The 144,179-nt window shown below is 39.6% G+C and overlaps 2 protein-coding genes and 1 long non-coding RNA gene across 17 annotated transcripts in view; 2 read left to right on the top strand and 1 right to left on the bottom strand.

Moving 5' to 3' along the window:
* Positions 1–17,857, bottom strand: part of LOC309623033 — a 26,849-nt gene extending 8,992 nt beyond the window's left edge. Inside the window, exons 1-3 of one of the 2 annotated variants that reach the window (XR_014241237.1) lie at positions 17,693–17,856; positions 12,117–12,431; positions 3,004–3,643 (exon numbers count right to left, since the gene is read on the bottom strand). This is a non-coding gene — a long non-coding RNA (uncharacterized lncRNA). Of the gene's footprint in view, positions 1–3,003; positions 3,644–12,116; positions 12,432–17,692 lie in introns of those variants that run through there. The other variant, XR_014241236.1, reaches the window with a different exon arrangement.
* Positions 17,858–17,968: 111 nt separating this feature from the next.
* Positions 17,969–48,676, top strand: LOC309622944 (uncharacterized protein). 2 transcript variants are annotated; one of them, XM_082379319.1, is made up of 5 exons: positions 17,969–18,135; positions 19,189–19,276; positions 22,434–22,560; positions 23,308–23,403; positions 45,759–48,676. In XM_082379319.1, the coding sequence occupies exons 2-5, from the start codon at positions 19,244–19,246 to the stop codon at positions 47,339–47,341; spliced, it is 1,839 nt and encodes a 612-aa protein (XP_082235445.1). In that variant the 5' UTR covers positions 17,969–18,135; positions 19,189–19,243; the 3' UTR covers positions 47,342–48,676. The 2 variants fall into 2 exon arrangements, with proteins under 2 accessions (XP_082235445.1, XP_082235446.1); XM_082379320.1 differs by lacking the exon at positions 17,969–18,135 and having other exon boundaries at positions 18,142–19,276.
* Positions 48,677–70,335: 21,659 nt separating this feature from the next.
* ZFP2 (ZFP2 zinc finger protein) lies at positions 70,336–139,614 on the top strand. 13 transcript variants are annotated; one of them, XM_082379369.1, is made up of 9 exons: positions 89,039–89,143; positions 91,908–92,003; positions 101,202–101,291; positions 109,996–110,084; positions 111,745–116,649; positions 117,071–117,708; positions 119,661–119,787; positions 120,196–120,285; positions 134,538–139,614. In XM_082379369.1, exons 6-9 carry the CDS (start codon positions 117,676–117,678, stop codon positions 135,869–135,871), a joined length of 1,584 nt encoding a protein of 527 aa, XP_082235495.1. In that variant the 5' UTR covers positions 89,039–89,143; positions 91,908–92,003; positions 101,202–101,291; positions 109,996–110,084; positions 111,745–116,649; positions 117,071–117,675; the 3' UTR covers positions 135,872–139,614. The 13 variants fall into 13 exon arrangements, 11 of the variants coding, with proteins under 11 accessions (XP_082235491.1, XP_082235490.1, XP_082235495.1 ...); XM_082379367.1 differs by lacking the exon at positions 101,202–101,291; XM_082379372.1 differs by lacking the exons at positions 89,039–89,143; positions 101,202–101,291 and adding an exon at positions 89,294–89,403.
* The last annotated feature ends 4,565 nt before the right edge of the window (positions 139,615–144,179 follow it).

Below are 144,179 nucleotides of genomic sequence, written 5' to 3'. Positions count from 1 at the left end.
TTTCACTTGCATATACAGAAAGAGTACCATGGTTAACACACCTGCGAACACCTCTATAGAAAAATCTTTAGTTCAATTTTTGAAACAATTCTTTACAGTCATTATATAGTGGGTTTCACTTTCTTTCACTGAAAGAACTCTGTACTTAATGCATAATGCAAAGTAGCTTGTTAGAAATACCTTTATTACAAGATTCTAACCATGTCACTACATGCCTTAGTGAACAGGAATCATTTCCATTCACTGAAAGAATACTCTACTGAATGCATCTGGCAAGCAGGTTGTTAGAAACACCTTTTATTACAAGTATCTTACCATTTCACTTAATTTTTTTAAATTGAAGTGTAGTTCACATAAAATATATTAGTTTCAGGTGTACAACACAGTGATTCAATATTTTTATAGATTATGAACCATACAAAATTATTATAAAATATTGACTATAGTCCCTGTGCTGTACATTACATCCCACTGACTTATTTTATAATTTGTAGTTTGTACCTCTTAATTCCCTTCACCTATTTTACCTCTTCCCCCGACCCTCCTCTCTGGCAACCAGTAGTTTATTATCTGTATCTGAGTAATTTTCTCTCTTGTTATATTTGTTCATTTGCTTTGGTTTTTTAAAATTCCACATATAAGTGAAAATATACAGTATTTGTCTTTATTTCGCTAAGCCTTATACCCTCCAGGTTCATCCATGTTGTCACAAATGGCAAGATTTCATTCTTTTTTAAGGCTGAGTAATATTCCATTGTGTATACATACCACATTTTCTTTATCCATTTATCTGTTGATGAACACGTAGGATGCTTCCACATCTTGAGTATTGTACTGCTGTAAACATTCAGGTGCATATATCTTTTTGAAATAGTGTTTTCATTTTCTTCAAATAAATACCCAGGAGTGTAATTGCTGGATTGTATGGTAGTTCTATTTTTAATTTTTTGAGGAACTGCCATAAAGTTTTCCATATTGGCTGTACCAATTTACATTCCCATCGCAGTGTACTAGGGTGCCTTTTCTCCACATCCACTTCAACACTTGTTATTTGTAGTTTTTTTGACAATAGACATTCTACCAGGTATGAGGTGCTATCCCATGGTTTTGATTTGCATTTCCCTAATGAGTAGTGATATTTGCTACTGAACCTGGACTTGGGTCCACTCACCTGACACTCAGCAAAGTCAGTCTTATGACACTGGATTGTGGTTAAGGAAAGTAAAGCATTTATTGCAGGGAACCAAGCAAGGAGAATGGGCAGCTCATGCTCAAAAGACCTGAACTCCTTGTTTGGCACTTTACAATAAAAGCTGTACCTTCCTTCAATACAACTCAGTGTCAGCAGACTGGCTTTGCTGTGCATTTGGTGAGCAGACCCAATCTAAGTTCAGTAAAATGTTGATCATCTTTTCATGTGCCTGTTGGCCATCTGTATGTCTTCTTTGAAAATATGCCTATTCAGGTCATCTTCCCAATTTTTTAATCAGATTTTTTTATATTGAGTTGTATGAGTTCTTTATATATTTTGGGATATTAATTCCTCATCTGACGTATCATTGCAAATATCTTCTCCCATTCAGTAGGCTGACTTTTCAAATGGTTGATGGTTTTCTTCACTGTGCAAAACCTTTTTAGTTAGATTTGGTCCCACCTGTTTTTTTGCTTTTGTTGTCCTAGCCTGAGGAGACATATCCAAAAAATGTTGCTAAGACCAGTGTCAAAGAGATTACTGGCCATGTTTTTTCTTGGAGTTTCAGGTCATACATTTAAGTCTTCCATTCATTTTGAGTTTATTTTTGTGTATGATGTGAGAAAGTAGTCCAGTTTGATTCTTTTGCATGTAGCTGTCTGGTTTTCCCAACACCATTTATTGAAGAGGCTGTCTTTTCCCCACTGTATATTTTTGCCTCCTTTGTCATAGATTAACTGACCATATATGCATGGGTTTATTTCTAGGTTGTCTATTTTGTTTCACTGATCTGTGTGTGTTGTGTGTGTGTGTGTGTGTGTGTGTGTGTGTGTGTGTGTGTGCCAGTACCATACTGTTTTGATTACTTAGCTTTGTAGTATAGTTTGAAGCCAGGGAGCATTCTTTTTTCAAGATTGCTTTGGCTATCTGGGGTCTTTTATATTTATGTACAAATTTTTGGATTGTTCATTCTAGTTCTGAGAAAAATGTCATGGGTATTTTGATAGAAAATGCATTAAATCTATAGATTGCTTTGGATAGTATGGACATTTTAACTATGTTAATTCTTACAATCCATGAACACAGATATCTTTCCATTCATTTGTATCATCTTCAATTTGCTTCAGTGTCTTATATTTTTCAGAGAACAGTACTTTCACCTCCTTGGTTAAATTTATTCCTATGCATTTTATTCTTTTCCTATGCATCTGCAAACAGTGACAGTTTTACTTCTTCCCTTCCTATTTGGATGCCTTTTATTTCTTTTTCTTGTCTAATTGCTGTGGCTAGGTCTTCCAATACTATATTAAATAGGAGTGGCAAGAGTGGACATCCTTGTCTTGTTCCTGACATTACAGGATATTTTTCAGATTTTCACTATTGAGTATAATGTTGGCTCTGGGTTTGTCACAAATGGCCCTTATTATGTTCCCTCTATACCCATTTCATTGATAGGTTTTACCATAAATGGATATTGAATTTTATCAAAAAGTTTTCTGCTTCTATTTAGATGATGATATGATTTTCATGCTTCAGGGTGTTAATGTGGTGTATCACACTGATTTGAGGATATTGCACCTTCCTTGCATCCCTGAAATAAATCCCACTTAATCATGATGTAAGATCCATTTAATATATTGTTGAATTCAGTTCGTTAATATTTTGTTGAGGATTTTTATATTCATGTTTGACCTGTAATTTTCTTTTTTTGAAGTGTTTTTGGTTTTGATATCAGCATAATGTTGGCCTCATAGAATGAGTTTGGAAATGTTCTTTCCAATTTTTTAAGAATAGTTTGAGAAGGAAAGGTATTGACTCTTTATTAATCCCTTTATTTTTTTTTTAGTTTTTATTATTAGCTTAATATTTATTGAAATATAGTTGATTTACAATACTGTGTTAGTTTCAGGCGTACAGCAAAGTGATTCAGTTACACACACACATATTTTTTTACATTCTCTTCCACTGTAGGTTATTACACCTATTGGCGTATACACATAGAGCTGAGCAAAACTTTAAAGTACATCTCAAAAGAGCAGTATTATAGATCTCTTAAACATATAATTCATGCATCACACTTCAAAAACATCTTCCACTCAATAAAAGAACGCAGTGCACAGAAATTCTTTCTTATGGTAAGAAACAATTGGCTACATTCCTTCTGTGAGAATCACGTTTAATTCTGCCCTCTGAAAGCCTTTACTTTCCAATCACATTGAGCACACTTAGTTGAGGTCAACAGGACTTAGCAAATAAAGTTGCTAGATTTACAAGTTTAGGGAACACATCTCTGCCTCTATCACATACAAGGTATAACGTTCCTTCATGAAAAGAACACTGTCGGAGAAACTTTATACTGGTAGCCAGGTACAAAGTTCTTCTGGTTGTGATGGGAGGCTCTTCATTGTATGCATGTTGACAAGGCCATTGATTATATTCTCAGTTAGTAACCTGTATTGAGAAAAGACTCAAATTACCTGTAAAACCGTAGTGTTAGACAGCTATGAAATAAAACACTACCTACTTCAGTCACTTGGGGTCAGTTCCCAACACTGAAAGAACACTGTGCCTAAGAGTTCTTTCCTCTATCTTGTGAAAAACACATACTTTTACTATGGGGGAAAGAGGCCTTGGCATACAGTCTCACTCTCATTTGGCCTCTGAACATGGAGCATCTCGCAGCTTTTGATGCCAATTTTCAAAGGGTTGGTTTACAGGTCTCTCAAACATTTAACTAGCTACTCCAAATCCTGGGAACAATTTCCAAACACTGAAAGAACAATCTGTATAAAACCTCATCCTTCTACTCTGTATGATACATATATTTTCTATATAGAAATCAGGCCTGTTCCACAGTGTGAAAGACCTTCACACCAATTGCCACAGCTTTAAAGTACCTCTCCAAAAACCAGTATTACAGATCTCTGAAACAATATACTTCACGCATGACAATTCACATATATCTTCCACACAATGAAAGAATGGAGCGCACAGGATTTCTTTCTTAAGGTAAAAAAACAGTTGGCTACATTCCTTCCATGAGAATCATGTTTATTTAACTATGGCTTCTGAAGAAAGGCTTTACCTTCCAATCGCACTGAGCACACTTAGTTGAGCTCAACCTCACTTAGCAACTACAGTTGCTAGATTTACAGGTTTAGGGAACACATCTCTGCCTCTATCACATACAAGGTATAACTTTACTTTAGAGAAAGAACACTGTTGGAGAAACTCTGTATCGGTAGCCTGGTACAAAATGCTTCTGGTCGCAACTGGAGACTCTTCATTGTATTCGGGTTGACAAGGCCCTTGATCACATTCTCATTTAGCAGCCTGTTGTGAGGAAAGACTCAAAGTAGCCTGTAAAACTGCAGTGTTAAAGACAGCTGTGAAATAAAACACTACCTGCTTCGGTCACTTGGGGTAAGGTGCAAACACTGAAAGGACACTGTGCCTAAAAGTTCTTTCACCTATCTTGTGAAAAACACATATTTTACAATGAGAGAAACAAGGCTTGGCATGCAGTCTGCAAGGATTTCACTCTTTTTGCCTCTGAACCCTGAGCTTCTTGCAGTTTTTGATGCCACTTTTCATAGGACTGGTTTGAGGTCTCTCAAACATTTCACTCCAAATCCTGGGTACATGTTCCATACACTGAAAGATCAATGTGTATAAAACTTCATCCTTCTACACTGTAGGACACGTATATTTTCTCTATGGGAAACAGTCCTTTTCCTTACGTGGGAAAGGCCTTCACAACTATTGGCATAAAAACAAAGCTGAATGCAGCTTTAAATTACCCCTCGAAAGACCTGTATTACATCTCTTAAACAATATAATTCATGCATCACACTTCAAATACATCTTCTACTCTATTAAAAAAAAAAACACAGTGCATAGAAGTTTAACAGAAACAATTGGCTATATTCCTTCTGTGAGAATCATGTTTATGCCATCTGAAAGGCCTGACCTTCCAATTGCATTGAGCACACTTAGTTGAGCTCAACCTCACTTAGCAATTATAGTTGCCAATTTACAAGTTCAGGGAACACACCTCTGCCCATATCACATACAAGGTATAATTTTCCTTCATGGAAACAACACTGTTGGAGAAACTTTGTACTGGTATGGTAGCCTGGTGCAAAGCGGTTCTGGTTGTGATGGGAGACTCTTCATTGCATGTGGGTTGACAAGGCCAGTGATTATATTCTCAGTTAGTAGCCCTGTTTTGAGGAAAGACTCAAAGTGCCCTGGAAAAACACTTGTTATATATGTCTGAGAATTAAATTACCACCGCCTTCCGTCACTTACAGTAAGTTCCATACAGTGTAAGAACAGTGTGCCAAAAATTCCTTAGTCCATCTTGTGAAAATCACATAGATTTTTTGAAGGGGGAAGAAGCCTTGACATGTAATCTGCAAGAATTTCACTCTCATTTCACTTCTGAACACAGAGCTTCTCTCAGCTTTCCATATAACTATACAGAGGATTGGTTTGTCAGTCTCTGAAACATTTCACTAGCTACTCCAAATCATGGGTAAAAATTCCATACACTGGAAGAAAAATATGTGTGAAACTTAGTCCTCATACGTGTATGCCAAGTACATTTTCTTATGGAAATCTGGACAATTCCACAGTGTGAAAGGACTTCACACCTATTGGGGTTTACACAGAGAGCTGAGAGCAGCTTTAAAGTACCTCTCCAAAGAGAAGTATTACAGATCTCTTAACAACATACTTCATGCATCATAAACAAATATAACTTACACTCAATAAAAAAACACAGTGCATTCTTATATGTGAAATAAAATACTACCTGCTTCAGTCACTTGGGGTCAGTTATGAACAATGAAAGAACACTGTGCCTAAAAATTCTTTCGTCTAACTTGTGAAAAACACATACTTTTACTATGGAGGAAACAAGCCCTCATGTGAAGTCTGGAAGAATTTCACTCTCATTTTGCCTCTGAACACAGAGCCTCTAGCAGCTCCTTTTACTCTGTATGATATGTACATTATCTCTGTGGGAAACAGGACTTTCCTTACTTCACACTTACTTGCTTTACACGCAGAGCTGAGCACAGCTTTAAAGGACATCTCAAAAAGAAGCATTATAGTTACCATGGGAAACTCTTCATTGGATGCAGGTTGAGGATGCCATTGCTTATATTCTCAGGTAATAAACCTGTTTTGAGGAAGACTCAAAGTAGTCTGTAAAAAACACTCATGTTGTAAGTCTGTGAAATAAATCACTACCTTCTTCAGTCACTTCGGTTACCTTCCATACACCAAAAGACCACTGTCCCTATAATTTCTTGCGTCTATCTTGTGAAAACAAATGCTTTTACTACAGGTGAAACAAGCCTAGGCATGCAGTCTGCAAGGATTTCACTCTCATTCCACCTAGGACCACTGAGCATCTTGCAGCTTTAGAAGCCACCTTCTAAACTGAGCGCAACCTCACTTAGAAATTACAGTTGCTAGATTTACAAGTTCCAGGAACACATGTCTGCCTCTATCACATACAAGGTAGAACGCTCCTTGATGGGAAAACACTGCTGGAAAAACTCTGTGCTGGTAGCCTGATCCAAAGGGCTTCTGGTTGCTCAGGAGCCTCTTCTTGGTTTGCAGCTTGACAAGGCCATTGATTACATTCTCACACCTGTTTTGCAGAGACTCAAAGTAGCCTGGAAACAGTGGTGATAGACAACTGTGAAATAAATCACTACCCACTTCACTCACTTGATGTACATTCCACATCCTGAAAAAGCACTGTGCCTTAAAATTTTTTGCATCCATCTTTTAAAACAAATACTCTTACTAAGGGTCAAGCAGGCCTTGGCATGCGATCGGCAAGGATTTCACTCTTATTTTGCCTACAATCTCAGACCATCTCGCCACTTTTGATGCCATGTTTCAAAATGTCGGTTTTCAGGTGTCTCAAACATGGCCCTAGCTACTCCAAATCCTATGGACGTGTTCCATACCATGAAAGTACAATCTGTATAAACTTTTGTCTTTCCACTCTGTAAGAAAAATACATTTTCTCTATGGGAAGCAGTCTTTATCCTTCTGTGGGAAGAAGCTTTCACATCGACCAGCTTTTACAAACAGAGCTGAGCCCCTGCAACTTTTATGGTGAAAAAACACCTTACCTATAGAGGAACAAAGAATACATCCAGCATATTTTCAGAAACCATGCAGGCAAAAAGAGAGAAGAGTGAAATATTTAGAGTGTTGAGGAAAATACCCACCAACCTAGAATTCTGTGCCCTGCAAACTATCCTTAAGAAGTGAAAGAGAAATAAAGACTTTATCGGACAAACAAAACTAAGGGAATTTGCTATCAGGACACCTGTCTTTCAAGAAATGTTAAAAAAACTTCTTTAGAGAGAAGGAAAATAATATAAGTCAAAAACTCAGATCTACATAAAGAAAGGAAAAGCATTGAAGAAGGATTAAGCAAAGATAAAACAAAAACTTTTGTTTTTTTAATTCTTAATTGATCTAATAGGTAACAGCTTTTTCAAAACAACAATATTAACAACGTATTTGATTTTGTATGCTTGTGTACATGATATAGATAGGTAGATAAAAAGACAGATAGATGCTTCTGTATGCTTATATATAAGTGAAATGAATGACAGCAGTGGAACAGGAGGGAGGAATTAGAATTATTTTGCTATTGTTATAAGGTACTCACACAACCTATGAAGTGGTACAGTGTTATTTGAAAGTGGATATGTATTAGTTGTAAATGTATATTGCAAACTCCAGGGCAACTGCTAAAGAAAATAATAAAAGAAGTATTACTGAAATGCTATGAAACAAGAGAAAATGAAATCATATATAATGCTCAATTACCCACACACATATGGTCAATTAATCTTCGACAAAAGAGGCAAAAATATAAAAGGAGAAAAGTCTCTTCAGCAAGTGGTGCTGGGAGAGCTGGAGAGCCACATGTAAATCAATGAAGGTAGAACACTCCCTAACACCATATACAAAAATAAATTCAAAATGGCTTAAAGACTTAAATATAAGACATGACACCATAAAACTCCTAGATGAGAACACAGGCAAAACATTCTCTGACATAAATAGTACAAATAGTTTCTTGGGTCAGTCTCCCAAGGCAATAGAAATAAAATCAAAAATAAACAAATGGGACCTAATCAAACTTACAAGCTTTTACACAGCAAAGGAAATCATAAACAAAACGAAAAGACAACCTACGGAATGGGAGAAAATATTAGCAAACAATGCAACCAACAAGGGCTTAATATCCAAAATATGCAAACAGCTCATACATCTCAATAACAACAGTAAAAACAAACAACCCAATCAAAAAATGGGCAAAAGACCTAAACAGACATTTCTCCAAACAAGATATACAGATGACCAATAGGCTCATGAAAAGATGCTCAACATCACTAATTATTAGAAAAATGCAAATCAAAAGTACAATGAGGCATCACCTCACACCAGTCAGAATGGCCATCATTAAAAAGTCTACAAATAACAAATGCTGGAGAGGGTGTGGAGAAGGCGGACTCCTCCTACACTGTTGGTGGAAATGTAAACTGGTGCAGCCACTGTAGAAAACAGTATAGAGGTTCCTCAAAAAACTGAAAATAGAGTTGCCATATGATCTAGCAATCCCACTCCTGGGCATATATCTGGAGAAAACTATAATTCAAAAAGATACATGTACCCCAATGTTCATATCAGCACTATTTCCAATAGCCAAGACAAGGAAACAACCTAAACGTTCATCAACAGATGAAAGGATAAAGAAGATGTGGTATATATACACAATGGAATACCTTAACCATAAAAAAGAATGAAATAATGCCATTTACCACAACATGGATGGACCTAGAGATTATCATACTAAGTCAAGTAAGTCAGAAAGAGAAAGACAAATACCATATGATATCACTTACACATGGAACCTAAAATATGACACAAATGAAGTGATTTATGAAACAGAAACAGACTCACAGACATAGAAAACAAACTTATGGTTACCAAAGGGGAAATGGGGTGGGGGAAGGATAAATTAGGAGTTTGGGATTAGCAGATACAAACTACTATATATAAAATAGATAAACAACAAGGTCCTACTGTATAGACCAGGGAACTATATTCAGTATCCAGTAACAGACCATAATAGAAAAGAATATGAAAAGAATATATAGATATATATAAATAACCGAATCACTTTGCTGCACACCAGAAACTAACACAACATTGTGAATCCACTATACTTCAACTTAAAAAATTAAAACTTTAAAAAAAAACAGTAAACAGTATGTAAAATTAAAAGAAAAAATTTTAAATAAATAAAACACTCAATTAAAATCTCAAAGGCAGAAAGAGAGTGGAAGACAAAAACAGGAACAAAGAACGTAAGCAACAAATAGAAAACAGTAACAAATATGATAATATTAATCTAACTACATCAATTTGAATGTTAGTGGTCTAAATGCACCAAGACAGAGATTGTCAGATGGATCAAACATGATCAAAAACATGATTCAACTATATGTTGTCTGTAAGATACGTTGTTTTCATTTTAAATATAAAGACACACAAAGTAAAAGTAAATAAATGGAGAAAAACATAATATGTTAACACTAATCAAAAGAAAGTTGGAATAACTATTAATTTCAGACAGAGGAAATGTCAAAGTGAGGAACATTATCAGGGATAAAGAAAGGGAATTACATAATTATAAAGGGGTTAATTCTCCAAGAAGACATAACAATCCTTAACATGAATGCACATAACAATGTATCATCAAACTACATGAGGTAAAAACTGATCAAACTTCAAGGAGAAGTAGATGAATCAACTATCATAATTGGAGACTTCCACACTCCTCTATCAGAAATGGACAGATCCAGCAGGCAGAAAATCAGTAAGGATATAGCTGAACTCAGTAACACCATGGATCAACTGGATATAATGGACATCTACAGAACACTTCACCCAACAACAGCAGAATATACTTTTTTCTCAAACTAACCTGGAACATTCACCAAGATAGACCACATTCTGGGCGATAAAACACACGTAATAAATTTAAAATAACACCAATGTCTGCTCTCAGATCACAATGGAATTAAACTAGAAATGAGTAACAGAAGATAGCTGAAAGAATCCCCCAAATTCTTGGAGATTAAATGATACACTTCTATATATCACATGGGTCAAAGAAGAAATCTCAAGAGAAATTCTTAAATATTTTGAATGAAATGAAAATGAAAACACAACTTATCAAAATCTGTGGGGTATAAGGAAAGCAGTGCTTAGAGGGAAATTTATAGCACTGAATACATCTATGAGGAGACGAAAGATCAAAAATTAATAATCCAAGCTTCCACCTTAGGAAACTAGAAAAAGAGGAGCAAATTAAATCCAAAGTAAGCAAAAGAAAAGAAATTATCAAAAAGCAGAATGAAGTTGAAAACAGGAAATCAATAGTAAAAATCAATGAAACCAATAGCTGGTTCTTTGAGAAGATCAATATCAAAAAGTCTCCAGCTGTGCCAACTAAGAAAAAAAGAGCTAGGACATGAATTACTAATATGAGATATGAAATAGGGGACATCACTACAGAACACATTAAAAGTATAATAAAGGAATACTATGAACAACTATATGCCAACTAATTTGATAATCTAGATAAAATGGACTAACTCCCTTTGAAAGTCACAATCTGCCAAAACTCATGCAAGAAGAAATAGACAATCTGAATATGCCTATATTAAAGAAATTGAGTCAATAATTAATAACCCTCTAGAATGAAAAGCACCAGGCCCAGATGGGTTCTACCACATTTAAGGAGAAACTATACCAATTCTCTACAATATCTTTCACAATATAGAATTAGAAGGGTATACTTCTAATTCTCATAAAATGGTAACTCATTTTATGAAGCTACCATTACCCCAATACCAAAACTTGACAAAGAAAATACAGGATAAAAGAAAACAAGACCAGGGCTTCCCTGGTGGTGCAGTGGTTGAGAGTCTGCCTGCCAATGCAGGGGACATGGGTTCGAGCCCTGGTCTGGGAAGATCCCACATGCTGCGGAGCAACTGGGCCCGTGAGCCACAACTACTGAGCCTGCGCGTCTGGAGCCTGTGCTCCGCAACAAGAGAGGCCGCGACGGTGAGAGGCCCGCGCACCGCGATGAAGAGTGGCCCCCACTTGCCACAACTAGAGAAAGCCCTCGCACAGAAACGAAGACCCAACACAGCCAAAAATAAATAAATAAATAAATAAATAAATTTATAAAAAAAAAAAAAAGAAAACAAGACCAATGTCTCTCATGAAGATAAATGCAAAATCCTCAACAAAATATTAGCAAATCAAATACAACAATGTATGAAAAGAATTACACACCAGTACCAAGTGGGATTTATCCCAGGTATACAAGGTTGGTTGGCTCAACACTTGAAAATCAATTAATGTAATACATCATATTAACAAGCTAAAGAAGAAAATCATATGAGCATATCAGTAGATGCAGAAAAACCATTTGACAAAAAACAATACCCACTCATGATAAAAACTATCATAAAAACCCTATAGCTAACTCACTTAATGGTCAGAAACTGGGAGCTTTCCATTAAGATCAGGAACAAGACAAGGATGTCTCCTCTCACCACTGCTTTTCAACATCATACTGGAAGTTCTACCTAATACAATAAGACATGAAAAGGAAATGAAAGGCATGCAGATTAGGAAGGGAAAAAAACTATATTTGTTCACAGATGACTGTTCATTTGCAAAGTCAGGACTTCACTGGCTGAAATTTAAAACTGGCCCCCATACACAGAGGGCAAGGAGAGACTGAAGAAAGAGGCAGACCACTCCAGGCTAGTAGGTAGCAGTTTTAATAAACGGAACTTACATAGGAGGCTTATCTTCGTCAGTCGCAAGACAAGTAGATCTTTGCATCCTCCCGCCAGAATCTTAAAAGTTTATGAAGAGGCTTTAACGGGATTCGTCACACATCCAGTCCAGATGGTCTCAACAACACATTACTCTCTCAAGGCTTCATCCTCGAAACGGCTGCTGGTATGGAAATAGTAGGTGGAACATAAATTCCAAGGATGGGGGAGAGGTTAAGGAGCCTCTGATTGCCTGGGTCAACTAGCAGTCACATCTTCTTGATGACCTCCTCCAACAATGACATGATCATCTATGTAGAAAATCCAAAAAACTCCTAGAATAAGCAACTATAGCAAGGTTGCAGGACGCATGGTTAATATATAAAAGTCAATTGCTTTCCTCTATACCACCAATGAACATGTAGAATTTGAGATTAAAAATATAATACCATTATATTGACACCCCCCAAAATGAAATACTAAGGTATAAATCTAACAAAATATGTGTAAGATCTATGTGAAGAAAACTATAAAACTCTGATGAACAAAATCAGGGAAGAACTAAATAAATGGAGAAATATTCCTTTTTCATGGATAGGAAGACTCAGTACTGTCCAGATGTCAGCTCTTCCCAAATTGATCTATAGATTCAGCGCAATCCCAATCAAAATGCCTGCAAATTATTTTGTGCATATTGACAAGCTGAGTATGAAGTTTATATGGAAAGGCGTAAGAACCAGAATAGCTAACACAATACTGAAGGAGAAGAACAAAGTTGGAAGACTGATGCTACCTGATGTCAAGACTTACTACAGGCATATCTCAGAGATATTGCAGGTTTGGTTTCAGATCACAGCAATAAACTGAATATCAAAATAAAGCAAGTCACATGAATTTTTTTGTTTCCCAGTGCATATAAAAGTTATGTTTACACTATACTGTAGTCTATTAAGTGTGCAACAGCATTATGTCTAAAAAAACAATGTACATACCTTAACTAAAAAATGTTTTTTAATATCTTTATTGGAGTATAATTGCTTTACAATGTTGTGTTAGTTTCTGCTGTACAACAAAGTGAATCAGCTATAAGTATACATATATCCCCATATCCCCTCCCTCTTGAGCCTCCCTCCCACCCTCCCTATCCCACCCTTCTAGGTGGTCACAAAGCACCGAGCTGATCTCCTTGTGCTATGCAGCAGCTTCCCACTAGCCGTCCATTTTACATTTGGTAGTGTATTATGTCAATGCTACTCTCTCACTTCGTCCCAGCTTCCCCTTCCCCCACTGTGTCCTCAAGTCCATTCTCTACGTCTGTGTCTTTATTTCTGCCCTGCCACTAGGTTCATCAGTACCAGTTTTTTAGATTCCATATATATGCGTTAGCATCTGGTGTTTGTTTTTCTCTTTCTGACTTACTTCACTCTGTATGACAGACTCTAGGTCCATCCACATCATTACAAATAATTCAATTTTGTTTCTTTTTATGGCTGAGTAATATTCCATTGTATATATGTGCCACATCTTCTTTATCCATTCATCTGTCGATGGACACTTAGGATGCTTCCATGTCCTGGCTATTGTAAATAGTGCTGCAATGAACATTATGGTACATGACTCTTTGAATTATGGTTTTCTCAGGGTATATGCCCAGTAGTGGGATTGCTGGGTCATATGGTAGTTCTATTTTTAGGTTTAAAAAATACTTTATTGCTAAAAAATGCTAACCATCATCTGGGCCTCCAATAAGTCATAATCTTTTTGCAATAGTAACATTAAATATCACTGATCGGAGATCTCCATGACAAATATAATCGTAAGGAATATGACTGTGAATTCATAATGAATTGAAATATTGTGGGAATTACCAAAACGTGACACAGAGACACAAAGTTAGCAAATGCTGTTGGAAAAATGCCGCTGATAGACTTGCTCCAGGCACAATGCCACAAACCTTCAATTTGTAAAAAATGTAATATCTGCAAAGTGCAATAAAGCAAAGCACAATAAAACGAGATATGCCTGTATAGAGCTACAGTAATCAAGATAGCATGATCTTGGTGAAAGAATAGATCAGTGAAACACAATAGAAATCCCACATAAATATAGCCAATTGATCTTTGACAAGGTGCAAGGGCAATACAATGGAGCCATGATAGTCTCTTCAACAAACGGTGCTGGAACAACTGGACATCCACATGCAAAAAATATGACTCTAGACACAGACCTTACACCCTTCACAAAAATCAACTCAAAATGGACCAAAGAACTAAATGTAAAGCACAAAATGTAAAACTTGAAAAGATAACATAGGAGAAAATCTAGATGACCTTTGGTATGGTAATGACTTTAGATACAATACCAAAAACATGATTGATGAAAGAAATAATTGTTAAGTTGGACTTCATTAAAATTAAAAACGTCTGCTCTGTGAAAGGCACTGTCAACAAAATGAGAAGACAAGCCATAGACTGGGAGAAAATATCTGCAAAAGAATATATCTGATAAAGGACCTATCAGGTGTTATCCAAAATATACAAAGAACACTTAAAACTCAATAAGAAAATAAACAACCAGATTAAAAAATGGGCCAAAGACCTTTACGGACACCTCAATAAAGAAGATATATGGCAAATAAGCATATGAAAAGATCGTCATATACCCTACATTGTATGTCATTAGGGAAATGCAAATTAAAACAATAATGAGATACCTCTACATGCCTATTAGAATGGCCAAAATCCAGAACACTGACAAATGCTGCCGAGGATGTGGAGCAACAGGAAGTCTCATACTTTGCTGAAGGGAATGCAAAATGGTAGAGCCACGTTGGAAAAGAGTTTGGCAGTTTCTTACAAAACTAAACATACTCTTATCATATCATTCAGAAGTCATGCTCAAAAGAGTTGAAAGCTATGTCCACACAGAAACTTGCACATGGCTGTTTATAGCAGCCTTATTCATAATTGTCCAAACTTGGAAGCAACCTAGATGTCCTTCAGTAGGTGAACAGATAAATAAAATGTGGTACATTCAGACAATGGAATATTATTCCGCTCTAAAAAGAAACGAGCTATCAAGCCATGAAAAGATGCAGAGGAAACTTAAATGCATATTACAGAGTGAAAGAAGCCAATCTGAAAAGGCTGCATACTGTATGATACCAACTATATGACGTTCTGAAAAAGGCAAAACTATGGAGACAGTAAAAATATCAGTGTTTGCCAGTTAGGGGACAGGGACGGATGACTAGGCAGAGCACAGAGGATTTAAGGCAGTGAAACTACCCTGTAATGGTAGACATGTCATTCATTATACATTTTTTCAAACCTATAAAATGTACAACACCAAGAGTGAGCCCTAAACTATGGATTTTGGGTAACTGGGATATGTCAGTGTAGGTTCATCAATTGTAACAAATGTGCCACTGTGGTGAGTGATGTTGATAATGGGGGAGGCTATGATGTGCTAGGGTAGAGAATAAATGAGAAATCGCTATACCTTCCTCTCAATTTTGCTGTGAACCTAAAACTGCTCTTTAATACTTTTTTGTCTTTTTTTAAAAAACAGAACAAAACGAGAAAACTAGTCACCTCTCCCATTCTTTGCAGACTGGTTCTGTGCTAGAGCAGTCCTTTACTAATTAGCTGGCTTGTTCTCAGCCTAGGGATCAGATGGAGGTGAAAACTTAAAGAGCTCCTTAGGTCTTTTGTGGTTGGGCCTTACGTTGGTTTTTCAGCTGCTTTTATTTTTATTTATTTATTTATTTTTTTTAAAGAGCAGGTGATATACAAGCTGGCTTTTTATTTTTATTTTTATTTATTTAAACACTATTTTATTTATTTATGGCTGTGTTGGGTCTTCGTTTCTGTTTTATTTTTATTTTTATTTATTTAAACACTATTTTATTTATTTATGGCTGTGTTGGGTCTTCGTTTCTGTGCGAGGGCTTTCTCCAGTTGTGGCAAGTGGGGGCCACTCTTCGTGGTGCGCGGGGCCTCTCACTATCGCGGCCTCTCCAGACGCGCAGGCTCAGTAATTGTGGCTCACGGGCCCAGTTGCTCCGCGGCATGTGGGATCCTCCCAGACCAGGGCTCGAACCCGTGTCCCCTGCATTGGCAGGCAGACTCTCAACCACTGCGCCACCAGGGAAGCCCCTCAGCTGCTTTTAAATGTCTTGATTTCCCAAAGCTTAACCACAGCCTCTCCTCAGGGTTTTAGATGGTCTATCTTATGTTTCTACCCTCAATGTCTTGCCCCAGGTGTCTGTGGGACTGTAGTCCACCCACAACTTTCAGGAGCAGTGCCTACTGCTTCTCCCCACCTGAGTTCCGAGATAGACAAGATAGAGTACTACTGGCAGCCCTCAGACAGGGCAGAACTTTACAAATAAAAGCTCCTCTGTTCCCTCTCTGTTGGAGCAAGGGAATTGGGAACTTAGCTTTGGCCACTCCAGACCAAGATTTTGCTACACTGAGGAAGGGATGGGGCAAGGGCAAGTAAAAACATCACAGTATTACCATGATGTCAAATGTGTTTTTTTCCTTGATTGAGTTTTCAGGTATTTTTGCTGTAGATCTTTTACTGTTTTCCAGAGCTTTCATATGGTTATTTTAGCCAGTTTCTAGTTGTTTTTTGATGTTTCCAAGGGGGGCTGTGGGCTTGGGCCTGCTAAGCCATTTTGCTGACGTGCCTCTACTTTGACTTTATATTAACATTGTACTAAAAATCATAGCCCACTCAATATGACGATTAAAAGAAAGAAAATATAAAAGAAGCAAAAGTTTTGCAAAAGAAACAAAACTGTCATTCACATATTATATTATATTACATAGAAAATCCAAAACACACAATAAATTCATTACTGGAATTTATAAGACTTCAGGCAGTAAGCTATACACAAAACCGGTACTTTACAAATGAAATTTAAAAAGAGATACCACTTACAATAGCTTCAAAAAGTATGAAACATACTCAAATAAAACTCACAAAAATATGTAATACTGCTATGGAGAAAATATATGGAGACCTAAATAAAAGGACTGCTGTACCATGGTAATGGATTGTTAAAGTCCATATTGTTAGATATTAATTTTCCTCAGGTTGATTTATAGAGTCAAAGAAACCAGTCAAAGTCTCAGCATTTTTATTTACAAGTTGACACGATGATGATTATTCATATGAGTTGATTATAGCCAAGACAGTTGAACAGAAACTTATGGAAGGATACTCATTCTACCTTATCGAGATTGTTTCCTAATATGTTAACAAAGAGTAGTATTCGTGACCCTATTCCGTGCTGCAACTTGCCTCCGTACCTTCCCCAGACACTTCCAACCCTGCTTTCCTTTCGCTTTTTCCGATAAAGCTTATTTTCTAAAATGCTATATAATTATGTTCATGGCTTATTGTCTGCTCCCTCCCTCCTTCCCCCACCCCCACCCCCAAAAAAAGTTCTCCAGAGCAATGATCTCTGTTTTGCTCACTGAGGTATTTCAAATCCTTTACAATAGGGCTTGGCGCGTAGCAGGTGCTCAATATACTTATTGAAAGACTTAAGAGGAAACAGGTTTGTTTTTGGCGGTTGTCTACTTGCCTTAGTATCATTTACGCAGATGCAGAGCTACAAGACACTGTCCTCGGCGAAACCCCGTTTCCTCCCGGAAGAACCGGGAACCCAGGAGCCGGCAACTCACGGAGCGCGGCCACGAGCCCAGAATGCGTACCTGGGCACGTGACAGGCTCAGCCGGGCCTCTCCACGCAGCAAGCGCGGAGAACTACACTTCCCAGAATCCTTGTGCTCTCGCGTGGACTACATTTCCCAGAGGGGTTAGCGACCGTTCCCCCCGCCTCCTTCACTCTACCCAGTTCCGGACCTGCACAGGGAGCTGGGTGTTTGTAGCTGGCGTGAGCGGCGTCCTGGGCTGAGGTCTGCCCAGGCAGCACCCCGGGGAGTCCCGACCCGAAGTTGCTGTCCGGCCGTGGCAGTTCCGGAGCCTCCCGCCTGCGGCCCGCGGAACCCCCGAGGCCTGGGTGAGGTGAGCGGCGGAGGTTCGGCAGGATGCGGTAGGGAGGACCGGGCTTCGGGAAGATGCGGCGCCGGGGTATGGGACACAGGCCCAGGAGGCGCGAGCCGGGCCTTTGTGGGCGCCGGCGGGCCGAGGGCCGGGCACCCCGGCTCTGTCCGCCTGCCGCCACCAGCCATCCCACAGTGCCCCTGAACGAGACAGGTCGGGCACTTCGTCCCCATTGGCTGGACCCAGCCACCCTTCTGCTTCTTCCCGACCAGTTCCCAGCGCGCTACCTGCCCAGCGCCTGCCGGCATTTGAATTTGTTTCGGGCCGGCAGTGAACGTGAGAAAATTATTTCCTCCCTTTACCATCACCCCTGCACTCCCGAGTGACAGGCTTGTTTTGCGCGAGAAGTGAGTCGCCGGCTTCCCCCAGTGGCAGAGCCAGGACTGGAACCCAGGTCTTTGGTTTTCTGTGCCCTTTCCTCAAGACAGCAGCCCCCTCCCCGCCATAGGAGAGCTGATGTTTTCCTTTTCCGAAGCAGCTTTCTCTAGAAATCTGGAAATTGTCTCCTTGACAGGAGGCGGAGGAATTGGGTGGGAAGGCTTGAGGTGGAGAAAAGTTGTCACATGCACGCAGGGAGGTTAGAGCAGGTGCTCTGGAGCTCGCGGTGCTTGGAATCCTGGTGCCACCCTCCCTGGCTGTGTGGACTGGGGCAAGTTGCTCCCACTCTGCCCTCAGTTTCCTGATCTATAAAATGGGGTGCTGACAGTGCCAACTGTGCTGTGGGACTCGATGATGTATTGGTAGGTAGTGCCTGGCACGCGGTGAGGCTCAGGGAGTTGCTGCTACTGCTGATGGAGTCCTAGGACCTCTTCCTCTGAGCCAGGGAAAGAGCTGGGCCTGGACCAGGATGACCCAGCCCTTCTCTCTGGTCCTGTCTACCCCTCGTTCCTTCTGACTTCCTTCTCTGAGGGCACTTGGCATCATTCTCAAGTGGTATAAAGGTTTCAGAGCTGCTGATTCTGAGGGGTGGAAAGCAGAAGGGGCTTCCTCCTGGCTCCCATTTTCTTCTCTCAGATTTGGCTTCTGGAGACTTCTCCCATCCTAAGGGGAAACTGCCCAGAAAGAGGACATGGCTACTGAACAGAGGGAAGCAAGGTCTCAGGTGAGTGCATTATCGTCTCAAGTCTTACGGACAGATAGGTTTGTTTTTTAATCCTCAAACTGAAGTTCTCTCCCCAGTACAGTCTTCGCCAGGATTTGGAGCCCATGTCCTTCTCCCTTTGAAGAGTTGGTCCATCCTGGTGGATGGTGGATTGCATAGGGAATGCTTGCCTCCAACCCCCCAATCCATGTGTTGTGTTTTTTTTTTTTTATAGACACTCTTTTATTCATTAATCTCAATTCACTGTATGATTACTGAATTGACAGGTAAGATGCCACATGTCTTATACCACTTGGGATCAGAACAAACAAACATGTGCACTTGGCAGAGTTTCTTTCTGGCCTGCCTCCTTTGCTCACTCATGTCCCCCTCCCTACCCTTGGCCAGAATGCTTTTCTTTTTCTTTCCACCCCTGAGAATCCTCATGATGCCTTACCCAGGCTTTTCCCAGTCCATAGTTTTTAGTTTTTTCTCCCTCTTAACTTTCTGGATCATGTGCCTTGCTTCTATCACTCTCTTGAAAACTGATCTTGACCTGCCATTTTCATCTTTATTCTGTGGGAATGAGGGTGGGACCCCATCCAGGTGAGGCGGTGTGTGAACAAAGGATAGCCATTTTGGTGGGGACACAGATGGAGAGGTCTCTTGACTTTAAGAGCTGAGAGAAGACTCCTCAGGAAGTGGCATGGAGGGTTTTGTGGGATATCAGTAGTGGAGAAGCAAGATATACAGGGTGTACAGTTAGAAGTGGGGCTCTCAAGCCAGACAGCCAAGTTTGAACCCATATCTTCTGTTACCATTTATGGGCCTTAGGCAATTGCATCTCTCTGTGCCTCAGTTTCCTCACCTGTAGAATGGGAATAACAACCATGCGTACCTCATAGGGTAGATGAGAGGAATTGCAGCATGGCAAGTGTTTCAATAAGGCCCGGGCACATAGTTGATGTTCAATATGTGGTGGTTGTGGTAGCTGAACAATATTATTCTAGTACATGATACTATTACTGTTGATAGATAAAAGTTAACTGTACAGTGTTTTTAGGACCCAGAAAATACTGTTCATTCTGTACTCATTTTCGTCTGACAATAATATTTAATGTTGCTGGGGGACTATCCCGAGGGCTTTACCTTTGTTCTCACTCTCATAACAGCGCAGCAGTTATTACCCCCATTTTACACATGAGGAAACTGAGGCTCAAAGAAGTCAAGTGACCTGAAATCAAACCCAGGTACGTCTGGCCTCTAAGTTCATGCTGGTTGTTGTCCAGCCATTCCTCTGGTGCATCTCTCAGAACACATGGCAGGCCCAGCCCCTGTGTTACCAGAGCTCTCTGCAGTGCAGTGTTCTATATCATTTGGACCCACGAAATGTGATGGTGGTTGATCTTCTGAGGCTATGGCTAGGACCTGCCTTTGCGTATTTGGGCTGCTTTTTTCTAAGGCTTTCACATTCCATTCCAACAGAGTCAAACTGCTCTCTTGCCCAGAATCTTCTCTGTCCCTGTGTGTGAGTCCAATGTGACATTTCTCCCTAACCTCACCTGCTGTGTGGACTTGTGTGTAAAACTCAGTAACAGGATATTTAAGATCAGAGAGAGAGTATACCAAGTGCTGTGTTGAAAGAAAACTTTAGTTATCGTCCTGTCTCTGCCATTAATAAAGTATGTGACCTGGAGTCTTGACTGTCCTGGATCTTGTGTTCCTTGTCTCTAAAATGAGGATTAGCAGAGATGGTGTATGGTCCTATCCAGCTACACATTTTCCTTTTAGTGTTCAAATTCATGCACTTTTCTTGTCTGCTAGTTAGATTGTAAGTTCTTTGAGAGCAGAGATCATTTCTTGTATTCCTCCCAATGTGCCAATAATTTAATGCTTTTTCTTACCATAAAAATATTGCATGATCATGGCAAAAAACTTTATAGAGAATAAAATATGCACATATATATGTATGGGTATATGTATATATGCTTGTAAACGTACATATGTGCATAGATGTGTGTATGTACATGTATTTGTCTATATGTTTTTTCCGTATATGCAAAAAAAAAGTAAAATCACCCTTAATCCCACCATCTGGAGATAATCGCTGTCAGCCATTTGTTATGCATCTCTCAGCATCACTTGCTATGTACCTGTATAATTTTTTTTAAAAAATGGGAACAAACTATACATACTGATATGTAACTTGCTTTTTATACCTAACATTATTATGAATGCCTTTTTAAGTCAAAAATATTGACTTACACCATCAATTTTAATGCTTTCATAGTACTTTATATTGACATGATAATAGGTAAGATCTGAACCTTTAATATGAGCCGTGTATGGTTTTAAGTACATTGTATGGATTATTTCATTTATTTATTAGCTATTTGGTAGGTTTTGAGAGGCAGTTTTACAGAGTGGTTAAGAATGGAGCCTTAGACATCCACCTGGAATTGGAATCCCAGCACTACCACTGACTTTAGACAAATTTCTTATCCTTTCTGTGACTTCTCTTGTGTAAAACGAGGACAATAATAGTACCTTCTTCCTAGGGTTGTTGTGAAGGTAAAATAAAGATTTACACTAAAGATTAATATAAAGCTCTAAGAATAGTACTTGTCCTGAAGAAAGCATTCAATTAATGATAGCTGTTTTAATTTCCATTATTACTGTCCTCAGGCTTCAGAGAGCACACAGATAGTGCCTTAAATTATTTAACCAAGGCTCTGTCAGTGATTATTTAGGTTGTAGGTGTTTCCGTTTCTCTGCTGTTAACTAACACCATAATAAATGTCCTTGTGTGTGCATTTTTTTGCACTGTTCATTATCAAACAAATATAGTAATTGGAGAGTTAAAGAGTATGCACATTTTAAAGCTCTTAATATGTATTATCAAATTGCTATTAGAAAGATTATTCTAATTAACACTCCCACTAATGGTCTTAATACCTCCACACATCGCTGTGTGGTTAACACAGGGCCTGGTTCATATTTCATGCTACTCAGTATATATTTGTCACAGGTCAAGTGTTCATTAAACCAGTGACTTGAAACCTTAAGAACCTAGAATAATATAGAAGCATTTCATGGTAGCCTGTCTACTTCCCACTGCCGCCTTCTTCACCCTGTGTGATGGGTGGTCTTGGTTGAGCTGGGATGCTTGTCTCTACAGCTGTCAGTGACGTTCGAAGATGTGGCTGTGCTCTTTACACGGGATGAGTGGAGAAAGGTGACTCCTTCACAGAGAAACTTGTACCGAGATGTGATGCTGGAGAACTATAGCAACTTGGTGTCATTGGGTAAGGAAATTTCCTCTGTTTAGAAATTGGGATAACTCAGCATCTCGTTCCCTGGATAAAAGCCATGGATCATCAAAACTTTAGCTGAGTTTTGCCTTAGCACTGTACACATTGGATCTCCACAAATAAATCTGAAAAACTTTTTACCCCTCATAGGCATGGATGCCTCATGCCCCACGGATGGGACAATCTACAGAGCTGCACATTAGAAATTCCCTCATAGTTCAGGCATTTCCCACTATGATTGTTCTATGATGTGTCTGCTCATCTCTAAGCAGAGAGCATCTTTCATCCCTCTTCTTTGACCCACCACTTGCCTTTCCCATTCTCTTTTCCAGCTAGATGAACACTGTATAATCCATACTTGAAAGGGAGCCAGATAGTGTTTTCTCATTTTAAACAATCTACCTGGTATCCTCTTCATAGATACCTGTTTGTAAATTTGAATTTAGTCTGTACATCTCATATATTTCCTCTTCTATAGAAAGCTAATGGTACCCTATTTCAAGGGTACATGTTTATTGTATTTCCCTAACATGCAACTAATTATTACATTGTTATGTTTTACAAGTCCCTTGCTTTTTCCCTAACGCACCCCTCACATCATGGGGGCAGAACTTGAGCACCCTAAGGAGCTCTTTGTATCATCCTCTAAGTTTCCACTCAGATCTCAGATACCTCTTCGTGTCAAAACCAAGTTTGTTGTTGTTTTTATTTTTTTGTTTTTTGTTTTTTTTCCATGAGCAGGACTCCCATTTTCCAAACCTGAGGTGATCTCCCTGTTGCAGCAAGGAGAAGATCCCTGGAAGGTAGAGAAAGAAAGCCCTGGAGGCTCCTCTGTAGGTGAGTGGGTGGGGAATCTCTGCAGGCAGCAGTCTGGTAAATGAGTACATGTGCAACTTGGAGATGTTGGTCAGGGAAATTTCTCCAAGTTCTCAGTCCTCAAGAAGTTGTGGAGGAGGGTCACAAACTTCTGCTTCATCTCTGATAATCACTTCACAGGTGAATCTCTCAGGATCTTTATTCTTTCCTCTTGTTTTGGAGGAGGGCTACATTTTCATGTATTCAATGAGCAAACTTAGAACTGCAGATAATTCATTCTGACTGAAGCCCAGGGTTGTGGGAAAAGAAAGAGATGAGGAAGGAAATGAGATCAGAAAGCCAGGTGGGGGCCACACTCTGAAGTGCTTTGGTACAGTTCTTAGAGATGGGAACTGTCCATGGATGACTGGAAATAATTAAAGGATTTTAAGCAGAAGAATTACATGGTCCTTGATATTTTAGAAAAAATGGTCAGAGTCTGAAACACTTTAAATGTCTTTCAGTAAAGGCATGGCTAAAGAAGCTGAGCTGGATCCCTACACTGGCACACAGCACCACAGTCAGAAACAAGAAGCACTGTTGTGGGTGGAGCTCCAAGGCACGTGAAGGACTAAAGCAGGTTACGGCGCATGATTATGACATGTCGCCATTTATGTGTAAAGAAAATTACGTGGGTGTTTGTCGATATGCATAATATGCGTGTAAGTGCCGAGAGAAAGGTCGCGGGACACCTAAGCTGGTAACTAGTTACATTTGGATTAGGATCGAGAATGAGTATTGATGAAAGGGGACTTTATTTACATGTAATGTTATTAAAATTTTCACAGAATATGTTCATGAAGTCCTTATTATGTAATTTCAATTTAATAAGAATGGTCACTTTGGAAACACTGTTGGTCTTAGATTTGAAGTGAGGAAAAACTAGAGGTGGGAACCTTCTGGAGATTATTGTGTAATGCAGGCAAGACGTTACCTGCAGGAAGGCACGTGCAGTGGGTTCAGGAAAGAGGAGAGAGGGACTTCCCTGGTGGCGCACTGGTTAAGAATCTGCCTGCCAATGCAGGGGACATGGGTTCGATCCCTCGTCTGGGAAGATCCCACGTCCCGCAGAACAGCTAAGCCCGTGCGCCACAACTACTGAGCCTGCACGTCACAACTACTGAAGCCGGCGTGCCTAGAGCCCAAGCTTTGCAACAAGAGAAGCCACCACAGTGAGAAGCCCGCGCACCGCAACAAAGAGTAGCCCCCACGCAACTAGAGAAAGCCCACGCGCAGCAACAAAGACCCAATGCAGCCAAAAATAAATAAATAAATATTTTAAAAAAAAAGGAAAGAGAGGTCCCTTTGTTAAGGGTTCAGGATGAGTTCCGTGTGGGATGGGTTTCATTTGAGATGTGAGTGAAATATGGGTAGAGGTCGCCAGCGGACAGCTGTAAAAGGTATACAGGGTTGGAACTCAACAGGGAGGTCAGGGAGCCGTCAGTGAGAAGGTGGCATTTGAAACCTTGAGCTGAGCAGATGAGGGAATGGAGGAGAGGACAGAGTCCCAGCAAACCTCAATGTTTATGAGGTGGGTTAAGAAGGAAGAATCTGTGGCTGAGCCTGAGAAGAAGTCACCAGAGGAGAAAAATGGCAGATTCGGCTGTCATGGAAGTTGAGGACTGAGAGCTGGGAGGCCAGGGCTCTGGGGGAGCCAGGTTCTAACCCTCGCCCACTGCTTTCCTGTCCCGTGATAAACAGCAGTGCAACCTTGGACAGAAGGACGCAGGTCCTGCCCTGGCGGACCTCAGTGGAGGGGAAGGCTAAGCGCACACAGGGCTGTGGAATGACAGACTCTGGTGAGGACCTCTGGGGAAGAGCCGCAGGTTCTGTGAGAACGTGGAACAGGAGGGATGCTGTGGGCAAGGCTTCCCGAGGAAGGGCCGGATCCTACGTTGTGAGAAGCGTTCAGGCACAGGAAGAGCATGTCCGAGAGGCCAGACAAAGGAAGCCGGTGTGTGGAGACGGGAGCAGGGAGAGGGGGGCAGGGACCTGAGAGCCAGGCACAGCCTCTGAGGAGTTGAAGTACCCTGGCCACGGTCCCAGGTTTATATTCTGCAAGGATCAGCCTGCAACCAATGTGGAGCCACCTGGCATAGACGTGGTAGGACTTGTCTGAGGTTGCTGTCGGGTCCAGACGAGTCAGTGATGACCCCTCACAATGTGGGCCCAGCAGAAGGGCTGTGGGACAGGCTGTCTCGATCCCTAAAGCACCCACACCTTTAGTAGAGCTCATTCTTTTCCCGTATAAGGTGAGATCTTTTGAGGTGGGAACCACACTTATCTCTCCTTATATCTTTTAACTGTCATTTGGGAGAAATATTCTAATTTTGTGGGAACTGCTGGAGACCACCACAAAGTAAACAGAGAACGCAGGCAGCAGGGAACCAGTGGAGAGTTTAGGAGGGGCGTCAGGTGTGGACTGAGTCTGGCGTGGAAGATCAAAGGAAGAGACGGAAGAATTGTTCCCGTTTCCATTCGCCTCGGGAGCCTCTGATCCATGAGGAGTCCCCCTTCCTGAGTGCAGTGTTAGTTGGATTAAACTGAATAGAAAGTATGACTGGAGTCGAAAGCTGTCCAGAGAGACCCTGAAGACACCTAGTGGTGATGTCAAGTCCTCAGGTTTGGGAAGCTGTCCCTGAAGGAAAACTCTGAGTGGGTGTCTGGAGGAAGTAAGGACATCAGAGCCAACCGGTGTGCGCGTTTCTCTTGATGGGATGAACCTCCTCTCTTTGGTCAAAGGTGACAGTCAGATGGAGCGTCCTGGGAGTGCTGGCCTGTGGTTGTGTCTCTCCTGCACCCCTAGCGAGTCTCCCATCTGCCTGGACTAAAGTGCCCTCAGAACAGTTTCCCTTCCAAGGGGAGCTCACTTCCCTGTGAGCTCAGGTGAAGGATCTGGATGTTCTTGGAAGCACGTTGATCATTAACTCTAGACCAGAACCAAAAACCGACCCTTTGAACAGCCAGTGACAGAAAAGCTTATGCTTCCAGGGTAGGACTCCTAGAACCTCTAATTGCCTCCAAGTGTGTTTTTAAAATATAATTTTCACTTCAAAACTATTTACAACTAGGAAAAATAAAATGAACAGAAAAACAAATTGTGTCTCGCCTGGCTCTGTATGTTTTATACTGAGAGATGGGAGGAAATGGCTCAAAGAGACTCATCTGAGTCTCTTGCTTAAGAAATGAACCCAAAGTCTAATCACTTTTCTGGAATATTATATATATATATGTATACATATATACATATGTATTTTACATATATATAAAATATGAATAATGTGATTAAATCAACTTGAACGTCTCATGAGTTTGGCTGACACCAAATGTGAAAATATTCTTAAAATCAAAAATTTAAAAATTCAGGGATGATTAGGTAAATTACCTCCAATGAAAAAGTGTTTTTCTTTGTCTTTTTCTCTTTCTTTGTTATATTTATGCAATAATTCAGGGCAGACTGAACCTGGCAGGGTGGTCGGCTGAGGGGTCCCTTGTGGGCTGCCTTCCACCCACCAAGATTTGCTGAGGCTGCATCTGCAAATTTTTTTAATTTGCAGAAAGGTGCTGTAGGGGTTGGAGCAGCAGTGGTTTTAAAATAACATGCAGTGGTTTTAAAGAGTTAATTTACAAGGTGAAAGTTGAGCCCAAATGCTCTGTAGTCCTGTTTAATATGTTTGATTTAGTCTTGTTCTCATCCCCTGCCACCAACATCTATTTCCCTGTAGCTGCCAGAATGGTCTACTTAAAAGGTAGATCAGGTTATCTCACTCCCATGCTCAAAACCTTTAGTATCTTCTATCACATAGAACACAATCCAAAGCCCCTAGTGTGGCCTTCATGGTCTGGCGTTGGCTACCTTTTCACCTTCACCTCCTTCCTCTCTGCCCTTCATTCAAGAACTCTAATCACCCTGGTCTCCTTGTAGTTCTTCAGACAGGCCACCTCAGAGCCTCTGCACTTGTTTATTCCTCTCCTGGACCATTCTTCCTGAGCCACAAGCCACATGACTGACTTCCTTGAGTTGCACAGGTGTCTGTTCAGAGGGCACTTTGTCTGTTAGACACAGCACATCTGAACATGGCCCTCTGTCCTCCACATTCTTTTTTTTTTTTAATTTTATTGAAGTATAGTTGATCTACAATGTTATGTTAATTTCTGCTGTACAGCAAAGTGATTTGGTTATACATATATGTAATCTTTTTCATATTCTTTTCCATTATGGTTTATCACAGGATATTGATTATAGTCCCCTGTACTATATACAGTAGGACCTTGTTGTTTATCCATTCCATATATAATAGTTTGCATCTGCTAATCCCAAACTCCTAATTTAACCCTCCCCCACCCCTTTCCCCCTTGACAACCACAAGTCTATTCTCTATATCTGCAAATCTGTTTCTGTTTCGTAGATAAGTTCATTTGCGTCATATTTCAGATTCCACATGTAAGTGATATCATGTGGTATTTGTCTTTCTCTTTCTGACTTACTTGACTTAGTATAATCTCTAGATCCATTCGTGTTGCTGCAAATGGCATTATTTCATTCTTTTTTATGGCTGAGTAGTATTCCATTGTGTATATATACCACATCTTCTTTATCCATTCATCTGTTGATGGACATTTAGGTTGTTTCCTTGTCTTGGCTATTGTAAATAGTGCTGCTATGAACATAGGGATGCATGTATTGTCTCTTTCTTTTTTTTTTTTTTTTTTGACAAAGGAAACACAACATTTTTATACTTAATGCATTCTTTAAAACATGCATGCAAGTTAAATGTGTAAAATCCAAGCAACAGACTTAAATGTTATAAGAAGGTCTCCATTTTCAGAGAGCTAAAAAATAAATGACACGAATTTTAGTGGTGTAATCTCCATTTCACTTATAGTTTTAATTTTGTTCATTTCCTTTACAGTTCAGTGGCTTGACTCCTTTTTTTGTGGAGGGGAGGGTTAGCTGACTACTTTTTTTTTTTAATTTTTATTGGAGTATAGTTGCTTTACAATGTTGTGTTAGTTTCTACTGTATAACAGAGTGAATCAGCTGTACGTATACATATATCCCCTCTCTTTTGGATTCCTTCCCATTTAGGTCACCACAGAGCATTGACTAGAGTTCCCTGTGCTATACAGTAGGTTCTCATTAGTTATCTATTTTATTTATTTATTTATTTATGGCTGTTTTGGGTCTTCGTTTCTGTGTGAGGGCTTTCTCTAGCTGCGGCAAGTGGGGGCCACTCTTCATTGTGGTGCGCGGGCCTCTCTTGTTGTGGAGCACAGACTCCAGATGCGTGGGCTCAGTAGTTGTGGCTCACGGGCCCAGCCGCTTCGCGGCATGTGGGATCTTCCCAGACCAGGGCTCAAACCCATGTCCCCTGCATTGGCAGGCAGATTCTCAACCACTGCGCCACCAGGGAAGCCCCAGTTATCTATTTTATACATAGTCTCAGTAGTGTATATATGTCAATCCCAATCTCCCAATTCATCCCACTCCCCCTTCCCCCTCAGTATCCATACGTTTGTTCTCTATGTCTGTGTCGCTATTTCTGCTTTGCAAATAAGATCATCTATACCATCTTTCTAGATTCCATATATATGCGTTAATATACGATATTTGTTTTTCTGGCTTACTTCACTCTGTATGACAGTCCCTACGTCCATCTAAGTCTCTATAAATGACCCAATTTCACTCCTGTTTATGGCTGAGTAATATTCCACTGTATATATATACCATATCTTCTTTATCCATTTCTCTGTTGATGGACATTTAGGTTGCTTCCATGTGCTGGCTATTGTAAATAGTGCTGCAGTGAACATTGGAGTGCCTGTGTCTTTTTGAATTATGGTTTTCTCTGGGTATATGCACAGTAGTGGGATTGCTGGGTCATATGGTAGTTCTATTTTTAGTTTTTTAAGGAACCTCCATACTGTTCTCCATAGTGGCTGCATCAATTTACATTCCCACAAACAGTGCAAGAGGGTTCCCTTTTCTCCACACCCTCTCCAGCATTTATTGTTTGTAGATTTTTTTGATGATGGGCCATTCTGACCAGTATGAGGTGATACCTCATTGTAGTTTTGATTTGCATTTCTCTAATAATTAGTGATGTTGAGCATCTTATCATGTGTTTTGGGGCCATCTATATGTCTTCTTTGGAGAAATGTCTACTTAGGTCTTCTGCCCATTTTTTAATTTTTAATTTTTTTTTGATACTGAGCTGCATGAGCTGTTTGTATATTTTGGAGATTAATCCTTTGTCAGTTGCTTCATTTGCAAATATTTTCTCCCATTCTGAGGGTTTTCATTTTGTTATGGTTTCCTTTGCTGTCAAAAGCTTTTAAGTTTAATTAGGTCCCATTTTTTATTTTTGTTTTTATTTTCATTACTCTAGGAGGTGGGTCAAAAAAGATCTTGCTGTGACTTATATCAAAGAGTGTTCTGCCTATGTTTTCCTCAAAGAATTTTATAGTGTCTGGCCTTACATTTAGGTCTTTAATCCATTTTGAGTTTATTTTTGTGTATGGTGTTAGGGAGTGTTCTAATTTCCTTCTTTTACATGTAGCTGTCCAGTTTTCCTAGCACCACTTATTGAAGAGGCTGTCTTTTCTCCATTGTATATTCTTGCTTCCTTTGTCATAGATTAGGTGATCATATGTGTGTGGGTTTATCTCTGGGTTTTCTGTCCTGTTCCATTGATGTATATTTCTGTTTTTGTGCCAGTACCATACTGTCTTGATTACTGTAGCTTTGTAGTATAGTCTGAAATCAGGGTGCCTGATTCCTCCAGCTCCCTTTTTCTTTCTCAAGATCGCTTTGGCTATTTGGGGTCTTTCATGTTTCCATAAAAATTAAAAAATTTTTGGTTCTAATTCTGTGAAAAATGCCATTGGTAATTTGATAGGGATTGCACTGAATCTGTAGATTGCTTTGGGTAGTATAGTCATTTTCACAATGTTGATTCTTCCAATCCAAGAACATGGTATATCTCTCCATCTGTTTGTGTCGTCTTTGATTTCTTTCATCAGTATCTTATAGTTTTCTGCATACAGGTCTTTTGTCTCCTTAGGTAGGTTTATTTCTAGGTATTTTATTCTTTCTGTTGCAATGGTAAATGGAATTGTTTCCTTAATTTCTATTTCTGATCTTTCATTGTTAGTGTATAGGAATGCAAGAGATTTCTGTGTATTAATTTTGTATACTGCAGCTTTACTAAATCCATTGATTAGCTCTAGCAGTTTTCTGGTGGCAACCTTAGGATTTTCTATGTATAGTATCATGTCATCTGCAAACAGTGACAGTTTTACTTTTTCTTTTCCAATTTGGATTTCTTTTATTTCTTTTTCTTCTCTAATTGCCGTGTCTAGGAGTTCCAAAACTATGTTGAATAATAGTGGCAGAGTGGGCACTAGGGGTGCATATATGTTTTCAAGTGATAGTTTTTTCTGGATATATGCCCAGGAGTGGGATTGCTGGATCATATGGCAACTCTATTTTTAGTTTTTTGAGGAACCTCCATACTGTTTTCCATTGTGACTGCACCAGTTTACATTCCCACCAACAGTGTAAGAGGGTTCCCTTTTCTCCACACCCTCTCCAGCATTCTTCCACAGTCTTTATGCCCTCACCATGTGTTATTTTCTCTCAGAGTACTTATCACTGCAAAATAGTACATATTTATTTATAATCTGCTCTTCCTCTGAATTATAAACTCTCTTGTGCTGGGTTGTCTGTTTCATTTGTACCCATTTTTCCAGTACCTAAAATAGTGCTCGGTCAGAGTTGGCTTCCAGTTAATGAATGCATGAATGACTTGGCTAGGTTAGTGGTGATGGACACAGAAAGAAGGGAACCAGTTTCAGAGACATTTAAGAGATAAATGCAGCAGGACTTAAAGATGAATTGGATATGGAAGATAAAGGAGATTGAGTTGTCAAGGATGCTTGCTTGGTTTGTGACTTGTTCAGGGATGGATAATGATATAATTCACTGAGATAGTGGTACCAGGAGATCAGATTTGGAGGAATGATACCAATTTGACTTTTTACTTTAGAGGGATTTTATTTAGTAAAAAAAATTTTTTGATTTTAAGATAATTGTAGATTCACATAAGAAGTAGTACAGAGAGATCCCATTGGTCCTTTACCCAGTTCCAAAACTATATTTCAAGACTGCAAACAAGATATTGATGTTGATACAGTAAAGATATGGAAGAATTCCTTCTGTCACCATAAGGATCCTTCCTGTTACCCATTTTTAGACACCCACTTTCCTCTTGTTCCTTGTCCCTGTTCCTCACCTCCTCTTGTTCTTAACCCTTTGTAACCACTAGTCCATTTCTATAATTTTGTCATTTCAGGAATGTTACTTAAATGGAGTCATACAGTATGCAACCTTTTAGGACTGTTTTTTTTTTCACTCAGCATAATTCTCTGGAAATTTATTCAAGTAGTTCCTTGTCAGTATTTCCTTGTTCCTTTTCAATATTTCATTCCTTTTATAACTACTTTATTTATTTATTTATTTATTTATTTATTTATTTATTTATTTATTTTTGGCTGTGTTGGGTCTTCATTTCGTGCGAGGGCTTTCTCCAGCTGCGGCAAGCGGGGGCCATTCTTCATCGCGGTGCAGGGGGTCACTCTTCATCACAGCGCGCGAGCCTTTCACTATTGCGGCCCCTCCCGTTGTGGGGCACAGGCTCCAGACGCGCAGGCTCAGCAGCTGTGGCCCACGGGCCCAGCTGCTCCGCGGCACATGGTATCCTCCCAGACCAGGGCTCGAACCCGTGTCCCCTGCACTAGCAGGCAGACCCTCAACCACTGCGCCACCAGGGAAGCCCAATATTTTATTCCTTTTGATTGCTGAATAGTTTTTTGTAAAACACGTATACCACAGTTACATAACCATTCACTGTTGAAGGACATATGGGTTGTCTCCAGTTTCTGACAATTACAAGTAACAATGTTATAATCATTTGTGTACAGGTTTTTGTGCAAAAGTAAGTTTTTATTTCTCTGTGATAAGTGTGGAGGAGTGCAATTACTGGGTCATGTTGTAGTTGCATGTTTAGTTTGAAAGACACAGCCAAATTGTTTTCCAGAGTGGCTGTACCAATTTACATTCCACCAGCAACACAGCAGCATATGAGTGATTCAGTTTCTGTGCATCCTTGCCAACATTTTGTGTTGTCAGTACTTTTATTTTAGCCATTCTGATAGGTATATGGTGATATACACTGTGAGTTTAATTTACATCTTCCTAAGTTCTAATGATGTTGAACATATTTCCATGTGCTTTTTTGCCATCTGTATATCTTCTTTGATGAAATGTCTGTTTGTGTCTTTTGTCCATTTTCTAATTGTATTGTTTGGTTTTTTGCTGTTGAGATTTGAGAGTTTTTATATATTCTAGATGGTAGTCATTTGATGGATATGTGGTTTGCAAATATTTTTTCCTAGTCTTTAGTTTCCTTTCATCCTCTTAGTTGTGTCTCTGTGGAACAAAAGTTTTAATTTTGAGAGATCTGGTTCATCAGTATTTCCTTTTATGGATTGTCCTTTTGTTGTCAAGTCTAAGAACTCTTTGCCTATCTCAGATCTTGTAGATTTTCTTCTGTGTTTTTTCTAAAAATGCTGTAGTTTTACACTGTACATTTATTTCTGTGATTCTTTGGCATTTAATTTTTGTATTAGATGTAGGATTCGGTCAAGATTCATTTTTTTTGCTTACGGACAGTCAGTTGTCCCAACATTATTTGTTGAATAAGCTATCTTCCTCCACTCAGTTCTTTTACACCTTTGTCAAAAAGCTGTTGAGCACACTTGTGAGTCTGTTTCACTGATCTGTGTGTTTATCCCTCCACCCACATCACACAATGTTGATTACTGTAGCTATATATAGGCTTTAATATTGGATGGGTTGATTATTTCTTTATTCTTTTTCAAAGTTGCTTTAACTATTCTAGTTTCTTTGCTTTTCCATATAAATTTTAGAATAATCTCATTTATATCTACAAAAAAATCTTGCTGAGATATTGCAGTAAACCAAGTAAACTTGGAGGCAATTGAGATCTTTACTATGCTGAATCTTCCAATCCATCAATATGGTGTATCTTACCATGTATTTAGCTCTTTTTTGTTTTTGTTTTTGGCCTCAATGTGCAGCTTATGGGATCTTAGTTCCCCGACCAGGGATTGAACCTGGGCCCTCAGGCCCTCAGCAGTGAAAGCGCTGAGTCCTAACCCCTAGACCACCAGGGAATTCCCTATTTAGCTCTTACTTAATTTCTTTCATCGGTGTTTTGTAGTTCACAGAATACAAATCCTGTACATATTTTGTTACATTTACACCTAAGTATTTTTTGAGTAATTATAAATGGTATTGTAAATATAATTTCAGTGCCCACATGTCCATAGTATATGGAAATAATATTGATTTTTGTATGTTTATCCTTGTATCCTGTGACCTTCCTAAACTCCTAATAGTTCTAGGAAATGTTTTGTAGATTTCTAGGGATTTTTTTTATGTACTGTCATCTCAAGATAGGGATAGTTTTATTTCTTCCTTTCTGATTTGTATGCTTTTTATTTCCTTTTCTTACCATATTGTACTAAGTAGACTTTCAGTACTATACTGATTAAGAGTGGTGAGAACAGACATTCTTGCCTTGTTCCCGATCTTAAGTATAAAGCATTTAGCCTTTCACCATCAAGTATACTGTTAGCTCTAGGTTGTTGCAGATGCTCTTTATCAGGTTAAGATATTTTTCTGGGAGGCCAAATGACCTTCACTTCAGCAGATTACATTTATAACATAGTGATTAAAAGAGATTTAAGAGTCATACCGACCAAATGCAGTGGGTGAACCTTGATTGTTTCCTAATTGAAAAAATTTATGAAGCAATTAGGGAAGTTCAAACACTTCCATGTATATAAGATGCTACTAGTGAGTAGTGTTAAGTTCATTGGCTGTGAGATGTTCTGCTTTTTTCTTTTTTTTTAAGACCTTATCCTTGAGAAATGCATTTGGAAACATTATTAGATGAAATGATATGATGTTTAGGATTTGCTTTAGCCAGTCTGATGGAGGAGGAGTAGAGCTTATATATGAAGTGTTGGTGGTTGTTGTTGCATTGTACAATTCTCTCTATTTTTGTATATATTGAAATTTTTCCATAATAAAAAGTTTGAAAAATTGGAGTTACGAAAAACAGATTGTCTAGACCAGCATTCCTTTTTTCAGTAAGACACAGAATGTTCACAAATGTGCAGTACCACAGCCATCTATAATTATACTGTTATGTGTAATTCCCAGCATACCAATTTTAAGTCTTTCAATCCTCTGGTTCTCAAGAAAGCCCTGTGAGAGTGCCAATTAAAGTCACATTTTTATTGAGATATGACTTTGAATCTGACTGATTATTGGTTAAATCAGGGAAATACTTCAGGAAATAAGGCCAAAAAGCCATTTAAGGTAAAAAAATATATATTAATTCTGCCTTCAACCCTAACCCTTATTCCTTCATGTAGTATTGGGGAAAGTTTTTTTTTTAATCTCCTGCCAACCCAGAAAAACCTCTCCAAAAGACAGAAAACATTGTTACTATTGAATAAACATTAAACCAGATTTCCGCATGCATCATAGGTAACCTGCTGATGAGATTAAAAAGGGTGGGGTTTCTTTCTGTTTTTGTAATGTGGCTGAGCAGTTATATACATGTTCTCGAGGTTAATTGTAATTTGTCCTCATTTAAGGGAACTGACAACACAGGTAGCTATACATTCTTTCATATTTATCCTAAATTCACCTGGCAGTTGGGCTATCTGTGCTAGTGAAAAGAAAAATTCTGGTATCGTATGATGAGCAGGTGGTGACAGTTTGGAGCTAGGCACTAGGTAAGCTTCCACAATGACAGGGAGATAGGATCACTATCTTTCTTGATGTTTACATTTCAAAGAGATGGCTCCCAGGCTCTCAAGAAAAACATTCCTGGTTTGTAATGCTCACAGAGGCTTTACAAGTTTACATACATATCAAAGGCATAGAGGAAGGATTTACAAATACAAATTTTCTCAAAGAATATTCTAAGAAAACGGGCAGGGGTAGGGGCACATATCTTTCCCTTTTGGCAAAAGGGAAGATTCAATTTTTAAGTTTTCACTAGCAAACTGCTAATCCCCTAAAATCTTAGAAAACTGTAACCGCTGCCTGTACTCTTTCCTGCCTACATCCTCCACTATCTAAGGAGAGTTTGGATACTATTCAAAGCTCGCATTTGCTTCTGTTTCTATCTTTTGTTTTTGTTGTAGAAATGATCACATTGTGTGGTGACTGCACGTTGAATTATTCATTTCTAATGTTAAACTAGGCTCTTGGAGGAAACGAATTATTTCTTTTCATTACTAGATCCCTGGTGTCTTACAGAGCACCAGTGCCTAGAATAGAGTCTGGCACATTGTAGCAACACAGTAAATATTTGTTGAATGAATAAAATAAAGAGTAATCAGTGTCTTTTAAATAACAGAATGTGATAGGCTGAATAATGGCCCCTAAAGATACCTGGGACCCTGTGATGTTACCTTTTGTTTTGTTTTGTTTTTTTAATTTATTTATTTTTGGCTGTGTTGGGTCTTCTTTGCTGCACACGGGCTTTCTCTAGTTGTGGTGAGCAGGGGCTACTCTTCAGTGGGGTGCATGGGTTTCTCATTGCGGTGGTTTCTCTTGTTGTGGAGCACAGGCTCCAGGAGCGTGGGCCTCAGTAGTTGTGACACGTGGGCTCAGTAGTTGTGGCTCACGGGCTCCAGAGCGCAGGCTCACTAGTTGCGGTGCACAGGCTTAGTTGCTCCACGGCATTTGGGATCTTCCCGGACCAGGGCTCAAACCCGTGTCCCCTGCATTGGCAGGTGGATTCTTAATGACTGCGCCACCAGGGAAGTCCCTGTGATGTTACCTTAATATCCCCTTAAGTTACCTTAACATGATTGAATTAGGGATTTTGATGGTGAAGTTATCCTGGGTTATCTAGGGGTGCCCAAGTGTAATCACAGTTGACTTTTTATGAGAGAGGCAGAAGGAAATTTGAAAAGAAAGTAGAGGTAGTATAATGATGGAAGCAAAGAGAAATATGAAGGTGCTATGCTGTTGGCTTTCAAGGTGGAGGAAGAGACCATGAGCCAAAGAACGCAGCTCTAGTGGTTGGAAAAAGAAAGGGAGTGGATTCTCCCCTTGAGCTCTACTAACACCTTGGTTTCAGCCCAGTGAAACTGATTTCAGACTTTTGACCTCTAGACAGTAAGAGAATAAAATGCGTTGTTTTAAGCCACCAAGTTTGTGATACTCTGTTACAGCAGCCAGAGGAAACTAATACACAAGATGAGTTCTCTAAGGATAAAAACAGTGGAAAATAATACTGGATGGGTAGGAAACTGGGATCAAAGGAACATAGTGAGAGTCAGTAGCAGTAACCATTATAGGGTAATAAGACCCTCAACCTAGGCATACTTTAGGGATGGCTGTTAGAGACATTTCAGTGATGGAATTTAATTAAGAGCATTTGGTGACTAGGCTTGGAATGCAGGGGGCAGAAAGTTTTGAGATGGAATTAAGAACTTATGGCAGAGCAACAGTAAGGTTATGATGTCATTCTGAACTAGGGAAAATAGTAAAAAGGTTTGAAAAAGCATGTGCCAGGTTCAGATTTGGACAGACTGAATTTGAAGTATAAGAAAAATACTAAAATGGAAATGCTAGTAGGCAGTTAGAAATACCACTTAAAGTACTTTGAGGAAAGTTGGGATAGTCGTTCATGTAGCAGGTGTTAGAGTGGATAAAATCAACTAGGGAAAGAAGGTTGAAGATAGAATCTCAGAGTCTTAAGAGCCAAGGAGAGAGAATCTAGACCTAATGACAGAAACTAGTCAGGGCGGTACCCATGCACAGATGACAGCTGTTTGTCATTTGTTAGACCTTCTGCCCCCTGGCAGAGGAGAGATAAGCAAGATCATTTTGGTCTCTATAAACTTCTGACTTGTTCATGAGGTAGCTCAGGTTTGGTCTAAGGTAGACCAATGTTTGATCTGCACTTCAGGAGATAGATTTGTAGGCCTTGCTAAAACCAAAATAAAAAGAAGAAAACCCTAAGCTGGTCATAAGGAATACTTAGGAGGGCCATGGTCCAAGGCTCTTCTTTGCTTCAGGGGCATGGTCCAAGGCTCTTCTTTGTATGAATTTAGGACTCTGGTGTTGGCACTTTATGGTGTAGTTGGGATGAGTAGAACTGATACAGTGCCTTGTAGCTAGGCTTACAAGATTGTCATCCTATCTTGCAGATCATGACCTTTTTTCATCCAAGCTGACTGATAGGGCCTCTTATCTGAATGGAATGTCTTGATATGGTTTTTTAATGCTTTGTAATAGTCTACACCTTTATAATTTGGCATATAAAGTGAGTGTCCTTGACACTATTCCTTTAAGATTTTTGAAGCTGTTTTTTTTTCCTTCAAACTTTTTATTAATGATGAATATACAAGTCTTTATGTGTGGGTAGTCATCTGTCAATCTTGATAACATACTTAAAACTGAATAATTTCTCAAAAATATCAATCTAGTTATAGTTCCCTTTTTTTAAATTAATAATTTTTTTTTCTTTCTATTATCATTATGAACTCATGGCTTTTTATGTTGTAGTATTTTTGATACAGCTTGTCGACTTAGTCATCAGGAACTCTTTTAAAGCAGGTCCCTATGTCCCTTGACACAGCCCTACACACACACACACACACACACACACACACACACACACACACACACACACACGTATATGTTTGTGTATATATATTATATATTTTTGAATCTCAAGGGCAGAGGATTGAGTTAGCCATACTCTGTTTAATAGCACATTTTTTACACTCATGTCTACAAGGCCCATTTTTTCATTCTTATATTTCTACTCCATTCTCTTCCCTATTCCCTATCTCACCCCACACCACGATAGGCAAACATGCTAATGAATTTAATGCTTATCTTACTAACCTTATAAATTTTGTTAGCATCCTTGCTTTCTACTAATATCAGTATGTCCCACACTCACCGTGTACCACCTTCCAGAGCCCATACAAAGAAATCTCACACATATTTTGTACCTCTCATAGGCCATAAAGGAAATAGCCATCCTTCTAAGGAGTCCTCACTCATTTTAGTGTTAGACATCAAAATCTTGAAGACTATAACACACATGTACTGGTGGGATGATATTGTTTAGAGCTCCTTTAGAAAACAGAGCCAGAGATTTATTTACAGGATATTTTATTTTCCATTTTAGTTCCAACATTACTTTAAACTTACCTATTGAAATTAAACTTTCTGTAAACTAAAACTGTGCTATCTTTTATAGTTCAGTGAACCATATAAATATCATTCTAACTGAAATCATTGAATTATGGCCTTAATAAAATTTTAATTGAATTCAGTTTTTTACTGTTATCATTGTTAGCCCTCCTTTACCTCCTTCTGTCCTTGACTGTCCATATTACTGACCCTTGACTTTTCAGTATTGCATGCAATTCATTATTGCGTCTTGCTTGAGGCACATACTGGCTTTTCCTAGCTCACAACTTTTGGCTTCATCTTATATTTTGACACTTCCATACACTACCTCAATAATGCCTACCTGTTTCCCTGCTTGGATTGGTCCTGAAACCTCCCCACAACCCAACTATTCTATAATGCAATTTCTAATATGAGTTTAAAAGATGTGTGTATATCAACTAAGAGTATTTGACATTGTTCAAAAAGATTAAAAAACTGTGTTTAAAGAAGATTAGTAAAACAAAAATTGTAATTTGAGTGCCATATTGAGGAATTTATAGTGAGTAGGAGATGATTTCTGGTCATAACCCACAGGGTAGAAGAGGAAACTATATGATATTAATGGATTTAATAATATTGAAGCAACTTTGCTTGCATTCCTGGAATAATGCGGTGTTGGAATCTGTTTGCTAAAGATAATTTTCTTAGAATGTTTGCATTGATATTGATAACTGATACTGTTATGTAGTTTTCTTTCTTTGTATTATTATCTGTTTTTTTTCCATATTATATTTCCTTCATAAAAGGAACTAGGAACTTTTCCTTTCTTTTAAATGCACTGGCATAATTTATAGAGCCTTGGGACTATCTGGTCCTTCAAGATTTGGTAGAATTCTCCAGTGCTTTTTTTTATAGGATTGCTCTTTAATAACTTAATTTTTTCAATGATAATTGGTCTGTCCCAGCTTTCTAATTGTAATGGGGTCAGTTTTGGTAACCTGCATTTCTCTAGGAAATTATCTGTTTCATATAGGTTTTCATAGATTTGAATAGAGATATCTATTCTCTTCATTATTAATTCCTGTTTTTATCCTTACTTTTTTCTTCCATGGCTTTCTTTCCATTTACTTAGTTTTTCTAGTTTTGTGAGCTGGGAATTTAAATTAAGCTGTACTTTATGTTTCCTGTGCTCCTGTTCTGATCTTCTTGGTTATTTTTTTCATATTTTTCAATTTAAAGTGGGATTAATCTTTCTGGTGGTCACTTCAGCTCTTCTTCAGGCTCTTCGCTAGAGTTCTTCCTTTCTCTGGCATTTTTTTTCAGTCTACCATTGCTCATCACAGAGCCTTTTACCTGGGGAAGTGAGGATCAGGAGCATACAGGGCTATGATGCTGGGAATTGTTGCTTTTTTTCTCTCTCTTTTTTAAACAACTGTGTTGAGGTATAATTCACAGACTATAAAATTCATGCTTTTAAAGTGTACAGTTTAACGGCTTTAAGTATGTTCACAAAGATCTTCAACCATTGCCACTAATTTTAGAACATTTTCATTACCCCAGAAAGAAATCCTGTACCAATTAGCAATCACTCCACATTCCTGCATCCTCCTAACCCCTGGGAACTCCTAATCTACTTTCTGTCTTTATGGATTTGACTATTCTGGACATTTCATGTAAGTGGAATCATATAATATGTAGCTCTTTCTATCTGGCTTCTTTTACTTAGCATATTTTCAAGATTCATTCATGTTGTAATATGTATCAGTACCTCATTCCTTTTTATGGATAACTAATATTCCATTGTATGGATATATCACCTTTTGTTTATCCATTCATCTGTTGATGGACATTTGAGTTTCCATTTTTGGTTATTACGAATAATGCTGCTATGACCATTTGTGTAAAAGTTTTTATTTTGACAGATGTTTCATTTCTCATGGGTGTATACTTAGGATGAAATTACTGAGTCATATTTTTAGGCTATGTTTAACTTTTTAAGTAACTACCAAACTGTTTCCCAGAGCAGGTGTATTTACTATTTTACATTCCCACCAGCTATGTATGTAGGTTCCAATTTACCCAAATTCTCGACAAAACATTTTATTGTCCCCTAATTATTTTTTTTATTGTGGTAAAGTAAAAGTAATGTAAAATTTACCATTTTAACTATTTCTAAGTATACACTTTGGTGCCATTAAGTGCATTCACAGTGTTGTAGCCATTATCATTATCCATCTGGAGAAGTTTTTTATAATCCCTTACTGAAACTCTCTACCCATTAAATAATAATTCTCCATCTGCTTTTCTCCCCAGCCTCTGGTAATCACTGTTCTACTTTCTGTCTCTGCATTTGACTGTTCTAGAATCCTCAGAATTGGAGTCATATAACACTTGTCATTTTGTGTCTGGCTTATTTCACGCTGCATGATGTCTTCAAGGTTCATCCATGTTGTAGCATCTATCAGAATTTCATTTCTCTGGAAAGCTGAATAATCATTATATGTATATACTACTTTTTGTTTATCCATTCATCTGTCAATGGACAGTTGGGTTGTTTCCACCTTTTGGCTATTGTGAATAATGCTATTATGAGCATGGGTATACAAATATCTCTTTGAGTCTTTGCTTTCTGTTCTTTTGGGTATATCTGTAGGAATGGAATTACTGAATCCCATGGTAATTCTCTGCTTAACTTTTTGAAGAACTGCCATATTGTTGTGCACTGTGGCTATATTATTTTACATTCCCAACAGCAGTGCACAAGGGTTCCAGTTTCTCCACATCCTTGCCAACATTTGTTATTTTCTGTGTGTATACACACACATACACACATGTATATAAAATATACACATACACATATATATTAGCCATATTAACAGACGTGAAGTGGAATATTGTGCTTTGAATTTTTATTTCCTGACATGTTGAACATCTTTTCATGTGCTTATTGGCCATTGGTATGTCTTCTATAGAGAAATGTCTATTCAAGTCCTTGGCTCATTTTTGAATTGGATTGTTTGTTTTCTTATTGTTGAGTTGTAGGAATTCTTTATATATTCTGGATATTAACCCTTTATCAGATACATAATTAGAAAACATTTTTTGCTGTTCTGTAGGTTACCTTTTTATTCTGCTGATAGTGTTCTTTGATGTACAGAAGGTTTTATTTATATTTTTTTAATTTTTCTTTTTTTTTGGCCACACTGCTCAGCTTGCAGGATCTTAGTTCCCTGACCAAGGATAAAACCCTGGCCCTGGCAGTGAGAGTGCCGAGTCCTAACCACTGGACTGCCAGGGAATTCCCCCAGAAGCTTTTAATTTTGATGAAATCCAATTATTTGTCTATTTTTTTCCTTTGTTTCCTGTGCTTTTGGTATCCTATCCCAGAAATCATTGCTAAATCCTAAGTCATGAAGCTTTTACCCCTATGTTTTCATCTAAGAATTTTATAGTTTTAGATCTTACATTTAAGTCATGTATTCATTTTGAGTTAATTTTTGTGTATGGTGTTAGGTAAAGGGTCCAGCTTCATTTTTTTTGCAAGTGGATATCCAGCTTTCCCAGCACTATTTGTTGAAAAGACTGTCTTTTCCCCATTGAATAGTCTTGGCACCCTTGTCAAAAATCATTTGCCCATATATGTGAAGGTTTATTTCTAGACTTCCTATTCTATTCTGTTGGTCTATATGTTCATCTTTATGCCAGTACCACAATGCTTCGATTACTGTAACTTTGTATAAGTTTTGAAATCAGTAAGTATGAGTACTCCAACTTTGTTCCTCTTTTTCAAGATTATTTTGGATTTTCAGGGTCCCTTGAGATTCCATATAAATTTTAAGATGGGTTTTACTATTTCTGCAAAAAAAAAACGGCATTGGAATATTGATAGGGCTTTCATTTAACCTCTAGATCACTTTAGGTAGTATTGCCATCTTATCAATATTAAATCTTACAATCTGCAAATACCTGATGTTTGTCCATTTACCTATGTCTTCTTTACTTTCTGCAGTGTTTGTAGTTTTCAGTGTACAAATCTTTTACCTCCTTTGAGTTAATTCCTAAGTATTTTATTCTTTTTGATGCTATCGTAAATGAAATCCTTTTCTGTATTTCTGTTTTGGCTTGTTCATTGTTGGAGGATAAAAACAACAGTTTTTGTGTTGATTTTTTATCCTGCTACTTTGCTGAATTTGTGTATTAGTTCTAACAGTTTTTTTGTGGAACTTTTACATTTTCTACATATAAGATTATCTGTTGTCATCTGTTGCAAACTATTATATATAGAATGAATAAACAAGATCCTACTGTATAGCACAGGGAACTATATTCAATATCCTGTGATAAACTATAAATAATGGAAAAGAATATGAAAAGAATGTGTGTATGTGTAACTCAAATCACTTTGCTGTACAGCAGAAATGAACCCAACATTGTAAATCAACTATACTTCAATAAAATAAATTTTTAAAAAAGATCATGTCATCTGTGACTGAGATCATTTTACTTTTTCCTTTCCAATTTAGATATCTTTTATTTAATTTTCTTGCCTGATTGCTCTGGCTAGAAATTCCAATACTATGTTGGGTTGAAGTGGTAAAAGTGGGCACCCTTATCTTGTTCCTGATCTCAGAGGAAAAGATTATAGTCTTTAACCATTGAGTATGATGTTAACTATGGGTTCTTTAAGGATGGTCTTTATTGTGTTGGGGTATTTTCCCTCCAGTCCCAGTTTATTGAGTGTTTTGTTTTTAATCATGAAAAGGTGTTGAATTTTGAATTTTGTCAGATGCTTTTTTCTACATCACTTGAGATGATCATGTGATTTTGTGTCTTCTTTCTGTTAATGTGATGTGTTGCTTTAATTGGTTTTCATATGTTGAACCATTCTTGCATTCCAAGGATAAATCTCATGGTGTATAATCATTCTAATATTCTGAATTCTCTTTGCCTAGTACTTTATTGAGGATTTTAAAATCAATATTCATAAGGAATATTGGTCTTTAGTTTTCTATTCTTATAGGGTTTTTGTCTGGCTTTATTATCAGGGCGATGCTGGCCTCATAGAATAAGTTAGGAAATATTGCCTCCTCTTTAGTTTTTTGGAAGAGTTTCAGAAGGAGTGGTGTTAGTTCATCTTTAATATTTGATAGACAGTAAAACTATCTGGTACAGAGCATTTTTACTACTGGGATGCTTTGATTACTGGTTCAGTTGTTTTACTAGTTATATGTCTGTTCAGATTTTCTACTTCTTCATAATTCAGTTTGGGTAAGTTTTGTGTTTCTAGGAATTTGTCCATATCATCTAGGCTATCCAATTTTTTGTCATACAGTTATCCATGGTTTTTCCTTATAATCCTTTTTATTTCTTTTGACTCCGTGGTAATGTTGCCAACTTGCATTTCTGATTTTAGTACTTTGTGTCTTCTCTCTTTTATTTTTAGTCAGTCTCACTAAAGGTTTGTCAATTTTGTAGATCTTTACAAATAACTGATTTTGGATTTGTTGATTTTTTTCTCTATTGTTTTTCTATTTTCTGTTTTATGTATGTAGGCTCTTGTCTTTATTATTTCTTCCTTCAGCTAGCTTTGGGTTTAGTTTGTTCTTTTTCTAGTTCCGTAAGTTGTAAAGTTATGTTGTTAATTACAGCAGTATATAAAATATTTTTATATATATATATTTTTTAATCCTTATATTTTTATAACATTGAAGTGTTTTATCCAAGAATAGGAGAGGTTTTTCAGGTAACTTTAATGTCATTCAAGACTGTTCTAAGGACTTTCCTGGCAGTCCAGTGGTTAAGACTTCACCTTCCAATGCAAGGGGTGCGGGTTTGATCCCTGATCAGGGAGCTAAGATCCCACGTGCCTCGGGGCCAAAAAACCAAAACATAAAACAGAAGCAGTATTGTAACAAATTCAATAAAGACTTTAAAATTGGTCCACAACAACAATAAAAAAATCTTTAAAAAAAATTTTTTTAAAGACTGTTTTAAATTTTTTCTCATATAAGTTTCTCATATTTCTTGTGAATTCATTGCCCTAAATCTTTGTATAAATGAAGGTTATTGATTTTAGTGTGTTAATTTTATATCCTGGCATGTCACTGATCAAGGTTTATCATTGATTCTCTGAGGTTTAATTTCAGCTATAGTATTATATCATCAGCAAATAGAGATAGTTTTATTTCCTCTTTACTCATCCTTATGCCTCTAATTGATTTTGCTTATGTACTTGTGTTGGTTGATACATCTAGTACAATGTTGAATAGAAGTGAAAGTAATGGGCATCCTTGCCTTGTTCTTGATCATAGTGGAACTGTCTCTAGAGTTTCTTCATTAAATAAGATACTGGCTTTAGGACTAAAGTATATGTATTTATCTTGTTGGGGAATCATCCCTCAATTCCTGTTTTCTTGAATATTTTTATTATCAATGGTGCTGAATTTTTTTAACGCTTTCTCATTATCTCTAGATACACTCATAATTTTTTCCCTTAGGTACATATTATAATATACTGTGGTTAAGTGGTATAATAAGGGGAATAGATTGTTGGAGCTCAGAGTCAGGAAAGGGTGCAAAGAGGAGCTTAACACTGGAACTGAATCTGAAGGCTACAGAGAAGTTTGACATGTAGGAAAAGTAGGGAAGACATTCAAGATTAGAAATAATTACAGAAATGAGAGTGATGTCAGGGAGATAATGTATGAGTCTGTCATAGGCTTTGGATACTACACTGCATTTCCCAATTCATACTCCTCCTCTGATGCCTTCTCTCCATTCTCCTGGTAATGTGTATACTCTCACCTTCTTTAAATGAGCATCTTTGTTTTATTCACCCTAGTACTCCAGCTCTCATCCATTATTATTTTATACGGTAACACTGTTACTTTCCTATTTTTTCCTCTTGCTAGTTTCTTTTAGCCAGAAAGCAATGCCTTATTTAGATATCATTACTATTTAGTCCTTCTACACATTTAGTCTCAGCTAATCATGTGAATCATTGGCAATTTCTTTCTTTTTTTGTTTTTTTCAGGATGTAAGAGCAGTCCTAAAACCACAAAGTCAACTCAAACTCAAGACGCATCATTTTGGGGTCCAAGGAAAAGACTCAAAAAAAATGAACCCTGGAACTTCATATCAGAAAAACCCTGCATATATGAAGACAGAATAAAGAAACAGAAGGACAAAAATGAAAGTTTACAAATAATTTCAGTCACCCATACAAAGATCCTCACTGTAGAAAGAAGCCATAAAAATAATGACTTTGGCCAGAATTTCAGCCTGAAATCAGTGTTTGCTAAGCAACAGAAGATTGCTAGAGAAAAAACACCCTCAAAATATGAAATACAAAGAAATAGGTTAAGGCAGGATTCAAATTTACTTAACCAACCAAAACTCAAGACAGCAGAAAAACGCTATAAATGTAACATTTGTGAAAAAGCCTTCATTCACAATTCATCCCTTCGTAAACATCAGAAAAACCATACTGGAGAGAAATTATTTAAATGTAAAGAATGTTTGAAAGCCTTCAGCCAAAGTTCAGCTCTTATTCAACATCAAAGAACTCATACTGGAGAGAGACCCTATATATGTAAAGAATGTGGAAAAGCCTTCAGCCATAGTGCATCCCTTTGTAAACACCTAAGAACCCATACTGTGGAAAAATCCTATAGATGTAAAGAATGTGGTAAATCCTTCAGCAGAAGGTCTACCCTTTTTATACATCAAAAAATCCACGCTCGAGAAAATCCCCACAAATATAACCCAGGAAGGAAGGCATCCAGTTGTAGCACATCCCCTTCTGGATGTCAGAGAATTCATCTCAGAAAGAAGTCTTATTTATGCAATGAATGTGGCAATACCTTTAAGTCTAGTTCATCTCTTCGTTATCATCAGAGAATTCATACAGGAGAGAAACCTTTTAAATGTAGTGAATGTGGGAGAGCCTTTAGTCAGAGTGCATCTCTTATTCAACATGAAAGAATTCACACTGGAGAAAAGCCTTATAGATGTAATGAATGTGCAAAAGGTTTCACTTCTATTTCACGACTTAATAGACACCGAATAATTCATACTGGAGAGAAACTGTATAATTGTAATGAATGTGGTAAAGCCTTAAGTTCCCACTCGACACTCATTATTCATGAGCGAATTCATACTGGAGAGAAACCATGTAAGTGTAAAGTGTGTGGGAAAGCTTTCAGACAAAGTTCAGCTCTCATTCAGCATCAGAGAATGCATACTGGAGAAAGACCCTATAAATGTAATGAATGTGGGAAAACATTCAGGTGTAACTCATCCCTTAGTAATCACCAGAGAATTCATACAGGAGAGAAACCGTATCAGTGTCTGGAATGTGGGATGTCCTTTGGCCAAAGTGCAGCTCTTATTCAACATCAAAGAATTCATACAGGAGAAAAACCCTTTGCATGTAATACATGTGGGAAAACTTTTAGGCAGAGCTCATCACTTATTGCACATCAAAGAATTCATACTGGAGAGAAACCCTATGAATGTAATGCATGTGGGAAACTCTTCAGCCAGAGGTCGTCCCTTACTAACCATTATAAAATTCACATTGAAGAGAACCCCTTCAAAATGGATTTGCATGTGTGAAATCCTTAAACCAAAGCTCATTAGAATACAGTTGGCCCTGCTTATCTCTGGGTTCCACATCCACTGATTCAAATAACTGCAAATTTTAAATATTCAGAAAAAGAATTCCAGAAAGTTCCAAAAAGCAAAATTTGAATTTGCCACACACCGGCAACTATTTTCATAGCATTTGCATTGTATTAGGTATTACAAGTAAGTTAGAGATGATTTAAAGTACATGAGAGGATGTACATAGGTTATATGCAAATTCTACACCATCTTATATAAGGGACTTGATCAGCCTCAGATTTTGGTATCTGTGGGGGGGTCCTGGAAACAGTCCCCCATGGATACTGAGGGACAACTGTATACATACTTGAGAATGATTTAGTAAATGTAATGAATATGATAAAACTTCTATTTTAATTTAGTCCTCACAGTTATTAAAGTCTAAGGATAAACCTTGACTGTGTAATAAATACGTGGGTTACTTTCACACCTGTCAGTCACTTTTTTAAATATCCTGAGACAAATAAACAACAAAATATTGATTTTGGCCATTTGTAAGATAAAAGGTAAGGTTTTTCTCTTTATACAGCATTATACACTTTATGCAACATATAAACAGAAAAATCTGGGTGCAGGGGTGCTGGATTTCTCATTAGAAACCAACTGTATAAGCTAATAGCATATTTATTACAACTAACATTTTAATAGCAAACAAAATCTTAAAATATATGCATTTATAGAGCCAAGGACCAAATAATAGATAAAAATAAACTGCAAACTACCTCAGTCTGGAACTTGCCTTTTCCTAAACTGTTGTCAAACTTTGTGCGTGGTTTTCATCAAAAAAGAGGCAAAACAAAACCAAAAAAACCCTCTGTTCTCTTCCTCCTTTATTTTTCTAGTTACTTCCAAACTATACCTGTTTCCCAAAGTTTTTATGCAATTTCTAATTTTGTTTTCAGAATTATTTTTCTTTGTTGTATTGAAGTCATTTATTCTATAACTGCTTGCTATGTTCTATACAGCGTGCTAATTTAAGTAGGAAAAATATACTTTGATTAGGTAATCACTTTAAAGTTAAAGCTATTTTTTTTAGTTCGCTGCAGAAGAAATCCTAAGAACCTATCACCTGTGGCAAAGTCTTAAAAAGGGATCAATTTCATGAAATAAAAGCATGTTTTCCCCACTTGAGGTTTTCTAGTTTTTAAAAATCTCAGACTCCAAAGGAAAATAAAAGAAGGGAAAGAATTCCAAACCTTTTAAAAACCAGTTTACTCAGTAAATGTTTGTTTAACCCCTGAGCCAGGTATTATCCCAGGCACTGGTAATTGTTCAGGAGAAAAGAACAGGCCTTCAAGAAGTCATGAACTAAAAAAAAAAAAAAAAAAAAAGTCATGAACTGAGGGGCAAAAGGAGGGGGTTGAAGAGGTAACAAAGTAAGTAAATTACCATGTGTTAGAGTAGTTTTCACAGAGAAATAGATGATACAATGATACTATGTTACAGAACACAAATGCTGTAAAGATTTGTGCAGGATGCAGAAAGAAGGAATGGTCCTAACGAAGGGAGCCCGAAAGGACCAGGGACAGTCATGCCTGAGCCCAGTTTTGGAAGAATAATGGGAATTCTCCAGAGAGTGAGATGAGTGCTTCAAGGGGAGGGAGCCACATAAGCAAAGGTAAAGGTGGGTGACAGCATGACACGTTTGTAGAACATCTGTTGTGAGAATGACAGGTTGAAGCTTGAGAAGAAAGCAGAACTGAAGGTCTTACTGCCATCCTAAAGAACTTGATTCTGAAATTTCTAGAACCAATGAAAGATTTTATATAAGGGAAATTGTTCTGGCAATAAGGTGTGGAGACTGAATTTAGGAGGTTGAAGACAGCTGAACAGACAAGCCTAGAAAATTAGAGTCAGAAGACTAGAATTCAGAGTAATTAAAATACACGGTAGTCAAAACCTCGGTATGTGAACTTGGCCAGCAGAGTGTACAGGTTAGAAGGAGAAGCAGGGATCATGGATAAACCCCACAAAAACATCAGTAAATAAGGAGTTGGTGGAGGAAAAGGAATTTAACTAAGATGGAATGGAATGGCCCTAGAGGTAGGAGAAAAGCCAGAAGAGTGATGTCACTGAGCCCAAAGGAGAACTGAATCTCCGTAGTGTCGGGTGCCACAGATCACAAAACAGTAAATTGGAATTGGTAGCTAGAATGTTGGAGACCTTGGCAAGAGCAATTTCTGTTAATTAGGGTGAACAGAAGCCACATTATTCTAGGTTAGAAGATGAGAACTAGTGGGCTGTTTTACACTATGTTTCAAGAAGTTTAAATGAAGGGAAGAAAAGAGGGTTGCATTTAGAAGGGAGAAAATTACTTAGGGAGCATTTCTGTGTTAATAATTGAGGCAATGTATACACATGTTGAAGATGAACTAATGAAGAGATCATTGTGTGGAACATATTTTCTGAGAGATTATGAAAGAATTAGAGCATAGGTGGAGGAATTTACCTTAGGCTGGAGAGAAAGCCTACAGAAAGATAGGAATGCAGATAAATTTCTGTTTAATTTGGAGGTGAAGGAATTTCTATCTGCTGACCTTATTTTCTGTAAAGCCGGGGAAAGATTTCACTTTTAAGATGTTGACTACAGTAGCGATTTTTGGATCTTTGGGTGCTTAAAAATGTTAATGAGTTTCAATCTGTGTTTTGGAGACTTTTTAGGATGTCATGCCTCTGAGTTCACTCTATACTCCTGTTTCAGTAAGAAAGCTCCACTTTTATTCTATATGTTTGATATCTGTGTTACTTTTTTTTTTTAAGAAAAGAATTTGCTGGTAAATTAAAGTTTAAAAAGTACTTAGGATAAGAAAGAATGCTTTAAAAGAGTGATAAGTCTGAACAGAGACTGGAAAGGACTATAGGAGTTCAGCAAGTGTGTGGAGGTAGATGGAAAGACATTCACATAGGGGAAAAGTTTGTGCAATGGAAAGGAAGCATAAGAGGACATGATGTCCTCACTGTACACTTGTAAGTAGTATTTTTTAAACTTCATTTTCCAATTATTTGTGACTAGTACATAGAAATACAATTGATTTTTATATATTGACCTTATAGCCAATAACCTTGCTAAATTGACTTTTTCTAATAGCTTTTTTGTAGATTCTTTGGAATTTTCTGCAAACACAATGATCATCTGTAAATAATGACCGTTTTATTTTTCTCTTCTAGTTGTAATACATTTAAAATTTTCTTCTTACATTATAGTACTATATACAAGCCAGTACAATGTTGAATATGAATGATAACATTCATTTTTCACCATTTAATGATGTTACCTTTAATTTGTCTGTGGATATCTGTTATCAGAATAGAAACATACCCCTGTATTCCCAGTGTGCTGTGAGTGTTTATCATAAATGGGAGTAGTATTTTGTCATTTTTATTTTCTGCATTTAGTGGAATAATCATAATTGTTCTCTTCACACTTTTAATAGGTAATTATATGGACTGAATTTTTATGCTAACCGATGTTGCGTTCCTGAAATAAATTGTACCTGGTCATGATACATCATCATTTACGTTGTATGTGTTTATAAGATCAGGTTTCTTAATAAGTAGAAGCTTGATGAAGTGACCAAGATGTGTTTAAGAACTCAGAGCAAATTTTTTTATCATCCAAATCTGAAGGATGGATGGAATCATAATACCTAGAGAGAGGAAGGGGATGGCAAGGACAAGTACCCCAGGAGCAAAAGGCTCAGAAGGAGAGTGTATGTCGCATCTATAGAGACCAGTAGGTAAACAAGCCTTGCTGATGTGGAGGATTCCTGATAGGATAAAAGAAAAATATAATATTGGAAATGAAAGCTAGAGTTAGGTTATTAGAAACTTTAAATGCTATCTGAGAGTACAGGAGTTTGGATATGATCCTTAGATATTAAATCAGAGTATATTTCTGAGGAGCAAATGGCCAATGTGAAAGCTGTTTTAGGAAGACTGATGGGGCAGAAGGTTCAAAGTTTCTGGCTTGAGAAACTGGCTGAAGGATGGATTCTTGAGAATAGGAGTTTGGGACAGTCTGTGAGAAATGTTAGTGAGAAGATAAAAAAACAAAAACAAAAACAGAGGCTAGCTCTGCTCTTGGTGCCTGACAATTGTCCTGCACAAATTGACAAATACCACAGATGCTAAAATTCTTCAAGCTGACAGTGTTATTTTCTTTTTAATTAAGGTGCAGTTATGCTTTCAAAATGAGAACATATAATTTCAGTTAGTATTGTAAGTCAGTATGCTTCAGGTTATAAAAACAGTTGTTTAAGGAATACAACTTTCAAGAACTATTTTTAAAGTTTTTGTTTTGTTTTGTTTTGTTTGAGAGAGAGAACTTTCAATGAGAGCATTGGACAAAAAGTCAAGAGACCTGTGTGTTTTCCTGCCCCCATTCTGGTTCAAGTTACATAGTCCCTGGCCTTTTCAAACCTAGAAATTCCACTGTGTTTTTTCATATACTGCTTTACGGTTCCTAATGGTATAGATTAACTCAAATTTTTAAATGTTCATCTTATGTATTTTGGAGGTAGAAACATCATTAGTTGGTAACAATATTAGCATATATTGTTGGATAAAATAATCAAGTTATATATTACAAACTAAAATTTTCAATCTAAAAATTAAATTGTTCTAGGAAGATGGAGTAGGCAGATATATACTTTTTGCTATTTTCCCACTAAGTACATTTAAAACCCCTCTTTATTATATTTAAAACAATCATGAGATTCTGAAAAATGGAAAGAAGCATATAGGCCAGCTAAGAACCTCAGGACCAGTGATACGGTAGTTGTTTTTGCCTCATATATCCCAAATATAGAGCTGAAGAAGCAGGAACCCAGAAACAGCAAGAGACATAGACACAAAAAAATTTACAAAACCCCAACAAAGCCTACTTTCATTAGCCAAAGGACCAGGAAAGGGGTGCCCTAGCAAGACAGAAAACTCTTAGGTAATAACCACTCTACTCCAGACAAACAACACGGAAAAAACTGGTCCCATCACTACACACACCAGCAAAGGCTGAGTGGAGAGCCTAGGCTTCCACCCTTATAAGACTGTAAAGAGGGGCCAGAAAACTTTGCTGGTGGTGCCAGAAAAGGCCAAGAGCTAGGACATTCATTCATGCCCGGTGGTAATAAACCACCTCTCTTCCCAGCAATAATAGTGGACACTACATGGGGAACTGGGACACCCCCCTCCCTTCCACTCAGTAGTAAGAGCATCGCATCCTCTTCCTGCTGGGGTGGTATCAGAGGGGGCCTAGTGTAGGGACAGAATTTTTACCACTACCCAACAGTGATGAGGCCACACTCCCACCCCATAGTGCCATTGGAGGCCAAATAGGGAGCAAACAAGGCACTCTTATCTGTCTCAACCAGAGTGATATCAGTGAAGGCTTAGTGAGGAACTAGAAGTCCCACCCTCATCAAGGAATAAAAAGGAGACCCTTAACTCCTTGGGTGTCTAGGGAGGCCAAATGGGAAAGCTGAACTTCTACCCCACATGGCCATTATGAGGTGGAACTTCATAATGCCATCTTTGCTGTAGCAGTATCAAAGCACGTCAGCTGAAGCAAAAGATTCAAATAAGATCCAGAGTTTCATAACATAATACCCAAATTTTCCAGGATTCAACAAAAGACTTTCATCATACCAAGAACCAGGAAGATCACTTGAATGAAAAAGACAATTAGTAAACATCAACAATTAGGTGACAGAGATGTTAGAATAATGTAACAAAGATTTTTATAGCAGCCATCATAAAAATACTTCGATGAGCAATTTCAAAAATGTTTGAAACAAAAAACAGAGCCTTATCAAAGAAATTTAAGTCTCAGCAAAGAAGTAGAAAAGATAAAAAAGAAACAAATGGAAATTTTAGAACTGAAAACATGCAGTAACAGAAATTTTAAAAATTCACTGTATGGGCTCAAGAACAGAACTGAGTGGATAGAGAATATGTATGAACTTAAAGTTAGTCTCCTCAGTCCTGTTTAAAAATATTGGTTCTTGGGACTTCCCTGGTGGTGCAGTGGTCAAGAATCTGCCTGCCAATGCAGGGGACCCGGGTTTGAGCCCTGGTCCAGGAAGATCCCACATACGGCGGAGCAACTAATCCTGTGTGCCACAACTACTGAGCCTGCACTCTAGAGCCCACAAGCCACAACTACTAAAGCCCACGTGCCTAGATCCCGTGCTCTGCAACAAGAGAAACCACCGCAGTGAGAAGCCCATGCACCACAACAAACAGTAGCCCCTGCTCGCCACAACTAGAGAAAGCCCATGGGCAGCAACGAAGACCCAACACAGCCAAAAATAATAAATAAATAAAAATACATAAATTTATTTTTGAAAATCCTTTGTTCGTTTAAAAAGATATCAGAAAATGAAGACATTATTTATTAATGAATTAATTTACTTATTCAATTTATTTTACCATCAAAAAGAACAAAAACAGTCCATCTTTGCCCATTCTTAATTGGATTATTTGTCTTATTATTGAGTTGTGAGTTCTCTGTATGTTCCAGATACTAGTTCTGTGTCAGATATATGATTTACAATTATTTTCTCCCATTGTGTGAGTTAACTTTTCATTTTTTGATGGTATAATTTGAAACACAAATATTTATCTCGAAGTACTTTCTAATATCTCTTTTGAATTGTTCTTTGACCCATTGATTTTTTTAGGAGTGTATAGTTTAATATCCACATATTTGTGAGTTTTCCATATTCTTGTTATTGATTTTTAATTTCATTCCATTGTGGTTGGATAATGTACATCGTATTACTTCAATACTTTTAATTTATTGAGGGTTTTCTGTTTTTGTTTTTGTTTGTTTCTTTTTGTCTTGTACGTGATCTATCCTTGAGAATTTTTCATGTGCCCTTGAGATTATATACTCTGTGTTGTTTGGGGAATTGTTTTACCAATATCTGTTAGGTCTAATTTGTTTATAGTGTTGTTCAAGTCTTCTCTTTCCCTGTTTATATTCTGCCTGGTTGTTCTGTTGTTGAAATGGGATATTAAAGTCTCCAAGTATTAATGTTTAACTATTACTTCTTCCTTCACTTCTGTCAGTTTTTGGTTCATGTTTTTGGTGCTCTGTTTTTTTTTGTTGGTTTGTTTTTTAATGTCTTTATTAGGCTATAGTTACTTTAAAATGTTGTGTTAGTTTCTGCTGTACAACACACAAAGCAAATCAGCTATATATATACATATATCACAATATCCCCTCCCTCTTGAGCCTCCCTCCTACCCTCCCTATTCCACCCCTCTAGGTCATCACAAAGCATCGAGCTGATCTCCCTGTGCTATGCAACAACTTCCCACTAGCCATCCATTTTACATTTGGTAGTGTATGTATGTTAATGCTACTCTCTCACTTCGTCCCAGCTTCCCCTTCCCTCCCATGTCCTCAGGTCCATTCTCTATGTCTGCGTCTTTATTCCTTCCCTGCCACTAGGTTCATAAGTACCATTTTTTAGATTCCATATATGTGTGTTAGCATCTGGTATTTGTTTTTCTCTTTCTGACTTACTTCACTCGGTGTGACAGTCTCTAGGTCCATCTACCTCATTACAAATAACTCAATTTCATTCCTTTTTATGGCTGAGTAATATTCCATTGTATGTATGTGCCACATCTTCTTTATCCATTCGTCTGTCGATGGACATTTATTTAGTTTGCTTCCATGTCCTGGCTATTGTAAATAGAGCTGCAATGAATATTGTGGTACATGACTCTTTTTGAATTATGGTTTTCTCAGGGTATATGCCCAGTATATATGCCCAGTGGGATTGCTGGGTCATATGGTAGTTCTATTTTTAGTTTTTTAAGGAACCTCCATACTGTTCTCCATAGTGGCTGTATCAATTTACATTCCCACCAACAGTGCAGGAGGGTTCCCGTTTCTCCACACCCTCTCCAGCATTTATTGTTTGTAGATTTTTTGATGATGGCCACTCTGACTGGTGTGAGGTGATACTTCATTGTGGCTTTGACTTGCATTTCTCTAATGATTAGTGATGTTGAGCATCTTTTCATGTGTTTGTTGGGAATCTGTATGTCTTCCTTGGAGAAATGTCTATTTAGGTCTTCTGCCGATTTTTGGACTGGGTTGTTTGTGTTTTTTATATTGAGCTGCATGAGCTCCTTGTATATTTTGGAGATTAATCCTTTGTCAGTTGCTTCGTTTGCAAATATTTTCTCCCATTTCTGAGGGTTGCCTTTTTGCCTTCTTTATGGTTTCCTTTGCTGTGCAAAAGCTTTTAAGTTTCATAAGGTCCCATTTGTTTATTTTTTATTTTACTTCCATTACTCTAGGAGGTGGGTCAAAAAAGATCTTGCTGTGATTTATGTCATATAGTGTTGTGCCTATGTTTTCCTCAAAGAATTTTGTAGTGTCTAGCCTTACATTTAGGTCTTTAATCCATTTTGAGTTTATTTTTGTGTATGGTGTTAGGAACTGTTCTAATTTCATTCTTTTACATGTAGCTATCCAGTTTTCCCAGCACCACTTATTGAAGAGGCTGTCTTTTCTCCATTGTATATTCTTGCTTCCTTTGTCATAGATTAGTTGACCATATGTGCGTGGGTTTATCTCTGGGTTTTCTATCCTGTTCCATTGATCTATATTTCCGTTTTTGTGCCAGTACCATACTTTCTTGATTACTGTAGATTTGTAGTATAGTCTGAAGTCAGGGAGCCTGATTCCTCCAGCTCCGTTTTACTTTCTCAAGATTGCTTTGGCTATTCAGGGTCTTTTGTGTTTCCATACAAATTGTAAAATTCTTTGTTCTAGTTCTCTGAAAAATGCCATTGATAATTTGATAGGGATTGCACTGAATCTGTAGATTGCTTTGGGTAGCATAGTCATTTTCACAATGTTGATTATTCCAATCCAAGAACATGGTATATCTTTCCATCTGTTTGTATCGTCTTTGATTTCTTTCATCAGTGTCTTACAGTTTTCTGCATACAGGTCTTTTGCTTCCTTAAGTAGGTTTATTCCTAGGTATTTTATTCTTTTTATTGCAGGGGTAAATGAGAGTGTTTCCTTAATTTATCTTTCTGATTTTTTGTTGTTAGTGTACAGGAATGCAAGAGATTTCTGTACATTAATTTTGTATCCTGCTATTTTACCAAATTCATTGATTAGCTCTAGCAGTTTCCAGGTGGCATCTTTAGGCTGTTCAGTGTATAGTATCATGTCATCTGCAAACAGTGACAGTTTTACTTCTTCTTTTCCAATTTGGATTCCTTTTATTTCTTTTCCTCTCTGATTACCATGGCTAAAACTTCCAAAACTATGTTGAATAATAATGGTGAGAGTGGACAACCTTGTCTTGTTCCTGATCTTAGAGGAAATGGTTTCAATTTTTCACCATTGAGAATGATGTTGGCTGGGGTTTGTCATATATGGCCTTTATTATGTTGAGGTAAGTTCCCTCTATGCCTACTTTCTGGAGGGTTTTTTATCATAAATGGGTGTTGAATTTTGTCGAAAGCTTTTTCTGCATCTATTGAGATGATCATATGGTTTTTCTCCTTCAATTTGTTAATATGGTTTATCACACTGATTGATTTGCATATATTGAAGAATCCTTGCATTCCTGGGATTAACCCCACTTGATCATGGTGTACGATCCTTCTAATGTGCTGTTGGATTCTGTTTGCTAGTGTTTTGTTGAGGATATTTGCCTCTATGTTCATCAGTGATATTGGCCTGTAGTTTTCTTTTTCTGTGACATCTTTTTCTGGTTTTGATATCAGGGTGATGGTGGCCTTGTAGAATGAGTTTGGGAGTGTTCCTCCCTCTGCTATATTTTGGAAAAGTTTGAGAAAGATAGCTGTTAGCTCTTCTCTAAATGTTTGATAGAATTTCGCCTGTGAAGCCATCTGGTCCTAGGCTTTTGTTTGCTGGAAGATTTTTCATCACAGTCTCAATTTCAGTGCTTGTGATTAGTCTGTTTATATTTTCTATTTCTTCCTGGTTCAGTCTCAGAAGATTGTGCTTTTCTAAGAATTTATCCATTTCTTCGAGGTTGTATGTTTTATTGGCATATAGTTGCTTGTAGTAATCTCATGATCCTTTGTATTTCTGCAGTGTCAGTTGTTACTTCTGTTTCATTTCTAATTCTATTGATTTGAGTCTTCTCCCTTTTTTTCTTGATGAGTCTGGCTAATAGTTTATCAATTTTGTTTATCTTCTCAAAGAATCAGCTTTTAGTTTTATTGATTTTTGCTATTGTTTCCTTCATTTCTTTTTCATTTATTTCTGGTCTGATCTTTATGATTTCTTTCCTTCTGCTAACTTTGGGTTTTTTTGTTCTTCTTTCTCTAATTGCTTTAGGTGTAAGGTTAGGTTGTTTATTTGAAATTTTTCTTGTTTCTTGAGGTAGGATTGTATTGCTATAAACTTCCCTCTTAGAACTGCTGTTGCTGCATCCCATAGGTTTTGGGTCGTCGTGTTTTCATTGTCATTTGTTTCTATGTATTTTTTGATTTCCTCTTTGATTTCTTCTGTGGTTTCTTGGTTGTTTAGTAGCATATTGTTTAGCCTCCATGTGTTTGTATTTTTTACAGTTTTTTTCCTGTAATCAATATCTAGTCTCATAGAGTTGTTGTCGGGAAAGATGCTTGATACAATTTTAATTGTCTTACATTTACCGATGTTTGATTTGTGACAGAAGATGTGATCTGTCCTGGAAAATGTTCCGTGTGCACTTGGGAAGAAAGTGTATTCAGTTGTTTTTGGATGGACTGTCCTATAAATATCAATTAAGTCCATCTGGTCTAATGTGTCATTCAAAGCTTGTGTTTCCTTATTTATTTTTTGTTTGGATGATCTTTCCATTGGTGTAAGTCGGGTGTTAATGTCGCCTACTGTTATTGTATTACCGTTGATTTCCCCTTTTATGGCTGTTAGCATTTGCCTTATGTATTGAGGTGCTCCTGTGTTGGGTGCATAGATATTTACAATTGTTATATCTTCTTCTTGGATTGAAGAAGAAGATATAACTACTCCAGCTTTCTTTTGATTTCCATTTGCATGGAATATCTTTTTCCATCCCCTCACTTTCAGTTGGTATGTGTCCCTAGGTCTGAAGTGAGTCTCTTGTAGACAGCATATATATGGGTCTTGTTTTTGTATCCATTCAGCCAGTCTGTTTCTTTTGGTTGGGGCTTTCAATCCATTTACATTTTAGGTAATTATTGATATTTATGTTCCTATTACCATTTTCTTAATTGTTTTGGGTTTGTTTTTGTAAGTCTTTTCCTTCTCTTGTGTTTCCTGCCTAGAGAAGTTACTTTAACATTCATTGTAAAGCTGGTTTGGTGGTACTGAATTCTCTTAACTTTTGCTTCTCTGTAAAGCTTTTGATTTCTCCATTGAATCTGAATGAGATCCTGCTGGGTAGAGTAATCTTGGTTGTAGGTTTTCCCCTTTCATCATTTTAAATATATCTTGCCACTCCCTTCTGGCCTGTAGAGTTTCTGCTGAAAGATCAGCTGTTAATTTTAAGGGGATTCCTTTGTATGTTATTTGTTGCTTTTCCCTTGCTGCTTTTAATATCTTTTTCTTTGGGTTTAATTTTTGTTAGTTTGATTAATTTATGTCTTGGCATGTTTCTCCTTGGGTTTATCCTGTATGGGACTCTCTGCACTTCTTGGACTTGGTTGACACTTTCCTTTCCCATGCTGGGGAAGTTTTCAACTGTAATCTCTTCAAATATTTTCTCAGACCATTTCTTTTTTTCTCCTACTTCTGGGATGCCTATAATTCGGTTGATGGTGTGCTTAATGTTGTCCCAGAGGTCTCTGAGCCTCGTGCTCTGTTATTAGGTTCATATATGTTTTGAATTATTATATTTTCTTTTTCTCTGATTAAGGGCTTTAACACAGAATATATAAAGAACATTCACAGTTAAATAAGAAGGCAAATAACCCCCCAAAAAAGATTTGAACCCTTTACCAAAGAAGATACATAAATGTCAATTAAGTACATGAAAAGCTATTCAAAAGTAGTTATTGGAGAAATGAAAATTATGAGACTGATGCAGTGCCTACTTCGCTAAGGAGGCAAGTTTGGAGAAATGCAAATTAAAACCACAATGAGACACCACCACGCACACACCAGAATGCCTTAAATGTTAAAAACTGATAATACCAAGTGCAGACAAGGATATAGTACAATAGAACACTCTCACACAGCTGAGGGGTTAAAAATGGTTCACGCACCTTGAATTATTTTATCTTCTCAGTGCATTGGTTCTTTTATCACTATAAATGTCCTCTTCATCTCTACTAACTTTTTTGTTTTGAAGTTTACCTTGTCTGGTTTTAGTATAGCCACTCCAGCAATTATCATTGCTCTTTGCCTGAAATATATTTTTCATCCTTTTACTTTTAATCTCTTTGTATCTAACATTGTCTCCTATGGGTAGTATATAGATAGATCTTGTTTTTTTATCTAGACTGATGATCTCTGACTTTTTATTATGTTTTGTGTAATCTACTCATATGTAAAATATTTTATTTACAAACTGCATTTTACTTTTGGATTTCTATGTCTCAGGTATTTTTTGTTCCTCTATTCCTCTTGCACTGCTGTCTTTTATGTTAAAGAGGATATTTTCCAAAATAGCATTTTAATTTCTATGATTGTTTCATTATAATTTTTAAAGTTGTTTCCTTCATGCTTCCTCTAGGGCTTACCTTACACATCTTAACTTATCAAAATCAGCTTCAAATTTATTTTAACTTAATTCCAGTGATGTATAGAAACATTACTTCTTTATAATTGTATTCTCTTCCCCCCTTTTTGTGGTATTATTGTTATACATATTACATCTATAAATATAACAAACCCAACAGTACATTGTTATAATGATTATCTTATGTAACGTTATGATTTTAAAAAGCTGAGAAAAGAAAGGAGTACAAGTAAATGTTTGTAGCTTTTGTTATATTAACCTCATTATTTATCATTTCTTGTTCTCATCATTTGTTCCTGTGGATTACCATCTAGAATTATCTTCTTATCCCAGTACAGCTTTGTTTCCACCCACAAAAAATGTACTATAATTGACAAATATAATACCTTTCTAAATGTTAGGCTTGACAATACATTACATGATTACTGTTTTATTCAGCTACTTTTCAAAATCAGTTGAGACAAATAAGAAATATGTATATATATTATCTATTAGAATTACATAATTACCTTTCCAGTGCTCTGTTTTATTCATTTGGATTTGAACTACCATCTGAAGAATTTCCTTTTAAGTTTCTTGCTAGGTGGGTCTGGTAGAAACAAATTTTTGCTTTTGTTTATCTGGAGATATCTTTATTTTGTCATCATTTTTTAAAAGATAGCTTTGCTGAATATATGATTCTTGGTTGACAGGTTTGTTTTTTTTCCTTTAGCTCTTTGAATATCCCACTGCTTTCTAGCCTCCATTGTTTCTGATAAGAAGTTAGCTGTCATTCTTATTAGGTTTCCCTTATAAGTGACAAGTGGTTATTCTCTTGCTGTCTTCAAGATTATGTTTTTGTTTCGGCTTTCAGTATTTTTAATGTGATGTATATAATTGTGGCTCTCTTTGCATTTATTTTACTTGGAGTTTGTTGAGTTTCCTGAATGTATAGGTTATTGTGTTTTTTAAATAAATTTGGGTTATTTTCAGTTATTGTTTCCTCAAAATAATTTTCTGCTCCCTTCTCTCCTATCCTTCTGATACTCCCATTATGCATTCATTGGTGTACTTAACCATGGCCAACATTTATGTGAGCCTCCTTTCATTTTTCTTCATTCTCTCTTCTCTCTCTTTTTCAGATTACATCATTTTTATTATCTACATTCAAGTTTGCTAATTCTTTCTTCTACTAGTTCAAATCTATTGAGACACTCTAGCACGTTTTTCATTTCAATTGTACTTTTCAGCTATTTTGAAGTATTTTTCTGTTTCATCTGACATCTATTCACAGGCAGTTTCTGGTGCCTGCTTATTTTCCAGCGTATGGGCCATGCTTCTCTATTTTTTTATGTGTCTCATATCTGTTGTTGTATTTTGGAGTATTTTTGTTGTATTTTTGGAGTATTTCCAATCCCTGTATATCATTACTTTTATGTTCATATTTATACTGTTAATGACTGGCTGAATTATTTTAGCGAACTCTACCACATACACACACACCACTCACAGTGTTAACCTTCTGATATTGTACAATTCAATGGATGCAACACTTGTCTCTCAAACAGAATTGAGATCCAGGTTTACATGACTTTAAGTCCTGTCTTTAAGATCAGGATCTGGTTCAGAATCAGATGGAGTCTACCACTGCTGCTGGGCCTGAGATCTGTCAACAGAAGGCCAGGAAATGGGTGTCGAGATAACCAGACAGGACCCAAGGTTCACAGAACCCATAACAGTACTCGAGTGTCTCAATATAGTTCACTTTTGAGGGGGCAGATCCAGAGCTCTGACCCTCAGGAATGTAGATGGACCAAGCCTGGAGCTGGTCCTGGGAAGTGGGAGGTGGCCATATGCACAGGGAAGAGCTGGCTGGAACAAACACCATCAGGGCTGGGTTAGGTGGCCCAGACCTACTCCTTGGCTCTCTGCCTCTGAACCTGCCTTTCTCAGGGGCCATGAACACTCTGCACAATATCCCCAGATGATTCCCTCAGCATTGTTGCTTTGGGCCGCAGTTGCTGAGGAGCAAATAGGGGAGAGAGAAGCAGGGCAAACTCAGTGTGTGAAGTCCTTTCCAGTCTTGTGAAGACAAGACCATGGGCAGAGGCTGGTCTCATAATTCTCTACTCTGCTCAGGGCAGTGTGATGAGTTGGGCCAGCCCTTGTTGGTCACCTAAGGATCATGAAGTGGAGTATAGAAGAGACATACACCTGAGGGGATATGTTCCTCCCAGTCTGGCCCAGGTTCTGCTGTAGGGCTTCTCCATAATGACGGGCCAGTGTTCACTTGGCCTCTTGAATATTCAAGTCTTACAAACTAATCTGGGGACATTGTTTCCAGTTCTTCTTTGTGGCCCTGGGCTTGAGACTCTGGGCAGTTGTCTTTGCTGTACATGATTCTTCTTCCTTGACTCAAGATGAAACTTCCAAAGGATTCCCCATTCTTACAACAAGGACTGGCCAGGAAGGGACAGAGAAATGTGGATGCACCTTGGCATGACTCACTCTGTATATTTGAGTGGTTTTCAGAGACCCTCCCTCTACACTGACAAGGCCCACACATGCCTTTGTGTCTGTCAGTGGGAGAGGATAAAACATTAACAAGAAGGTCAGAACCCAGCATCACTGGGAGAAGTAATGTTCAATCCCTGTACTCTAGGGCTTGTCAGGAAACATCTGTTTGCCTGGGTATTGTTCAAGTTCACTAATGAATAACAAAATCTGAAAACTGACAGAACACAAGGACTTTGACTAAGTATTTCATGGCCTGAAAGGGCTTATCCTTTGTTTCAGGAATGTAATCTATCCTCAGAAGGGGCCTTGATCACCCTCTGCTTACCACTCTGTAGACAAAGACAGAGCTCTAGGTACAGGGAGCCACAGGCCCTGTCAGCCTCAGAGATGCCCCTGTGGGCCTGGGAGGGGAATTTAGAGCTGGTGCAGGTCCTGAGGCTGAGACAGAAAGTTTAGAGAGAAAGAAAAGTGACTGATAGAATGTTGTAACCAGAAAGCTTCTCTTGTCCCTGAGTTTCCTTTTCTTTCTTAATGACTTAAAATTTTTAATATTTCAGTCATCACCTAATTTTTAAAAATGAAGATATTTTAACATGAGGTAATCACTATTAATTCACAATCCTTGCTCGTGAATCTGTTAAAATATGGAAAATCACACTATTGAAAATAAAAATCTAACATTCTTAACACTAAGAAGTAAGCTAGAATTACATTATATAAAAGTAATAGGACTTCCCTGGTGGCACAGTGTTTAAGAATCCACCTGCCAGTGCAGGGGACATGGGTTCGAGCCCTGGTCAGGGAAGATCCCACATGCCACAGAGCAACTGAGCCCATGCACCACAACTACTGAGCCTGTGCTCTAGAGCCCTCGAACCACAACTACTGAGCCCATGCTCAGAGCCCATGCTCCACAACAAGAGAAGCCACAGCAATGAGAAGCCTGCGCACCCCAACGAAGAGTAACCCCCACTTGCCACAACTAAAGAAATCCCGCGTGCAGCAACAAAGACCCAACGCAGCCAAAAATAAATAAATAAATAAATTTATTTTTTAAAAAATGTAACAAAGATTCTCAGCCCCAAGTTAATAATCAAGAATTTATTTCAAAATCCTTTCAGAGCCTCCCCTTCTGCCTATAATGGAATAACAAGATCCAGACTTCCTTCCAACATCAAATGAGTAAAAAGCCAGATGAACTATGTAAAGCAAATATTTCAGACACTGGATGAGAAGAGCACAGGACAGTGGTCTAGAGGCAGGAAGCAAGTGAGGGAAGGCCCACAGCTGCCCCAGTTCAGAGCCTGCAGAGCTTCCAGGATACAGTGATGAGGAGATTCAGGCAGAGAGTGAATTAAGTTAAGGAAACAGGGATAAAATTTTGAGGAGGGAAAGGCAGCTGTAAATCTAGGGCCACAGTATAAAGAGAAGGTTGCTGCACACAGAGAGAACTCTGGAGATCTTCATGGGTGTTTGCTGAACTCTTTGCACAGGAACTAATAAGTATATGCACATGAGGAAACTATCCAGGCTGGATAAGAACCATGGAAAGGGGAGCAAGCTGAACAATCCCCAGGGTCACTCAAGTGGGTCATTCTGTGTCCGCAGAAGTCAGAATGGAAAAACCTCCTACCTGGTGGGTCATGCTATAGAGTCCTTAGAAATGTATTGCCCCACTAGCAAAGCCACATTAGCCTATCCTGGTCCTGCCTTACAAAGCTTTTATAGTATCCTCAAAAGATCAAGCTCTTGATCTTTAAAATGACTGCATCATTTTAAAAAGTCTAAAAATATTTAAAATAATTCTGTGATGGTTAATTTTATGTGTCAACTTGTTTGGGTGAAGTGATGCCCAGATAGCTGGTAAAACATTATTTCTGGGTGTCTCTGTGAGGATGCTTCCAGAAGAGATTAGCATTTGTATGGTAGACTCAGCAAAGAAGATCCACCCTCACCAATGTGGGCGAACATCATTCAGTCTGTTGAGGGCCGAAATAGCACAAAAAAATGTGGAGGAAGGGTGAATTTTCTTTCTCCCTCCTTGACCTGGGACATCCATCTTCTCCTGCCCTTGAACATCCCAGCTCCTGCTTCCCAGGCCTTTGGACTTGGACTGTATTGTACCACCAGCTTTTCTGGTTCTCCAGCTTGCAGACAGCAGATCATGAGACTTCTTGGCCTCCAAAACTGTGTGAGCCAATTCCTATAACAAATCTCCTTTTATACATAATATAATATTGGTTACAGAACCAATGGGATATATGTATATTACATATAATAGGTCCTCTGGAAAACCCTGACTAATACAAATACACACACACACACACACACACACACACACACACACACACATATATATACAAGCTACCAACCACCAACATAAAATTAATGATGTCTAGCCTCCAGGCCAAAATTACAAGGCATGCAAGAAATCCAATTCATGAAAAGGAGAGATACCAATCAATAGAAACAAACCCATAGGGCTTCCCTGGTGGCGCAGTGGTTGAGAGTCTGCCTGCCAATGCAGGGGACGCGGGTTCGAGCCCTGGTCTGGGAGGATCCCACATGCCGCGGGGCAGCTGGCCCCGTGGGCCACAGCTGTTAAGCCTGCGCGTCTGGAGCCTGTGCTCCTCAACGTGAGAGGCCACGACGGTGAGAGGCCCGTGCACCGCGGTGAAGAGTGGCCCCCGCTCGCCACAACTGGAGAGAGCCCTCGCACAGAAACGAAGACCCAACACAGCCAAAAAAGTAATAATAATAACAAATAAATAAATAAATAAATAAATAAATAATTTTTAAAAAGAAACAAATCCATAAGTGATATTTATAAAAGAATTAGTAGACAAGGACTTGAAAATAACTATTACATAAATAACTGAGATGTGAAAGATATAAACTGAGCTGAAAAATCAAAGCACCTTCACATTCTCATTAAAATTAGAATGGTAGCATAGCACAGTGGTTAAGATCATGCACTCCAGGGCCAAGTGGCAAGTTCTAGTCCCAGCTCTGAAAATTACAACTGTGGAGTCCTGCTCCAGTGAGGAAAACATGCTGGACCTTAGTTTTCTATTTTGGAAAATAGGGATTGTAATAATACCTTCCTTGTAAGTTGCTATGAAGACAAGTGACTTAATATTTATTATAAACATAGAAGATATTTCAGGGCTGTATAAATACATATGAAATAACTGAAAGACACATAAGCTAGTGACCTGCCATAAGCAGAGTAAGTAGATAGCTCTATTTTACCTCCTTTATTGCTGAGATTTCAGCTGCACTTAACACTGAAATTCTGGAGAGCAGTCTGTATTTCTCTTCTCTGCATCTTCAAGGCCTATTCTATTACCCAGAGGACAGGCAATGTTCTCTTAGTGGAAATTTTTGTTATTGATACTGTTTGTTGTTTAAAGGTTTTATTTTTTATAATCACAAATAATTGCAGCTGATGAGCATCAAAGCCATCAACTATAGAGACTGTGCTCCAACTCGGGCATAGGTCCCCACTGTGTAGAGAAGAGTGGCTGCTAAGAGAGCTGGTGGCAAATGCAAGAACATATGGCAGAAATCTTAAAAGTTCAAAGTCCACACTGGTGTCAGAGTCAGGGCCAGAGTGGTCTTAGGCACAGCAACCCCTGCAGCCACAGGGCACACACCCAATGTTCCTGCCGTCTTCCGGCTGGCTTTGGGGAACCCAGCAAAGGCAGCTGGTTCCAGAATTGGTATTCTGAGTCTATTCATTTAGATACACAAGCTTTATGTGTTGTTGTTAATATTTCAGTCAAATCTCTTTTCTTTTTTTAAAAATTTATTTATTTATTTGTTTATTTATTTTTTACTGCGTTGGGTTTTCATTGCTACGTGCGGGCTTTCTCTAGTTATGGTGAGTGGGGGCTATTCTTTGTTGCAGCACGCAGGCTTCTCACTGCGGTGGCTTTTCTTGTTGTGGAGCATGGGCTCTAGGCATGTGGGCTTCAGTAGCTGTGGCACGTGGGCTCAGTAGTTGTGGCTTGCGGGCTGTAGAGCACAGGCTCAGTAGTTGTGGCGTGCGGGCTTAGTTGCTCCGTGGGATGTGAGATCTTCCCAGACCAGGGCTCAAACCCGTGTCCCCTGCATTGGCAGGAGGATACTTAACCGCTGTGCCACCAGGGAAGTCCCTCAAATCTCTTTTCAACTTCAACCTTTCAGTATTTCTTGTTTTAGATGTTTTGCTTATAAAATGCATATAATTAAATATTGTTTACTTTTTCCACTCTAATAAGTCATTTAACTGGAAGATTTAGTCCACTTACATTGAACATAAGTACTGATACATTTATATTTAAATAAACCATATTACTTTGTGCTTTCAATTTGTTCCATCTGTTCTGTGTCCCCTCTCTTTTCTCCATCCTTGAATTCTTTTGGATTAATAACTTTTACTCATTCTATCTTTTTTCTCTCTTCCAAGCAGAAGTTACTCACTCTGTCATTTTTATTCTAGTGATTAGCCTAGAAATGCACCACATGCATTAGTATTTATCAAAGACCAATGTCAATTGATGTTAACTGAGGATTAATTACTATCCTCCTAGAAAATAAAAGGACTAGATCTACAAAACACTTTTCTGCATGTGTTTTGGAGAGTATATGTATCCATATCTGTTGAAAATAGGAGTGAAATTGCTGAGTAGTAGGGTAGACATATTTCAGCTTTAATATTTAATAAATACTGCCAAACAATTTTATAATGTGATTGTACCAATTTATATTTCCCTCATCATTGCAAACAAGGTGTTGCCTATCTATTATTTTAATGGATCTGGTGGGTGTGTATTGGCACCTCATTGTGATTTTATTTTATGATTTCCTGGTGTCTAATCAAGTTGAGCATCTTTCCCTATGTTTACTGGTTATTTGGATATCCTACTTTTTTTTCCATTTTGATATCCTTCTTGCGTATTCATGTTTCATGCCCATCTTTCTATTGGGTTGTCTGTTTTTTACTGATTTCTAGGAGTCCTTTATATTTCATGAATTCAAGTTTTTGTAGACATTTAAGTATTACAAACATCTTCTCCCACTCAACTGCCTGCCTTTCATTATCTTAGTTGTCTGCCCACTTCCTCAAGTACTAATTAGGTTACCTTTTGGAGGACTGCTGGTGAAGGGACGCTAGTTGTTGTTGAAGGCCCTTCTTAGAGGCAGCTTCTAACTGCATTTCCAGATTTGAGTCCAATTCTCTTTCAGATTCACAAACTGACTTTCTGAGGGCATACAAAGATGAGCATACCCTTGGTGACAGACTCATACTATTAAAAATCAAAGAGTCTTATGGATATCTTAGTGAAATTGCTGGCTCATAAGGATGTAAATGTTCAATTTGAGTAGTTACAGCTAAAGAGTTTTCCAAAGAAGTTGTACAATACACATTTTGTATCCAGCCAGCTACTGCACATCCTCATGAACACTGGATATTGTCAGTCTTTTAATGTTTCCCATTCTGCTGGGGATGTAGTAATATTGTGTTGTGATTTAAATTTGCATTTCCCTGATAATTAAAAAAGTTTATTGGCCATTTTGATATCTTTCTGTTCAAATTACTTGTTCTTTTTAAACTGGATTTTCTGCTTTTTTTCTCATTTATTTTTAGGAGCTTTTCATATATTCTGGATGTGTCCTTTGCCAGTTAAGTATGCTACAAATATCTCTTCCCATTGTGTGTCTTGCATTTGAATTACCTTAACTATCTTTTAATAAACAGAAAATTCTAATTTGAACGAATGGTGGTGCCAACTAAAAATTGTCATTTGCCGTCTGCCTCTACAAGGATTAGGTCATTAGCCACTGCAGTCACTGACCTTCAATACACTCTGAAAAGAGTTCAGGATGGAGATCAGGAATGAGTCACTCTGTGCTCTGGGAAAAAACCGGCAGAACAGGCCTTCAGATAGTTAGATATTTTCAGGAGATTTTATGAGCCCAATGTCTTGTATCTTCTCATATCTAGAAAAACACTAAAATCAATGGACACATCTGCTCCTGGTGACTAGCAGCAACCTTCTCATGTCTACCAGCAAGCCTCTGCCAAAATGTGTGCTTGACTACATGTACCCCCCTTCACCAAAATCACGTATATACTGACACCCCCACCTCTTCAGAGCAGTTCCTCAGAGCTATCCGAGATGCTGTCTCCCAGGTTATAGTCCTCATTTTGCCCCAAATAAAACTTAACTCACGATTCTCACATTGTGTGTCTTTTTTCAGTTGGCAGCAGTTTCATATATAGTCTAATTTATCAAGTTTTTTTCCGTTATGATTAGTGCTTTCTGCAACCTTTAAAAAGGAAAACACTTTCCCTATCATAAAGTTATAAAGATGGGGACTTCTCTGGTGGCACAGAGGTTAAGAATCCACTTGCCAATGCAGGGGACATGGGTTTGAACCCTGGTGCAGGAAGATCCCACATGCCGTGGAGCGACTAAGCCCATGTGCCCCAACTACTGAGCCCATTCGCTTAGAGCCTGTGCTCTGCAACAAGAAAAGCCACCGCAATGAGAAGCCCGTGCACTGCAAAGAAGAGTAGCCCCCGCTTGCCGCAAGTAAAGAAAGACTGCACGCAGCAACAAAGACCCAACACAGCCAAAAATAAATAATAAATAAATAAATAAATAAATAAATAAGATATCCATAAAGTTATAAAGATGACCTCCTATTTTATCTTTTAGAACTGTACTCTCTAACATGGTAGTCCCTAGCAGCATATGGCTATTTAAATTAATTAAAATTACATTAAGTTAAAAGTTCAGTTTCTCAGTTGCACTAGCTACATTTAAAATGCTCAATATGGGACTTCTCTGGTGGTCCAGTGGTTAAGACTCTGTGCCTCCAATGCCAGGGGCCCAGGTTCAATCCCTGGTCAGGGAACTAGATCCCACATGCCCCAACTAAGAGTCTGCATGCCACAGCTAAGACCCTGTGCAGCCTAAATAAATAGATAAATAAATAAATATTTTTAAAAATTAATAAAATACTCAATAACAGCATACAGTAGGGATTATAACATTGGAGAGTGTGTAACAGGGAAGAGCTAAATTGGACTCCACGTTGGATCTGTTTCTTTGACTTTAACCTTGGCTTTTCGTTGCTTTTGTTATTATAATCATACATAATGGCCTGCCTCGGGGAACCCTGCCCACCTGTGAATGGCTGCAAGAAAAAAGAAACTAACACATCCCCTCACCAAGGCTGGTCATTCCAGGAGATGTTTTGCAAGACTGATGGCCCTTTTACTTTACTTAGTCACCACCTCTCCCTTTCTGATTCTATAAAAGAAATGGGCATCCAGACCCAGATAAGATGGTTTTCCAGAGACACTAGTCCGCCATCTTCTTGGTCTGCTGGCTTTCTGAATAAAGTCGTATTCCTTGCCTCAACACCTCGTCTCCGATTCATTGACCTGTTGTGTGGTGAGCAGAGCGAGCTTGGATTCGGTAACAAATTTGGCGAGCCAGCCAGGAGCATTGCTGCTAGTAGCTAGCCAGACCCGGTCAGGGAATATTGGGGCAAGGCCCTAACAGCTGCCAGGACCATTTGTCCTGAGGATCTTCCCTTCAAAGTTCCCTGAAGTGGAACCAGCTACCCCAGCGCTTGGCAGTTGAAGCAAGGAACTGATAAACTTCAATTTGCGACTACGAGTCGACAGACTCGATTCGATTCTGGAACTTTGGTTCCATCCGGGGAACTTCAGTTCCATCTGGGGATCTTTGGTTCCATTTGGGGAACTTCGGTTCCATCTGGGGCTATGAGTCGATGGACTCGATTCAATTCTGGAGGGTAAGTCGCTCCAGAGTGCACACCAGGAACATATTCCCCCCTCAATGTGGGCTTTTCCTTTATGGGACAAGCCAATCTGGTTGGGGTACCCTGCTGGCAGGGAGAATTGTTGGACTCTACCTGATTCTAGGAACCGGTTCGCTGGGAACTAGTTCATTGGTTTTGTAGGGTAAGTCTACCCATCTGGGAACTAGTTCGTTGGTTATGTCTTGGTTTTGTGTGCATCAATGCTATAATTTGTGCCTTTTCTGTTGGAATTTGTCTGCGTCTTTTGTGTTTTGGTGTTATCAAACTTATAAAAATGGGAAATACTCCATCTATCCCAAAGGAAAGCCCTTTGGGGTGTAATTAGATAAATGGGCAAAACATAGCTGTGAGCCTATGACTAAGAAAGACATGATATACTATTGTAATAGTGTGTGGACCCAATATATGTTAGGATCAGAAGAACGATGCCCCCTGAATGGCTCACTCAATTATTATACAATCTTGAAGTTAGAAATGTTCTGCAAAAGAGCAGGGAAAAGAGATGAGATTCCATATGTAGGAGCATTTATGCTATTGTATCAGGAGGAAATGGAGTCAGAGGGCTGCCACCTTATGGTGCAGCAGTCTGAAAGGAAACAAAAAGGGAAATCTGTTCTACAAGGGAAAAGGGAGAAAATGAGAGTGGGGACATGTTATTTCAAAACTTAAACCCGCCCTCCAGCCTATCCAGCTTCCCCAATGGCCAAGCAGGCTGCACCAGCAGTTGTTCCAACTGCCCCCACCCCATGCCACCATCATATTCACTACCTCCTGTTTCCCTTACCTGTGGGGATCAAATAGAAGTTTCTATGTTAAAAACTGGAGCACGGGGACCTGTTTTAATATCACCATCTAAGACCCGACAGGGCACCCAATTTGGACCGGGAGCTACTTCTGCAGCTGGGCAATTTCCCCTGCCCCAATATCCTGTAAGAGGCCAGGGGACTCCCTTGGACTTGAGGCATCCGATTCTGATTTCCCCACAGGAGCCCCAGGTAACATTGACAGTGGGGAACAAGTTGATTGATTTTCTAATAGATACAGGTGATCTTAAGAGGCTTGTAAATATTAAACAAAGGGGAAACAAAGTCATCCTAGGAGAAACTTGCCTGTATCTTTGAGATACAAATGTCCTATCTGGTCTTCTCAGAAACCCTTTTCTCTGCCATCTTTTTAAAATGCAAATTAAGAAAAAAAAAAAGAGGGTACAGTAATTTAGAACTTGACTTGCTGTCCATAAATATTAGTAGAAAGGTTTTAGCCATCTAGATAAGTGAGCTTGATTTGTTCCATCTGCCAGAAACCCAACTTTAATCCAACCTCTTTTGTAAACTGATGTATTTTACATTGCTGTACCTGACTCAGGGCTGAAATTTTAAAATGAGAACTATGATGCCTCTCTGTTTGTTTGTGTGTTTGTATGTGTTTTTGTCTTTGGATAACATTGCTGAAGTTAATCTGTAAATGACCTCTATTTAACTGGCTTAAAGAAAAGTAAGTGATTACAAACGAAACAATTCTAAATACAAGAGAAATTAAGCTAAATGAGTATCAGGGTCACGTGAACTGGGATATATTTAGTATTAAATTAATGCCTGGTATTAATTTTTAAGTTTGTTGATCTAATTAATATAGACATGTCTTTAGAGCCATCAACATTAAGTATAGTACTTTCACTGCACCTAGGTTTAATAGAAGTTAAATGAAATCTTGTTGTATCTGTTGCAAATTGTCAGCAAGAAAAATAACTTGATATGATGAAACTTTAAAGTAAATATAAATGAGATAAGTGCTTTTAGGTAAACTAAAAACAATTACCTTCTAAAAATCATCTAAAATAGTTTCTCCAGATTTTAGTATTACTTGCCTCTTGGTTGTCACTAGAAATCCAGGTTTTTAAGAGTAGGGGATTCTAATTTAAATACATAATTAAAGCTACTGAAAATAATAAAACATTTCAGTATGGTAGAATGTGTGTTTTCCGTTAAGATGGTATGAGAAAGGGAATTACATTTTGCTGAAAAAGTTTTGTACCTTGTCAGGATTAACTAAATTTAGATTGAAGTTAACAAAGTAAGTGGATTTTTTTAAGTAAGCTAATACAAGACTGGAATTTGATTTCTCTCTGTTAGAAGTGCTCTTTTTGATAACAGATTATATAAGTTTCTGTGCCCTTAGGTGATGCGTATTTGTTTTCTTTTAATCGTTTTGTGACCTTAGTTAAATGAATAAGTATTGTTTCACAGCGACCTGTTGTGTTTTAAAACTGTTTTGATATTTTTAACAAACTTCCCAAATATCAAATCTAAGCTTTTTAGCCTCCAGCTGACTATGGGATACTTTGAAAGAACATCTCCGAGACATCTCAGAGAGAAATGTCAAACTAGGTTTATTTGGTATGTTAAACTACTTCAAAAACATTGTCAAGTGATTGGAGATGAACCTTAGGTTATAGTGTATGGATAAATGTCATTTATATAGATATTCCAAAATTTATATGTAATCCCTAACATCTGATATATCCTGATATGTTATCAATCATAATACTAGTTATTCTAAAATGGTATATCCAAGTTTCCTGCTTATTTCATTGTACTCAAATCTTTAACTATGCTATTTTAAGTTTTGTCCTGATGCTTTTACAAAATGAAGATTTTCAAGAAGGCTGATAAAAAAGGAACTTTTAAACAAATATAAGTTTCTGATAGCCTTTAGATAATATCACTGGACTGGGTAACAAATGACAAGACTAATGGGAAACCTGATTATTTCATCCAGATCAACGGGAATTAATTACATGGTGCTGAACGAACTGGTAAATATGATTTATAACTTTATGACTTTGGGAAATATACTGGTTTTAATCTTTGTTTTTCGGAAAAACCTTTTCTCTTATGCTATGACCTACAACAAGTTGATAAAATATGCCTTTGTAAACAAAGATGAAACCTTTTTTTTCTCTCTACTTGATCCTGCCAGAATTTGTTGTCTCTAGCTGGCTCTCCTGTGGACTTGATATTATGCTAATCATTGTTTTAATTTGTTCTTTGTTTCCAAATTGTTTGTGCTTTGTGTCTCCCTGCTGCACTATGTCTTTGTCAATGTTACTAGCTACATTGCTTATATCCTGTCTATTTTATAAGATTGTTGCCTCTTGTAGTACCCAGTGTGTAACCAGGCCTCCAACAAAACTTCTTCTATGGCTAAACATCTTAAGGAAATAGATCACATTTATAACATAAAATAATTGTAATAATGTGATTCTAGGTATGGGAAGAAGCAACAAGGGAAAATGTCTTCTGGATCATAATTAGACAGAGGATCCAGAGAATCTTTAATTATCAATAGGGCCTAATCCAAAAATTAGCACCTTGAGTGGCATATCAAGAATTTTCGCCTGACCTCGGATAAGCCTCCCAGCACTGTGGGACAAAATTTGGTCATAAAATGTCTCCCAAATATTGGTCAAATTCCTGACCAAGAGGAGAAGATCAATCATCGGGGATTGCAGCCCTCCAACGTGAGCCAGTGAAGCCTGAGAAAACTCAGGAAGGAGAAGAATACCTGCCATCTAGCAGCCATCAGACTGCAACCACTCCCTATGGTGAGTCCTGAGGAAACTCAGGATATGAAAATACAGGATACAGGCCCCAGATAGCTGTGGTATATATCAAAGAAATGATTTCATTGAGCCCAGACTCTTGCATCTTCCCATACATAGAAAAATGCTAAATTCCTTAACTTGAGATGTGGCCTCCTGAGCTAGAAGCCCTCAAAATTCTTGTTAACTCTCAACTTTTAGGCTGTAAATATTTTTAAGTCTACAGGTGTAAAGTAGACTCTTCCAAAGCGGAACAAAAGACAGATCTCAACATTTGGAACTCTGACACCGATGGCAGACACTCCCAGAAAGATCCATCTTACTGAGCAGTTAAAACGTTGTCACCCCTTTTTCCACAAGATTGTGGAATGGACATTGACAGTGGGGAATCATAACAGGGAAGAGCTAAACTGGACTCCATGTTTGATCTGTTTCTTTCACTTTAACCTTTGCTTTTCGTGGCTTTTGTTATTATAATCATACATAATGACCGGCCTCAGGGAACCCTGCCCCTCTGCCAGAATGTTAAACTAAAGTGCCTCTGTTCAGCTCAACGGAAGACAATCTGACCCCGCCCACCTGTGGATGGCTGCCAGAAAGAAGAAATTTACACATCCCCTCGCCGAGGCTGGCCACTCCAGGAGATATTTGCAAAACTTATGGCCTTTTTACCTTACTTCCTCATCTCCTCCCCATCTCTGTGCTATAAAAGAAACTGGCATCCAAACCCTGAGAAGACGGTTTTTCAGAGACAGTAATCTGCCGTCTTCTCGGTCTGCCGGCATTCCGCATAAAGTCGTATTCCTTGCCTCATCACCTCCTCTCCGATTCACTGGCCTGTCGTGCAGCGAGCAGAGCGAGCTCGGACTCGGTAACATGGGGATCTGCTCACGGGCAGGCTGCCCCACAGGGCTGCTGGGCTTGATCGGAAGCTCGGGGATCTCTCTCTACGCCAGCCTCCTTCAGGAGAGCAGAGGGTCGGAGAATATCTCTGAGTCCAGATTGCCAGGGACTCCCTGACACAGGGCTGTGCCCGGGTCACACCCGGCCTGCCGACTCGGCTGTGGAACTCCGAGGCTGAGGCGTAGAATGGGGGAGAGGCTAACCTAGCAGCTGCCGAAGCTCCTTTTGCCTTGAGGACACCTTCTCTTCTCATGCCCGCGTCGGCCTGGACTTCCACTCCAAGAAAACACTAAATATTGGAGGATCAGAAAAAGGGCGTTTGGAAATCGAGACGCACCTGTCAGCACCTACGGTGAGTCTCCCGGAGTGCACTCCATGACCTTTGACTGTCCCCGTACGGGAACTTCGGTTCCAATTTGGGAATTTCCCTGCAAGGGGAAATCCTTATGTGGAATTCTCCCTGCAAAGGGAAAATTCTGATGTGGAATTCTCCCTGCAAAGGGAAAATTCTGATGTGGAATTCTCCCTGCAAAGGGAAAATTCTGATGTGGAATTCTCCTTGCAAAGGGAAAATTCTGATGTGGAATTCTCCTTGCAAAGGGAGATTCTGATGTAAGGCGCCGCTTTGGGGCAACGGTCCAGGTTGAGTGGGACTCGGAAGTCACGTTTGGGCGCGTCTCCGCCATATGTTTATCCTTTTTCTTTTTGAGCATCCCTTTGCTGTTTCCTTTTACGGTTTATGTTTTATGTGCGACTTCCAGCTGACGAGGTGAAGGTTTATGTTTTGATTTGAGCGCGCTAACGTCTAACGTCTGTTACCAACTGCTCGAGCCAAAATGGGAAGCGCTTCCCCTAAGGTTCCACCCCAATCTGGGAACCCTTGGGGAAAATTTTAAATGACTGGTCGACCTATAGCTATGATCCAATGACAAAGAAAAATGGCCTGAAAATGGGTCTCCTACAATTAGATCTCTATTGCCACAGGATGGGAAAATGGACTGAGGTTCCCTTATGTTCAGGAATTTATGTCCCTTTTATTATAATCCTGCTCTGGGTGGCTCCACAATCAAAAGCCTGAGGGAAAAAAACCCAACTCTCCTGACATTCTAAATGATCCCCTTCTAACTTCTCCCAACTCTCAGGGTGGGGGAACCAAGCTTCCCCCACTCCTGCAAGTTCCCTTACTCCTTCAGATTCTTCTGATCAAACTAAGACCCCACCTCCCCAGAGGGACAATCCCTGCTGGGACAACATTTTATCAGCCAGTCTACCCCTGTTATCAGAGCCAATTTGAGCACTATCTGGTTTAAATTTCAACTATGAAACCATGACCACAGAAAGAGAAAGATGATTTTCGACAGTATGGCCACAATATTCTTTAGACTCCGGAGAAAATTGGTTAAAATAAAATTTTTCTTAAAATTGCAAAAACCAGTCCTTTTGGCATGTGCAATTAGAAAAAGCTACCTTGTTAAACTACTTCTCTTCAAAATTCTGACCCTGAGGGAACAAAAATATACCTAAGACAAAGCTTGAAGTTAACTCTTATCATGTCCTTGAGCTACAAACACAGCCCACATTACCTGAGACTTCAGCCTTGGGTTAATTAGTAGAACTTCAAGCCAAGAAGAAAAAAAAAAAAAAGAGGCAAAGAGACATTTTAAATCTCAAGTGAAAACTATGAGAGCTCTCTCTGTCTGGATATATGTGTATGTCTCAGTATGTGTTTTTGTCTTTGGATAATATTGCTGAGGTTAATTTGTAAATGAGCTCTATTTAATTGGCTTAAAAGAAAAGTAAGCCCTTACAAATCAAACAATTCTAAATACAAGAAAAATTAGGCTAAATAAATTTCAGGTTCATGTGACCTGGGAAATATTCAATATTAAATTAATACCTGGTATTAATGTTTAAGTTTGTTGATCTAGTTAATATAGACATGTCTTTAGAGCCAGCAACATTAAGATAATACTTTTATTGTGCCTAGGTTTAATATAAACTAAATAAGATCTTATTATATCTGTTACAAATTTGTCAGCAATGAAAATAACTCGATGTGAAGAAACTTCCAAGAAAAAAAAATGCAAATAAGATAAGAGCCTTGGGTGAACTTTTTAGGAATAATTATGCTTTAGGAACATCTACTTAAGAATAATCTCTCTAGATATTCGACAACTTAAAACATTTAGAGTTGTGCTAAATTAAGTTAAAGGATGGAAGTTTATTAAATAACTAGTCCATTTCCAAATAAAATAAGATACTGAAACTGTAATTACTGAACATTGGCTTCCTTTTACAGAGAAACAAAAGGTTTAGAACTATTACAAAATGTGTTTGGTGCCACACTGAGTTGTTTTCTATAACAAAGCACATTCTTCAAAAATTATTATTTGGATGTATATTTACCAACCTACAGAGTGCTGATATAAAGGATAGTTCATGGTTGCTTAAGGAAAGTAAGATGTATGTTTTTAGTAAAGAAAGGTATGAGGGGGCTTCCCTGGTGGCACAGTGGTTAAGAATCCGCTACCAATGAAGATGACACGGGTTCGAGCCCTGGTCTGGGAAGATCTCACATCCCACGGAGCAACTAAGCCCGTGCGCCACAAGTACTGAGCCTGAGCTCTGGAGCCCGCGATCCACAACTACTGAAGCCCGCGCACCTAGAGCCCGTGCTCCACAACAAGAGAAGCCACCGCAATGAGAAGCCTGCTCACTGCAACCCTCCAGTTCGCCGCAACTAGAGAAAGCCCGCGTGCAGCAGCAAAGACCCAATGTAGCCAAAAATAAATAAATTTATTTTAAAAAAAGGTATGAGGAATGGAATTACATTTTATTAAGGAAAAAGGAAGTAGGACTGACTTACAGGTGGCTGTTTCTGAATGGGAAATTAAAGTGATGGATACAGAAAGTGACAAAAAAAGTTTGTGGAAAGTGGACCCCGAGAAAAGAGTTTTGTGCATGGTACAAGTTTTCTTAAGATGTTGAACTGCCTTGGATGACAGATTTTAATTCTTTACCTTTTAAGTGATCAGGTCTATATCTTAAAATCTTTTACTGTTACTTTGGCTAAGTGAATAACTATTGTTTCACAGTGACATATGATCTTATCTGACTGAGTGTTCTAAACCCTTTTTTTTTTTTTGATAAAACTTCCCCTGTTATCATCCCCCTGTTATCAACTTCTCCTGAAATCATCTTTCTCTTTCTGTGGTCGTGGTTTCATAGCTAAAATTTAAACCAGATAGTGCTCAAATTGGCTCTGATAACAGGGGCAGCGAAGTTTCTTTGACCTCTAGCTAACTTTGGGATGCTTCAAAGGGCCCCTGAAACATCCCAAAGAGAGATATTACACTAATTAGGTTCATTTGGTATTTTAAAAGTACATGGGAAGTATTGTCAAATGTGTAATAAATCTTCTTAGGTTACATTGTATGGTAATTGTTACTAATACAGATATTCTAGAAATTATATATGGAATTTCAAAAAATTCTGATATGCCCTGGTAAAATGTTATCAGTTATAATTCTAGTTATTATCGTAAGTGTCATATGTCACAACAGTAACCAAGTTACCTTGTTAATTACATTGTAATCAGATTTTAAACGTGCCTTAAGTCTTTTGTCATTATAGATACTTACACGGTTTCACTCTGATGCCTTTGCAAAAATGCTCCTCTTCAAGAAGATTTATAAAAAGGACTTTTGGATAAACACAAGTTTCTGACTTTCAGACCATAATGATAAACTGGATATAAAGAAGCTCTTCTCCTCAAGCTACTTATGGTTTACAATAATTTGGTAATTTCCATCTATGTGTAAAATTAAAACATTTATCTTTTCTCTCTATCTGCTCCCTCCAGAGATTGGAAACTCTTAGGTCCCCAGCAGCTTTATCAGATCAATTAGGAAAGCTATCTCACAGGTACAGAAATCTCAAGGTATTTTGGGGAACTTGAAAAGGGAGGAATTCACCTAGATCTGGTAAGCAAAATCTGTGACAAGCCCTTGGTGTGACTTTTCTGAGAGGTCTTTTAAAAGTTCACTCTGAGACCCCTTATAAAAATTTCAGCAAGCAAAAAAGCCTATATGATCAATTACAGTTACATAAATCATCAGGCCAAGTTTGTTGAGACCAGACTGAAATTTGGTTCTCTCTCTCTCTGTTAAGAGAACAAAGTTTTCTTGGAGTGCTGCTTTTAATAACAGACTATGTAAATTTCTTTGCCTTCAAGTGATTTGTATGTGCTTTTAAAATTTCTCGTTATTTTGGTTAAGTAAATAAGTATTATTTCACAATGATCTATGAAGATTTTGGCACATGTAGACAAAGTTCATTTGGCTTCTACACAAATTAACCCCTCATTGTCAGACTTTTGCTATCCTTATGTCTTTGTAGCATGGCAACGGTCTATTCCTAAGTCGGAGAGTTTAAAATGGGTAAGCAATAGCTGTAAATTAAACAGTCAGGGCTATAGAATATCCAAGATGGCCACTTGGCTTTTTCTGGCTCCCTGACAAATCTCATTTTATTTGATGGGATAAAGCCTTCCCTGGCTACAAGATTAATGCCCTCACAATGGAAAAAAATTATGTTTCACTAAATATTAAATTCTAGTTTTGTTAATTAAGGTCTGTGTTTACCAAGACTCACTTCCCAGATAGTTCCTTGCTGTTATGTTATATTGCTAAAAGCTTAATTAGATTATTAAAGGACACTCTAAGTTTGTTTCTAAAGCTTATCTCAGTAGTCTATCTTTAGATAAAGATCGGATGCCCTATGACTTACAACCAGGGGATTATACATACTGGAAAAGACACAATTTAAAGGACTATCTCCAACCTGGATGAAAGGACCCTTATCAGAGAGAATGGCTGACCTCAAAATCACCTTAAAACAACGCTCAAACAGAGGAGAAACTACACTCACATCAGGATGAGAAGAAGACATCAAAAGTAGACAGCTTACCCACGATCCTGGACCTGACTTGTATGATCATTTATAATGTTTTCTTGACTTCTTGGACCTTTGTATATCAATCAAATGTTTTTCTATCATAGGCACAATCCTATGCTGGTTTTAAAAATCGATCCAATTGTTGATTTGTGGCCAGTTACCTATGTCTAGTACTTCTGGGTTACCTGAGTGGATTTCTCTACTCCAAGGCTATAATTGGTTGACTCTTAGGAAATTTATCTTAAAAGGAAAATTACAGTCATGTTCAGGCCACTATTGATATTACTAGATGAGATCCCCTCACCTGACCAGTTAATAGTACCTGCTCTGACACTGACCATAAATAAGAATTTTCCTCTATTACTCAAAGTTCAATCAGAACAACAAGCAAAATTTCAGCCAAGGAATAAAACCTCCCACAATTATGGGATGGACTTATGTAATTAACACCAGGCTGTGGTAATTTAAGTTTAAAGACTCCCCTATGCTAGGAACAAATAAATCATACTAAGGATAATCAGTCTAGTAACGCTAAGAAACTGGACTGGACGCCTTATGGACAGTGCCAATATATAGTTTCCCTGAAAGATAAGGATTGGTACAGAACACACTAATAAGTTAGATGACCTGGGATATACTGGGCTGCACCTAATGGAAGTTCTTGGCTTAATTCTTACTTATGACTTTACTAATACTAGTAGCTATGTTGTTTGTATTTTGCCTATTTCAAAAGAAAATTGTTGTTTCTTACATTACCAAATGTGTGACTGATCCTCTGATAAAATGGTGATATGTAGTTCCATATGAGATCAATTATTGCAGTAGTCTAACTCTAGATATGAAGAGAAGCAACAAGAGGGATTATTTTCCTGGACCATGAAAGACTAGGAAGACAGGTCCAGAGACTTTTGGATACAGTAAAGGCCTAGTCCAGTAATAGCACATGGAGTGCCCTATCAGCAAAATCTTTGCCAGACCTGGGAATGAGCATTCCTAGCACCATGGGACAAAATGGTCATGAAATGCGCCAAACCATGGTTGAACTTATGACTATAAAGGGGCCCTGCTGACTAGAAACTGACACTTGCCATCTACTTCTACAAGGCTTAAATCATGAGCCGCTGTAGCTGGTGACCTTCAACACCCCCTGAAAGGAATTCAGGGTGGAGGTCAGGAATGAGGCACTCTGTGCTCTGAGAAAAACAGAACAGCCCTTCAGATGGTTAGATATTTTCAGGAAAAGATTTTATGAGCCCCAAATCTTGCATCTTCTCTTACCTTCTCTTACCTAGAGAAGCATAAAAAATTGTTAATGGTGACAACTGCTTTGTTTTATGTGTTAATACCACATCAAAGATGAAAACCTACTTGGATAAACCTAGCCAACTGGCTACTTGCTTACAGGTCTCCTCAAAGTGCCAGGTCTCGACTGGGATTCAGGCTTATTCTCCTAAAAAGAGATAAGATCTATTTTGTCTATAAATGTTCAGGTTGTCACTCCTTCAACTACTTCTGAGTCTGTTACACCGACATCAATCACACTGGGTTAATAAAAAGGACATCAAAAATGTACATGACCACACCAAATGGCTCCATTCCTTTGGACAGGGTAACCCAAGTGCTGACTTTATCTGGACTAGGATCAAAATTACTACCAAACGAAACGTGTCTCTTACTCTTGCTTGGGCCCCTGGTTACAATAATTCTTTTACTAATCTTTGGCCTCTTTTTTTTTTTAAACTACTTAAATTCTGTCTCCTCCAGATTACAACAGGTTCACATCAAGATAATGATGATGCAAAGATTCCAGCCACTTCGAAGAACAGATCCTGCCAAAATAACAGCAGAAGTCACCGTGGGGCCCCTTAGTAAAACAGGGCAAGAGCTCCATGACCCCAACTAGGTGGGGTCTACGAGCCCCTTGCCAGCCTGACGAAGCTACAGAAGACAGAACATAGTCCCTCATCCTCCCAATAAAGATTTCTTGGGGTTCATGTCTCAGGTGGGATTTGAAATGGAAGATAGATGGGCCCCTGGGCCGGACAGCTGGTGTTTGTCAAATGGAGCAAAACTGAAGTTTTGTCCTAAGTCAGACAAGAAGGGCGCCCGTTTCCCTTCCTCCATTGATATGGAGGGAATGAACTAGCAGTGGGGAATTTGTTGCAGCAAAAATAGAAATGAGACTTTTCTGATAAACAAGGAAAACAAGCAACAGTGAACAGGCTGGGGAAACAACGTAAACAGGCCTGAAAGAGTTAAGCAATCTTGGTTATTCTTTAGCTGTTACTACTAATGAACACTTGCAGCTAGACTTGTACTTCACAAAGCTAAACAAAGCTAATTACTCTGATTCCATATGAATTGTTCCCTGCCTCTAGCATTTACTCTCATTGCATTCTCTTGTAGCAAATCACCCCTTGTAGCTGTTTACATTTAAGAAAAAAAGTCGCAGGCCATAACCCAGAGATGAACGGACCCAATTACCAGGTTGCCTGATGCCAGCAGTGACTGTTTTAAAATACTGCAAGAAGAAGAATGCAAGACCTTCACCACTTTGATCCTTACCACTTATCCTGGACTGCGAGTTCCACCTACAAGACACCCTGTGATTCCCCAGGACAGGAGGGCACAGTTCTTGCGGCGCTAGCCTGCTGTGTCTTCCCTTCTGCCTGGCAGAAAAATAAAGCCATCTCTCTCTTCGTCCAAAATCTCTGCCTCCATGTTTCTGTTCAGCATCGGTGCACAGAGAAGCTGATATTTCGGCAGCATCAACACCTCATCTCCAATTCATTGGCCTGTCTGCGACGAGCAGAGCGAGCTTGGACTCGGTAACAAGTGCAGGTGTAAGATATGTCTATTATTATAGAAAGTTTTATTGAACAGCACTGATTTAGATTCTACATTTCTTTACCATTCACCTTTAGATCTATAATCCACATACTGTTGAAACTGAGTCCTCCTAAAATCGAGTTCCTCTGACAAAATTTATGATTAACCTCTCTATCCAAAATGTTATTCCCTTTCTTATTCAACACCTGTTCCCCTCAAGATTGAAGAGTATCAAAGAAAAGGTGGGGGGAGGGAGTTGAAACTGAGCAGGCCCCTGTGGGGCCCTCCTGGGCCCAAAAGACTTTCTGTGTGCCCCATTTCTGGTTTGTAGGAAAAAGGTTTTCAGCCTCCTAGACCTTACCTGAGTTCCAAAGAGCATATTCAAGCATATTCAAATAGTTACTAATTAGGGCAGTGAGAGAATGCAGAAAGAAACGGGAGTAGAGCATGGGGCAGGGTCCTGGTTCCTCCTCAAGGGATATACATAACAATATGTCTCTGTTCTACAGGAGCTAGCCTCCCCACCCCCAGGTGGAGGATGGTAACTTCAGGCTGAGCACAAGCACATGGGCCCAGACTGGTTGGAACCAGGAGGTTGATGATTGAGATTCTTGGGACACCACCCCATTACCTCACCACCAACCAAATCAGAGGAAGGTTACACACCCTGCAGCCCTTCCCTCAAATTTTTCCTGTAAAAACTCTTCCTTGAAAACTATTGGGGAGTTTGGGCTTTTTGAGCACAAGTCACTTGTTCTCCTTGCTTGGCCCTTACAGTAAACCTTTCTCTGCTCCAAACTCCGATGTTTTGGTTTGTTTGGGCTCATTGTGTGTTGAGCACACTAACTAGGGTTCGACAACACTATTAAGTTTGTGAATAAGATAAGGAAAGGATCAAGTTTTATTTTTTATTTTTTATATATATATATACACGAAAAGGCAAGTAAAAGAATATTCATAGCGGCGTTCTTCTTAATATCCAACAACTGGAAACAACCCAAATGTTTGATGGGATAAATCAGTTATGATGTATTCACATAACAGTGTAATGGGCTGCAATATACAACAATATGAGTTTATCTCCAAATATAATGTTGAATGAAAGAAGCCAGACACAAGAGAATATATACTGTATACTGTAGTTATTTAAAGTTTTTAAAATGCAAAAATAATCTACAGTGTTAGAAGTCAAGATAGTGGTCATGTTAGCTAGGCAGCAGTAGGGAAAGGATAGAGTTAAACCAAAGTGTGATTTGTTTTGCAGAAACTATCAGTTAAATGGCAGAAACACACCATGTCCCAAAAAGGTTACAGTGCATTCCAGTCAACAAGATACCACAGTGCTAACAACCAAGAACCTGCTTGCTTGCAGTTTTTGGCAACCTAGTGTAACCTTTACCTCATTATAATGATCATGCCTACCCTTTCATGAATATGTGTGATGTCCCCAGCCTTAAAACTTCCCCTGTCCAGCTGTTCATGGAGAGTTATGTCCCTGTCTCCTTACTTGTCAAAAGTAATAAATGCTTCTGTTTTAATGGAAAGTACTTGGTGTGTTCATTGGCTATGCACCCCAAGGAGGGACCAATAGTGTCTAGTAACAGTTACCTTTGGGTAGAAGGGATGGGGTAGTTGTTGGGAGGGCATGAGGGGAGTATTTGGAGTACTGAAAACATTCTATTTCCCTGGATGGCAGTTATATAGCTGGATGGTGGTTGTGTTATGGAACCAAACTTTGGTCCGCTAGCCTGCAGGCAGTAAACCAATCTACTATACTGGGTTGTGGTGAAGGAAAGTGCGGCGTTTACTGTAAGGCACCAGGCAAGGAGTCTGGGACAGCTAGTGCTCAAAAAGCCCTAACTCCCAGATGGGTTTCAGCAAAACATTTTTAAAGGCAAGGTGAGGGAGGAGGAGTCCCAGGGTCTGTGATCAGTTCATGCACAATTCTCTGATTGGTTGATGGTGAGGTAACAGGGTGGTATCACTGGGGTTAACGTTATCAATCCTCAGGCACCACTAGGTCTGGTGGCAACATGCTCATGGTCATCAGGTAGTTAATTTCTTCCATTTGGAGGGGTTTTAGCATTTGCAAAACAACTCAGGAAATGTGCATCAGATACTATTTTATAGGTACTTCAGAGAGGAGCTACAGCAGAGGATATAGGGGAGGGGTCTGTCCCAGGAAGGTCCCATAGGGTCCTGCTTGGTTACAGTTATATAGCAGTGTTAACTTGTGATGACCCATTAAGCAGTATGCTATTAAAGAATAGGGCTTTTTTTAAGGTAAAATTATGACTGTCATATAGATATAAAATGAACAGATTTTAAGTTAATTACTTAATTAACTAGTGAGGGAACAAACAAAAAGTTACAAATGGTGCAAAACAGATACAGAACTGTTTTTTTTGTGGGGGGTGGCTGGAGGGAAATCAGTTGTCCTTCCACCAGACAGTTTATTTGCCAGTGTACAGAAAAGAATAATTTGTATTGTTTTCAGCTGTCTACTGATATTTAAACTTACAAACTTTTAAAATAGCTCAAAGATAATGAAATGTTCATACCTTATAGAATCAGATAACCTGGGAGGGCATGCTCTAGACACATAGTTCTCTCCTGCAGACACCAGATAATCTTTTTGGTCCATTTCACAGTCTTTTACATAACTTAAGAGTTGTCAGTCTGTACATTATACTTCCATTTTTAAAAAGTTTATTAAAAAATAAAATTAAATAAAGGAAAGTAGAGAGTTCTGTAACCCATGCATCAGCTTTCTCAGGTGTTCCCCAAGGCTACTCTAAATTCCTGAGACTTCCGCACTGACCAGCTTTCTTTAAAGCTTCAACCCCTTGCCACATGGCTGGCCTCTGTCTTACTTCCCTCTTCCCAATTCCCTCTCCAGAGACTAACTATCCAGATGTCTACTTGGTGGGGCAGGGGAAATTGACTGTAATGTTGATTGGGAAAGGAGATCTAAAGATCTGCCTCAAAGAGTTTTCTCCTTGCCCTCTTTACCTTTTTTCTATTTTAGCCTCCACCTTCAGTCCCAGTTCCAGAAGTATCTGGTATTACCACTCCTGTACTTTTGAGGTTTCTGAGATATAAAGTCAAACTGGCTTTCAGCTTTTTTTTATAGCTGTCTGGGGATTTGGCATTTTTCAGGTTTGCCAAGAAAATAACAACCGTCTACTTTTCAGGTCCAAAATGTTGCTGGTGTGTCCTTGCCTGATTTTTCCTGAACTTGTGAGTTAACTTTTCAAATAATACCTTAATTTTGGCTTTACTGGGTTTTGGAAGGGAACAAAATTTGATGTATTGTTGGAGAAAAAAGTATTATCCTACCTGTTAAAAAAAATTGTTCATGATATTTGTTAAAGAACAGTAAGGAAGAATTTATTCAAGGGGGGCCGTTGTGATTGGGTATAGGGACCACTGCAATGGAATCTTGCAGTTGGGAAGAGGGACTGGGATCAATTCCAAATACAGCATAAGCAAGTAGGAGTTTATAGCCAATGAGCCAGGTGGGGGTGGTCAGAGAATAGATAATTACTAAGAGGAAACATCAGGGGTGAGGGGGGGACCAAACTAATGGAATACTTGCTGAAAACAGACATCACCTGAGGCATGGTGGAGGAGGAATTACCAGATATCAAGAGTGATAAGATATGGAGGATATGGTATTCTGGCTAAACAGATTTAGTAGTATTCTTGCTAAAATTTGACAATGCAGAAAAAAAATTAAAACCCAACTCTTGAGGCCTAGTTGAAAAAGAGCTCAGAGGAGCCTGATTAGAGTGTGACCAGCCTAATCTCTAAATATTCCCTTTACCTAAATTTTTTAAAACTTTTCTGGTATTTTAAAAAAATGTCTAATTGCATTGTTGTCAAAGAATGTGGTACTTACGATACCAGTTCTTTGAAATGTGTTGAGACTACTTTTATAGCCTAGCATAAGGTCATTTTTTTATAACCCTATGATTAAAAATTATTTTCATTAATTTGGGGATGCAATATTCTATGTGTTTGTCCATTAAGTAAAACTTGTTAATTTTGCTCTTCAGATATTCTATATCTTTAGTGATTTTTTTGGTGAGATTTTCTATCAATTACTGAGAAAGATAGTTTAAAAATAACTCAGTAGATTTGTCAGTTCTCTTTGTTCTGTCAATTTTTGCTTTATTTTGAAACTCCATTATTAAACACATAAAAGTTTATGAATATTTTCTTTTCTTGGTGAATTAACTCTTTTATTGTTATGTAATTACCTTTTCTACCTCTAGCAATACTTTTTGCTTTAATGTGTGTGTGTGTGTGTGTGTGTGTGTGTGTGTGTGTGTGTGTGTGTGTGTGTGCGCGCGCGCGCGCGCGTTAGTAGCTACATTAACTTTCTGGGGTTAATATTTGCCAGGTATATCTTTTGCCAGTTTTCCACTTTCAAGGTTTGTGTATCCTTATGTTTTAGCATATAGCTTAGATTTATAAAAATGTAGTCTGACAGTATTTTTCTTTCAATTGGAAAGTTCGGTTCATGTGCATATGTAGTGATTACTAATAGACTTGACATTATTGCTATCATCTTCTTGTATATTTTTTATTTACCTGAATTTTTATGTTTGTGGGTTGTTGCGTTGTTGCGGGGGGCAGGGGGTTGGTTTCTTTTGGTCCTTCTCCCTCTCTCTATTCTACATTCTCTGCCTACTTGTTGGGAAATTGCACACTCTTATGTTGTGAGTTTTATCAAGGGCCATTTCTCCACCAAACCATGATGAATATGTTCATGCAGTTTCTGATGTACGAACGACCTTGTAGTCCTAGAACAACTGTCTGATTCAAAGTATTTGAATCGAAAAATACAGTGGTAGATTTTTACTTTGTTTGTTTGTTGCTATCTGAGTTACCTTCACTTGATTAAATGAACTGTGAAGATTTTCATGTTTTTCAATATTTTGAAATAGTTCAAGCATCTCTCAAAAAGAAACAGAGTTGGACACTAGTTAAACACAGTAAAGACATATTTTATTCAGTACTATTGCAATAGGGGCTTCAGTAAAACTGAACCCAACTCCCAGTAGAGCAAAGACAGCTGGGGATTTACAGCTCCAACAAGCAGGGTAAAGGGGGTCAGTGGATGGAAAATTACTAAAAAGGAGAGAGCAAATTTGGGGGGATCCTTGCCAAAGGCTGGCCAAGGACTTAGACATCAAGAGTAGGGGATAAGGAATTTGATCAGATGTTAAGAATGGGGGATTCTACCTAAACTGACTTACAAGTATTCTTGCTAAAACCGGGCTCCACAAGCCAAGTACAGGGCTCAAGGAGGAGGCCTAGTAGAAAAGAAGACTCATAGGAACCTTCCTAAAGTTTGGTCAAAGGTGGAGTCTTTGTCATATCAACAGAAAGAGGCAGATGAAGGTACTGGTTATTTTTAGAAAAACAAATATTACAATCTAAGCTACCATATTGATCTGCCCCAAATGTCATGTACTTCTCCAAATTCCAGTGGCAGACCCAGATGTAACTGACAGCTCTGGCCACACATTTAATTAGCGATTTTGTCTGCATTCCTTTTTTAAAAAATTAATTTATTTTTGGCTTCGTTGGGTCTTCTTTGCTGCACGCGGGCTTTCTCTAGTTTGCGGTGATCAGGGGGCTACTCTTTGTTGTGGTGCTCGGGCTTCTCATTGCAGTGGCTTCTCTTGCTGCAGAGCACAGACTCTAGATGCGTGGGCTTCAGTAGTTGCAGCACGCAGGCTCAGTAGTTATGGCACACGGGCTTAGCTGCTCTGCCGCATGTGGGATCTTCCCGGACCAGGGCTCGAACCTGTGTGCCCCGCATTGGCAGGTGGATTCTTAACCACTGTGCCACCAGCGAAGCCCTTGTCTGCATTCTATACAGTGATAATTCGGAAGCAAATACGGCAGCACCTGTCACTGAGATAGGAAAGGAGGTACAGTAGCCACCATTCATGGAGTGCTCACTCTGCATCTGGTTTGTTAACTACCACATCTACTCAGTCTTCTGACAACTTTGCAAGGGACTCCTCTAGGCTCCCTTTATTTCAGAGGAGGAAAGTGAGGCTTAGCCAAGGCTGTCTGCCCCTTCTTCCCTACCCATGGGTTAGGAACCCACAGGTTCTAATGAGAGGTTTCTTTAGGGTTGCCGGGGTAAGATTACCGCGCAGTCAACTCCTGGCTTGGCAAGCCACAACCCCACCAAGATGAGGTAGCCATTCGGGGAGCCACCACCTTCCGTCCCGCTGGAACCGCCCCTCCCCCCACCACCCGAGGCCCGCGCCTGCGCACTCCTGACGCCCGCGCCGCGCCCCCGCAGCTTTGTGGGAAATGTAGTCCGGCTCCCCGGGGTGGAGATGCTGGGAGGGGCGGCATTGGTCCGCTGGTTGCTCTGGCTCCTGCTGGGAGAGGGTGAGTGCGGGGCCACGGCGGGAGGTGCCGGGTCTGGCGGGCGCCGGAGGGCCTGGCGGGAGGAGTCCGGCACAGCCGGGCGAGGCTCCTTAGGGGCGGGGCGGGGCGGGCTGCAGATGGGCCGCGACCTCTCGGACCCTGCGCAGCGCCGGGCTTCTAGCTCCAGATGTTCCTCCTCTCGCCCCCGGGGCCCAGCCGGGTTGGGAACACCGAGAGCTGAGGCGCCGGACGTGGTCCTTCCACCACCTGTCCCCCGAGTGGTGAGGGCAGGGGACCCGACGCGGCGGCCCCGGGTCCCAGGGGCAAGTGAGGGACCGAAGGCTCTGGAAGTCGCTCGGACCCTGGGTTCCTCCCCGTCGCGGGCTGTCCCCCGGACCCACCTCGGAATTCTCGGGGGATGCTGGACCAGGGTGCGGGTCTCCGGGCTCCAGCACCTGCCCTTTGTGTAAACCGCATCTCGGGGACCGCCCTCTGATTTCCGATTCCTAAGGGTGATGGCGTGGGCTCCCCTTAACTCATCTCTCTGTAAGAATGGGGAGGCCAACCTTGTGCAGATTTCTACTTAAGGGAATCCTTTTCTTTCTTTTCTTCCTTTATTTATTTATTTAAAGCAGTTTTTCTCTTACCAAAAAAAAAAAAGTTCACTATAGGACAACTAGAAGATTCAGAGGAGCAAAAAGGAAAAAATTATTTGAAAACTGTCAGAATCTGCATGTCGGCATGTATATACGTATAAACACAGAAACGCTTTGTTTTTAAGCAAATATATGGATATTAGTATTCTTTTCTCCATTTACTTCAAAAATGAGTGCACAAGTCTTAAGCTCCGTGATTTTTTAATAAATATTTTTACCTGTGTAGTACCACTTAAGATGCAGAATAACCTTTTGTAAGTTTTGAAACTATCTACTTATACCAATTTTTAAGAACAGCTAAGTCTGCTTGTTAATGAATATGAGGAAAAGTATGTCTGTGCCATATTTAATCCTCTCTTTAGGCCTTTGTGTTCTTTCTCAGGGTTGTTGTGGGGTTTTTTGTTTGTTTGTTTAGTATTAGAAACAATATAGGTCATCTGGCTACATATATCTTTGCATTCTTGTCTCATTCTATAAATCGCTTCAAGTGAAATTTCTAGATCATACTGTAAGGCTTTTGATACCTCCTGTCCTATTTTCTCTAGAAAAGTAGTAGTTTATAAACATTGCAAGGTAAGGGTGCCTGATTAACCCACAGCAAGTCTGAGTGTTACTATTCTCTAACTTTCTGAGAGGTGCAAACAATAAGGTTGTTTAGATTTGCATATTGAAAACTAGTGAATATTTTTATGCAGTTTGCATTGTTTTTAAATTGTGTCTGATACACAAGTATATTTCCAATTTCTATGCAGAAATGTTACATTTTCATATGTTCAGATGTGCAAACCTTTCCCTTCATGTTTGTGTCTTTGACATCATTGTTAGGGGGTCTTCTATTCCATATGTCACAAAATGTTCATCTTCATTTTCTTATAGTACTTTAGTTTCACTTTATATGCAAATTTTTATTCTTTTCCAAATGGTAAGTCCTTGTTCCAAGTTACTGAATCATTCATCCTTTATTCATTGATGTGAAATGTCACTTTTTTCATATCCTGAATTCTTATATATAAATTTTTTTTCTGAACTGATTGCGTTGGTAGGATTTTAATTTGTTCTATTCACCCTTTTCCCTGTTAGACTATAACATCCGCGAGGGTAGAGAGTTTATCTATTTTGTTTACAGCTGTATTCATCCCTTGCCCTAAGAATGGTGCCTGGTACACAGTAGGTGGTCAACAATATATCTGGTGAATGAGTGACATTATACAGTAACACTATGTTCTAATTATCATAGCTTTATAATATCTGGAAGGCAAATTCTCACATCCATTGTTATACAACACAATTAACTTTTTAAAAAAATCATCTTTTCCATAATTAACTTTACAAGATTATTATTTAGCTGTAACTTGGTTGGGAATATGTTAAGTTTATAAATTAATTTCAAAGAAGTGACAACTTAGGATACTGTGACATCCTATCCAGGAGTATGGTATGTCTCTCTCTGTTCAGCTTTCTTTATATATCTAAATAAGCTTAATAAATAAAAAGTACAGTTTTCTCTACATTAATACTATACACTTCTTATTTGGCTTATCTGTAGGTATTATATTGTCGATGAGAAAAGATATTCACAACCTAAAAGTTGAGAGTTATGTTTTATTCGGCAGGAATTTTTAGGACTTCAGGCCCAGGAGGCAGCATCTCAAGTAACCCTGAGAGAACTGCCCCAAGGAGGTGGGGGTGGGGGCAGGATATATAGGAGTTTTGCAACAAAGGGCAGGTAGTCTGACCATCAGAAGATTATGGTTAATTAAAGAAGACCAGATATCTCAAGTTGAGGAATTTAGCACTTTTCTATGTATGGGAAGATGTAAGAGTCTGGGTTCACTGAAATCATTCCTTTGATATGCACCTCAGCTATCTGGGGCCAGTATCCTGTGTTTTCACATCCTGAGTTTCCTCAGGGCTCACTGTGGGGAGTGGCTGCAGTCTGATGGCTGCTAGATGACAGGTATTCTCTTCCTTTCTAAGTTCCCTCAGGGCTCACCAGCTCGCTGGTGGTGGCTGCAATCGCTGATGACTGTGACATCCTTTGTTTACTGATATGGCAGGCAGTGTTCCATTTCTCAATATTTTTTGTTGTTGGCTGGAGTCTTGTTTCTCACATCTTTTCCTTCCCTCAGCTCTGCCTCCTCTGATCCTGCCCATCCCCTGGGAAGGACACCACAGGAAGGAAGGAGAAGGCAATGGCTGCTGGGCCTCTACTACTGGGAGTTCAGGTGAGCTCATTTTTCTCTCTTAAACCTCTCCCTTACTCCTTGTTCCTATACTGTAGGTGGGCCTCACCACAGAAAACAGGGCCATTGAGATCTCTGAATGTTGGATGTTTTCCACAAAACTCCCCCTCAGCATCCCTCAGCTAGGTTCTCAGCTTCCAGTTCCTTATTCAGCTGGATGCCTTGGCCTGCTGAGCTGTTGGTATTGTCCAAGTGTCAGAAAAGGAACAAAAATCATGTGAGAGATTGTCCTGGTGCTTATAGGGCTATGGACTTTCAGGGAACATAAAAGAGGTCACATCTCTACAAGGAACAGTCATGATGATTGCACACGTGTATGATAATAAGAACAAGTGTGGTTAAATACCCACATTGTCAGTGTTCCAAGACCTGGAAAGAGAGAAGATCAGTGTGGTGACCAGAAGTAGGGTTGGGTAGGGATACCTGGACAGGATTTGCTGTAATGGAGTCAGAGTGTCCCAAGTTTAAATTCTGACTACCATTTAATAGCTGCACTGTCTTGGGCGAGTGACTTGACTTCCCTTGAAGCATCAGTTCCTCATGTGATTATAGAAATAACAGCATTAACTGAGTGTTTGCCACATACTTGACATTGATAAGAATTTCACTGGACTTATTTCATTTAATAATACCTACTTCATAAGTTTGTTGAAAGTTCAAATGAAATAATGTAAGTAAAAAGAGCCCAGCTTTGGTTCCTGGAATGTTGAAGGTACTAGCTCAGCGGCAGGCATTCTTAGCGCTATTCCAGCCACTAACTTGGTGTTTTAGAGTTTGTCGACTGAAAAAACATGCACAACATGAGGGCTGTGAGTTAAGTTTTATTTGGGGCAAATTGAGGACTATAGCCTGGGAGACAGCATTTCAGATAGCTCTGAGAAACTGCTCCAAAGAAGCAGGGGGGATGGTCAGTATATATGTGATTTTGGTGAGGGGGGGCGGTGCATGCAGTCAAGCACATATTTTTTTTTTGCAGAAGGTTTCTGCTAGTCTCGTGAAGGTTACTGCTAGTCACGAGGAGCAGACGTCACCATGAAGGATTTTAGTGCTTTTCTAGATGTGAGGAGATATAAGAATTGGGCTCATAAAATTGTCTCTTGAAAATATCTAACTATCTGAAGACCTGTTCTGCCAGTTTTTCCCAGAGCAGAGTGCTGATCTCCATCCTGAACTCCTTTCAGGGGATGTTGAGAGTCAGCAGCTGTAGTGGCTCGTAATTTGATCCTTGTAGAGGTAGATGGCAAGTGCCAATTTGTAGGTGACAAGTTTTAGAGGTGGAGCGAAGGTAGAAGGGACTGGAAGGGAGAGGGAATCAGATACAGTTTGGGGTCAAGTACCAGGAAGGAGGAGTTTGTGTGTTTGGTGGGGTGGTAGGCATGGGAGTAGAGGAGGAGTCAGAGGAATTTAAATAAGGGGGTTGGCATGATAAGAGCTTTTCTAAGAAGAAGTGTTGGACCTCCCTGGTGGCGCAGTGGTTGAGAATCTGCCTGCCAATGCGGGGAACACGGGTTCAGTCTCTGGTCCAGGAAGATCCCACATGCTGTGGAGCAACTAGGCACGTGCACCACAACTACTGAGCCTGCCCTCTAGAGCCCGTGAGCCACAACTACCAAACCCGAGCACCACAACTTCTGAGCCTGTCTGCTGCATCTACTGAAGCCCACGTGCCTAGAGCCTGTGCTCCGCAACAAGAGAAGCCACTGCGATGAGAAACCCGCGCCCCACTCACTGCAACTAGAGAAAGCCCGCACGCTGCAACAAAGACCCCGTGCAACCAAAAAAAAAAAAGAAGAAGAAGAAGCAGTGTCTGTCAGCTAGAGGAAATCATAGAGGAGAAAAAGTGAGTAAGGAGCCTAGGTTTTTTTTGCCCTGTGAGATTGCTTGAAAATGGAACCTGCTAGTTTTTGCTAGAACCTGGAGTTGTTCCTTCTCTGGAAAAGGAAATAAGACATCAGGGGCACTTTACCCAGGAAACCTTAAGTTCTTGGGGTTTTTTTGTTTTTGTTTTTCTTTTTAGGGTTAGGTTTACTTAACTTTGTCTGCCGTCCCAAAGGACTTGTGGTTTTTCTTTATTCATAAGATCATGTGTTAGGATTCTCTTAAATATGTCACTTGGTTATTTACAAGAGGAACCAGTCTAAAGGCTTCATGAAGAAAAGCATTAACTGTTGTGATTTTTTAAAAAATTATTTATTTATTTTTGGCTGCATTGGGTCTTTGTTGCTGCGTGCGGGCTTTTCTCTAGTTGTGAGCGGGGGCTACTCTTCGTTGTGGTGCATGGGCTTCTCATTACAGCGGCTTCTCTTGTTGAGGAGCACAGGCTTTAGGCGCACAGGCTCAGTAGTTGTGGCACACGGGCTTAGTTGCTCCATGACATGTGGAATCTTCCCAGACCAGGGCTTGAACCCATGTCGCCTGCATTGGCAGGCGGATTCTTAACCACTGTACCACCAGGGAAGTCCAACTGTTGTGATTTCTATTTGTACTACTTTCTCTTCTCAGTGTTATCAAGCTCAGTTTTAAAATGCAACATAACTCACAAAAATAGGTATCAGAGAGAGGGAGTTTCTGGAAGAGGGGAAGGTTTAAGGGGGGAGCACTCAGAAAATTTTGGTTGATGAAGGTTGTGGTTTGGTTGTCAATAGCCTTGATTTTATTTTATTTAGTTAAAATAGTACTAACTAAATTTTTAAATCAGCTTTATTTTTCAGGTATAATTTACATAAAATAACCCACTTAAAGCATATAATTCATTGAGTTTTGACAAATTTATGCACCAACATCATCACCACCCCAGTCAAGCTATAGAACATTTTTATCACCCCAGAAAGTATCCTCATACCCTTCCTATCCACGATCCCCATCCCAGGCAAACACTGATTTGATTTCTGAATACTTCAGTATGTGTTTCCTAAAAATAAGGACCCTGGTTTTTTTTTTGTAAAAAAAGGTACATGTTTATTTTTCACTCAGGCATAAGCAAAGCAAGGTCATTCCTGGGAGAGGGGCATGACCCACCAGCAAAAGTGCTGTCATAGTGTCAGAGGGTGGGAATGGTGATAGCTTGAGGCCTGCAGTAAAAATATATATAGTGTAAGGGCTGTGCTGAGCCCCACCCAGGGAATGCAGTGGAGAATATATTGGCCATTATTAACTTGACAAATATTTAACAGTTTAGCCAAAAGGCATTTGCTGAGCAAAGGACCCTGTTTTACATAACCAAAATATAATTATCAAAATGAGGAAACTTACTTTGATACACTACTGTTAACTAATCTACAGACCTTACTCCTAATTTGCCACAAATGTCCTTTATCTGGTCCAGGAACTAATCCAGATCACATCTGGCATTTAGCTGTCCTGTCTCCTTAGTCTCCCTTAATCTGGAACAGTTCTCAGTCTTTGTCTTTGATGACTTTTGACACTTTCGAAGAGTACAGCGATTGATTTAGGAGGTATCAGTGCAGCGTTAGAGCTGTATTCCTTTTTTCATCTTTACTAATATTTTCATCTTTCCTACATTGGCCAGTGATGTGCCTGTGAATTGCCCGAGTATGACTTGTGTTTGCCTTTAAATTTTATCTTCCTTTTCTGAATATAAATATTAGGCATATAGTTCTAAAAAAAAAATTAAGGCCATAAGATATATTTCTAGGTCTCAAATCCTCAAAAATAACTATGGATGTACATTCTTCTAGCCTTTTAAGATAGCTTTTTATATCCTTTGCCCCTTTTTATATTGAGTTGTTTATATATAAAAGAAGCCTTTTATATAATGTGGATATTCGTCCTTTCCCATAAATTGGCATTCCTGTTCCCTGTCATTTTTCTTCTAAAATTTTTTATAATCTTCTACAAGTAAGTTTTGAAGTTTTATGCAGTTAACTTTCCTTTTCCCTTGTTTGGCTTTGGAATCATTGCTATGAAAGGCTTTCTGTACCCTAAGATTATAGAAATACTTTTCTACATTTTTTATTAGTTTTATCATTTTAAATTTGGATTCTTGAGCTATCTGGAATTTATTGTATATATGTGAGGTTGTATTCTAACTTCATTTAACATGGTGTGGTGAGGCATTTCATCATCCATCCTTTCATTAAACAGATTTTTAGCACCTCCCTACCATGTGCTAAGCAGCGTTCTGGGTGCTGGGAAGGTAGCAGTGAATGAAACAGGCAAAGCCCCTTCCTCCTGGATCTTCTCTTCTAGAAAGAGGAGGCAGCAGTGAAGAAGAAATACTACTGAGGACGAGGTTATGTGTGATGGCCACGCAGCAGGGTGGCCTGGCTGAGTGTGACGGGGCACCTTTGAGGAGATGGCATTCAAACTGTTGTAAATCTGTTGAAATAATCTATTGAATAATCTGCTTATTCTCCATAGATTTGAAATGCTACCTTTAAAATATACTAAATTTATATGTGTATATAAGATGTTCACATATAATATATTCACACACATACATACACGCATGAGTTTATTTTTCTGGATTCCGTTCTATTGCTCTATTTCTACTATAGTAACACACTATTTGTTTTAGAATTTATTTTGTTATTTTATAAAGAAAATCCACCCCCCCACCTTGTTTTTCTTTTCAAAATTTTGGTTACTGTACTGTTCTTATACATTTATCCTTAGGGTCAAATTTTGTTAACTATAATCAAGTTCTAACAGAAACAGTTAAAAAGAAAAAATATGCAATTTGGATTTGGATTCATTAAAGCTGTATCAGTTTGAGGAAGATTACCATATTTACAATGTTTATTCTTCCTATTGAGTAAAAAACTTACCCTTCATTTTATTTGGATCTTTCATTATGGATTTTGTTAACTTTGATCATGAGGCTCTTGCTTATTCCTAGTAAGTATATTCTGAGGTGTTTCATTTTTGTTGCACTGTGATTGTGATTTATCCATGATTGTGACTTTGTTAAAAAAAAAAGAAGAAATTGGGTTGCTAAGAATTATATTTGAAGACACTTTGCCATTGTGGTGTCTAAAACTTCATCACTATCATATCTTCTTTATAAAGTATACTTTCATTATTAAAATATCCCTATTTATTCCATTTGATAATTCATCTTTTTAAAGAATAACAATATCAAAAAAGCCTGTGTTTTAGGTTTAAGAAAACCTCTGCATAAAGGAGATAAACCCATGAAGCTGCTTATTTCAAACACCCTGAGTTACCCCGTGCTTAATGTAGTGCTGGGGAGAAAAAACCCATAATAAGTGGAAAGGAGAAAGGCAGAAAACATTTTAAGGGATTAACAACAAATACATTTTATGAACGATACAGTTAAGTTTCACTTCAGCCTTTTTTTTTTTTTTTTTTTTAATTTACTTTTGGCTGTGTTGGGTCTTCATTTCTGTGTGAGGGCTTTCTCTAGTTGCGGCAAGTGGGGGCCACTCTTCATCGCGGTGCGCGGGCCTCTCACTATCGTGGCCTCTCTTGTTGCGGAGCACAGGCTCCAGATGCGCAGGCTCAGTAGTTGTGGCTCACGGGCCCAGCTGCTCCGCGGCATGTGGGATCTTCCCAGACCAGGGCTCGAACCCGTGTCCCCTGCATTGGCAGGCAGGTTCTCAACCACTGAGCCACCAGGGAAGCCCGCTTCAGCCTTTTAAAATGCCTTTCTGTACTAATCTACCCAGGGCTCCGTAGTACGTTACATAGTAGGGACAAGCTCTGCAGCACGAGGGCTGGAGGTTGGGGGTGGGTAGGTTCTGCACTTAAGGGAATCTAGTGAATAGAAGAATCTAGGGAAGTGGGGAAGACCAGCATATAGCCCACAGGAGTCTGAGTTTGGGCTTTTAATTTTGCCCAATATGTTCAGCTAAAAAGGCGATTGCCTTGTAATTAATTTATTGAAAGTAGATTAATTTTTGGAAAGAGAGTGTCATATTTCTGATCTGTTATGTTTTTCAGAAAGAAGGGGCTTATGTTTTGTTTCCACGTATATTCTACCCTATCTGATATTGATATGGTCTCCTCCATGCCTTTTTGTTTGTTTGCTTTTGCCTGCTATATCTTGTCTCTATCACCACCCCTTTTTAACAGTTTTTTGGTTTGTGTTTTAGGTGTATCTCTTGTATGTGCCATATAATTGTATTTTAAACCAATTTTACAGTTTTTGTCTATTAATAGATAAAGTCAACCCATTTACATTTGTTGTTATACATGTATCAAGTCTTTTTCTGGTTATTTAATGATTTGTCCTTATTATGCTTTCTTGTTTCCTTTCTTCTCCTTTCTTTAAATTTTTGAACTGATGATTTTTCTTGTTTTCTTTTCTTCCTTTCATAAAATGAAAATTCTGCCATGTATTTATATCCTGCTAGTAGCTACTTTTACTTTTCTTGACACTATTTGTCAGTGATTTTTAACATTTTTTTGTTATTTTGATATATTGATTTAAAAGTATTAGGAGAAAATAATGAGGTAGAAAGATATATAATACATTCTGTGCCTCAGGGTTGACACTTTTTCTGGAGTTCATAGCCAGTAGGATGTAAAATACACAACTTGCTTGGAAATTGGTTTCATTCCATCTCTGGTCTCTCCAGTCCTTTTCTTTCCACTAACTTTCTCCCCTTTGCCTATTCGCATATTACAATGCTCTCTGTCCTTAAACGAAAACCTTTTCCATTGCTTTATTTACACGACTTATTCCTTACTTCTTTTCATACAGTGTTATCTCGCATCTTCACAAAAAGTTTGAAGTAATTTCATCTGACTGCTTTTGATTCCTTATCTTATCTTCCTTATCTTCTTCACTGTAAGCTGACTTCTTCCTTCACGACTCTTCTAAAATTAGCTAATTTTCGAATCAGCAGATTCTTTTCAATCATCATTCTGTTTGACCTACCCAGCTTCTGATAGTGTTGACTAGTCCCTCCTCTTTGAAACCCTCTTTCTCCTGAGCTTCAATCCTGAGTCTCCTTCCATCTCCCTTTCTGTCTTTCTCTCGCTCTTCCTCTTGCTGAGGATTGCTAGGGTCTTTTCTTGGCCTTCTCCTCACAACATGAGGAGTTGGATGGCCTTGGGTTCAAGCTGTATGATCTTGGAGAGGTTATTTAACCTTTTTGTTCCTCAGATTCCTCATCTGTAAAATGATGACTTTAATTCTGTCACTTTAGCAGGTTGTCCTTTGGATTAAATAAGCTGAGGCATATGAACCTCCTGTTAGTACAAAACTGAGTACAATGTGAGTTATCATTTATGGTAACTGCCACTCAGTTAGTGTTCCCTCCTTGTATTAGTTAGGGTTCTCCAGAGAAACAGAACCAATAGGATATATGTAGATATACAGAAAGAGATTATGAGGAATTGGCTCACACAATTATGCAGGACAAAGAGTCCCCATGATCTGCCATCTACACTCGTAGGGCCCAGGAAAGCCAGTGCTGCAGTCCCACTCCAAACCCGGAGGCCTGAGATCCAGGGACTGATGGTGTTAAGTCCTGGTCTGAGTCTGAAGGCTCAAGAGGTAGGAGCATTTATGTCTAAGGGCAGGAGAAGATGGCTGTCTCAACTCAAGCAGAGAGAGCAAATTCGCCTTTCCTCAGCCTTTTTGTTCTATTTGGGCCCTCAGCAGATTGGATGATGCCCTCCCACCTCTTCTTTGCTCAGTCTACTGATTCAAATGGGAGAACTCTCACAGAAATACCCAGAAATAATGCTTTACCAACTCTCCGGGCATACCTTAGCCCAGTCAAGTTGACACATGAAATTAACCATTATACGCATCAAATAGATAGTGAATGCTTACAGAGTTTTATTTCCTAGTCTAAGGGCTAGAAAACAAAGCTCAAATGGGCTTATAAATTTGAAATGCCATTTTCAAGTCAAGCTGGGTGTTTTGTTGGTTGTCTCGTAGACCAACCACAGTCTAGATTTATCCTCTTTGCACATGCTTTCCCCACATTAACTGGAATTCCCACCCAGTGATTGTAAAGCCTAAAATTTCACGTGCTGCTTCTACAACTCTGAGCCTTAGGGAGCTCCAAAGACCTCGTTGTGAGTTCCCCTGCTCTCCCCAGATAGGCCCCCACCCACTGCTAAAGGCTCCACACCCAACTAGCTCCCCTGTCAGCCTGGCCAGGTACACCCCTCCTAATCCTCGACCTAATGGTTTTCACCTCCCTAGCAGCCCACGAAAGTGTTCAAACAAGCCAGTCACATCTTCCCATGGGAACCAAGGGTCACCTCAGCCTCCTGTCAGTACCAAGTCTGCCTCCCACAACGCCTGCGGTTCACTGTGCCTGAGTACAGGCCCCGAGTGGTCTTGCATGGTGTGGGGTTGTGAGGCCAACTTCTGACTAATGAACTCCTGTCAGGCTCATCTGTCCAGTGCTGGGTGTGATATATTTGGTCACTGTGTGCTATTTAGGGTGGGGAATCCCTCCTTCATCAATGGAGTGAACAGGATACAATCAGAACACCACCTACTCTTCTCCAGTGCTAATCTAGAGCAGCCTTCACTATCCTTCCCTATGACTCCTTGTACCTCCTCTTCCTGTCCTTAAATGTCAAAGCACTTTCTATATTTGTCTCTGATTATTTCATGATAATGTCTGTTTTTGTTGTAGATGTTTAGTTTCTTTTGGAGGGTAATATTTTTCTCTCACAGATCTCTTTCTTCTGTCCCTTCTAATGCTTGTTTTTTTGGTTTTTGTTTTTTAATTTCCTTAGAGGGTGTTATTGGCATAATTCTTTGTTCAGTAGAAATTTATAGTTTCAGGAATCAGTGACATTCAAGGATGTGTCTGTAGATCTCACCTGGGAGGAGTGGGTCCAATCTAAATTCTGCTCAGAGGAACTTGTATGGGAAAGTGATGCTGGGAAACTACAGTAACCTGGTTTCGCTGGGTAAGGACTTCTCCTCGTAACTCAAAACCTACCTATTGCCATCTTTCCCACTATTGACATCTTGTACAGCCTCTGAAATTTGTGAATTTGGACTTGAAATCCTGATACTACAGGACATTGTTTTAGGGTAGTTCCTTAGTGTCCTGTCTTTCAAGGTGAAAGGCCTTTTCTATAGAGAATGGAAAAATGGGAAATCTCAGAAGCCACACCTTCCTTTGTTACAGAAGCCCTGAAGAGGAAGGGATAAGACATATGCTGGGAGTGGTTTTTATACTCAGTTCAGAAGTCAAATTTAGTGTTTCTCCTCCCGAGCAGGGCATCAGCTTTCCAAACCAAATGTGATATCTCAGCTGGATTGAGTACTGAGCCTGATGACAAAAGAACATCCAGGGTGCATTTCCCCAGGTAAGGATCTGGCTGCAAGAACTTGTTCCATGAGTGTCACCTTGGGGAGAAACCACTTCAGAGGTCCCTGGGTCTCTTGAGACCTGTACCATTTGCTGTGTGTTTCTCAAATGCCTCTGCATTGTTGATGTCACTCATCCTGCCGAGGTCTTGCATGTGTCCTTACCTCAGTGGGAGGTAATATCTTATGAGGATTAAATGAGTTACTACATTTGTGACTCCTTTAAATTGCCTGGAACATACTGAACATTCAGTAAATGTCAGCAGTTATTATTTCCTCTTCTGTCATCTGTGCTTTCTGTTCTTTTTCTTTCTTTCTTTCTTTCTTTTTTTTTTTTGTGGCCATGCTGCATGGCTTATGGGATCTTAGTTCCCTGACCAGGTATCCAACCCGGGCCCTCGGCAGTGAGAGTGAGGAGTCCTAACCACTGGACCACCAGGGATTTCCCTCATCTGTACTTTCAATCCCTGTCTTTCTATCCCCCTCTACTTTATTCTCTTTATTTTCTTTTGTGAATCTTTCTTCTCAGCCATTACCTATATCCATAGCTTCCTTTCCATTATTCATTTAAACATTTGTCAGCTTTTTAAAAGGAAACTAACATTTCTCCTCCTCTGAATTATATAGGTGTTTTATACAGTCTTCATTTAAAAACAAATGACAAGTGAGTTTAGCCCTGTTCTTTTTACTAGTAACCTTACATTTTATGTATTTCCTTTCTCATTCCTAAATTTTTAATCTGAATCTACTACTTATTTAATCCCATTCTCCTCTAAGCATTTAATGCTTCGTAATCTTTGTTATCTGCCTACTAATCCCCCTCACAACTGAAATTTCTTTATTAGATGTTATCATGACTTTTCTCTGAAAAAATGCATTTTTCCACCTTTATCTTTTCTACTCATGTGAAAGTGCTGATCACTTCTTTTCATACACTGTTTAAAGAGTTAGGCAGATATTTTTTGATCTCTGGATAGTGTATGGCTATCTAAGTACAGAGCAATAAAAGAAATCAGTAAAAAAACATTGATAGGAAAAAAATCATCTTGTGACCATCGCTGCTTGTTTCCATTAAGCTTTCTAAAGAACAGGATTCTGGAAGGGTCACTGTGTCAAAGGATATATACATTTTTGTGGCTCTTGCTACATATTGTACAACTTTGGATCTTATGCTTTTCATGCTAATTTTTAGGTATAGAATGATTGCTTAAGGTAGCTTTAATTAACTTTATTACAGATTTCTGTGGATTCAATTACTATTGCTATTTGTATTCTTACATAAATAACAAACAAATGTTTTTTGAGCACTGGGCTCTGTTCCTAACATTGGGGGTAGAGCAATGAGCAAAACAGGCAGAGTTTCCACGTGGAGTTTATAGTCTAGTCGGGGAAACAATAAATTAATCAAGAAAGAAGGCAGGGAAGGAGAAGGGAGAAGAAAGGAAGGAAGAAGGGAGGGACTGACTATTCATAGGGTCAGGTGCTCCGTGGAAAAACAAAACATCATAAGGGAAGTAGATCAGTTAACAGGAGTGCTGTTTTATAGGGGTGATCAGGGAAGGCCTCTTCTTTAAGGTGACTACTGAACAGATACTCAAAGTGATGGTCATGTGGGAGCACATTCTGGGCACAGGGAGCAGCAGGTGCAAAGACCTTGTGGTAAATTGCATGGCATTGTTTGAAGGGAAAATGTGAGATGTGAAGATTTCTTTAAACTTTGTCTTTCAGTCCTTCTGTGAAAAAATTTATTTCTACTATCATATTTTTTATTTCTATGAGCCTTCTCATTCTCTAAGTGCTCCTTCTTTTTTAATAGCAGTCTTTTAAAATGCATGTATTAACTTCTCTTGTCTGTATGAGGATATATAAATTATATTTTTGGTAGGGGTTTTTTGTTTATGTTTTTGTTTTCTTTTGCAGCATTTTGTTCCCTAGATTATTTTAGTGCATTTATTTATGACTTTTTCATTCTTTCACTGTCATGTTGGTGGGTTTTCTAGAAGCATCAGAGGCAAACAAAGGTATTGCTCATACTGGGTTTTCCTCTCCCAGTTTTTTACCCACCTTCCAACTTCTCTATTGGGCTGAATACTAAAGATTTATCACTTGCGTATGATTACATTTCACACTGTATTTCTCTTGTCTCTTTGAATATCTATCTAGCCACTAGTATGTAGGCTTACTGAATTGTCATGATTGAGCTTACTTTTATTTATATCCCCTGCCTAGCATGTTATCTGCGAGAGCAGGTATTTAATATCTTTGTTGAGTGAATATTAGATGACATCAAGTAGAATTTTTAGTAATCAGGTAAAACTATAGCTTTGAAAATTATAATTATATTTATGATACTCACATCAATGAATATTTTTAATTATCAGGAAGAGCAAGTAAGAAGGGCAAAGCAGCAAGGATGGAATCTTGAGGAATAACATTTGACTGGGGGACAAAAATGCTCTAGCAAAGGTGACAGAAAAAGTGGTCAGAGGGAGAGGAGAGAGTTATGGAGAGCCGGGCCAAGGGAAGAGAGAAAAACAGAGAAGAGTGCAACAGTGCCAAGTAAGAAATGAGAAACGCTATTGGTCTTAGTGTTGAGGAAGTGGCCTGTAACCCAGGGAGGAGCACTCTGGTGCTGCAGGACATGTGCCTGAGGAGAAGAGTGAAGAAGTAAAAAAGGACTTTTACGGGGAATTCCCTGGTGGTCCAGTGGTTAGGACTCTGCACTCTCACTGCCAAGGGCCCAGGTTCAATCCCTGGTCAGGGAACTAAGATCCCACAGGCCATGTGGCAAGTCCCACCACCACCACCCCGACAAAAAAGAGGAAGACTTTTAAGTACAGACCATCCTTTCAACAAAGTTAACTTTGAAGGAAAAGGAAGAAAGGGCAGGACCTGAAAGAAGTCAGATGTAGAATGCCTCCGATTTGTTTTTTACTGAGATAGAGACTTGAATGCATTTACAAGAGCAGAGAGGTACCCGTTGGAGAGAAGGAAATAAAGACAAAGAAAAGTGGAGGAAGAGAACGGAGCTCAGAAAACATGATGATGTGCAAACTCCAGATCTTGTTCTGTCTAGATTTTCTTTGATGTTACTGCCAGTTAGTCTCATTATGCTGTCCAAAACCAAGAGGGGAAAGCGACAACCGAGTGCTGTGCTCAGCTCTTCCCCAGGCATCATCTGATTTACCTCTGTGTGTGAGTAAATGTATACGTGTGTACACATGCACACACAAAGAGAGAGAATTTATGTGCTCTTACCGAGTCCCCATGTACCTTCATGCCACCTTCATAATGAGCCTCATTAATGGTTAGTACAGGCACGTATCTTTGCTTCTAGTAGGAAAACTAATCTAAAAGACTGTAATCAATGTAGGTGAATCCAAAAAGTTTGTTCATCCTTGCACAGGCTCTCAGCACTGGTGGTTCCTTCTGCCTGGGATGCTCTCCCTTTGATAGTCCTGTGACTCCCTCCTTGGCCCCTAAAGTCTTGTCTTCAATGTCACCTTGTCAGTGAGCCCTTTCCCGAAGATTGTATCTAAAATGACAAACTTTTCCCCTTACCCATCATATTCCCTATTTCCATTTTGTTGCTTTGATTTTGTCCATAAGGTATACCACTTAAATACTAAATATTTTACTTATTTATTATGTTGATTACCCTTCTTCCTCTCACTAAAATATAAGTTCCTCCAGGGCACTTTTGTTCATTGCTGTATCCCTAGCACCTTGAACAGTGCCTCACTCAATAAATAGTTATTGAATGAATGATTTATCATGTTCAGAAGATCGATCTGGCTCCTTTGTGGAGAATGCACTGTAGGGTAGCAAGAGTGTTACGTAGGAAGTCCAGTCAGCTGAGTACTGAAATAGTCTGGTTGAATGGAAGGAGTAACTTAACTGTTAGGCTGGAAGAAATATAAAAGGAGAAAAGAAAGAAATCAGCTTGCCCTAGGAAGAGCAGGGCCTGCTGCCCAAGTCTCTCACCCAGGCCCCCGACCCCCGGCCAAATACTCTGCAGGTTCTTGGCCTCTACTACAGCCAGTCCCAGCCATAAATACAGAAAGAGCTGTGCTTTCCCATACCCCTTGGTCCTGGGGACTCTTATGTACTGATGAGTAGCAAAGTTAATATAAATCCTAAAGTTAACTAGGCATTCTAAGACTGTAAGGGAGTATGGGCCATCACTTGAAAGAACTGCTTAGGAATAAAGGAATGGAAGAGAGAGCTGTATATTGTTTGACATAAAATAATAATGATAATGATAACCTCTAACAATCATTGAACTCTTATTGTGGCCAAGCATAAAGCTGTGCATGTTACAGGTCCTTATTTAATGAGAGCAAAATGGCAAGGATCTGAAATGTCATCCAATCCTGAAAGAGCTATGGTTTTGATTTTTAGTGCTCAGTTCCAACCTTCAATACTTCACTAATATGAGTAAAGCCACCTTAACAATTTTATGTTTTCCACAGAGACAGTCATGTAATCTGGGAAAAATGAAACTTCCTCCCCTCTCATTTGTCTAAAAGTGATCACACTTTTGGAACAATATTAAATAGTTGCAGTAATAGTAAGCATCCTTTCCTTGATTCTGTTTTTTAGTGTGAATTCTTCTAGTGTTTTATTTTTATGCTTGGTACAATGCTAATATTTTTGTTTTTGAATCAAGATTGGATGTTGGATATTATCAAATACTTGAAGCATCCATCAGGTTGATCATATGCCCTTTTTTCCATGACCTATTAATATATTACTAGATTCCTAATAGTGAGCATTCTGGAATTCCTGGATAAATCCTTTGTTCAAACATTTAAATATTTAAGTAATATTTCAGGAATGGTTTAGGAGTATTGCAATTACTGAATCTTTCATATTTAAGAACATGTTTTGTTTTTTACCTATGCATGTATAGAGACTGGCTATGTGGAATTCTTGAGTCACATCAGTTTTTCCTCAGTCCTTTGTAGACATGACTCCACTGTCCTTCGGCATCCCATGTTCTTGGAGTGATCACTTAGGCCAGTTTCTAAAAAATTTGTAGTGCAGTCTATTTTTTTTCTTTTTCTTAAGCAGCAAATCTTCAGAGGTAACTTTTTAAGTTAGGTCTCTAAATTCCATGAAGATATACTGAACCCTTACTATTAAGTTTTCTGCAGTATATGTTTCAACTTAAAATGATCAATATTTTCCAAAATAGAAAACATTTTGTTGTTGTTCTCATTTGTTTTTTGAAATGTCATATATACAGAAGAATGTGTAAAATATGGGTACTACTTAGCAAAAACCTACCTAGTCTTCTAAGCCCTTTATAAATATCAACTAATTATTTTTCACATATCAACACTAGATAGGTACCATTTTACAGATGAGGAAACTGGAGCACAGGACAGGTTAAGTAATCTGCCCAAGGTCGCACAGCTAACAGTGATGGAGCCAGGTGGAGCAGCTCCAAAGTTGTTGTCTTAACCGTACTGCTTTTTTTATAGTTCATGATGATAAAAATGAATGAATAATAACGAAAGCAAACACCCAGGCACTAGAGCCCAGATTCAGGTTCAGAAACGGAACACTGCTAGTACCCTAGTAGCTTTATATGCACCTCCTCATTCCCATCCTCTTCCTCTACCCAAGACATAACCACTGTTCTCACTTCTGTGATAAATCCCTTCCCTTGCTTTTCTTTATAGTATTGCTATCCACAGATGAACAATATATTTAGTTATAGTCTGTTTTTAAACTTTACCTAAATAGACTCTTACTGTATTTATTTTTCTGTGACTTTGCTTAAATTATTTATTCATTTATATTGATATGTGTGGCTTTAGTTTATTAATGTTTACTGTCTTAAGCAGTTCAGGCTGCTGTAACAGAATACCATAGACCAGGTGACTGAATTTATCAGACATTTATTTCTCATAGTTCCAGACGCTGGAAGTCTGAGATCAGGGTGCTAGCATGGATGGGTTTTTGGTGAGGGCCCTCCTCCTGGTTCATAGGATAGAGCAAGTTCCCTCGTGTGTGCCACTTCTTATCAGGGCACTAATCTTATCAGGGCTTTACCCTCATGACTTAATGACCCAAAGACCCCCACTTCTTAATATTGTCTCACTGGGGATTAGGCTTCAACATATGAATTTTGGGGAGAACAGACGTGAAATCCATAACATTCACTGTTTTCATTTCTCTTGTATAAGTATTTGACAATTTAATTATCGTTTCTCTTGTTGGTAGACATTTGGGTTGTTTCCAGTTTTTTGCTATTGTACACAATGCTACTTTAAAAATTATGAATCGTGGTGAACCTTTACAAGATAGATTTACCTAAGTGTATGTACCTACTAGTGGATTTGCTAAATCATAGTCTGTGTGCCTGTTCTACATTCTAGGTAGTGCTAAACTGTTTTTCAAATACTTGAACCAAATTACACTCCTACCAGCAGTATGTGAAAGTTCCCCCATACTGCACATCTTTCTAAATTCTGAAGCTGTCAGTTTGAACTTTTGAATTTTGTTTCTCAGGTGGATGTGGTAATAGTTATCTCACTGAGGCTTTACTCAACCTTCTCCTGGTTACTGTTGGATTGGCATCTTTGCTTATGTTTACTCACTATTCAGGTTTCCTTTTCTTTTTCTTTTTTTAAATAAATTTATTTATTTATTTTTATTTTTGGCTGCATTGGGTCTTCATTGCTGTGTGTGGGCTTTCTCTAGTTGCGGCGAGCAGGGGCTCCTCTTCGTTGTGGTGCATGGGCTTCTCATTGCGGTGGCTTCTCTTGTTGCAGAGCACGGGCCCTAGGCGCGCGGGCTTCAGTAGTTGTGACATGTGGGCTCAGTGGTTGTGGCTCACAGGCTCTAGAGCACAGGCTCAGTAGTTGTGGCGCACGGGCTTAGTTGCTTCGCAGCATGTGTGATCTTCCCAGACCAGGGCTCAAACCCGTGTGCCCTGCGTTGGCAGGCGGATTCTTAACCACTGCGCCACCAGGGAAGTCCCCAGGTTTCCTTTCCTTAAGTGTCTATTCAAGCCTTTTGTCCATTTTTCTAGTGGGCTTAGTGTTCTACAGGTATTGTTTTCCAAGTCTAAGTTCTAGAGCTCTTTTTGGGTCACGTGTTGCAAATCCCTTCTCCCAGTATGTAACTTTTTTTTTCTTTTTACATCTTTTGATGACTGGAAGCATTTATTCTTCCAATGTTTATTCTCCCATTTGGTTTTAATGCTTCCCCCCCGCCTTGTTCTCCTGCTTTTATTATTTTAAAAATTTCTTGAACCTCTACCTAGTTTCCAAATTTGATATTTTCTGTGTCATTTATCTTTGAATAGTTTTGTCTGTCTGGACATTGTATTTGTCTAACAGTGTGAATAGATGCCCCATGTCCTTTATGTTGTTTACTGGGTAGCACTTGGAATGATCTCAAAGAACTTCAGTTGGATAGCTGGATATGATAGAGTGAAGTGGGGCAAGAGGCAGCCTCCAGTTCATGTGTTGCCTGTTGGTATTTCATGCTTGACTGGATAGGTCCTCTGTGAGGTTACTTGGTGGTGTGTGTGTTTTATAGGTGGAGCCTGCTTGGCTTTCCACTTTTTCTCTTGTTTTATGTAAGCAGGTCAGATTGGAAGGAGGAAGTCCAGTTCATGCATATCTTTTGCTTCATAGTAAACCTCCTGTCCACAGACCTTTGGTCTGTTGGTTCAGTGTTGATAATTTTGATCAAGCTGACAAGGTGATTCTCAGATTGTAGTTCCCTGTGCTCTGCCTCTCTGCCTCCAGGATGTTTTGTCTGGGATAAGAAATGGGATCTGAGAAAATAAAGTCTGAGTGGCTACAAGGCCTTTCCTCCAGCCCCATCTCAAGCAGTTCAACAGATTCTCCCCTACCTGCCTCTGCCACCAGTTCTTATCTGTAAGGAATGGATATTTAGGAAAGGGTAGGGCCCTTTAGGACTCTCTTAAGAGAGTCCTCTCTTAGGAGAGTGAGAAAATCACATGCTCCTTGCGGAGCAGAGAGGAGCTTTTAGATTTTGCTGTCCTACCTTGAGAGTTTAAGTTTCAAGTATGTTCTGGTATTTTACGTTCCAGACAAGTATGTTCCCTAAGGGTAGTTTACATACATTAATTTACTTAATCCTTATCAGATTATTTTATCCTCATTTTATAGCTCTGAAAACTCAGACTCAGAGAAACAACTACTTAAGATGATAAGTGATTAACAGCCAGTGTTTAAACCCACGTTTGTCTGACTCTAGGGTAAACAATCTTTTCACTGTGTCACACTGTGATGTTTTATGAAGATTTAGTATCAGAATTATAGGCAGCCTTCGGGAGGGAAGAAACTGCTGGTAGGAGTACCAGATAAATGTGCCAGGGCTTTGTGATCTGCCTCTCCCAATCCCAGCTCGTCTGTATATCTTCCCTTAGTTCCGTATTCATTATTTAGCCTTGTCCAGCAGTGATTTCAGTATCTATCCCTCCTGCATAGGCTCACTCTTTCCTCTGCTTACCCTGCTTCTAGTTTCCCTATTATTTATGGACGGCTCACTGTTCTTTCCCTCCCTTCCAATTCTCTTCCTAATTATAGGGACATCTTTGAAAGCTCTCAAATGTGCCCTATAGTCATTCTCAGTTTCATTCTCTTATTCCTGCCTTATACAGTTTTCAGTCTCCCAGCACAGAAACCAATGTGTATTTGAATTTTTTATTTTTTTCAGACTGGGAGACAAGACTTGAAACCAAAGAGTCAACTACAAAGCCCAAATTATTGAAGATTTATCTTATGGGGTAATAATGGAAAGAGAAGGTCTCTGGCATTCTTCTTTAGGGGGAACCTGGGAACCTGATAATTGGTTAGAGGGGCAACAGAAAAACCAGGATAGACACCTGGGCCAAGTACACATTACCCATAAGGAAACCCTCACTGTGAGAAGGACATGTGGAGGTAATGAATTTGAAAGATGTTTCAGTCAGGGTTCAATCATTGATACACAACAAACTATTCCTGTGGGGAAAAGTCCTCACAGTTGGAATTCACATGGAAAGGACACTAAACAAAATGCTGAATTAATTAAAACTCAAAGAATGTTTGCAGGAAAGAAAATCTATGGATGTAACGAGTGTGGGAAAACCTTCAGCCAGAGTTCATCCCTCCTTAAGCACCAGAGGACTCATACAGGGGAGAAACCCTATAACTGTAATGTATGTGGGAAGCACTTCATTGAACGCTCCTCGCTTACTGTGCATCAAAGAATTCATACTGGAGAGAAACCTTACAAATGTAACGAATGTGGGAAAACCTTCAGTCAGAGCATGAACCTTACTGTTCATCAAAGAACTCATACTGGAGAGAAACCATATCAATGTAAAGAGTGTGGAAAAGCTTTCCGCAAGAATTCATCCCTTATTCAACATGAAAGGATTCATACTGGAGAGAAACCCTACAAATGTAATGAATGTGGTAAGGCTTTTACCCAAAGTATGAACCTCACAGTGCATCAAAGAACTCATACAGGAGAAAAACCCTATGAATGTAATGAATGTGGAAAAGCCTTCAGTCAAAGTATGCATCTTACTGTTCATCAGAGAAGCCATACTGGAGAAAAGCCCTATGAGTGTAGTGAATGTGGAAAAGCCTTTAGTAAGAGCTCAGCTCTTACCCTGCATCAGCGAAATCATACTGGAGAAAAACCCTACAAATGTAACAAATGTGGGAAATCCTTTAGCCAAAGTACATACCTTATAGAGCATCAGAGACTTCATTCTGGAGTAAAACCTTTTGAATGTAATCAGTGTGGGAAAGCTTTCAGTAAGAATTCATCTCTTACTCAGCATCGGAGAATTCATACTGGAGAGAAACCTTATGAGTGTATGGTATGTGGAAAACATTTCACTGGGCGATCATCCCTTACTGTACATCAGGTTACTCATACTGGAGAGAAGCCTTATGAATGCAGTGAATGTGGAAAGGCCTTCAGCCAGAGCGCATACCTTATTGAGCATCAAAGAATTCATACTGGTGAGAAGCCCTATGAATGCAATCAGTGTGGAAAAGCCTTCATTAAGAATTCATCCCTTATAGTGCATCAGAGAACTCATACAGGAGAGAAACCCTATCAGTGTAATGAATGTGGAAAAGCTTTCAGTCGGAGTACAAATCTTACACGGCATCAGAGAACTCATACGTGAGGGAAGCTTCCATGGGATCCTTCACCGTGATGAACTCTTCAGTGATAATCAGATAAGTCATGTAATGTAGAAACCTAATAAATGTAACGATTGTAGTAATCTTTTAGTTGAAGTATAATATACCATATCAGAAAATACAGACCACTGCAGAGAAACCATATAAAAGTGGAGAAATCTTGATTCAGAAAGTAAAACTTTATACCGGAAGGTTTAAGTAGCTAATGTTCTAAGCAATGAGGATTCATGCTGAAGATAAGTTCTATTGTATTATACTGCAGATTCTCCTTTGGACATCAGAGACTTCACACTGGAGAGGAAATGTGAGAGTGCTTAACTGGATAGCCCAAAGACCTGGTATGTAGTCCTGATCTGCCACTAACTTGGACAAGTCACCTACTTTCACCAGGTCCCAGTGTCCTTATTTGGTAAATGAGGGATTTTAGATTTAGAAGGCTCCAAGATCCCTATAAGCTCTAAAATGCTACAAACATAAATATGCTTGATTTTTCACCATGTTATATATGTTATCTAGATGCTCCTGTTCCACAATCTGGTTTCCCTGAATGTTTTGAGTCAAAATTCTCTACCTATACCAACTTCTATTATCCCTCCATGTCCTTCCCCCTCCCCCTGTTATTTTCTCCTCTGAAATATTGGCTGCTTGCTACCAGGTGATAGAATAATTGTGCAAATCTTAATGCAATAGCATGCTGTTTTAAGTTTTCAATTAACAGTCATTAAACTATTGTTAAATAAGCTAATTACTTAGAAAACAATATAACAAATATAGTCTTTGAGTACATAGGATTAAAATACATCTTTGTGTTGTACTCTAACTATCAAAGTGGAAAGGAGAAGAGGCTAAACACTAACAGACATGAAAATTTGACATATTAACAAAATCTTTGCTACTCACAACATATTCAAAACAATCATAGAGAAAGATTTTTTAGATCTATAGTTATGAGAGTAGTTAAGGCCATTTCATTTATTTTATACACATTTAATAAGTGCTAAATAGGTGATAAATATGATTAGGAAATCAAACTGCATAAGATAGTCTTTGTTTTGTTTTCTAAGGGCTGAACCGAGAAACTGGCAGTGGGATGGGAGAGGAAAGGAAGAATTCAAGCAATAATAAGGCAGAATCTAGGTAATGTAATCCATTAAATGTGAGCACTTTAATTTATTTGGGTGGATGGGTGCCATAATTAAGAACACAAAAAGTTGACCGACTTTGTGGGGCAATGATGAGTTTGGTCAGGGGGTATTATATGAGTCTGTGGGTATCCAAGTGAAGATTCCTGATAGGCAGTAGAATAAGAAGGGGCAGTGATAAAGGGTTTTCTGGGAGTACTGTCTTTGAATGCAGTAAGTGGAAGGCGTCATCAGTAGAAGCTGAGGGGAAACAACAGGCAAAAGAAAAATGAAAAACAGAAAAAAATCAGGAGAAGGTGGTGGCATAGAAAAAAGAATTTTAGCATAGGGATAGGAATACTTCATATTTTCAAATGCCACAGAGGATTAAAGTAAGGTAAAAATAGAAAATGGCCTTTGGTTTTGGTTATTGATAACCTCTGTAAATTTTAGTGGGTTGAAGAGTGAGTTAAAGGTTGAAAAGAACTTAGTAGTTTGAGAAAGGAGAGATTTAGGAAGATAACTAGAGAGAGATTGTGGTTGAGAGAGGGTGTATATATCAGAAGAGCTTTTGGCTACAAATAATAGAAAGCCCAGATAACAATGGCTTACAAGCAAATAGGGATTTGTTTTTCTCCCATAACAAATCTGGAGGTGGTTGGCATTGGTTCAGACAAAATAATTCAATGCCTTGAGTTTCATGACTTTTTCATCATGTCACATGATGGCTCCTATAGCTTCAGGTAAAATATCTGCATTCAGAGCAGGAAGAAAGGGTGTGTGTAGCACCAGCAACATCTGTGCCTTTTATCAGAAAAGGTTTTCCCAGAAGCCCCTCAGCAGACTTCTGCCTAAACCTCACTGACCACAGCTGTGTTGCATGGAGGCTAGGAGCAAAGGAGGCTGAAAAAAATAAGTACTTAGCTCTTCCAGCCTCTATAGAGGAGGTAGGCAAGGAAAAGGGGGGATTGAGAAAGGTGTTGATTTAGCCAACGAATAATCTGCCAAGAGCGTTTGTATGATTTAAGGTAGAAGAACTGAGCATATTTATCACTGCATGGGAGAGTCTGAAGGTGCAGTAAGGAGGGGATGTGCAGCTCAAAGTGGGAAAATAAGACTTGGGGCACAGGTGGAGGCTGCAGGGATCTTTTTCAACAGGAGGAAAGAAACTTTCCACTGGGAGAGGTGGGAATCAAGAAACGATGGGTACAGAAGATATTTGTGGGTGGCAATGGAGGGAGGTGCCCCATGGACTCTGAGTGTTTGGAATTTGAGCAGTTTGGGCTCTTTGGGCTACAGGACCTCTATGGAATTAGAAAAGGCAAGGACTAAGGAGGAATGAAACACTGAATTAATTGTAACCTCAGAAACTTAAGATTTTAAATAATGTCTCTCCCTTGCATCCAGCTTCTTCCTTTCCCTTCATGTATTTTCTTGTTCCCCACCTGATCTCAAGAGACAGAAATGGAGGGGAAGAAGGAGGCAGAGAGATGGGTAGAAAACAGATGGAAGATTATAAAGACAGTAGCAAAATTAAAGGCTCAAAAGGAAGGCAGAGGACAAGGGGGAAAGGAAGAATAAAATGTATTCAAGCCTAAGATGGATGCAATAACCCCAAACTGGTAAAATATTAACACTTAGAGGGAGCAGCAGGAGAAATGGGTCAGATAAATGAAGGTTTCACTACTTTTTCAGGAGTTTTGGAAGCTTCGGGCCTTGGTATGTCAGTGCTCAGCCATTCTGGGCAACAGTCAGGAGGAAACTTCTGCACCTTTCCTCTATCAGCAGGGGCAGGACTCCTGGTCCCACTTACTAGACATGAGACCTTGTGCAAGGCACTTAATATATAGCTGTCTCAGTTTTCTTATTTGTTAACAGTGCAAACCTCATAGCTTTGGATTACATTCAATACTAATGTAAAGTGCTTATGAAAGTGCCCAACACATATTTAGTGCTCAATAAATATTTTATTATTATTATCCTTATATATCTGAAAACAGAACAATATCCAAACTCCTTAGCATGGCATCCAGAACCCTTAATTATCTTAGGCTTTCAAAGCAAATGCCTTGTAGGAAGGTGATATAATTGTAGGAGGCTCTCTCTTTCCCCCACCCCCCCACTGGTGTAATAGCCTCCTAACTGGTTTCCCTGTATTCCCTCTAGCTGCACCACAGCCTGTTCGCCCCACAGCGGACCAGTGATTCTGTCAAAATGTGTTCAGCCAAGCCACTCTTTTGCTCAAACCCCTTCGATGGTTTTCTGTCACACAGAGAATACATGCAAACTTTTTACGATGGCCTTCAAGCCCTCTAATTACCCTTCCAACCTCCTCTCCCACTCTCCCTTGTTCACTATGCCCTCTCCTGTCACACTGGCCTTGCTAAACCACAGGCTCACCAAGCACACTTCTATCTCTGGTCAGCATTTCTGTTCTCTTCCCAGATATTCACATGGTTTCCTTCCTCACTACATTCAAATCTCTGCTCAAATGTTACCTCCTCAAAGAGAACTAACTTCTCAAAACGCTCCTGAAAATAATCCCCACCTCCCCACCCCCGTCACACTCTAAACCGTAACACAGCCTCAGTGTGTCATCACTACCTAATCAATATTTTCTGTTTATTGAGTACCCCCTCTAGTAGAATTCAACCTGCGTAAGTTCAGGGTTTCACTATTTCTCCAGCCCCTAGCACAATGCCTGACACATAAATGCTCCAAAAGTGTCTATAGAATGAAATCTTCAGTAAAAGCCAAAACATAATGCCATAGTGTCACGTAAGTAAAGTCACTGACACTGCTCACTAAGAGGTGGCCAACAGTTCCCTAGCTGACAAATCTCAGGTCCCGTTCTTGGCTTTTTTTCGCCACCGACAAAGTTAAAACTCTCTCATCTTTCCTTCCCAAGCTCCGTGAAAATTCAAAGGCAACTAAATATCTCCAGTTGGATCTTTCTATATTTTACCTCATCCTTGCCCGCCTCCGCAAAATACTGTCCACAAAAATAAATACCACCTTTCTAAATACCACCCAGTTGTACAAGACAGACTCCTTGGCATCCAGCTCCATCCTCCTGATAAGTCGTGGAGAACCAAGTTTATTCTACCTGTCGACGTTTCTCGCTCCATGCCCTTGGTACCGTGGCCACCACTCTGGTCCCAGCCTCTATCCGCTGGGTCCTGAACTGCCGCAGCAGCCTCCTCACTGGTCCGCAGGCCTTCAGCCCGCACCTCCGTCCTCCCGGTCCCCGGGCCCCACTCATCGCCCGAACCACGCCCCAGCCCGAACGCCAGGCCACACTGTTAGCATTTTTTGCATCCCCGTGGCCGAGGCACAGCCCCGCTGCCTTCTCAAGTCATCTCCGCGCGGTCCTCCCTCAGGAACGCTCCTTTTCGACTTGTCGCCTCCTTCTGAGTCCTTGGGGGCCGTCCTGGATTAGCTCTCCTCACCGGATCAGGTGCCGCTTCCTCGGACTGACCTTCCTTATCCCTTCGTTAACTTTTCGTTGGTCTCTGCCTTCCCTAGTCTGACCAAGACGGAACCAAATCCGCACGTGAGGGTTAGCGCGCGGGTGGTTACCTGCCTAGGGAACCGTGACGCCTCCGCCGAGGTCCCTGGGAAATGTAGTTTCTGCAAGGAAACCCCCTTGGCCTGGGTGGGGTAGGGGGTGGGGGTGTTGAGCGGCGGGGCCCTAATCTGCGCAGGCGCGCAATGTCAGTTTCTCCGCCCGGCGCTGGTGCGGGCGCTTGCCGCCGATTCGCCCTCTGGGAAGTGGAGTCTGCGAAGCAGAAGCGCCGCAGCTCTGACTTGAGGGAATCCGGCTCGGCGGGTCTCCCGGCAACGCGCAAGCGCAGTTCGGATCCGGACTGCAGACTCCAGCTCATTGTGTTCTGCCTGCGATGTGGCGGTGGCGGTCTCTCGCCGCGGGCAGAGGCTCCTCGAAGGGCAACCCAGTGGTGACTAGACACGGTGGCCGAAGCCGCATCGGGAGAGCGGGAGCAGCCTTGGGGTGGTGGAGCCCGGTGGGAAGAGCGGATGAAAACCGAGTAGGTCTGGGTCGTGGTCCGTTCTGAAGGACGGTAATCTGACGCCCCCAACTTCCCGGGACGTATGGCTAAGGTTTGATTCCGAAGACAAAAAGGCCAGGTGTGAGCTCTCGGGTTTAGGGTCCGAATCTGCGGGTGCATGTGGAGAAGGATGCGGTCAGGGCCTCTGGCGTGTGTTTTGGAAACGACTCCGGGAAGCCCATTTACGCCCTGGGGTAGATGCTCCCGGTGTGGTCCGGATCACAGTGTCCGGAACTTGCTGAGGCCGGGTCAGCAGCTGCGCAGCACCTGCAGCAGCTTCCCAGGGGACCTGGCAGGGGGCGGGAGGGTGGTTTGTACGATTAACATTCGTGGCGCCCAACGCCCACGCCCACCCCCACCCCGCACAAATACACTGTTTCTCTCCCACCTTTGACTCCAGGTCTCCCAAACTGGGCGCCAGAGAAGGAGAGGCCTGAGGCCAGAGAACGGCATGGCCTTGAGAGACGTCTCGACAATGAAACTCCAGCCTTCTTAGCTTCTTTTCTAGGAGAAAGAAGACGACCCTCCTTCCCTACTTCTTTCACTCCCCGCCCCAGGATTAGGCAGCTGTCCAGGCAGGAGACACACTTTTCTTGAGATCTCTCAGCATAATTTAAGGGCAAAAGGCCGGAGGGTGTGTAGAAAGTGTGAAAACGGGCTGGAGGATGCTTTCTTCAAGAAAAGTCAAAGTATTTAAAGATACAGAAGGAAGATATGGAGGATCTGACTCAGATTGCTAGGGGGAAAATTGGTGGGGGGTGGTGGGAGTAGCTGCAAGGTGAGCTATTCCCTTTACAGGGGAGGCCATCAGAAAGACCCTCCAGGAGGAGAGAGGCTCGGGAGCAAATAGGGACTAAGAATTCACTACCTGGAGTATTGGTAGATTCCCAGGGTGTGAATGCTCAAAGCCCCACTCTGGACGGCTGTGTGATATCTTTTGACCCAGTCCTCTCCTCATAAACAGTAGAAGGTGTTACCAGCCTGAGGCTCATTAGAGAAGAAGGAATGGCAGTCAGGTGCCTGCCAACCCTGGTCCAGGTGAGTGAGGGATTGCTGTGGGCTTCCCCCTCTAAATTGTCTTAGGAGATTTGAATGTAGTGGTTGAAGAGGGTGGGCCTGTTTCTTTCCCCTGACCAGGAGCTTTTCTCCCAGTCCAGTCTCACTCAGGAGCCTGACCCGCTCCTGCCCACCCCCCCCCCCCCCATCTTGGGCACATCCTGGTGGGTGTCAGAGCTCAGGAACTTGCTAAAGGTCACCTAAGTGACACAACTGGAAATGAAACCCAGGTTGGTCCAAAGTGGAAACCTGCACTCTTTCCACTAGCAAGTAAAATAAGTGTCTAAAGTGGTAAAGGCAGTACCTAACATAGGAGTGATAGAAGAGAGAAATTGGAATGCTTTCTTAGAAAGGTGGGATTTACTGGGCTTTTTTTTTTTTTTTTTTTTAATGATATTTGGCTTTTTACTTAAGAGGAATATTGGGTACAAATGAAATCATTCTAGTGGTATGTTTTCAATTTCAACTAATTACTAAAAAGCTTTGAGCAGTGCTAACTTCTTTAGAATAAGGGTATGGACTCCACTTTGAAGGAGACAACATTCATTTGAGTGTACAAATTCTGATGAATTTGGTAAATTTGTTCTAATTCATTCACACTTAAACCTGTGCAGGTCAGGAATCTGTGGCAGAAATCACTGGAAGGGCTGAGCAGCCGATTGAAAGTGCCGTGTCAACCCAGTCCCAGCTCACTGGTTGCTCACCCTTCTCCTTGGTATCTAGCTTGTCCTTTAGAACCCATGTCAGGCACCACTTTTTCTTTGAAACCTGTCTTCACGGTGCCAGTCCACTGTGATATTTCTCTTCCCTAACCTTTTCCTCAAATTCATTGTTGGTGTCACACAATTATCTTGTGTTTACAGGCTGCCATAATTTTGGTTGCCATTCAGCAGACCTGTACTAGGGATGTAAAATGTGCCAGGTATTAGATCTATGCCCATGATACAAAGGTGAACAATGGTCCCTGACAGATTGGTTCATGGGTTCAGTCCAACAAATGTTCCTTGGTTCAGCCTACTTTGTGCAAGGCTCTGGGTGCAGGTAACAGAAACCTAACTCAGACTACCTTAAGCAAAAGCAGGCCTTTATTGGAAGGATACTGGGATATTGCCCAAAATCCAAAGGCCAAAATGCACCTGTACTTCAGCTATGCAAGTGGGGTCTAGAATAATCTAAAAGTCCTTTCTCTTGGACCTTTGCCTTTCTTCTCTGGGCTTCTACTTAACTCTTCTTTCTCAGTTCACACCAGCTCCCTTGGCCTCTCAGCCAAGAGTTTCCAAAGAAGGTACTAGTTGTGATCAGAGGGAACAAAGTCACATTGTCCAGAAGGACTGTTTCCATGGGAACTGTGTATGTGTGTTGGGTTCAGCTGAAAAAAAGCAGGAGTTGCTGAATAACATTTGTAACAGGTGCTGGGTACATGGGCCCTGTTCTAGAAGACATGATGGGAAGACAAGGGAGCTGTGGAAATGGTCCATAGCTTCTTGGAGTTAACAGTCCAGTGGGGGAAACCAAAACTCAGTAAAGTGGGACAGTGCTTGGATGGCCCTGCACAGGTGATATGGGAGCAGTTGAGGAGGGGTGCTGAAGAGGTAATGCTGAAGCCAAGACCTGGGTAGGATTGGTCATAGGGGTGGGGGTACAGGCAGGGCTGTGCAGATTGATGGAGATGGGAGAAAATGTTTTGGGCAAGATGAACAGCCAGTGTGAAGTCCCAGTGCTGAGGAGGCCTATCTTCTCCACAAGGTATTTTTCTTCAGGGGAACGAAGTCTGATAAAAGCTTGACCCCTAGGAGACCCTGAGGAAGTGCTTCCCTTGTCACAGCACGCCATCCCCCTTCTGTGCTAACAGCCCTGCAGAGGGTCACAGCATTTCCCAGAGACTCATGTGAGGGAGTAGCCACCAGTCAACGGGGATGGGTTTGCCCTTACAGGAATCAGTGACCTTCAAGGATGTGGCCGTGCTTTTCACCCAGGATGAATGGGTGCAGCTGAGCCCTGCTCAAAGAGCCCTGTACAGGGATGTAATGCTGGAGAACTACAGCAACCTGGTGTCCCTGGGTAAGTGGGAGCCTCTGAAGGCTCATCTTCATATTTGGAGATTTCTTTGGGACCCTTAAACTGGTTCCATACAGAAGTTTGGGTTGGGAGTGAGCTGTTCTGAGGATGTTACCTCAATGCCTATCCTTTGTGCCCTGGGCACAGGGCTCTTTGGAGTCTAAGTGCAGATGTCTCAAAGGTGACTAGAGGTCGAATCCTCCCTCCCTTCCAGCAGAGAGAAGGACGGGAACAGATTCTCTGTGTCAGGCCCAAACCATCTTTTCCTCCTTCTGGGAACTGTTGTCTACCCTGGGCCCCTATCAGGCCACCTTTTCCAGGAAGTTCCACGGACCAGATCTCATCCTTGCAATGATTTTATCTCTAGTATGAACAGATATGGCCCATTTTTTTTTTTTCCCTCAAAAACAGGACTCTTAGGACCCAAGCCAGATACGTTTTCCCAGCTGGGAAAAGGGGAAGAATGGATGCCGGAGGACTCCTTGGGAGGCTTCTGTCTTGGTAAGCATCCTGCATGTGGGAGGCATTGGGAGGAACACAGCACGTGTGCCAAGCCTGTGGACTGAGAAACGAGCATCTTTTCCCTTCATGTTCACCTCAATACCTTGTTGCCACATTTGTCCCCACGTGCATGTGGCACTCCTTTCTTCTGGCAGCTTGTGCCTCCCTGGATCCTCCTTCCCATGATTTTTCTTCTCTCTCTATTTGGCGTAGATGGACAGCTCCCCACTGTGCTTGCGTGTCCTGTTGTTCCCTTCAGCATCTGACCGTGCAGTCTCTGCTCACACTTCTCCAGTGAGGAGGAACAGCATGGGTTACACACAGCTGAGCAGCTTCTGGTCCTCAGGGCCAGTCACCATGTGCCTACTGAGGCAGCTCTTCTAGCTAAACATTGCACATTTCTTCAACCCCCTTCATATTTGTTCATCCACATGTACCTGCATTCAGCATTTAATCATTCTCCACCTTCTGCTGGTGCTGCACTGGGCTGTAAGCACCATACGAGCACAGCCAGATTTTTTGCCTGTTTTGCTGTATTGCTCATGCCCAGGACAGCGCTTGGCACCTAGTAAGTGGCAAAGACTTGTTGCCTGGGGATACAGAGAACACGACAGTCTAGTGGCTGTTACTTGTTTTGAGGAACCCATTGGATCTGGTAGCTTAAGAACAGGAGCAGGGGTGCCTCTCCCTAAACCCCCCAGTATTTTAGAGAGCTATTGGCATATTCAAGACATTACATTTCACTTTCTGCCAGCGCTTGGCCAACTGTACAATATTTTTAAAAACCTTTTGTTACTGATTTTTCACAGGGGCCCAATGAAGTAGGCAGGACTTTATATCCTACAGTAAATAACTGTTTACTGGAATGTCTAGGATCTAAAATGTTATGGAATTTATATGTCTTAACTCCAAAACTCAGTTATCAAAAAAATCTTTTAACTTACCCCAATAGCATTCTGAATTTGTATGTTCTATTACACCCAAGCTAAGGTATTTTTAATATTTCACTCAGTATTATATTATACAAGCAGTGTTATAACAAAAAAAAAGACAAGGGATGGGAATTAAAAGAAATTAATCCACTGTCCCAGTACTCTGGCATAATAACATCATTTATTCTTCCATTATTCATCATTGACACTGATTCTTTATTGCACTTCTGAGGGGGGATTGTGAAGATGAAGAGGACTTTTATGCCCAGAAGGGATTTTATAGTCAGGTGTGAGTAATGACATGAAAAACCATGAGGTCATGGTTCAGTCCTTCCCAGATGCCTTTCACAAGCCTCTGTTCCAGCACCTCTTGTTTCTGAATTTCCTGGACACCCTAAGCTGTGAGCTGATTCACGAAGGATGATTAGTGGTCAGCCAGTCAGACATGGAAAGAAATCTTATATTTCCCAATAAACTTTTGGGTTTTTGTGTTGTTTGTTTGGTGTTTTGTGTTTTGGTTTTTTTTTTTTTTTTTTTTGGCTTCACCACGCGGCTTGCGGGATCTTAGTTCCCCAACGTTAGTTCCCCGACCAGGGATCGAACCCAGGCCCGCAACAGCGGAAGCACAGAGTCCCAACCACTGGATCGCCAGGGAATTCCCCCAGTAAAGTTTTATAGTTGTTCCTTCAATTTCCTATTAAAATTATAGTTTTGCTTTTTAATAGAACTACATCCTTGTTTTTCAACTGGAAATTGCTGCTGTAAAGAAGTGGTAGTCATTTCCAAATATTTATTCCCCTCTTGTCACTCTCCAATTCTTATTCTTAAAGTGTTCACTGAATCATTTTTAGTATAGTTTTTTCTTATTTCTGTTTCACTTCTTAATGACTGGCTAGGACTTCAAAAACCATGTAGAACAATGATAATAGGTTTATCTCTGATTTTTCAAAGGATCGGATCTAGAACTTTTCCATTGTTGCGTCAATCACTCCTGGTTTAGAAAGAGACTTAATTTTAATAATAGTAAGAAAAAGTCCTTCTGATAGCTTTCTTTTAAAATTTTTCTCTTCCCTGGGCCATGATCTAGTGTAGGCAGGGAGCTGACATTTGAGCCCCTGTGGGTCAGCACTGTGTTGGGTGATCTCCAGGGATTTGTTAGCTGCCCCTTTTCAACCTTACAACCCGTGAGGCAAATATGATTAACCCCACTTACAGAAAACCCAGAAAACTGAACTTCAGGCTGGTTAACTAATATCAATGTATTTAATGTTGCCATTTTGTTGCAAGTCAGGATGAGGGTTAAACCAGTGTGACCCTCAAATGGTGTCATTTCCGCCCCCCTTCTCCAAAATAGCTTTAATTCTACAGAAATTGTTCACTCAGTAAACCTAAAGAAAATGGCCTGATCCCTTAATTTGAGTAGTTTGCTAATAACTTTTTACATGTTTTCCTTATTTATTAATCTGTTTAGTTTCTTTTTGTTATATCAATTGTACATTTTGCCCTTTAGCTTTAAATTATCTTTTCTTGAGCCATAAAATGTCTTCATTTACAACTGTGCATGGTATTCATCTATAATTTTAACATTCTATATCCTCTTTCTCATTTCCAACTTTATCTATGTTTTTTTCCTCTAAAATTTGTTGAGACTTTTTGTAGAGAACCAGCTCCTATTTCTTTTACATGCTATAATTTTATTTCGACACTTAGCATTATTATTTCCTTTTTTTTTTCCTTTTTTTACTTAAAGCAAATGTATTTTGATACTGTAATCCTATCTACAGAACAGAATATGTAACATTTTTGAACAGCCTGAAGAATGGGCAAACACCCCCCATACCCTGCTCTCCAGCTGAAGAAACAGAGCAAAGCTGCATATGTGAAGTTCGATGTGCCCCTCCTCATCAGATCTTCCTCCTTTCATACCAGAGAGCCACTAGCTTGAATTTTACATTAGCTCCTGTGCTGCTCTTCTTGCTCTTTACCACATTTATCCATAGCTCTGAGCAATATTGTTTAGCTTTGTGCACTTTAAAGCTTGATATATATGTATTGTACTATAGATACCTTTCCACAGCTTGCATTTTTTTAAATCCTTGTTGAGATGTGTAGCTCTAGTCATTTTTAACTGCACTTTGATACTCCTTCAATGGCTATACCTTTATTTAACTATTTTCTTGCTGATAGACCTGTAGGTTGTTTCCAGACTTTTTGCTGCTTTTTGAATAATGCTGACCTGAATATTCTTTTTTTTTTTTAATTAATTTATTTATTTAATTTTGGCTGCGTTGGGTTTTCATTGCTGCATGCGGGCTTTCTCTAGTGGCGGTGAGCAAGGGCTACTCTTTGTTGTGGTGCGTGGGCTTCTCATTGAGGTGGCTTCTCTTGTCGCGGAGCATGGGCTCTAGGCGTGCAGCCTTCAGTAGTCGTGGCTCGCGGGCTCTAGAGTGCAGGCTCAGTAGTTGTGGCGCACGGCCTTAGTTGCTCCGCGACATGTGGGATCTTCCCGGACCAGGGCTTGAACCTGTGTCCCCTGCATTGGCAGGCGGATTCTTAACCACTGCGCCACCAAGGAAGTCCAGACCTGAATATTCTTGTACATACTTCCTTATACACATGGGCCTTGTTTGGGAATTTCTTTAAGTGTATTCATAGGTGCAGAAATAGTGGGTTTAAGAGTATATGCTTCTTCAGCTCTACTAAATGGTCCCAGATTGCTGATTAAATTAGTTGATCCAAATTATACTAATAGTTGATGCAGGTTAGTTGATGTTACTTTGGCAAGTAACAGGAACTTAACCAAAATTCCTAAGAAATGGTATCTCATTGTGGTTTTAATTTGCACTTCCTTGTTTACTGGTAGAGTTGAACATCTTTTCATATGTTGATTATTTGTGTTCTGTGACATATTCATATTCTTCGTCCATTTTTCTGTTATAGTTTATCTTTTTCTTATTCACTTGTAGGACTTCTATATATAATTAGGAATTGAATACTTTATCAGTTAATATGTGTGCCAGTCTATAGCTTATCTTTTCTCTTTCTTTACTAGCAGAAGTTCGTAATCAGTCTTTGTCTTTTTTTTTTTTTTTAATAAATTTATTTATTTATTTATTTATTTTTGGCTGTGTTGGATGTTCGTTTCTGTGCAAGGGCTTTCTCTAGTTGCGGCGAGCGGGGGCCACTCTTCATCGCGGTGCGCAGGCCTCTCACTATCGCGGCCCCTCTTGTTGAGGAGCACAGGCTCCAGACGCGCAGGCTCAGTAGTTGTGGCTCACGGGCACAGTTGCTCCGCGGCATGTGGGATCTTCCCAGACCAGGGCTCGAACCCGTGTCCCCTGCATTGGCAGGCGGATTCTCAACCACTGCACCACCAGGGAAGCCCCAGTCTTTGTCTTAATGATCTTTATCTTAGTGCTTTCTGTGTCCTGTTTATATAATGCTTTCTACCCTTAGATCCATGAGGGAAGGACTTGGTCATGTTTGCTCTTGTATCTCAGCTCACCAGGTCCCAGTATGTATTTGTTGAATGAAAGCATGAATTTTTTCTAATAATAATTTACTTTTGTCTTTTTTTTTCTGTATAAATCTTATCAGAGGTTTGCCTTTTTAATTAATAAATAATTTTTGACTTTACTGATCCTTTCTATTTTATCTTTATTTCATTAATTTTTGCTCTTCATTATTTCTTTCCTTTGACTTTTTTGGAGCTTATTCTGTCCTTTTTCTTTATTTTTAGTATTAAATTTCATCACAATAATGCATTTAGTTTAATGAAACTACAATGTTTATTATGAAAACTGATGGCCTCTTATCCCCCCTTATCCCCATTCTCTCCTCTTTAGAAGTAACCATTTTCTCTTCTTTCAGCTGATTATTTGGTATATTTGTTTCCATGTCTCCAAGGAATGTGTTTATATTGCTACCTCTTGACTTTTCAGTTCTAGGCATTATTTACTGAATTCCTTCTATAAAAAGTGAGGATTAAACTCACCTCCCCAACTATTCGTCTTACTACCTTTTCCATTCCCTGTCCTCCCAGTAGAGTTATAGTGTACTTAATGGTCAGAGAAATAGTCATTGTTTACATTCTGAAGCACTATTCACAGCTGATCCATGAAGTAAATCCTGGCAACTTTTGCTTTTGCTTTCCTAAGCAATCTTTCCCAGGGTTCATTTAGTTTAATTTAATTTAATTTAATCTCAGACCTTCTCTAGTTGTCTGCATCTCGATTCTCAAGACTTTTAGATCAGAAGTCCTTCTGACAATTTCATTTTCCTGGAAAAGTCTCTTCTGGAGCCATCTGACCTGCTCCGTTCTGGAACGGTAGGTGCCTAGCTGTCATCCTCCTGCAAATCCCATCTTTCCTGGCCTGCATGTCCCACATCATCCTTTTTCTTGGCTTATCTCTTCATTTGCACATGTCTTCCAGTAGCTTCCTAAGAAAGGATGCACAGGAATAAGTTTTTGGTAACCTAGCAAGTCTGTAAGTGTCTTTTTTCTGCCGTAACACTTTCTGGATAGTTTGACTAGATAGAATTCAACACTGGAAATCTTTTTTCTTCAGAATTCTGAAGACATTGCTCTGTTGTTTTCTAGACCTAAGTCTGCTATTGAGAAATCCAAAATCTTCAGGTTCTTCATCATTTGTGACCTGTTTTTCCTCTCTGAAAGCTTGTGGGATCTCCTCATTTACTCCAATGTTTCTCAGTGGTGTATCCTGGTGTGCTCCTATACTTGGATCCACTGAGCATGGGTGAGCCTTTCCATCTAAATTTCTGCCCTGTGGATCTTGGACATTTTCTTTTAGCATTTTTTAATTTCCACCTTCAGTTTTCTCTATTTTCTCTTGATGGAATGCCTGATACCACCTGGACTGGTCTTCTAATTTTATCTTTTTATTAAAATTTCCATCTTTATGTTTTTTTGTTCTACTTTTTGACAGGTTTCTTCAGTTATGTCTTCCAGTTCACCTATTGAGATTTTTAAAATATTTTTAATCAGCTTCATTAAAGTATAATTTACATGCAATAACATTTACCATTTTAAGTATAATATTTGATCAGTTTTGACAAATTTATCACCAAATCAAAGGAATAACATTTTTGTCATCTCTAACCAAAAATTCCTTCTTACCTCTTTGCAATTAATCCCATCCCCTGTCCCCAGCCCCTGGCAACCACTGGTCTGCTTCTGTCACTGTGAGTTTACTTTTCCAGGATTGCTTTTCCGTTGCCTAAAAATAGTTGTTTCATTTTTTCCCTGGTTTTCTAATTGTTTATGGTGGGAATTCTCTGTTGAGTTTTCAAATTCTGCCATCCTTTTTAATTTCCAAGAACTCTTGTTTTATTTGTAAGCTCTTATTCGTGTTTTACAATTGTAATATTTTACCTCTAAACATAATGATTTCCAAAAACACTTTCATCTTCCTTTATAGGCACTGTGTTCTCAAATTTTCTCTTTGTTTTGATATCTCTTTGGTATCTCTTTCATGTTAGAGGCTTTCCTCAGTTGGGAGAGGGAAACCTTCCAGCTCCTCTGAGTTGGGGAAGGGATCTGAGGGCATAAAGGCTTCATAAACTGACCTTAAACCAAAACTCCTTATTTTATCCTCCCCCCTCTCAGATGTACTTGATAGTGCCAAGTCTTGAAACTTTTGATGATTTGGAGGAAATTGGGTTAGTTTCTGGTCCCTCCCTGGGGGTGACCTCTTGACTACATTGTATAGAGTTTCGATCATACTACTTGCATGCCTTGCTTGATACCTTAGAGTTATTGATATATACTTTAAAACCATACTTTTTTTTTTTTAGTGTGGCCCAATGCAGCTACAGGTACTGCTCCTAATTCAGCCCCCGTGAAGTGACCTGGGCCCCAGTGAGAACTGACTCTGAGGGTCCAGTCTTTCCCCATCTCAGTTCATCTTCAGCGTGGTGAAACCAGGGTGTGTTTGACCCCCTCTTGATACACAATTAGATGAGTGTTTTCCTGTAACACAAAACATTAAAAAGCCAATTTTCTCATATATAGGTGATGTTTTATGATCACAATCAAGAAAAGGCTTTAATAAACATAGCTATCTAATAGCTGCTAGAAAAGAAAGCTAGCAATTTGTTGTTTTTATTGAGCCAAATTATTATTTTTGAAAGCCACTGCCAGATTTTTTAAAGTAAACTTTTATTGAAGTAATACTAACACAGGAAAATACATAAATTATAAGTGTACAGCTCATCAGATTTTTACAGTATAAATACATCTGTATAACCAGCACCTGTATCAGGAAATAAAATGTTCCTAGAACACCAGAGATCCCCTCCTATCCCCTGTTTCTTTTGTCCTGAAGATAATTACTACCCTGACCATAACTTTGTTTTGCCTATTTTAAAACTTTTTATAAATGGAATCTTACGTGTCTACTCTTTTGTGTCTGGCTTCTTTGCTTCCACAGTGTATTTGAGATTCATCCATGTTGTCATATGTAGCAATAGTTGGTTCATTCTCATTGAGGTATGATATTTCACTCTGTAAACCTACCACTATTTATACATTCTACTGTTGCTAGACATTTGGTATATTTCTGGCTTGGAGCTATTATCAGTAATACTGGAACTATTATGAACATTCTTGTACATCTTTTAGAGAATGTACGTTATACATTTCTCTTGAGCATATAGCTAGGAGTACTATGTTCATGAGTAGGCAAGCTTTTTTTTTTTTTTTTTTTGGCTGCATTGGGTCTTAGTTGCAGCGCACGGACTTCTCTCTAGTTGTGGCGTGAGGGTTTTCTCTTCTTTAGTTGTGGTGCACAGGCTCCAGGGCGCGTGGGCTCTGTAGTTGTGGTGCAGGCTCCAGGGTGCGTGGGCTCTGTAGTTTGCAGCATGCAGGCTCTCTAGTTGAGGCATGTGAGCTCAGTAATTGTGGCTTGTGGGCTTAGTTGCCCCACGGCATGTGGGATCTTAGTTCCCTGACTAGGGATCGAACCTGCGTCCCCTGCATTGTAAGGTGGATTCTTTACTACTGGACCACCCGGGAAGTCCCTGCAAGCTTTAATAGAAACCGCCAAATAGTTTTTTTAAGTGGTTATACCAGTTTATACTCCAGCCAGCAGGACATGAGGGTTCCATATCCTCTTATATACTTAGTATTGTCATTAAAAATTTGTTTTTCACCATTCTAGAGGATATATGGAGTATCTCATTGTATCTCAACTTATGACTGATGAAGTCGATCATCTTTTCATTTTTTTATTGATCATTTAAATATCCTCTTTTGTAAAGTATCTATAAGTCTTTCCCCTATTTTCTATTTAGTTGTCTAATCTTTCCTTAATGATATATTGTAGGGTTGTACATTTGGGATTTGATCCTCTGTCATATAGATACATATGCATTATAAATATCATTTCACACTTTGAATAATGGTGTTATTTGGTAAACAGAAGTTCTAAACTTTTAGGATAGTCCAATTAATTGGGGTATTTCTTAAAGTTAATGCTTTTTGTGTCCTACTTAAGACATTTAACGCCATGAAGATCTTCTGTGTTTTCCTTTAACAGCTTTATTCTTTTGTTTTTCATATTTAGGTCTACAATCCACATGGAAGATTTATTTTCATTATTTTCCATAAAGGTATTCATTTGACCCAGGATCATTTACTGAAAAGACTATCTTTTTCCCCATTGTACTGCAGTGTACCTTTGTCATACATATGGGGACTGCATGTACATAGGTCTGATTCTGGGTCTATAATCTGTTCCACTGGCCTGTTTGTATACAGACTGGACTTCCTTAAATGTTCAGAGGAATTCACTAGTGAAGCCACCTCTGCTTGGAAATTTCTTTGTGAGAAGGTATTAAATGGAAAATTCAATTTATTTATTAGATGTAAGACCGTTCAGATTTTCTGTTTCTTCTTGCATCTGTTTTGATACACTATACCTTCCTAGAATTTAGTCTTTTAATTTATTGGCATAAAGTTTCCTCATTATGTTATTATCTTATAAATCTCTTTAGAATGTGTCTTGATGTCACCTTTATCATTCTTGATAGTGGTAATATGTGCCTTCTGTCTTTCTCCATTAGCCTTGATAGAGGTCTATCAATTTTTTATTAAGTTATCGATTTCTGTTATTTTTATTATTTCTTTCCTTCTCCTTTGTATTTAATTTGCTATTTTTCTGATTTCTTGAGATTGATAATTGATACAGAAAGATAGATGTACATTTCCTTCTAACCATGCTGTAGCTGCATTTTGTAAGTTCCATTTCATGGTTCTATTATCATTTAGTTTAAAATATTTTCTAATTTTTGTTTTGATTTCTTCTTTGCTTTATCAGTTATTTAGAAATATATGGACTAGTTTTAAAATATCTGTGGATTTTCTAGCCGTCTTTTTGGTATTTTGTTATTCATTTCTGCCATAATTCCACTGAGTTCAGAGTACACATTCTGAATGATCTCTGCCCTGTGAAATGTGTTCATACTACTTCACATCCCACTATATGTTCAGTTTTGGTAAATGTTCTATATGCACTTAAATATGTATATTCTGTCATTGTTGGGTATAGTGTTGTAAGTATATCATTTAGATCAAGTTTGTTTATCTCGTTATTCAGATCCCCTATTCTTCTTTTTTTAAAAATTAATTAATTAATTAATTAATTTTTGGCTGTGTTGGGTCTTCGTTTCTGTGCGAGGACTTTCTCTAGTTGCGGCAAGTGGGGGCCACTCTTCATCATGGTGTGCGGGCCTCTCACTATCGCGGCCTCTCTTGTTGCGGAGCACAGGCTCCAGATGCGCAGGCTCAGTAGTTGTGGCTCACGGGCCTAGTTGCTCCACGGCATGTGGGATCTTCCTGGACCAGGGCTTGAACCCGTGTCCCCTGCATTGGCAGGCAGATTCTCAACCACTGCGCCACCAGGGAAGCCCAGATCCCCTATTCTTAATGGTTTGATTTCTGAGTTATTGAGAATGGTATGTAAACATATCTCACTATCATTGTTAAGTTTCTCTATTTTTCCTTTTTATTTTCTCAATTTTTACTTTATACATTTTGAAGTTATATTATGTGAAAATGTAGATTTGTTATATTTTCCTAGATAATTGAACCTTTTGTCAATATGAACTATCTTAAAGCCTGTTTTCTCTAATATCTCTAATATGAGATTTGTCTGATATTAGTATAGGTATACCAGCTTTCTTGTGGTTAGTTCTTGCTTGATAAATCCTTTTCCATTCTTTTCTTTCCTTTTATTTCTGGATCTATATTTTTGGTATTTCTCTCCTGAGTGCCATATAGTTGGATTTTATTTTTTTAATCCAGCCTCACAACCTTAGTTTTTTAATAGGATAATTTAGACCAATTACTAATATGTATAGGATTGGATGTCTGCTATTTCATTATTTAATTTTAATTTTACTCACCTGCTATAGGTCCGTTTTTTTTCTTGTCTTGCCTTCTTTTGAATCAACTATTTTTATTGTTCCGTATTCCAATGAGCTTGTATCTTCTTTAACTAGTCTTAAAGACTGTATGAGCTTGTATCTTATTTAACTAGTCTTTTATTGGTAAGTCTAATAAGTAAAACCAGCTTATTACTATCCAAAATAAATAATTCCCAGGCAATGCTAATAGCTTAAAACAATTCTATTTTCTTTCTTTCATCTTTTGTGTTATTTTTGCTATGTATTTTAATTATGTATATATTTTCAGCCTCTCAAGACATTATAATTATTGTTTTGTGCAATAATATTTTTATTTACCCACATATTTACTCTTTCCATTGCCTTTTCTTACTTTTACACCTGGGATTATCTTTCTTCTGCCTGGAACACTCCTTTTTATTTTATTTTTTTAGTAGGGGCCTGCTGTTGACACAATCCCTGTTTTTATTTGTATGGAAATATCTATTTCATATTTACTTTTTTGGGACATTTTGTTTCTATTGAGTTCTAGTTTAGCAATTATGTTCTTTCAGCACTTCAGATGCTATTTCATTGTCTTCTTTTTTTTTTTTTTTTTACACAATTACAGAGTTATTTTTTAAATTTTATTTATTTAATTTATTTTTTAATTTTTGTCTGCATTGGGTCTTTGTTGCTGCATGCAGGCTTTCTCTAGTTGTGGTGAGCAGGGGCTACTCTTTGTTGCGGTGCGCGGGCTTCTCGTTGCCGTGACTTCTCATTTTGCGGAGCACAGGCTCGAGGTGTGCGGGCTTCAGTAGGTGTGGCATGAGGGCTCAGTAGTTGTGGTTCACGGGCTGTATAGCGCAGGCTCAGTAGTTGTGGCACACAGGCTTAGTTACTCCACGGCATGTGGGATCTTCCTGGACCAGGGCTCGAACCCATGTCCCCTGCATTGGCAGGCGGATTTTTAACCACTGTGCCACCAGGGAAGTCCCTATTTCATTGTCTTCTGTTTTCCCTTGTTTTTGGTTGAAAAGAGAGCTATCAGTTTTATTTTTTTCTCTTTTAAAGGTAATATATTTTTTCTCTCAAGGAAATTTCAAATTAGTCTTATGTTTTCAGTAGTTTTACTATGGTGTACCTAGGTGGATTTTCTCTGAATTTATCCTGCTTGGAGTTTGTAGTGCTTCTCAAATTCATTTTTCAACCTTTTTTTAAAAAAATAGTGTTTTTGCCCCATTCTTTTCCTCCTCCCATTCCAGAACTACAATCACACGTGTTAATAAACGTTTTCACCATGTCTTATATGTCTCTTTAAATTTTTTCCTCCAGGTTTTACCATGGATATTTTCTGCCTATGTATTTTTTTTAGTTCACTATTCCTCTCTTCTGCTATGTCCGATATACTGTTTTTTAAAAATATTTATTCATTTTATTTATTTATTAAAAAAATTTCTTTTGTCTGTGTCGGGTCTTTGTTGTGGCATGCAGGATCTTCTTGTTGCAGTGCACAGGCTCTTCGTTGTGGCATGTTGGCTTCTCTCTAGTTGTGGCATGTGGGTTTTCTCTCTCTAGTTGTGACACTTGGGCTTCAGAGCATGTGGGCTCTGTAGTTTGCTACACACGGGCTCTCTAGTTGAGGCGTGCAGGCTCAGTAGTTGTGACGCACGGGCTTAGTTGACCCGCGGCATGTGGGATCTTAGTTCCCTGGCCAGGGATCGAACCCCTGTCCCCTGCATTGGAAGGCAGATTCTTTACCACTGGACCACCAGGGAAGTCCCAATGTCCGATATACTGTTAAAGCTATCTATTCAGTTCTTAATTTCAGTTATATTTTTCAGTTCTAGAATTTTCATTTGATTCTTTGGTTCCAATTCTCTGTTAAAATTCTCATTCTTATCTGTTTTATTGAACATGTTAGTCACACTTATTTTAAACCCCATGTCTGATAATTTTGGTATCTGAGTTCTGAGGGTCTTTGTCTACTGTCTGTTTTTTCTCTTGATTCAATAATTTCTTAGTACTCCTGGTACTTTTTGACTGAATCCTTGACATTATGTGTGAAGGAGTGAATAGGCTCTGGATGATGTTATGTTCCTCCAGAGAAGATTTGCCTTCCCTCTGGTAGACAGCTGGAGTACAAGCAAACCACCCTAATCTATCCACCCAGGGACTCATTAGCTGGAGATTGGGTTGAATGTTTGTGAAGCTTTACCTATCTCTTGTTTGCCCTTGCTGCTAGGTTGTAGCCCTCCAGGAGTCCCAACCGAGAGCTTTACACGTTTACTCTGACCACTGTTCACCCCACAGCCCCCCAGAAGGTCCTGAACTCCAGTTTTTGGCTCAACAGTACTGTAAGACTATAGAGAATTCTGAATTTCTGCTTAGCTTAGTCTCTTGCCATGAGAAGCTTAAGAATTCAGCAAATTCTCTGAGGGAAAAAAAACACTGTTAGGATCACCTCTATATTTCCCTTCTATCCCAAATATTAGACTATCACGTTGGCCTCAAGTGATATCTGATGCCTTTAGACAGATTTTTTTTTTTTCAATTCAGATTTTTCGGGTGTTTTTTGCAAGAATCTGGTCTTCCACAGGCTACTCTGTCAGGTCCAGAAGCAAAAGTCAGTTCTTAAGATTTTGAGATTTGGCAAACCTGGTGTTTAACTTTAAACATTCTTTGTTTTGAGCAAGGATATATTATTCTAAGCTTACAAGGATTTTAGCCTTAAAGTGCACCTGTTTAACTTTCTTTTCCAGGTAAGTACAAGGAGTTTTATTATTATTATAGCTCTTTATAGATTTTCTAGAGTGAGTAGGAGAAAAAAACATTGAGGGAGGCTTGTTCTTGATAGGCTTTCCCAGGAATCTTTGCATCATCTGTGTTAGTATCAAGCCCTTATCATGCATTTCTTAGTACAAAGTCTTAAATAGACTTAACACAAAAGACAGATATTCACAAATATGTACAGAAAACTAGTATGCATTCAGAACTCTGCTTGTTAATATGAGGATACCCATGAGACCAAGTGAGACTGTTGTTGAGTAAGTGTGAAATTTGTTTGTGGGGAGAGGAATCATTTTGTCAGACAATTCTTGGGACCTTGGCCCAGATCCCAGTAGCAGAGTCCCATTTCTAATGACTAGTATACTCCTTTCCCCAAATTCAGGGCCTTGCCTCCAAGACATACTGGATATATCCTGGCAGATTTGCTGCTTTGTTCCTAATTTTTTATACTCACATATACATCCTCATGGTACATTTTCCTTATATCGATGTCACATTATTGATATAGGTTTGAAGATGTTGCTTCCTCACCGGTAGCAGGAGGTTCTAACTTTATTAGTAGATATCAGTGTTTCACAGGCTCTACAGTAGCCTAACTTTTTATTTTCCATCTGAATGCTAAAATGAGTCTATAAAACATAAATGCTGGTTTTAGTAGTTACTCCGAAGCTGAACTTTTTTCCTACCAAGTGTTGACCTCTAGTTTTAATGGTTTCTTAAGGTCACATCTAGGTTATTTTAAAAACCATATCACTAAAACAGATAAGGTACATTTTTTTCTTATCTGTTAGCATAGTGTGGTCTTACAGGTTTTTTATGAGGTTTCAAAATTCAGGTAACTTCTCTGTAATCACAAAGAAAATAAATATTGTACTCAGGATCCCAGCTCAGGCCTGTGACTTCTGAATGCCAGCTCCAAGCTCTCCTGCTTCATACATTGTATAGTTGTCAACCCCTTCCTGCCATGTCCTCTGTTCACCTCTTCTCCCTTTTCCTGTTTTATCTTCACTTCAAGAAATCTTCAAAATTACAACCTCTCTGTTAGCATTATAAACAAGGTCACGTTCTTATCCCAACTAGATGTTTTACTAGGATAAAACAGACATTTTTATTTTTGATATCTTTCAGACTGGATGACTACACCTGTGAGTAAGAAATCAACTTTCAAGGCAGATATTCCTGAAGGAGAATTGGGTCAGTGGATGATAAAGGAAAGAGTCACTAGAGATAGTCACTGGAAATATGATACACTGTTGGAATGGCAGCATGGAAGCCAGGAGATGAAGTTGCAGCAAGTGATGCTTGCTCACGAGAAAACTTCATCTGTGGTTGGTGACCAGAAATGTGATGAATCTGGAAAGCACTGCACCATGAGCTCATCCTTTGTTGAGAGTCAGGGATTTCAATCTAGCAAAAATGCCTTTGAGTGTAGTGAGTGTGGAAAAGTCTTCACTAAGAGTTCAACCCTCAATAAACATCAGAAGATTCATACTGAAAAACTTAATGCAAATCGGAAAATTCTTATTAAAGAGAAACGATATGAATGTAGAGAATGTGGGAAAGCCTTTCACCAGAGCACACACCTCATCCATCACCAAAGAATTCACACTGGTGAGAAGCCGTATGAATGTAAGGAATGTGGCAAGGCCTTCTCAGTGAGCTCCTCACTTACTTACCATCAGAAAATTCATACTGGAGAGAAGCCTTTTGAATGCAACTTATGTGGAAAAGCTTTTATCCGAAACATACACCTTGCCCACCATCATAGAATACATACTGGAGAGAAACCTTTTAAATGTAACATATGTGACAAAGCCTTTGTGTGCAGGGCACATCTTACCAAACACCAGAATATTCATAGTGGAGAGAAACCCTATAAATGTAATGAATGTGGGAAGGCCTTCAATCAGAGTACAAGTTTTCTTCAGCATCAGAGAATTCACACTGGGGAGAAGCCTTTTGAATGTAATGAATGTGGGAAGGCTTTCAGGGTGAACTCTTCCCTCACTGAACATCAAAGAATTCATACTGGAGAGAAACCTTATAAGTGTAATGAATGTGGGAAAGCTTTCAGGGATAATTCATCCTTTGCTCGACATCGGAAAATTCATACTGGAGAGAAACCTTACAGATGTGGTTTGTGTGAGAAAGCCTTCAGGGACCAATCAGCCCTAGCCCAGCATCAGAGAATTCATACTGGGGAGAAACCTTATGCGTGTAATATATGTGAGAAAGCATTCAGTGACCATTCAGCCCTCACTCAACATAAGAGAATTCATACTAGAGAAAAACCTTATAAATGTAAAATCTGTGGGAAAGCCTTTATCCGAAGTACACACCTGACTCAACATCAGAGGATTCACACAGGAGAGAAACCCTATAAATGTAATAAATGTGGGAAAGCTTTCAACCAGACTGCAAACCTCATTCAGCATCAGAGACATCATATTGGAGAAAAGTGATATGGAAGAGCTTTGAGACTAAGTGTATTAATTATTGAATGCAAGAGAATTTCCATTCTACAGAATAACCATGAAAGCTTACATGAAGATAGTCATTTTATTTACTGAGAGTCAAGGTTCACAGTAGTGTGGGTTTTGAGAACTTAATGGCAAACACTCCTCATAGTTCAGAACTGCCTCAGTTGAATAGTCTGAATTAGTCTGAATTACCAAGTATCAGAACCAAAATGGACCTTCATTAACAACATAGAAATTAGTTGACCATTAAGAGAAATTATAAAATTGTAAAAATTGAGAAGCACAGGAACAAAAAAACTAAGAAAATGGTCTATAAGCATTTTACTGTACTTGATTCTCTTATATAGGAGGGTTTCTACCTTTAGTGGAACCCTTTGTTTTCCTCACCCCCACTGCTTACACCCAGTGTAAAGAAAGTGCAGTCACCTGTGCATTGGCCCAGGAGTTACTTAAATTATGCTTCCCACCTTCTGCTTCAAACCACCTTTTGTCAGATTTCCCTGGTTTGTGTGTCCGCTGGCTTCTTACCTGTATTCTTCTCCTGGGACAATTCATTTGAACCGTGTGTTGCTTTTTTTTTTTTTTAAAGATTTATTTGATTGATTGATTGATTGCTATGTTGGGTCTTCGTTTCTGTGCTAGGGCTTTTCTCTAGTTGTGGCAAGCGGGAGGCCACTCTTCATCGCGGTGCACGGGCCTCTCACTATTGTGGCCTCTCTTGTTGCGGAGCACAGGCTCCAGATGCGCAGGCTCAGTAGTTGTGGCTCACAGGCCTAGTTGCTCCGCGGCATGTGGCATCTTCCCAGACCAGGGCTGGAACCCGTGTCCCCTGCATTAGCAGGCAGATTCTCAACCACTGCGCCACCAGGGAAGCCCCCCGTGTGTTGCTTTTTGATTTAGCAACTCCTAACTGATAACATCACGTCACTTACTACCACTCAGTTTGCCCTTGAAGACTGTGGTGATCTGACCTCACACACAGTCCATGATTCTGGATGTTGCTCCAAACCCAGCTCTCAGAACTCAGGACCCCTATCTGGAAGGCAGAGGTTGATCAAAATTCCTGAGTTACCCAGTTCCTCTGGGCTTCAGTTTGACTCTGACCCTGGGATAATCCCTAAAGTAGGGGCTTAATCTGTGCAGACATTCCCCCAGCCAGTTCTGCACCGTAGTTACGCTACACACAGCAGTCAGGGGCATGCTCAGCTTCGGATGTGATGATCCCATCCCTAGAGATGTTCTGGGCCACTGCCACTTCTGTGACTTGCCATTTCCTGATGTGCATCTGACAAGGGAGGTTAGAGCCTCAAGGGAGTTGTCAAAAGGCTCTCACCCACTTTTTCCCTTGGCTGGGCAGTCCTCTGTGTCCACTGCATTAGCGTATATTTGTTACTCCCAGAATACTGAACTGCTGCATCCTAGTTCTTGCCCTGCTTTTGTCTACTTTTCTGAAGGTATCAACTCTGTTCACAGAAAACACAGAGAGCTTTGAATTTCTGATTTTGCATTTGGAAGTGGCCATTTCCTGTCCTCCACCTGGGTATTCCACCACTTAAAGATTACCCCATTCTGACAGTGGTGAGCAGCATGTTGAGTAATTCCATGGAGTAGTCAACAGCACCATGACATTCTCTGGCAGGGGCAGTGTCCACGCCCAGAAGTCTGAGTGATACTCTAGTCCTGCAGGTACAGTTCCTTCACTATTTTTAATTCTTCAGTGCTGTCAGTAGGAATCACAGATAAAATAACATCTGTGTCCCTTCACACACAGCCTCTGGGGGCACCTCCCCTTTCCCACCACAAAGAATGGGGAGCCCACACTACTGCAGGCTGGAGCACACTACAGCATGAAGGTAGAAGAGCAAGTCAACTGTTGTCTGGGAAGCAGTGTGACAGGTTCCTGGTCTGTGGAAGTGCTCTCTATCAAGTTGGGCAACTGCCGGCCCCTACAAATGCTGCACCTCAGCTCCAAGTTACAGGAGAGGATAGTCTGTCATGGTGGAATCAGGACTTCAGGTTGAACATAGACTTGGAAGCTTCCAGCAGCTTTAAATACCCAAGTTCTCTAAATTCAGCTCCCACCTAATACAGGCCACCTGTGTGGGTAGGCATCTCCTGTTAGATGATCAGCAACTCATCCTTTCTCCCCTATTGAGCTTCAGGTGAAGCAGCATTTCAAGAGGTTGCTTGGAACTCTCCATGCCCTGGGCCCACACATGTTCATCTGCAGCCTCACATGGCTGGCAACCCGATTCCACAATAAACTTGGAAAACTGCTCACTGCTACAGAGATCTGCCTTCAGTACTATCCCTGTGGCCCGCCTTGTCCTCACTATTACCTCCTTGCCTTGAATCCCTCACAAGGAACATATTTCTCAGCTCGCTTTGTTGTTCCTTTTGTTTGTTTTTAATGAGAGCTGCTGCCCCTTGGAATGTGCTTGCAGTTGGGCTAAGGCCAAGACCTGCTGCCACTCATCCCAGGGGCAGCTCCAGCAGCTGTTCTTCCACCAGCATTAGTGCAGTCTGAAAGCCCTCCATATGATTACAGTCCACTTTCCCTGAGCCCACCACTGTCAGGCTTGGGTCTTCATGAAATTAGACCTCTGAGATGCCTAGTCACTCATCCCTGGCTGGGGAGGCAAAAAGTAAATGGCCTATTAGAAATGCCTGTGTCGACTTGGATATATTTACGATAGTACTCTTCATCTGACCAGACCATTAACAGTGGCTTTATTATATTCTGCCATATGATTAACACCTTATGGTATGACCTTCTCAACTGAGTGAGCCAAAATTTGCCTGGGTGCTATTTCATACTTTTAAAATCTGAAGTAGGTTCTCCACACTGGCAGTCTGACCTTTGGCTTAACCCCCCAAAATTGCGATTTTGAGAACTCTGAGTTAAAGTCCCTCAGCCACCTTTTCTTCTGCCAGCTGATCTGCATGGTATTAGACAAGAGTTGAGCAATTATTTATTTTTTTAAATTTCTTTAACATACTTCATTTCATAGTATTTTTCATGAATACCTTGTTATAGAAAAAGTCTAAAGTAACGTAGATAATATTAAGCTTATATTGGTGAATTAGTTTATAAAAAATATATTCAGATGAATTGTCTTATCTGTGCCTAACAAGAGTTGAGCAATTATTGACAGGGACTTTTCTCTACCCCATCCTCCTAGGAGGAGCAGTTCATTCTGCACCTCGCTTTTCTAGTTTTACTGATAGACACCGTGACAGAAGATGAGGACCACTGTTTGGGACACTCCAGGGTTAGATGGTAATGTGCCATCCTCAGCACATCCAACCCATCCCCCACTACTCCCTACTGGCACAAACACTTCCCAGCACACCCACGACTATGCCATCTCAAGATAACGGGTCTGGGGCTTCCCTGGTGGTGCAATGGTTACGAATCCGCCTGCCAATGCAGGGGACATGCGTTCGAGCCCTGGTCCGGGAAGATCCCACATGCCGCGGAGCAACTAAGCCCGTGCACCACAACTACTGAGCCTGAGCTCTAGAGCCTGTGAGCCACAACTACTGAGCCCGCGTGCCACAACTACTGAAGCCCGCATGCCTAGAGCCCATACTCTGCAACAAGAGAAGCCACCGCAGTGAGAAGCCCACACACTACAACGAAGAGTAGCCCCCACTCGCTGCAACTAGAGAAAGCCCGTGTGCAGCAATGAAGACCCAATGCAGCCAAAAATGAGTAAAATAAATAAATTTAAAAAAAAATAACGGGTCTGTGCATGTGACAGAGGAAGTGGTGAGCCAGTCTACCCAATCCCTTCGTCTGGACTCAGAGAAGTAGACCTAGAACCCGTCTCCCACACCAGCACTCTCCTAGGGTGCTTTGGAATTGCCCAGTGGGTACACCCCTTGGAAGTACCAATTCTACTCTTCCTGGGGAAGCCTTTGAGTAGAGAATTAGCATGTAAACTTTGTTATATTCTTCAATGTCCCCAGGTTCCCATGAATAGCCACTGAAAGTGCCATCTCCTGAGGGAAAAAATAATTGCTCCAAGTTTCCCCTTTCAAATTCCTCTAATTTTTCTCTCTTTTTTAAAAAATAAATTTATTTATTTATTCATTCATTCATTCATTTTTGGCTGCGTTGGGTCTTTGTTACTGTGTGCAGGTTTTCTCTAGTTGCGGCGAGCGGGGGCTACTCTTTGTTGCTGTGCATGGGCTTCTCATTGCAGTGGCTTCTCGTTGCGGAGCATGGGCTCTAGGTGCGCGGGCTTCAGTAGTTGTGGTACTTGGGCTCAGTAGTTGTGGTTCACGGGCTCTAGAGCACAGCCTCAGTAGTTGTGTCGCACGCACATAGTTGCTCCACGGCATGTGGGTTCTTCCCGGACCAGGGCTCGAACCCGTGACCCCTGCATTGGCAGGCGGATTCTCAACCACTGCACCACCAGGGAAGTCCTAATTCTTCTCTCATCAGGTCTTCCTCATCTCCAGCTGATTGATTTTGCACCTCGGTTCTCCCTGTCCACGTAAGTTTGCCTAACTTAGACAGCAGCATCTCACCAACATGTTGCCTTCCTCCATATTCAGCGACTGCTTTTAAAATGGCACCTTGACTCTGCAGCAGACTAGGGCTTCCAGCCTCAGAGTCTTGAAACAAAATAGCCCTAAACCGCACACATGCCTTCAGTTGAGAAAATGACCACGTTTAATTCCCTTATACGTGAATTTAATCTAAGAATGCATAAACTCCAGCTGTCTAATTCCTTACCCTGTTTGTACTTTGCCCTACCCGCCTATGCTGGATTAGCCAGCAGGATAATCAAAATGCTCCTACCCTACTCTATACTGCAGTGGGAAGGTGCCTAGCTTCTTGGCCCACCTCAATTCCTGCTAAATGTATTTTGGGTAATATTTTACTTTTAATGTTTTTATACCAATTTGTGAAGGGAAAAAAATACAAAGCTCTATTGTTCCCATCATTCAAGGGCGTCTCCGTTGTGCTCATGATCATTCTCTGCCTGTGTCAGGATTTGGTCATGTGGATGTGTCCCTCCTCGTTCTATGTGTTACCCTGTACACCGCACGTCACTATCCTCACACACACACACAAAATGTTGCCGTAAGAATTATTCATCAGTGTGTCTTTCTGAAAATAAATGAGAAAAGTACCCAGTGTTCTAAGATGTGCAAGCTGCCTGTATCTAATTAGATATCACTAAGACATGGCCAGAAATCGGCTTCTGAGTGTGTTTACCTTTTTATGGCCAATCTGGTCCTAGCTCCCCACAATGACTATCCAAACCTACCTGACCCCAGAAACCATAGCGTTCAGGCTGTGGAATATAAAGAGCTGTGTCCCCAGTCGCTAGGCATAACAGTTAACATTTGAGGGCATACCCTGTGCCAGGTACCGTCGTAAGCACTCTGCATATATTAACTCACTTAATCCTCATAATTATGTGAGACCATTTCTACCATCTCCACTTGAATGTTGAAGAGAGAGGACTGAAAACTTGTCAGAAGTCACACAACAACTGGTAAATGGTGAATCTAGGACTTGACCCAGGCCTATGTAGCTCCAGGGCACACATGCTTGCTTACTGCACTGGGCCACCTCCTTGATGGCACGTTCTAGGCCACCCTAGAGAGCCACTTGGCTTGAGGTGTCAGGGTGGGACTGATGTGGCCGTAGGTGGGAGGCGGTGTGGCATAACAACATGGCCTTGGGACACCTCATGAGGGCAGCCTGTGATAACCATAGGAGGTCCTCCGCCCAGGCCAAATGAGAGTTATTACAAGGAATGCCCGTTCTAGAGGTGTTCCAAAAGGGGAATGCTGAGGTGGCCAAAAAAACAGAAGGGGGGCAATAATCATTCATTTAATAATTTCTGCCAAGCATAGTATACAATGTCTATACATGCATATTACCACTTTCATGAACCTTAAATGGTGAAGATGGGTATTATAAAAATAAATATAAATATTTAGCAAGTAATTATAATATGTGGAATGAGTAAATAGCTTGGGATACTATGAAAAATAGTGTCAGGGGCCCAGCTTTAGATTGTGTGGTTGCAGCAGACCTCAGTGAAGAATTAATTTATGACAAGAGCCACAAAGGATAGATGAGTAAGACAGGCAAAGGGGTTTGGGTGTTCTAGATAGAGTGAATGTATGAGCAAATGGGAAAGCTCAGAGGCAGAAACTATCATGGGCTGGTTAGGAGCCTTTAAAAAGGTGTGGGTAGGGACTTACCTGGTGGCGCAGTGGTTAAGAATCCACCTGCCAATGCAAGGGACACGGATTCGAGCCCTAGTCCAGGAAGATCCCACATGCCGTGGAGCAACTAAGCTCGTGTGCCACAACTACTGAGCCTGTTCTCTAGAGCCTGCGAGCCACAACTACTGAGCCCACGTGCCACAACTACTGAGTCCGCACGCCTAGAGCCCCTGCTCTGCAACAAGAGAAGCCACCGCAATGAGAAGCCCATGCACTGCAAGGAAGAGTAGCCCCCGCTTGCCGCAACTAGAGAAAGCCCGCGCAGCAACGAAGACTCAACGCAGCCAAAAATAAATAAATTTTTTTTAAAAAGGGGTGGTGTGGGTAGAGAGAGTTGGGAACCATGTGAGCAAGATGAGGTTGGATGGGAAGAGGTGAGACCACACAGCGGGACCAGCCTGTGCAATGAGCTTTGGTAGTTTAACACAAAGGAAGCTACTGCTAGGTTTTAGCTTTTGCATTTCAAACTTCTAAGCTACAGAGAGTTGCCACTGATATATAAATTTTACTAGAGCATAAAAGATTGTAAATTTTTCTGATTTTTTTCTTTCCCAATTATTTTTCCTTGTAATGAATAAGAAATTCCAAAGTTGGAAAAACTATTTAACCACCTAAAGTTCAATTGCGAATTTATTTCAGCAATATACCTTAACCAACGTACAGGGTTGCTCTCTGACACAACCCTGATTATTACCTGATGTTATTTTATAACTTCTAGCTCTTGGATACAACAAAATAAAGGAATTATAAATATATTTTCAGGCAGGCATATGCCAGATTCCCCCTGATAAGTTGCCCCAGGCTCCTGACCAATCTTTCTGGTGCACTCCAGTCCATCTTCCACTCCAGCAACCAGTGACGTGTCCACCCTACAGATGGTGAGGTCTCACCTGCTCAAAAGCAAGGCCTTCAAGACCCTTCACAAACAGATCCATGTAGACTCTCCAGCCTCATCTCCCCAACTTACCCTGCAAAAATGGAACTGCCAGTAGCTCCTGGCATGCCAGATTGGGTTATCATCATCTCTTTGTCTAGTTCCCCAAGAAGGCTGTGAGCTAATGTTAAGAACTTGGCCCAGCACCCAACTCAAGTTGAGCACATAGTGATGTCAACAGATGTGTATTAAATTAGTAAACAGGTAATCCTATTTCCAACAAATAATTTGCTGAGGTCTGTAGGGTTTATGACACATCTCTTTAAAGTAAAATGCCTTTAGTTGGCTTATGGGTTATAAAATGCACTTCTATTCCCAGGGCTACATTATAAGGGAAAATTCTGTACTCAGCCAGTTACCCTGTGTATAAATGTTGGGGAGGAGAAAGGAAGTGGGAGGAGTGGCTGCGTTATCCTCTGAGTGTTATTCAGTAGATATATCACTGTTTTTTAAGTGATTTAATGTGGTTTCTTTTTTCCTTTTTGATAGCACATGGTACCAATTCAGAACTTGTACAGTGAAAAGCAACTGCCTCTCTCCCATTCCTCTACCTTCCCAGTTTCCTTCCCCAGAGGCAACAGCAGTTACCAGATTCTATGTGTCCTTCCAGAGATAGTCTATACATATACAACCCCCAACTTTTTTATAACACAGATACTAGATATGTTGTCCTGCGTTTTGCTTTTATTTAACAACATATCTCAAAGATCTTTTCGTTGCAGTACATATAGGACTTCCTCACTCTTTCCGGTGGCTGCAAAATATTCCATTTCTTGTGATAAAGGAAATATTCACATATTGAAGTATGGGGAAGTCATTCTGGCTTATACATGTGTTAACTTGAATTTGATGCTAACTAAAACAGCCTGTTTGTGGCCTATCAAACATACATTGTACACCTGCTTTAATTATTAAAGAAAAGGACACATTGGCCAACAGTAATGTCCATATTAAAAATAAAGATTAGGGGCTTTCCTGGTGGCGCAGTTGTTGAGAGTCTGCCTGCCAATGCAGGGGACACGGGTTCGAGCCCTGGTCTGGGAGGATCCCACATGCCGCGGAGCAACTAAGCCTGTGAGCCACAGCTACTGAGCTTGCACG

Source organism: Balaenoptera borealis, assembly GCF_965194805.1.
Source record: "Balaenoptera borealis genome assembly, chromosome: 2".
Taxonomy (NCBI): Eukaryota; Metazoa; Chordata; class Mammalia; order Artiodactyla; family Balaenopteridae; genus Balaenoptera; species Balaenoptera borealis.
This window is presented reverse-complemented; position numbering and strand designations above follow the sequence as displayed.

Excerpts from the sequence above, each read along its gene's own strand:
- LOC309622944 (XM_082379319.1), top strand. The coding sequence starts at position 19,244 with ATGGCTACTGAACAGAGGGAAGCAAGGTCTCAG. Across the intron at positions 22,561-23,307 it reads TAGCAACTTGGTGTCATTGG|GACTCCCATTTTCCAAACCT; the intron begins GTAAGGAAATTT and ends TTCCATGAGCAG. Across the intron at positions 23,404-45,758 it reads CCCTGGAGGCTCCTCTGTAG|GATGTAAGAGCAGTCCTAAA; the intron begins GTGAGTGGGTGG and ends TGTTTTTTTCAG.
- ZFP2 (XM_082379367.1), top strand. The coding sequence starts at position 117,676 with ATGGCAGTCAGGTGCCTGCCAACCCTGGTCCAG. Across the intron at positions 119,788-120,195 it reads CAGCAACCTGGTGTCCCTGG|GACTCTTAGGACCCAAGCCA; the intron begins GTAAGTGGGAGC and ends CCTCAAAAACAG. Across the intron at positions 120,286-134,537 it reads CTTGGGAGGCTTCTGTCTTG|ACTGGATGACTACACCTGTG; the intron begins GTAAGCATCCTG and ends GATATCTTTCAG.